Below are 141,094 nucleotides of genomic sequence, written 5' to 3'. Positions count from 1 at the left end.
GGTGCATGTGTTTAGACCATATTATCACCCAGTGGGTTAATGTATATCTATTCAAGTTCTGTAGTTAATGCAAATCTGAGGTGGTTTTACTTTTTTATTGTACTTTATAAATTTGGTGCACCACATTTGGAGGCAAAAATACCTTTTACTCCACTACATTTATGGCATTTATAGCAGCTAGATAGTAGGCCTACCAGTTACTTTGTCATTTAATCAAGTACTGCCTATATATGTGCATAGGCTTCTTACTTAACATTAACTCCACCAGAGAGTTACAGCTATAAAAAGCTGCTTATATCTGGCAACGCACCTGTAATAGCCTGATGAAATATTAAAATATGTAATAATAAAACACTGAGGGGGCATTCTGTTTTGCTCCAAGGGTTTTTACTTTTGATAAACTATTTTTACTAATAAAACGTCTGAATGCAGTGCTTTTTTGTATTGGACTACTTTTACACGGTGTTGCTGCTACTAAAAAGGTAAAATACATCAATACTTCTTCCACCACACTGGATTTTATGAACAATTTTTGAATATTTTTGAATTATGAAATGATTAAATGATGTTACTCTGACATTACATAACATTTTCCCGACTCACTTTATCTTGATGTATAAGTATGCTTTCATTTTGTTGTACTTAATAAGGATTCCCATTTCACTGCTGAGCCTGCGTGCTCGCCTGTACTTCATTTCCCATCATGCCTCAGCAGCGTGAACGCGGTGTCCGTGGCAACAGCACAGGAAGTGGCGGCAACTGCAACTGTTGAAAAACTGTCACACAACAAACCGAAGAGAAGGTTTTTGATGCTTTTTCGACCTTTTCAGACGCTAACCTGTGGCTGCAAAGTTACAACCCTACCCGAACCACTCTTCTTATATAACTCACCGTGACTTCGTAACATAAACGTAAGTGTTATTTCAGTATTTAGCTCCGGATGAAATCACGTTAGCTAACGTAACGTTACTGGTGCAAAGGTATCTGTATGCACTCTTGTCATCCACCAGAGACACTTGCTGGTGCACTAAGCTAGGTGGGGGATTGTTACAAAACAAGTCTTTGTCTGTTATGTAAAGTTATGGCACTTAACTTTTAATATTGTCTGAACAGATGTCGTTTGTGAGAGTTGGGCGTTCACAACAACACACCAAAGGAAAAAGGCCTGTTCGCCCCAAGAAAGCAGCAGCTCCCAAAAGAGACTGGGTGGTGAGCACTGACATCTGCCATGTTGAATAGAAAAGCATGCACTTGTGTCCTCTACTTGCACTTTGTTAGGATACGTTCTCAAGCCAGTATTAGTAGGTGGTTTTGTTTGGGGAAGTATCCTACAGTTATGCTGCACAATTGGGAGCACAGTATGTGAATATGTTTCTCACATAAAGGGATAATTTCTTCTTCCCTTTCCTCTTTAATGAAAGAAACTAGTATCTCTATGTTTTGAAAGTGGTTAAGTAACCCCAGCCCTCTCTTGATGGTTTCAGAGCACTGTCAATGACCTGTCCGTGCACAGGCTGTCACCTGCAGAGCTGGTAAGGCGTTTGACTGTGTGCTTGTTAATTAGTGCTTTGATAGTGTGACTCGAGATGCAATTCATACTGTGTCATCTCATTCTATGCATTATAATAACACTTGAACACCATTTTAGTGAGTTGATAGTTCTAAAATAATTTAAACCGTTATTTCCAACCTATATTTAACTGTCTGATTGATCGCTTCTGCTTCAGAGCCACCGGCATGAGATTCACAAGTCCCACAACAAGGCAGCGGCTCAGTGGGAGCTGAGAGAGAAAGCCCTACAACGTCGTCTCAGACACAACGGGAGCCCTGCACCTCTAGACAACGCCAGCCTCAGCATCATCAGGGAGGTGTGTGTGTGTGACGATGATTCTCCTTAGTTTTAGAAGAAATATAGTTTTGTTTGTTATACAGAAACAAAGTATTTAAAATATAAATCTTACTGAAACTCCTCCCTGGTGTTGAGTTTATGACAGTTTTGCTGCTGCTGCTGGTGTTGATGGTGTGTTTTACTGCTGCAGGTGTTCTCTGACCAGCTGCTGCTTCAGGATGTGCTGGCTCGCTCGGACAGAGCCATGGCTGTGGTCAAAGACTTGTTTGGAGATGCTCCACGCAGGCAGACTGGTACAAAGCTTCATTCACTCTTTGTAGCTTTATATACATATGTACATAAAGTGCTCTGTGTATGAAACGTTCAGAAAAATGTGTCCACCTGTTTCCTGCTTGTACACATAAGCCGACACAACTCATAGAGCACAAGATATTTGGTTATCCTAGAAGATTAGATGTTTATTACTAAACTAGTATTTCTCTTTATTATTTCTTCATGAGATTTATGATACAGCGTATTAATGAATTTCCGCAGGGCACCCCAGTGTGACGATGGCTCCAAACTGTGACTCAGACTCAACGCTGCCTGTTCTCCAAAGACCAGATCCTCCAACTAAGCTGTCACTGCTCAGCCAGTCTATGATGGACCAACAGGTGTGTGTATGTGCTAAGACAATGTCATTCATTTTTGCTTAGCAACTTATTGTTTCCATCTGCTTTCATCTTTTCATGTCTTTCATGTCTTTAACATGCTGGTATTACTTTCTTGCTTAAATATTTTGGTTTGTACTAATGTTTAAAGCATGTGTGAATGTTCCTTTTCAGGCTCTTAATGAACTAGAAGCTGCAGAGGACGAGCACAGCGATGAAGATACTTGTCCTTCTCGCAGTTCAGATTATCGTGTAATCCACAGGTAATAATACCCCTGCAAACCAGTACCCACCACCACAATCTGACATAAGAAGCTGACTTGTGTTCCTTGTTATGAGGGAAATATAATAAATGACGCTGTTACTTATTACTACTGAAGTTTCAGATCCTGCTGACACCACTACATCACTTTTCTTTGCAGGGCCAATGTACGAAAAATGAAGGAACAATCTAGGGATAGAGTGATACAGCGACGGAAAGTCCATCGTCCCAGCGCTGACCAGGCAGACAGGGATGATGTTCCTGTAACCCCCTGCTCATCAAGCAGAGCACCAGACCACACAGGTAGGATGAAGGGATAAGGACAACTTGTCATCACAATGAAACACACTTTTAAATCAGACGGGAAATCCTTTTCTGCATAAAAATGAATCTCATCTCGTTTCAGCTCTCAATGCTACAGTGGCTGTTCAGCGTGCTCGGTCCAGACAAAGCCAGTCAGAGGAAGGCAAGGAGGAACCGTCAGTCCTGGTTTCTCAGGTCCTGAACCCTGAGCTGCCTCTCAACCACTCAGGTAATATCAGGAAGGTATCTGTTTCTTCATAACGTGTCACTCAGTGAGCAAATGTAATTGTCTGACTGGCTAAATACATAAATGAACAGAAGAAATTAATAGTAGTATCTGTATGTCTTTATCAGGCAGAGTCAGTAGTCGAACCAACAGGAACCGGAAGTGTGTTTCTCAGAGTTCAGAGCTGGATGGCTCCTCTGTTGCCTCTCTCAGTGGGGACCAGTCCAGTCTGGGCCTGCTGCAGGCCATGCTGTGTCAGGTGGAGGCAGACTTGGATACTCTGAGTCCTGACACTGTACCAGCTTCAGCACAGAGTCAGAAACAGCACAGAACACAAGGCCTCACTGGATTCTCTGTTGCCTTGGTTTCCACTCTTGGACGTTTAGTGCACCTCCTAAGACAGGTACTAGAAATTACATGCAGTACATTTGACATTACTGCTTATTACTTTTCCAAAGTATGACATAGTTTCATATTTATGGGTGTTTCCTACTTTCCAGGCAACCTTAAATTCATTTCATGTCTATTAATTTGACATTTTGTGAAAGTTACAATATACTGTATTGCCTTGATGTTTGACACTATGCTGGATCGTCCTTAATTTCATGACATCCAATGAATGTAACTGTCCTCAGAGAGAAGAGGAGGCTCAGGAAGAGGCTCAGGGGAGGAAGAGACTAGAGGAAGAGCTGAAAGAGCAACGTGGGCTGATTGATGCTCTCACTGCAGAGACGATGATTCTGAGAGAAGAGGCCGCCGCCCTGCAGGTTAAACAGCTCACCACGTTGTCTGACACTACTTGACTGTCCAGATTCCAACTGTGCTGATTTATTTCTTTTTGGTTTCTCTTAGGTCCTCTTACAGCAGCGGACAGCAGAACTGGAGCAGAAGTTGGACACTGTGGTGTTGGTGATTGGGGGAGTTGGACTATTGGAGGCACACATGGACCCACCACAAGACTCTGATCTCAAAGCTGCAGGTTCATACTCTCCCTCTCTTTCTCTCTCTCTCTCTCTCTCTCTCTCTCTCTCTCTGTGTGTAATAGTGCATAATTTGTTTTTTTATATGTTGTAAATAGTTTGTCAGTCTGCAACAGTTGCTGAGCGAGATCCTGAACACCCACACGCTTCTGTTTCTCCTGCTGTCCTGCTCTCTCCCCCACGACAGAGAGACAACTGGCAACAAATTCCTGGTAACACATTTAATTTTGTTTTGATTTCAGCCGTATGCGCTCATGCCATCTTACTGAATCTGCTCAGAAGCCTAATTTTGATTTCCCCCCTTCAGTGACTCATCCTGTACCGCTGCACCATGAGCCACCTCCGGTAGATATCTCATGGGAGGATGCCCGATCCCACAGCTCAGCCTCTATCCTCACCAGCCTTCCTCTCACCAGCCTGCCCTCTACTTCCTCATTATCACTGACGTCTGAACCCCTTAGCTCGCAGCTCTCTCCAGAGGTCATGCTGGCTGAGATCGCTCAGCTGAGCAGACAAAACGACCTGATCAGGGCCCAACTTAGCCAGGCTAAGGGCCTAGGGTCAGGGCTTGGAGAATCGCCTAACAGTAGCAACGAGCAGAGAAGGTCGAGCTCCGGCAGCACAGGGAGAATCACACCCCAAAGTGTCGGAGAGAGGAGGACGTCAGTTTCCAGCTGCACAGGGAGAAGAAGTCGGCATGTTCAAGCGTCTGAAGGAGAAAAACTGACTAATCAGGTGAGATTTAAGTCTCTCAAAGTGTCCTCCTCTCATCTCCTTAGAAGACACATTTATACATTTGTAAGTATTCTACTTTTCTAAGGATTTTGAGAATTAAATTCCTCTTTTTGGAAGCCTAGATCAAGTGTTTTATAAACACTTTTAGAGAAGGTGTACTTTTAATGACAGACTGAAATAGAAAATACAGTCTATAGAAATTGTATCCCTCTATAACTTGCTGGGGAAGAAGAAACTTCTCCATATTTACCAACGACCAGTTATGACTTGAAATATGTGCAAAATTTAACACTTGAAGGTTGGACATCTGTGAAAATCCCCCTTTAACATCTAGGATGGAAGGAAGAAACTTATGCCATCGTCTCAGTTTAGAGATGGACTTAAAATGTCATCAGGGGTGATAATGATTTGTTTCTCTCTGTCCTCTCTCTTGTTCAGGCAACATCACCTAACACCCTCCATGTGAGCGGTGTGGAACAGCGCCTCCTGGAGCTAAACAGACAAAGTGCAGCAGCGAGGGGTCGACTGCTGGAGCTTATTGAGCAACAGAAGCAAAGTGTTTCAGCCACAGTTTCTCCCTCTGATTCCCCCATCCCTCCTTCAGCCTTCAGCCCTCATTCAGCAGGTAAGGGGACTCATCCTGGCACGTCTCTGTCCATCTGTGTGATGGCCCTGTCGCTGTAAGAAAAATCATCATCTGGAATCATTGTATAATGATTATCTGTATCATATCATTCTCAGCTGGAGGAGGAAGTCCAGAGCTCCTGTCACAGATGGGTGGTGTTGAGAGACGGTGAGTCGCTCTTTTAGATGAGACACATGTTCTCTGACGAGGCATGGGAAATAACTTCACACATTGCTTTGTGGTTCTTGCTAGTAAGACGTATTGTCTTCAGCCATGCTGTTGAACAGACTCAGTTTCTTATAAAACAGAGACTAAACCTGTCTTTTAAGCTCTAACATGATCATATTTCTGCACTGCAGATCTGCTCGTTCTGAAGTGACTTCTCCCAGTCTTGGAGGAGAAACCAGGGATGGCAAAACACAGGTACACACACAAACTAGAGATTTCATAAAAGTACTCACTAAGTCACTGTTTGTTGGATGCAAAACTCTATCACGTCTTTTTTCATATTCCACAACAGATGGAGAATCGGAGAGAGAGTGAGGGGTGGTTTGCCTTGTCCACTCATGTGAGATGACAAGAGGAGTAACAATCTGACCTGAGGATATAAATGAAAATTTGTTTTTAGGATTTTATCTATGCATTTTGAAATGACTGAATTAAATGTTTTTAAATAACTTTGTGGCCTTTGTCATCACTGTTTTATTGCACGTACTATGGAGCAAGAAGAAAAAAAACAGATTTACTTATAAGTGATATGTGAGCAGATACAGTAAAATGTCCACAGTGCCTGTTTTCATTCAACCTAAGTGACATTTAATACGTTTCCTTTCAGAGCATCCGTGTGTATGGTGCATTTGTGCAGTTGCCTCTCCAAAACCACAGCGTGCGTGTGTGTTTGTGTGTGTGGCTGAGTGGCGATATGGAGTACTGGCCACCTAAATATTTTAAACTTCAGCTGCATGAAATCCTGCATGAAGGTCTAAACTAATTATCCTCAGATTGCCTGTCTTTTTTACTTCTATGCCTGGTTTAGTTATGGTCTGTTTCCACGTCTTTAAACCATGTTTGATATCACATCGTTTCAGTGTGTTTGTGTTTTTCAGAAGGAGAAATGAATTGCGTGCAAATAAGTCATGAAGAAAAAGGAGCAATTGAGAGAGGGGGAAAAAGTTTCATCAACTCCTTTTTATCATCTTTGCTGTGGCTTCAACTAAACGATGGATTTTTCTTGGGGCAATTTATGGTACACAGAGAATATACATGCACACAGACATTTGTTGCATTTGATGAATATGAAACAAACGGAGCAATCAGTGCTTTCCCTCTTCCTCCCATAGTCCACATTACTTGTACTTTGTCTCCAAGTACATTTTTTTTTTTTTTTTTTACCAGTTTCTAGTTTTTACTTTGCTGTAGCCTGGCATCATCAGACAGACCTGCAGCACTCTCAACCACGAGGCACTGTAGCATCGATGGGTCATTCATTTTTTATTTATGTCCTCTCTCTCATTTGTATCTTGACTGATGCATTCGTCTTTTCATTCATATCATATGTCCTGTGTTGTGTCTGTGTGTGCAGGAGAAAATGCTGCACTGCAGTACAAATTCAGCAGATGGCAACCTGGAGTCATTCACTAGAGAGAGAGAGAGCCGGACGACTGGTGCCTCTCAGGCTGCAGCAGGTAAAGCTTATTTTCAAATATTTTTAAACAAATGTCGATGTTGGTTTCCTACTTTTCTTGGGTAATAAAGTTGATCCTGAATCCTGAATTTTGAGAGGAGGAAGTAGAGAGAAACTAACGGCATGCCAAGCTTAGCCAAATCCAGTTGCATTGTGAGATTAAAACTATACCATATAACCATATAACTGAGATAAATTTAAATCTGTGTAATGAAACAATTTAAAACCATGCAAAATCCGCCCTGTCATCAGGGGTGATAATGATTTGTTTCTCTCTGTCCTCTTTCTTGTTCAGGCAACCTAACACTAACTAACCTAACTATCACCTAACACCCTCCATGTGAGCGGTGTGGAACAGCGCCTCCTGGAGCTAAACAGACAAAGTGCAGCAGCAAGGCGTTGACTCCTGGAGCTTATTGAGCAACAGATGCAAAGTGTTTCAGCCACAGTTTCTCCCTCTGATTCCCCCATCCCTCCTTCAGCCTTCAGCCCGCATTCAGCAGGTGCGGGGACTCATCCTGGCACGTCTCTGTCCATCTGTGTGATGGCCCTGTCGCTGTAAGAAAAATCATCATCTTGAATCATTGTATCATGATTATCTGTATCATATCATTCTCAGCTGGAGGAGGAAGTCCAGAGCTCCTGTCACAGATGGGTGGTGTTGAGAGACGGTGAGTCGCTCTTTTTGATGAGACAGAGACTTCACACATTGCTTTGTGGTTCTTCTTCTTCTTCTTCTTCTAGTAAGACGTATTGTCTTCAGCCATGCTGTTGAACAGACTCAGTTTCTTATAAAACAGAGACTAAACCCGTCTTTTAAGCTCTAACATGATCATATTTCTGCACTGCAGATCTGCTCGTTCTGAAGTGACTTCTCCCAGTCTTGGAGGAGAAACCAGGGATGGCAAAACACAGGTACACACACAAAAACTTACCTTTGATTATATACACTTTAAAACTTCATGTCTGTTTGCATAATGATTCCCAGCCCACTGATCAATTCTAACGCATAATGTAATGTAATCTGGGTTAATTTGTTAACTGTCCTTAACACAACAAAGGGGGAGAGAGGGCTCTAACAGCTGGAAAGTTGCAGTTGTGATGCATCTCAACCACAAGTGGCCCAGCTGTAACACAGCTTCTGTGACTTCGCCCATTCATTGGCTGCTGCTCTTCTGTGCGGCGCCTTGTGGCCTGGATCAAAAAGCCATAAATAAGTGGTCGTAAGCGGACTCATTTCCACTTCAGGTAGTGTTTGCCGAGGGTTTATAGGTTTCGGGGGGTGATGCTGGAGTAGGAAGGAGAGCACTTGAATTTTTCAGTCAGTCAGGAGTGTTGCGTGGGCGACGACAATGGCCAGCAGGGAAATCAAAAGGAGTAAATATTGCAGATAATAACAGGATGGAGGCATAAAGGGGCCAAGGACAGCAGCCGTAAACGTGGGGTCAGAGGTCACCGTGGAGACGCAGGGGGAGGCGGGCGGGGCTTATTGTGCCTGGCCCGGCTGAGTGAAGGACGGGGTGAATGGGGATTAACCCCGACCCAGTGCCTCTCAATGCCCCCCACCCCACCCCACTCTCCACCACAGGGCCTGGGGAAGGTTCCCATGTGACGACCCCCCCTGAACACCACCACCTTCATCTGGGCCTCTCAGCAGCCTCAACACACCTCCTTTGCCGCACATATACTTCACACATGCATCATGCAACTTTCATTTACAAATTTCATAATTTTTTGGGGGGTCAATTTTAAAAAAGAAAAAATGTGTAGCCAATGACAAGTCACACACACACACACACACACGCACGCACGCACGCACGCACGCACACACACACACAATGATGTGGGGGTGTTGTGGGGGCATGGGGGGTGGGGTTAGTTTTCTTTACTCATTTAAATCTGCCCCCACTTCACCTCAGTGAAGGAGGCTGGAGTCACTCAGAAAAACACACATACTAAAGCTTGTGCACACACTCACACATTGGCTCATACTATTGCCTTTGATAGCGTCCAAAGTGACGTAGCCGTCAGATCGTCTTAACTCCAGAGCGACCTGAGCAGGAACTAGTTTATTTCTATGAAGAGAAAGGCATCTATAATTCTTACTTTCTTGTTTGGATTTTAGCATTTGAACCATCATTGTCCATGAGTTATCATGGGATACACTAAAACGTTTGTTTTTTTCTGCAAAGTCAGTAGAACTTCTAGTGTTTCTTGAGTCATTTTTTAAAATATAATAATGCCAAACACCATTAAATCATTTAACCTATCCAGATAATACCACCTCTGTTTTGTTTTAGTTTTATAGAAGTTCAGAGAAGTCCTGTAATCTTTATTCGTTCCTTTCCCTCACATGTTGCAGTGTGGCCATGGTGCCACTAGAGGGCAATATTAATGTACTGCAATAGCTCCATTTTGGGTCTTAAGGAGTTTATGTCCAACTTTTTTACACAAAATACTTTACTCATTTCTAAAAACTACAGTGCACATACCAATAACAACAAAATAAAATGTTTTTGTTTTCAAACCGAATATTTAATAAAGTACTGGTGGCATCACAGCATTAGTCAGTTATGATTTAATATATGAAATAGAAATGCCAAACCGAAAAGTCAGATTTAATGACCACATGAACCACTGGGGACATTATAAACGTATCTTAGTTTTTATACTGTAAGTGAGTTTGTTTTGATGCAGATGCAGTTTCTTGTCATATGTAGAAGCCATTTTGTGCTTTCTCACCAAAAATCAGCTTAAAAATGTCTCAAGTTTGAGAGTCAGCATGGTGTGACATGTGCGTGACGAGGAAACTGTGTGTGTGTGTGTGTCCGCGTGTGTGTCCGTGTGCGCAGGCCTGCACTGCACAGCTGTGCGAGGGTCAGATCTGAAGCAGGCTATTGCTTGCTGTGAAAATATTATTGCAAGTGTTTATTATTGCTTCAGTGTGAAACAGTGGGAGTGTTGTGTGTGCTGCACGGGCTGGTGGAGTATGGAGTGTTTGTGGAGGGATAGTGGTGGTACTGGTGGTGTGTGTGTGGGGAGGGGGGGGTCTCTCCCTTCTCCTCCTCTCTGTTTCCCACCGGCCAGCCCCCAGCCCGTGGCCCATTGCACCCTGGGTAATGGGGAGGCCTATTGGAGTTGATTAGTTCCGGCTGGATCCCAGATAGAGTTCTGACAGGCGGGAGAAACGAGCTCTCAGCGTGACCCCCACCACCACACATCCCCCTCACACACACCCCTGTCTCAGGCACAATGGGCAAGGCAGGGGAAGGGCTTTTTAAACAACTGCAGCTTCACTCTACTCCACTGCCCCCCCCACAAACTACACAATTTTTACTACAAAAATCAGAGTGCACTGCTGCATAGATTCAACCTTTACTACTCCCTCTACTAGTAGTTGTTAAGACTGAGCCTGTGTGCATTTTCCCAACTGTTACCCCCTTTCTCTTGTCTGGATAAATACAATCCATCTATTTATCAGCAACGCTGTGTCACAAGTCCTTTGATGAATGTTATGGATGCAGCATGCTCAGTGTGTTGCCTACAGACTTGGCTGCATACACCAGGATCAGCCACAGTGCATTGTATTTCCTTGACAAACCATCACATCCACCACGTTGGACACCTGTGGCATAAACCGACGTCCATTAGACACATTCCTCTGCAGAGCAGCATCATTCACACACTCTCCCTCCGCAGCCTCACCAACTCTATCCTCTTTATTTCCCACTCCACCCCCCTCAGATCCTCTCTTTCTTCTTCTCTCCTTTTCCCCTCTCCCCCTCTTTCTCCACACATAATTGATTAAGGGCCGTTTTCATAAATCAATTTGGGACGCACATCAGTCAGCCCTGAATGGAGGAACCCCCCTCTGAGCAGCGGTATTAATCTACCTCAGCATGCCCTGCCACTCTCACTTACACACACACACAAACACACATAGTTTGTTTTCTTTACTCTAAGTTTTTGGCGTTGCAGGTTGCCAAACATGAAATATGCAAATGTTTTCAGCAGTTTTGCAGACACGTCGGCCTGGAACAGGCGATCTGACAGACACGTACACACAGTTTCCACTGAGTCTGAACAACGCACGCTGTTATGAAGAAATTGGAAGAGAAATGTGGGTATTTTTAAGGGGGCTGGAGGGGTTGTTGGATTAGAAGGGACGACAGAAGCAGAGGCAAGCAAAATGAAAAGTGGATTCTTTTTTTTATGGAAATTAAATCCAATTCTTTCCACATGTCTTTGCCATACATCTCTAAACAAACAAATATGTTGTTTGTACATTCAGCAGTCTGTCTCCAAGACAAACGCGTCTTACTGCTGTTTATAATTACACTGATTTCATTGTCATTACTATTAAGTGACTTCATCTATCTCTCTCTCTCTCTCTCTCTCTCTCTCTCTCTCTCTCTCTCTCTAATTCAAAGCTGTTGTTTTGGAAGTTTTGATATTAATGTAACCATGACACCACCCTTTCTCAGTAGAAAAACAGTGCCAAGTTGCAATGGATTCTGGGAACATGAGCCTGCAACAGCTGCAAGTGATATGCCTGACTTTCCCCCTCAGTCTAGATTTTCTTACACTCTGCCCTTTTTCTCCGTAACTTTTTCCCTCACCTTGATCTTTTGTTCTTTTTTTTATTACCTCCTTTGTACCCCCGTTGCTCCGGCTCTATTTTTTCTCGTTCTTTTACCTTCCCTCCATCTCTCGCCCCGCCGCCCCTCTCCGTGCTCCAGGGTGTTGGCTTTAGTGGTAGTGAAAGCTGCTTTGCCTTAAAAAACAGTTTGTCTTAATGAGAAGAGGGGGGGGGGGGCAAGAGAGAAGGGGCGGAGGGTCACAGCTGAAGCCAATTGCGTCCCTTTCCTGTCTGAGGTGCTGCTGGCTGGGGTCAAGCTCAGGGTCACGCTGCCTCGTCACTCCGGCTGGGTCTTGGTGCCGGTCCTGAATTGCCGCCAGCATGTGTGTACGTATGTGTGTACAATACGGCGTGTGTTTTTGAACGAGTTAAGAGAAGAGGGGCAGGAGGCACATCTGTTTCTGATCCCCCAGAAAGCCTCGCTCTCCGGACCTGGAGGTGCTGGCGTGCCTGTGGAGGACTGCAAAGGAGAGGCAGGGGAGGAGAGGGCGAGTGAGCGGTCACACGCACACAGTATGTGTCGGGTACGATGTGGTGCGATGTGGCCTGTTTTTATGGCCACCTCCTCCTCTACTTCCTTCCACTTCTGCCTCTTTTACACGTTGTAATCAAAGTCTACACATATAGGACATAATATATACATTAAACGGTCATGAATTAGCACCAGCCAGCAGCTGGTTATCTTAGCTTAGCATAAAGACTGGAAGCAGGGGGAAACAGCTCACCTGGCTTTGTCCATAGTTAACTAAATCTGGCTTCCTGCTCCACTAAAGCTAGGATAAAGTCTGTGCAGTCTCTGATTGAGCCCACGTGTGACTAGATGACGTTTCTATCATGCGGCTCACACGAAACCCAAAGAAAACAAACCTCTGACAGGGAAGAAGGCGATTTGCACGAAGACACAAATAAAATTGTGGAGTTGGAGAAATGACAAGTTTTGTAAAATATTGTCAGTAGTGGCTGACGCTGAAATCTGCAAGAGAATCAATTGTTTATGACCACATTACGAACCGGCTTTGTGACAAAATGTAGTTTTTGCGTCATGTCCTGCTTCCTGCAGGTTCTACCCAGATGCCACTCCTCAACTAAACTTGAGTATTTCCAGAAGTTGACAACACGTCAACAGACAATCTCCAGTCCTCCTGCTAAGCTAAGTAGAAATGAGAATTGATGAGATTTTATTGATACCTATGCTATTATCGATTCGGCTTATCTGTCCGGTTCTTTATCGATTAACTTGTTGATTCCTGATCACAATCTTCTGTACATTTTTTCTTTAAATTATCATTTTACAAGCTGCAGCACTGTTGCCATCTTTGATCGTGTAATGAACCGTTTCTTCCTCTCCATCATGACTCCTCCTCGTTGCAAGTTTCCAGCAGAATATGAGTTTGATGGCGTTGTTTTGTAACAAGCAACTGTCAGAAAATCATGCCGTTAAGTTACAGGTTCTCAAATCCCATCTCTAAAGCTAACTTAACCACCTGGCTCCAGCTACATGTTTAACTGTACGCAGCACATATTAAGGTGGCACCAATCTTCTAATCTAGAAACCAAATAAGCATATTTCCAAAAAAGTCATATGATTGCTTTAAAACTGTGTGAGAGATTAACCCTCTAATATAGTGTTCCACCCTTGATTCCTCTGAAGCAGTTTAATCCAGATCCTATATGATTTACTCTCTGAGTGAAAACCCGAAACTCTAGTGTGTGACTTTTGCATCATTTTATAAACACATTTCCCCACATTCTGCCACCCTTCGTATCTGTATTAGAAGGATTTTTAAAAGTATCTTATTTAATTTAAAGAGATCACATTTTCTTCTCCCTCTCTGTCCAGTTTGTTTCAGCGTTATTCATTTCTCTCCCGACTTCCTCCTTTCATGACCGCATCATCTCACCTCGTGCTTCTTTTGAAATGTGCATTTTGCTCCTAAACTATATGATAAAGTTTCCTATCAAGATATTTTTTAAGCAACGACCTTGTGAAAATACCTCACAGCCTTATGCGCTACAGGCCTCACGCCCCTTTCTTCGTCCTCTTCCTCTTCCTCCTCTCCTCCGTCTCTGACTGCGTGGTGGTGAACGTAAGGTTGAGATGAAACACCACGTCAGTCTTTGAACAGAGCCCATAAAACGGGCGCATATTAACGAGCATGACTAACAAGCTGCAGGACCCGCAGAGCTGGATCACACTGTGCACACACACACACACACACACACACACACACACACACACACACACACTCCTACTCTATGTCTTCTGCATCATATAGTTTTCTTTTCTCCCTTCATGACATTTTTTTGTTGGTCTCTCATTTGCAGCTTTTCTCCATTTTACACAAACGATGCTTGCAGATTTACTCCAGAGCTGTTTTTTAAAATCGGTTTGATTTTCTTTCTTAAGAAGTTGTGTCAGCGAATAAGGATAAATTCAGTTCACTTCAATCCGGGTCTTATTTTAGTTAGCCTAGCTTTGACCACAGTTTCTATCTGCCGTGATACGATAGTGGGCCGCTCACCAGAGTAATTCTTGAGAGCACAACAAAGTCTGTAAGAAAAACAAAAAACACGAGAGGTCAGATTATCAGTGAGGTTGTAAACAAATCAAATGTTTAGTCAGATAATCCAGAAACAAAATGGAACGTGAGCACACCAAAACTGTCCCTGATAATCCTCACTTAACAGTTCAATTACAGAAAGTATTCGGTCAAAGTTCAACCAGGAAGTCTGTAAACTGTGATGGATAATTACTAGTTGCGTTGGATATTTTGGGTCATAATTGAACTGTTTTACCTTGTTTTGGTCTCCATGTACTGATATGGCCAACTGACTGCTGTGTCTCCTTCTCTGTCTGGCTTCTTTTTGCCGCTATGTTCCCAGGACAACAGTTAAAGCAACATTATGCAACTATTTTACCACAAAATAATTTTGATGCTACAGTGACTTGTAAAAAGGAGATTTGAGCCTCTGTCATTCCCACTTTGCGTCCTGATCAACCATTTTTGTTGTGTGTGGCGCACGGTACGATCTCCTAGGAGAAGAGTGTGTCAACGCTTTACTGCACAAGTCATACACAAAGGCTGATTTTGGTGAAAATGGATCATATTTTATAGATAAAATGTATTCTGGTTTTCCCTCTGATGTCCTCTCGTCTCTCAGAGTGAATGACTGAGTTTCCTGTTGGACAGAAAGCTTTACTTGTGACTGAAATATGGCTAACTGCTGGTAATGTTCATGACATCGTGACCGTTATTTTTATTTTTAAATGGATTTTGTTCTGCTTAATGATGCTGCTATAGGCCTAGTCTGCCGGGGGATAATCCTTTTCCTGATCCTCTGAGCTTCTCTCCTCTCTGTCTGTATCATTCATGTCTCATCAATGCATGTTACTAATTCAACTTCTTCCCCGGAGTTGTTTGTGCTTTGTCGTCTCGCAGGTCTCTGCTGATCGTGGTGGTGCCTGCTGCCGTGGTCCTGCATGACGCTTCCTGCTACTTCTATAACTATTAGTCATATATACTATTACTAGTCTAATAAACTATCAAATTTGTAGCCATAAAAACACCATCAGTGGTATGTCTCGCTGTATCGTAGCTGCTTTTGCCGCTACTCATCATTGATCATGTTTGCCATAATTATTATCATTTTCATATTCAATCACCTTAGATGTGCTTGTTCCTACTTTACATATGAGTCATATTCACATTACTAAAGATATTATTATAGTTACTGTTACTCTTTGGTTGCTTGCATCTCTGGAAGTGTGTCTGTCTCTGTCCATTTGTCCATCTTTTCTCTTTCTCTCTCCTTTTCTTCCTCCCCAACCGGTGCAGACAGATGTCCGTCCTCCACAGAGCTGGGTCTGTCTGACGTTCCTGCCTGTTATAGGGAAGGTTTTCGTTGCCACCGTACTCTACGGGGGATTGTTGGGTCTATGTAAATCATAAATAAGTCATAGAGTGTGGTCTTTACCTACTCTGTAAAGTGTCCTGAGATAACTTTTGTTATGATTTGGCACTATAAATAAAAGTGAATTGAATTGAATTGACTGTGGCGAAGAGGACGTTGATGGAGGAAGCTAAGAAGAGAAAAGGAGAGAGTATGTACAACTCTCCATATTTACGACAGCGGCGTATAAGTGAATTGCACTCTGAAACTGTAGGGGGAAAAGTAATCATTAGGCCGACATAATGTTGCTTTAACTTGAGGAGTTCCGTGTTCTCGTATCCAATAGTACAAATGGCCAAACCTACAAAATAAGTTGTCGTAAAGCAGAGTCACCCTGTTTTACACAGCTGAGACAGTCTTTTCATTGCAGAGTCCTAAATAAATGTTGAATAATAATTAATAACAGTAGTATTATATTAATATTGCTTTTCCAGGTGAGAGCACAAAGAGATTTCCTGGAAAAATCTTAGTTTTTTGCTTTCAAGTCAAGTTTTAAATAGATCACACACTTGTAGGAAATAATAGGAGGTAGGTGAGATCCATATGAATTAAGCGTTTAATAAATTAATTAATCATGTTATTAATTATTTATTATGAATTAGGCTAATTAATTAATTTTCCATGTTAAAAAGGGAACCACCATGGCTTAAACGGGGAATGTGGACAGATGGTAACCTAGTCACCTGCAAGAATTAAAAAAATAAATTTCTATTAATTTATTTTATGAAGGAAAAGTTGAGTTCATAAGAAATAAAATATAAACTTGGCGTTTGTGAGTGGCTGCTCAAGTTACGTGTCTAGTTTTGACTAGTGTGTCTACACTTTATGACTTAAAGACATCACCAACAACTGACATCTTGGGTAATAACCGTGTTTGCTTTCTTGATCATTTACCCTCATGCCAGTACTTATGCCGAGCTTACTGGCTACTGGCTGTAGCTTTATATTATATAAACATGGGGGTAGGTGGTATCAATCTTCTCCTCTAACGCTAAAAAAGTTCCTGAGTACTTTTCCCAAAGTGTTGAACTACACCTTTAATTCTGACTCATGGGTAGAGCTCACCACTTGTTCTCTTCCTTCAGTCTGTTTCTCCTTTCTCTCTTTCTCTTGGTCTTTCTGTGATTTCTTCTTTCCTCAAGGATACACACGCACACGCACACAATGCTTTGCTATGACACACACTAATATCCCCCAGTCACCATTTCTCAGTCCCAGACTCTCCACCCAACACACCTGAGCCAATATAGGGGAACACTTATGCCAGGAAAAGCTATTTCATTCTGTCCTCCCCCTCTCTACCCCCCCCCCCCTAAACTGCCTCCATTTTAGTCCCTGAGGCCCTAAAAACTGCCCCGTACTTAACTTCTCCCAAACCCCTGAACACCACCATGTACACCGTCGCTCTCCAACTCTTCTGCTGTTGCCCAATTCCTCCGTGGCTTCATCCCCTTGGGTCTTTAGCAGCCGAGCATTTAACTCCTCCCTCCTCCTCCTTCTCCTCTTCCCCTTTTCTCTCTCTCCCCCCTCCAGGCTACTCCAGAGAGGTTCTTTACAGCCCTGTCATCTCTGCCAGAGCAGTAAAAAACACATCTGGAATCGCACTCTACGTTCTACGCTCTCACCCCGTGTTTAAGAAGCCCACCCTCTCTTACCTCCCCCTTTATCCTCCCCCTTATCCCTTTCCCTCACACACACACACACACACTCACTGCGAGGGCCACGCCGCAGGAAAAACACTCCCATAACGAGCTACAAACACTGAAATAACACTGTTACCCTAAGTGAGATGTTTGTAATGAGTGCTGGAGAGGAGCGTGACAGAGAGGCACAAATTTTGGGGGGCGGAGGAGGAGGGTGGAGGAATGGACATCGTGAAACAAGAAGCAGGCATGTTGGATTTGACCGTATTCATCCACCCACACAGGCTGAGGCCATTTTGGATCCCGGTCAAACTTCGGTTTCCCTTCCTGTGTTGTTTCTTAAGAGGAGTTTGTTGTACGACCCTGTGTTCTCTCTTTTTCGGCCTTTGTGTGAGAAAGTGTCTCCTGGTCTAAAGCGTGACTATATATACATTTAATAAGGGCCTGTGCGGTGTAGTAATGGGCGGTTGGGCATGGCAATGGCACAGGGAGGAAATGTCAGCAACAGATAGAGAGCTAAGAGAGCGGAGAGAAACAAATTGATTCCCTGAAATTGCCACCTCATCTGCTCTGGTTTAGACTTGCGTGAATAAACTTTGCTGCCGTGTTTTCACACACAGTAAGTGTGTGTTTGAGTGTGTTTGTGTGCATGTTTCCAAGCTTTTGCAACCACTTTATATGTGTGTGAGAAAGTCTGAGCGATTGTTCCTCTCCCTCCGTCTCAATTTTCCTGAGCTGGCTCCAGAGATGGATAATAAAGGCTCAAGAAATCCTCCTCTCTCTCTCTTTTTTAAACTGTGCAACTTAATCAGGATGAGAGAAAGAGGGGAATGATTGAAGGGGGGTTGAGAGAAACATTAAACTCCTCCTCTTTTGCATTTTCTGAAATGAACGTTTTAGAAATGAGAGGAATAACTCCACGAGAGATTGGGTTTCATTTGGAACCAAGAACCTTTTAACCAACACCATGTGCCACTTCTTGGCTGGTTTGTGCGTATGCATGTATGTTCATGTGTGTGTGTTTCCGAGGGAGACAGAGAGTCAGGTTTCGGCGCTGAGGGGAGGTGCTCGGTGCTGTAAGGGAAAGAGAGCAGTGCTGCGGTAGGTAAATAGGGCCCTGACCCAGGCCTGCCAGTGGAACGCTCTCTTTTTCCTCTGCCAGAATCTTTTTTGTTTTGTTTTTTGTGTTTTTTTCTTCTTCTTCTTCTTCTGCAAGACTTTGGTGGGTGAGGTGGGGTGAGGGTGGAGTTTAGGTGGAGGAGAAATGCGTGTGTGTGTGTGTGTGCGGGGGGCTGGCTATTAACGAGCACCATCGTTTTTGTAATTAGTGCTTTGGGGAATATTTTCTTAAGGACTGTCGACCCTCCCTGCAGAGCTTTTTGGGGGAGAAGTGTGTGTGCGTGTGCACGTGTGTGTTTCTGTCTGTGCATGTGTGTACAATACGTGTGTTTTCATTCTGCGGTTTTTCCTTTTTTATGCAGAAACTGACTCTATTTTCTCTCCTCTGCACTCTACTTATACTTTTATACATTCATACACACACACACACACTCACACACCCTTGTCACATCCTGAAAGGTATGGATGGACACACACAAACCATCACACATACTCTACGCTCCCCCAGTTCATTAAATCGAGGGGTTTCAGATCATCTCTTCTTCCTGTATTCTCCAAAACTCAACAGCAAAGGAAATTTTCCTTTCTCTTTTCTTCCCTCTGAAAACTTTTTTTTCTTCTTTCTTCCTCTTCTGCTGTTTCTTTTCAGCGAGTCTGCTGCTCTCGTCCTCGCTTTGATCCCCCCCTCCCTCCCTCCATCCCTCCCAGGGCCTCTAGCCAGCTCACTGGAGCGGTTTCCTGAGTCTGCCCAGATTAATGAGTGTAACTTAGTGTGTATGTATGTGTGTGAGAGAGAAGGAGGGAGAAAGAATGCCTCAGTGTACCACAAATTGTGAGTGTGTGAGTTTGCATACTGTACAAGCCCTTCTGTGTGCGTGCGTGTGCATCTGTGTGTGTGTGTGATCTGTGGTTTCCAAACCAAACTTTATTTTGTGGATTTTTTTTTCTACAGCAATCATCAAAGTAAGTGATTCCACAGAAGGCTGGCTTTCACGTTGCATCTGGGCCGTTTTTGAAAAAGAATTCTCCAATCACAAGGATGCCGGGATACGATTGCAATCAAGCGGCAGGCGTCTGCAAAAAGAAGCCAAAAATGCTCCCAAACTTCTGTGTGTGTGTGTGTGTGTGTGTGAGTTTGTAGAGCAGGGGCGGAAAAAACTTTATTCACATACTAAGAGTGTGCGAAACAATCCCAATACAACTGATAAGAATTCCTTCATGAAAACACAAAGTGCTAAAAATAATCCCCTGATTGGAGCCATGTGTTGAATTTGGGGCGGTGGGGGTAAGGTGATGTGTGTGTGTCTATGTGTCTATGTGTGTGTGCGTGTGTGTGTGTATGTGTGCGTGTGTGTGTGTGTACTGCGGTGGGTCGTACATAAAGACAGGAGACAGCAGAGGGTGGGATGAATCAAACCAGAGTGAAAAAACAGTTTGTCTTTTCTCTGAGCTCTGATAATAACGCCACGTGAGTCCCCGCTGCACAGCGTTTATTTACTCTCACAACTCACAGTGTACACACTTTCGCTCTCACACACACACACACACTCTGCAGACAAACACACACAGATGCCTTCCAGCAGACTTACAAATATGGACATAAACATGTAATCACAACCATGCATGGTCCAGCTTCTCACCCCTCTCCCCTCTGACACACACACACACACACATGAAAGGAGGAGTAGTGGAGAAGAGGGAGCTATAATGGCCAGGTGGTTTTAGTTAGGATGTATTCCACCTGAGAGCATATGAAAAAAAAGAGTTTTCTTGGCCAGGTAAGTTTCCAAAAAATTCCACTTGGGTGGTTCTCGTGTGTTACAGTAAAGTGACATAAAATTGAAAGAAAAAGTGGTATAAGTTTGGACTAGAAATTCAGGCTCTTTTTGTGGTACAAAGGTCCTGTGAGAGAAGTTTTCTAGAGCTCTTTTGAGAGACATTTAGAAAAATAAACGTAAACAATTGAAGCAATCTGGTGTCTTTTATCAGATCCTCGGTGTCTGGTAAATGCCCTTATCTCTCAAACTACACACCCCCAGTTTGCAGCGCAGGCTTCCTCTTAAAAATCTTTTTAGTATCAAAACCTAAGCTGAGACAACCCTTATGACATCACTATGACATCATCAGGGTTATTTTTTCAGATTGTCATCAACCAATTGTTATGAATTTATAGATGCTCAGATTTCATTAGACACTTTCTAAGTCTTCTTTTTCTTCTTCTTCTTCTATTGGAGTTATTTGTCAATGTTTTTTCATGTTTTCTGCCATTAAATGAACGTTGTAGTGAGAATATATGCTATTTCCAAGGTCAAGAATGAAACTTGAACTTCACTTGTTGCACTCATAGGACAAATCATTTAAATTGTGAAGCTGCTTAACAAGAAATTAAAGTCAAAGTGTGTGAGAGAGAGACTGAAGTATGTTTTACAATTAATTATTTCACTCTTGAGCTCTGGTTCTAGTGGTGACTCATAAAGCCCTCATTGTGGGAGCCAACAACGGCCCTTATCTCTTTGTTTGTCTGCTATGGCAACAGAGAGGAAACACTGTCACATCTGCACTGAATGAGCGCATCTCTGAAGACTGTAAATCAGGCACATCCACACTGACTCAATAAAGGAGATGACAATATCAGAGATTATTGCAGTTGTTGTCAATCAGGATCTGTGAGTACTGTGAATGGTTCATTCTGCTGTCCCTCACCATGAACAAGTAGAGGCTCCACAGAGGGCGGGATATCCTATGGGAGCGCATGGTTGGACAGCGGGCTCGGAGGCAGTGTCTGCTTATTTGATAAGAAGTCGTCCGTCAGGAAGGAAAATAAACAGGCGAGCGTGCTGCTACTGCAGAGCCGGAGGAAGAGCTGTTACTAGAGCACAACACAATATTTACACTGCTGGACCGACACACATCCACACAGACACACTCTCGCTCGCCAGCTCATATACCTGCACACATGTAGCAGCGCACAAACACTGAGACATGTGTAGGCTACATATACACAAACACAGAGAAGAAACATGTGCTGGGGGTGATAACAGTATTTGAAAAACATGATTTTAGTTGTACAAACAGCAGAGATTGTGGAGATGCATATGTGCAATTGAGTATGCATGTGTGGCCTTAAGTTTAGTGTAGGAAAAGTACTCAAATGTCATATTAAAGACCCCGGGATAAGCGGTTGAAGATGAATGAATGTTTGAATTAGTGGAAAAATATGTAGATCACTATAAATTTAGGCTACTTATAATAAACATAACTAAATGATTAGATTTCCATTTCTTTTCTATTATAAAGCAGGTCAAGGTGCTTTATAAATGCTGTGAACATCTCAAAATGCTCAAGCCGCAGAGAAATGCACACATCCCGTATTCAGAAACCACCTTTAAACCAACTGTCAGGACTTCTGTACAGTTGTGATGTCACAACTAATACATATAGGTCGAAAGTGCAGCTACAGTAATGTTACAATCATTCCCCGGCTGCAATGACGGTGAAGACACGCTTAGAGCCCAGTTGTGTGTTTGACAAAAGTTGAGAAAGGCATCAGCCAAACCACTTGTGCTTATTGCTCTTCTGCATCAAAAAATAATAACGACAATATACATAAAATGTGAACTTTAAAAGACTATTATTTACACTTCGAGACCTAAACTTGAGTTCTGTGAACTTGTGGATTTTTCGGATATTTTCTTAAATGTTCAGACTCAACTATTAGAAAAACTAGGAGTTGATTCAAGACTGGCATTTTTGCGTCCATAATTGGAGGTATCATACTGTACTTGTTGTTCATGTTATTGTGTCTAACATGAACAACAAGTCCACCCTGCTGTGTTCGTATTCTGCCTGTATGTATGTCTGAGAGCATCTCGTAGGATTTGTTTGTTTAGACTTTAGGAAGGAGGGGAGAGCCGAGGGACCGTGAGAGTCCTGACCTCCTGGCTCTGAGCCCCACCCTCTGGCTGTGACTGACAGATAGCATCAGTTCACCTCCTTATCAGCTCCCTGCCCTCTGATCTGGGATCTGCCTCCCAGCACTGCAGCGAGGAGGAGGAGGAGGAGGAGGAGGAGGAGGAGGAGGAGGAGGAGGAGGAGGAGGAGGAAGGGCGGGAGGAGGCGGGTGATGAGGGGGGAGCATGCCAAGGCAAGAGGGTACACAAGACACACAAACATGCACTTATATGGACAGGTAGAGGACATCATGCTCTGTTCTGACATTTTCATTTATATTTGTATCTCAAAGTGTGATAGTAAATGAATAACTACAGGAGACACAACACAGTCTAAGAACCAGACGGCTTTGTTACATGGATTATTTCTCCTTCACTTTCCTTACTTTTTTCTTAGAGTTAGTCATGATGAAAGTTACTGCCAGTTGACGCCTTGTATAGCGTGTGCGTGTGCGTGTGCGTGTGCGTGTGCGTGTGCGTGTGTGTGTGTGTTATTGCTCTTGGATAGTAGGCCATTCTGTGTTTGCGGCCTGTGTTTCGGAGTCTCTGTAAGTCATTTGCTGTGTTTTTTGGAGGGGGTGAGATCATGCTTAGCCGCTGACGCTGAACATAAAGAGTCATTGAGTGGAGTGTGGACCATAGGCCAAGTCTGGAGGTACGGGGGGAAACAGGGATCTGTGTATGCACACACACACACACACACACACACAGACACACACACACACACACACACACACACACACACACACACACACACACACACACACACACACTTTCTCTCTCAGGGCAGCGAGTGTAGAGGGCCAGGGGGACTATCGTTTTCCCGGTTAATTATGACCGTCTGGCAGGCTGAAAAGCAGGAAGTCAGAGAGGGAGAGATGGAAAGAGGGAGGGATGGTAGATAGATGATAGGAGTGAGAGGGTGGAGGGGAGGGGGTGAGAAAGTGAGTCAAAATAAGGGAGGAGAAGCAAAAAGCCATGATGGATGATGGGAGGAAAGAGGGAAAACTATGAGAGGGGGGGAGTCCAAGAAAGGATGGGGGAGTGATAGAGACGGATCCAAATAAAACCATATGCAGGAGGGTTGGGATGATAAAACCAGGTGCTTGATGAAAGGTGGAATGTCCAATCTTTTTTTTTTTCCCCTTTCAGCCATGTCAGGTTTTTGGATGTTTTCTCTTCCCTTCGCCGCTCTCTCTCTCTTGGCATTCACTCCCTGACTTCTGGTATACAACTAACACTCCCCGACCTCTACTTTCATTCAACCTTTTGACCCTTTCAGCAACACCGGCTTGTGCCTATAACTTAACTTTACTATCCAACCTTCTGCACCGTCCAACTCCGCTGACGGGTCATTCCTCATCTGACTCCCCCGAGAGCAAAAACAAGAAGAGGTAGATGTAGCAACACAGAGATATTAATGTTTGTTGTTTAAAAAGTGAAGTAAGGACAGTCCAGGCCAACCCCCGAGCCAAGCAGCTCTGTGAGCTGAGCCGAGCAGAGCGGGTCATGGATTTAACTGGCTCCAGGTCCAATTAGGACAGTCTGCCACATCTGGACACAGTTAGAGTTAGAGTCAAAACTCACACTTTGCTCCAATAGGGATATAAAGTCACAACTTTTTAGACTGCAGGCCAGTTAAGCTTTATACCACAAAGAGCAGAGAATATTTACAGCTCTGCAGCCGTCATAACATGGATCCACAGATAAAACCTGAAAGAGGAGAAGGCAGCGTGAGATGGAGTGAGGCTGGCGTGCTGCTGTCAGATTGTGTCAATAAGAGGATTTTTTCCATGTTGCAACATACTAGTTATGTTTGAGGCTTTCGCTGAGGGCAAACAATTACTGGAAAAATTGCAAGATCAAGATCTCTACACTAACAATGCTCGGAGTTATGCCTTCGAGTGTCTATTAAGTGTACAGACTCTGGGCCAAGAAACAGATATGACCTCTGCATACCCACGGGAAGAACGCATTGATCACGGAGAGTCTGGATTCAAACAAGAACAACTGTCTTTATGCATTACATTTTTTTATGTGGAAATACTATTTTCAAGCCTTTTTTGTTTGTTTGAAAAAGTACAATTCAGTTGTACCCATGCAGGCAACCAATAAAACGCAACGTATTAAAAAAAAGTTGGAGGGAATTGTCTTTGGACGGAGCCATACTAGCTGTTTTCAATCCTTATGCTAAGCTAAGCTAACCGGCTGCTGGCGGTAGCTTAATATATATCATATATAAAAATATATTAATAGACAGACATGAGAGACGTATCAATCTTCTCATCTAACTCTCTGCAAGAATGCAAATGAGTAAATTTCACAAAATGGCCTCTGCTGCAGTCATGTGATGTCGGAATAATTCGAAAAATGAGTTCCCGACTGAGAAAACTCACATCCCCCTCAAGCTGGAACTCGTCAAATTGATTAAAATTGCTGAGTTGAGGTCATATTACGCAGACATAAGAAACTTTTCATGAATTCACGTATTGCTAATCAATTTTTTGTTCACATGAGATTTGTAATATGGTGTTATAACGTTATTTTTCAGCATTAACACTGATAACAAGTTTGGTAAAGCAATATTTTAGTGGTTTTAGTGAATGTACTGGTGCAGAACAAGTCTGGGACAAAATCACTCATTTAAAGCTTCAACATGGAAACTGGAAACAGCTATCAACGCTCTGAGCAATGAAATACAACACATCTTTGTAGCGTCCATGTTGTTTCCACATTACGACTTAAAGCTCATTAACACATCAAAGCAAGAAGAACGACTTCCCATCTCGGGAAATGGGACGATCAGGGGTGAATGCACCATATGTAACTTATAACCACCATCAGCTGGTCGTGGCAGCAGCAGCAGCAGCTTTTTGTCCAGATCCAACTCGTCGATCAGTTCATGGTGCACCTTCTGCTTCTTTTCACCTTCCACCGTGATTGTCTGATTTGTACGTTGTGCACGACTGAAACGGCCACCTTTAATTTGCATGTTTTCACGCGTCTGCATCTGAAATAAATTGATCCCTTTTTTCTTTTTCTTTGTACATGTGAAGAACCTCTTCTGGTTTTCATCAGAGAGCCCGCCTTTTTAATAATAATGGTCTGAATCAATGTCAGGCGTCGTCACAGTCTCCTGCACTACATTTTTAAACCAAGAAGCTCCTAAGTGAGGTAGCAAAGAAGCCAAAGATGAGAGTAAAACAGATGCAACAGAAATGGAGAGTTACAGTTTTTAGCTTCTAGCTGTGATGAGGACCCGCACTAACTGACTGGCTAGACATCAAGTTGCAAAATCTCTGGAACAAACTAGTAAACACACTAAATAAAATAAATCAAAATGAATCTCAACAAACAGATGCCATCACTGCTGCAAGAACTCTAGGACGATAAAAAACAGTTGCAGAAAATTGCATCCCGGAGTCTCAGAGGAGATATGAGGCAGCCTCTGCAGAAAAACAACATCTAATCAGAGCAGTCGCACAGCACATTCCACATCATGACACACGCACTAACTCAGCCTGAGGTCCGACCCCACCTGAGCCTGGATCCCTGTCTCAACAGCACAATCACACTGGAATGAGAACCAATAACTGCCAATTACCCTCTATATCCCTCCAACACACACACACACACACACACACACACACACACACACACACACACGGAAAGCAAGCTTTACATCAAGAATGAAAAAGAACAATAAAATCTCCGGATATGAAAAGCTCCCGAGGCAAGGATCCAGTTAAAGTACAAGATACTCTCTCTTGTGTGTGTGTGTGTGTGTGTGTGTGTGTGTGTGTGTGTGTGTGTGTGTGTGTGTGTGTGTGTTCTTCTGAAAGAAAAAAGATGCCATAAATCTCTTCTCCCTGTGTTGTACCGAGCATTTTGATTGTGTGTCTTGATGTCAGTGATCAGTGTGTATCTGTAAAACTGAGGCAAGCTAACATATAGTAAAGTATGTTTATTCCAGTAGCAGCCCAGATACTTATTATTACATACTTTATTCTACTTCATTACATTTATCTGATGGCTGCAGTTATGCAAAACAAACCAAAAGCTCATGAAATGTGGTGTATTATCAGAGGTTTTACTGCCTTTTTAAAGAATCTCTGGTTTGTTATTAAGGAACTAATTGTACATTTTCAGCACAAACTCTGTAGCTGCTTGTTAGTTTTGTAGAATGAAGCTTTATTTCACTTAGGGGCACAGAAAAGGTGAGAATCATAAGTAGAGACGATCTTGCGATGCTATATGGAAATGGCCCCTTCCTTACTTTCTAACCCCCTCTTTCCGGCGCTGTTGCTGAGACCACATCGATTTCTGAACACGGCCTTCATTTTGATCTTAAGAACAATATCACTGTGGCTGTAGCGGCTGGTAAAAACCATGGACTGTATAAAAAAATGGACGTAGCATACCCGTCGGGGTCCGTTCTCTCAACTTGATCCAATCGTCCTCTTTTACAGGAGTCGCCATCGTGTCAGACTTTGAGTCCGCCTCATTTCCTCTTACCAAAAAACGGCATGTATGTGACGTTGGGGGGAGGGACGTACATCCATCTGGCTGACGTTTACCTCCGAGGAGAAGTGAGGGCCAGCGGCTAGCTGTCACTCAAGAGGCCACGCCCCTAATTATTCATAAACTTTAACCTCCAATCAAATAAGAACTAGCCTGGAACAACCCCCCGCCCCGCCCCCCTCAGTGTTGTCATAGAGATATGACCTAAACATACAGACTAGAATGTTTTTTTTGCACCATGCCGTAAATAGGTTTATTTATGCTGTGAAAACGGCCTGTTTAACATGGGGGTCAATGAGAAACTGCTCTATTATGAAACCTGCAGTTTTTGCCACTTCCAAGGATCAACCAGGAAGTTGCTGTGGTGGGGGCTTGGTAAAAACCCATCAATGTAATGAGGGATTATTTAAAGGTCCCATATTATGCAACTTTCAGGTTCATACTTAATATTTAAAAGACACATTATTTTTCTCATACTGTTTGTCTGACCCTGTCTTTGTTTTAATGTCTGTCTCTTTAAGCCCCGCTCCTGAAAAAGCCCAATCTGCTCTGATTGGTCAGTGTCTCTGTACGGTCATTGTAACTGTAACAGCACTGAGGCGGCACTTTCAACCTAAACACAGTATAGTTGTGACATTACAACTGTACAGGAAGTCCTGACGGCTTGTTTAAAGACAGCTTCTGAACACGGGCATTTCTCTGTGGATTAAGTGTTTTGATACTTTTACAGTATTTATATAACACCTTCCCCCACTTGATATTCAGAAAATACACTTTTTTAGAAAATAGAACCTTTAAAGAAATGTCCACTTTCATGGTGTGAGCATCTTTGGCTCAATCAAACATACCTTAGGTAGCCCAAAATGACACTTCTGAGGTCTCTGCATCTAAGTAAATACAGTAAATTCTAAAATTTTCATGGCGGTAGTTTAAAAAAAAATTTAAGACAGAGAATTATTAGTGCAATAGGAAATGCAGGACTGGTGTTGTTACTCTTACTTAAGAAAAAGGACGTGTGCACTCTCTCCTCCACTGGAACTTAGATTAGCCATGTGCATGAGGCTGTAGTTCAGAGGTCACATGAAACACCATCATTCTGTTCTCTGTGAAGACATTTTCCCATGAGCTCCTTTTAATTTAGGAGCACCGGAAAGAAAGTTAGAAGAAGAAGAAGCTGTGGAAAAAGCAGCAGATGCCTGCTTTGAGTCCCTCACTGGACAGCTCTGACATGCTCTGTAGTTTTTCAGCTCGCATGGGTTTATTTTTATGTTTATGCGTTAAGAAAATGTCAGAAGTCCTGCCGCTGGGCTGTTGACTCTATCTCCCATCACGCTTCATTTAATCCTTTATTCAGATACTGTAGTGGTATTATGTGTCATGAATAGGAACGTCTTCACTGGGCTGGTATAGAAACACCTGCTTTTTAAATGTCTGGGTTATTGTAATGATTTGAACCATGACTGACAGTGTTTATGCAGCAACCAGCAGCACGTTGCTCCAGTCAGTGCAGATGAACCCTGAAACTCCCACAGAGCTTTATGGCGTTGTTGTTTTCACTTTAAAAAAAATAAGTGTGGATGGTTTTTCTTAATACATTATAGTCTTTACTGGCCGGAAAGTGATGACCCCATTGTATTAGCACACTGTAAAAGATACAAGTCTCAATTTAGTGCAAAACTTCACACGAAAGGCCCCTATGCACTATAAAAAAACTAATCTTGCAGGTTTATGTTACAGTGTGAGATGGATTTAATAAAATCCTGGTCACAATCTGTGTCGAACTGTACAGTATCAGTTTTCAAGGACAGAGAATACAGTGGGGGAATTGGTGAGACGTAGCGCCATGATGCAGAAAGATTGCAAGTAGAGACACATCATCGACCCGCATCGTCCATCCGCATCACTGTCATGTTCTGAAATGCAGCAAAACAAAAAGCAAGAACTGGCGAAGAACCAAGAGAGTTCTTAGAATAGCTTGTTGTTGTTTAAAAAACAAAACAATTCATATGGCGTTTACAGTGTAGCATCGTGTCGGCTATTCTTCATCGCCCCAGGCCCGTTTGTACTCACACTACCTGGGCCTCGCGCAAATGCTTCTTGCTGTCCATACGTCATCACGCCGTAACACGTCACACGCCACACGCATTGATTGACGTCATCGCGATGCGTGGCTTTGTTTACAAATCTTTCCATAGACCTCAGAGTTTTTGTGCGTCTTGTCCAACTGTTTTTAAATATTTTCATCGACCAAATCTGCAGTAAACACTCCACCTCCGCATCACACCAACGCGAACCTTTCGCCGCCATTGTTGTTGTTGTTAAATGTCTGCGCATGGTCTTCTATTTTCTATGTCCGAACAGGCGCACATAAAAGGACGTCAGAACCGCCGTAGGCCTCGTGCTCGTACACGGTTGTGCTGTCCGCAGTTATGCGCGGAGCGGTTGCACTCACACTGCTCAAACGCACTAGGCTTTAGCTGAAAAAATGGTTTTGGCCCGGTGCGGAAGGACAGTGTGAGTGCGCCCTTAGATACCTGATTCTGTCCTTTAGCTTCATGTTTACTTACTTACTTACCGTTCTTGCATGTCTCAGAGTGATTCCCTTCAAAGACCCACCCTCTTTCCCCTGCCTGACTTCTGTCGCTCCCCCGACATGTGCGCTGAGAGAAATGCTGCGTTTGAGTGCAATGGGAAGTCCAAAGTTTCGGACCTCCTATCGGCATAGCGCACTGCAATATCTGTCAAAGAGGAACCTCCTACTAGCGAATTCGAGGGAGATCTACCTACAACGAATTTGCCAGTAGGAGGTTCACTTTGACAGGCATTCCAGTGTATTTTGCCTAGTCGGAGGTCTGAAACTTCGGACTTCCCATGGCACTTGAACGCAGAATGAGCAGGACAATTGAAACAGAGCAAGGGATGACAGGTAGGAAGCCCGGCAAATCATTTTATTCAGATTGAATAAAATAATTGGTCAGACTTTTATCAGAAATATATAAGAATTGAATATTTCTGAGTTTTAACACCTGGTGGATTTCTAATTTTTGCCATAAGCTTATTAAGAGCATTTTAAGATTACAAAGGAAAAGTGTAAAAATGCAAGAAAGATAAGAATTGCCCTCATTTTGTGATATCAGGAGGCAACATTGCACGCACATGGCGACAGGAAGGTCATGGCAGTGTGTAAATCGAATGACCCCTGCCACCTCTGGTAGAGTACAAGGATTACAAGGAGATACAGGGAGACATCCTGAGGTAAGACTATTTTACCCCACGTCCCCACATTAAACTAATCCCGTCTGAATAGAGCTTATGACACTTGACTTTTCATCCCCACTGTCAAGTGTGGTTGTCTGTAACAGGTACAAACACCTTTACCTTCAGATGTGGTCAGGTGACACTCCGTACAAACTACTTTCATTTGAGCATACCAACACCTTGCTCTAGTCTTTGGTTGCAACAGCTCTCAACTGGCCTTCGTTGGATGTGTCTAGTGTATAAAGACCTTTAAGATCAGCTGAAGCTAATATGAGACTTCAGCAGTGTGAGATATTGGAGTAATCAGAGCAGAGTGGACTTTTTTTTTGGAGGGTGGCTTAAAGAGGCGCTTAAACAGAGCGTTTCAGACAGTAAAAACAGGTATATTCAGAATTAGCACAATATGAAACCCTCAATATTTGTTCTTGGCAACTTCAGATCACCAGCATATCCAAAATTATCATTAATTTAACAATATGCAAGTAGAAAAGAGAGAGGGATTCCGCTTTTGTCTTGCTTTTATGAATGTAAGAGCGAAAGTGTGCTCATTTAGTACTTCTACAAGTCACAAAGCACAAGTGTGTGCGTGTGATTCAATTTGGTTTTGTCACACTGAGGAAGTGACACAGCTGCTAAGGTCAGCAGGATACAGAGAGGGAAGGAGAGAGCGGGTCGTTGTCATGGCGCCCAGCTAAACAATGGAGCTAGGAGGTCGGAGAGGAGGCGACATCGCTCAGTTGAGACCCTTGAAGAAAAACCACCTCATACTCTAAACACAGACACACACTGATGAACAATACACTGCTTTATAACGACACACACTGGACGAGTTCACACCTGACAGCCGACACCCAAAACCCACCCTGCGCTCTCGCTCCATCTAACTCTTCTTTGTTGATAAAACGCACAAATCACACCGCATCAACACACAACGCTGACACCCCATCTCTCCTTCTCGCTCGCCATTACTTTCATAACAACATTTATAATCATCTACATGACAATCTGCGCGGGGCTCTATAGTGAGGCTCAGGGGTGACAAGGGTTAGCACTGAAGGGAAGCGTTGCATGCTGGGATTGCGGCCTGCTGAGAGAGTGGCATTCTGGGAGGCGGTGTCCTGCGGGCAGGGCCTCTGGGGGATGCAGTATGGTTAATAGGCCTTTCATGGCCGGCCCACAAAGCCTTTTGTCCCGAGCTAATTCATCCAGCCCTGCGTGGAGCGATGGAGAGGGGGGAGGGGCACCATGGAGGGTTTTTTGGGGTTAGGAGTCCCCATTTTTCTCCTCTCTCTCTCTCTCTCACTCACTCTCTCTACTCTGCAAGGTGGCGCTAGTGTGAGGGAGCCACATACAAACAGGATCACACTCGGTAGCAACAACACCAAAACATTGGCAGAGCTCGTAAAGTGCTGGCAAACTGAAGCACAACACTGGAATAACATCCACGATTAACGACTCCTTGAAAACATCTTGAAGCTTGAAAGGATACTGGATATTCTGATGGTGGAGTGTTTTTAAAAAAAAATAAATCGAAGAAGCTGGAAAATGTGCCAACTGTCCACACACACACACACACACAGACACACAAACACACATTCACCTGAACAAGAGCAACAGGTGTCATAAAAGGCCTGCTAGGTTGCAATAACCTCCTCAGGTGCATCATGGTGGGAGTTCCTGCGTTCAGCTACCCACCATCAGAGCCCCCTATCACACCCTGTGATCTGGGAATAGTCAGTTATTAATGAACTGGACAGGAACGGCTCGTTTTAAAGTGTGCTGATTGAAGTGGAGAAGAGAATTCCTGAGTGTGCAGGGGGGGAATCGAGCTGTGATCACTGTGGTGTGTGTGTGTGTGTGTGTGTGTGCGCGTGTGTGCTGCACAGTCCTGACTGGGCCAGTCCAGTTCACAACAACACAGCACTGCACAGCTGCACTGGAGAGCCTACAGGCCTCAATGGACGGGGGTCAATACAAACTCTGTGGGGACCAACGCATACCAAATCAGGGGGGACAGGACAGGAGGAGGGGGAGGGGGCGCACTTTTCTCCTCCAGGACACCGTAGTTCTTAAGCAATGACATTTCTGTGAGTTTTTTTAATTCTTAAAAATGACATGTCTGTACTCTATAACTAGTGATCCAGGTTCTGGTTTTACGCACATCATCTGTAAAGTCCGCATACGCTGTGAGGAGGGATCTGTAGTCTGGAGAAACGGCGGTGCAGTACCCAGCTTTGGGGTTTTTTTTTTGGGAGCCAGTCCCTATTGTTCAGATCCCTCCTCCTGCTTGGGAAGTGGGAGGGCCCGAAAAGGCGTCGCAAAAGGGAGAATTGTTTGAGAGCTCAGTCATCCAAAAACGGCCTTTCAATGTGAGAACTTGGGCAGCCGAAGAAAATGTCGGTGGCATCGCAGTAAATTACCAAAAAAGCAGCGAGGATTTAGAGGGAACGAGAAGTAAAAAGTGTCGTTTTCTTGGGACTAAAACTCACCCGGAGAAGAAAGGCGAAGAGAAGATCGGTCGGTTAAATCGAGGTGTGAGCACCAAATAGAGGAGTTTTGGTAAGTTGTATCCCTTCATGCGGTCCATGTCTCTGCGGTGTTACACTTTGTATCAACATGTTTTACAAACTTAGAGATAAAAGTAGCAGTTCTTGGTGCGTGTTTGCGCCCTGACGGAAGTATTCACCTACTCGCGTGTTCCTTTATTTACAGAGAAAACTTTGATTTTAAGTTGTTAGATCACAACTTCATGCTGCGGACTACTTTGATAGCCACATTTGTTTTGTTTTTCCATCTTATTAATGCGCGTAAACTTTGCTCCAAACTTTCTGCCTCACAGATCTACTTTTATCCTAAGGGAAGTGTGCGTGTTGGCTCTCGGCTTGAAACGTTTCTTTTAATAAGAAACGTTAACTTTGCTTTCGGACTTAGCCTGTTGTTGATTGGTCGAGCTCTGCGTCTCCGTATTTTCCAAACTTTCCCTTAATTTTCCGACTATTGCAGTCCGATACATGCACGAGGACAGGGATCATCTTTGTGTGACACGTTGCAGAGTATTCATAGCTGTGTTTTTTAGACGTGTGTGCTTCTTTTAAGGGAAATGTGTGTGCGCTTTTGCAGGCCGCAGCCTATAGTCGCTCCTATAGGGTAACAGAAAACAGACATGGTGAGCTCTTGCCAGATTTACTCCATATTATCATCGGGGAGTGCTGCGATGGAGCTGGGAGAACTGTAACCATCAGAGGCAAAGCTACAGAAAAAAAAGATTTGTTTCTTTAACGATGTTCCTGATAAATTGAAATGTGCATTACTCTGAAAAAGAAAAGAAAAAACTGAAAAGGGCATTCTGTTATGCAAAAAAAAGTCGCATATTTTTACGTTGGCATAGTGGGAACCATACCTGAGTGCATTTCTACAACAAGCCAAAGACTAGGGGTCAGAATAACCTAATTAAACCCTCCAATAAACTGACAGCTGCTCAGTGCAGCCAGGAATGCAGCATCCTGCCTCTCTTGTCAGGACACTCCCTCTCCTGATACCAAACCTCTTATTCAGGTTTTGATTTAATGAGAAAATGTTTGTCTTAATCCTGAGGCTGCTAATGAGTGTTTGGCCAGGGGTGTCACTCACCGTGAAGGCCTTAGAGAGGCAGGGGAGAGGGGGGCTACAGGGACATGGAGGAGGCCTGCAGGAACAGCCGCAGGGGCTCAAGTTTCCAACCCCAGGTGTCGTTTTGTTATTTGGATTACATTTAGCCTCCGTTGCCTCGCATGGAGGAACCTCTGCGATTTCAGTGACAGACATGGCATCAGACAAGAGGGCCCGATTGTTCCTGCTGAATCAATGTCACTTGGATTAAAAGTCGAAGCGAATAGTCTGGCCTCCTTCAATTAGGCGCACAGCATATAAGGGAATTAATTGGTCTCAGTAAAAAAAAAAAAAGGAGCCTCTTGTTGTTTGGTAGCTGTTGTTGTTGTTGTTGTTGATCATCTGTGGCAGGCGGGTTGATCAAAGTTGGACTAATTGATTCCAGTCTGATTATCTGCCTGTTTCTCACACTGTTTGACCCTTTTCTTTACTTGCGTGGAACCAAAAAATGCAATTACAGGAGTTCATACTCAGTCTTGCGCATATTATGCAAGTATTACAGAGCATGTCGGCTATTTAACCACTGTAACTATGATATATTAAGCCCCGCAGTCAGACTATAGGGAATAAAACAATGAAGACCAAAGCAAAGTAGTCTTTGTTACTGAATACCAAAGGCACATTTCAAATCCCTGTAGGAGTTTATAATGATACTAGTGAAAGAAAAGCTTTCAGGGTGCAGCTCATGGCCAAAACACAACAACGACTGCCTGGAACTACAGTAGTTTTCCCTTTCAATACAAAAATGCAACAGAAAATCAATCTGCATCTATTATGTTTTATAAGTAGTTTTGTTTTTTTGAGCATACTTGCTAAACAGCTCTTGAAATTGTAAGGATTCACTGCTTTTCTTTATCTGTTTGGATCGTAACTTGAATATCTGCACAGAGAAATTGAAATGTCCATCTTCAGAGTCATTGATAATGAAATTGTTAGTTGCAGCCATAGATTACAGTGAAGACTCAATCCACTAAATACCACAGGCACACACAGGAGTATCATAATATATCTTTTCTATACGGGGCGTTGTGATGAATGCAATGCTGTCAGGCTGCAGTCCTGCAGGACAAAACAACAGCTATTGCCTGGAAGCACAGAAAACAAAAATACATTTTAAAGGTGTATTCCACTCCACTGTTGATTTTTGGGACTGGAAGGTGCATATCATTAGGGGAAAGAGACCTCTAGGTCAGGACAGGAAACTCACTGTATTGTCTTTTGGTTACAGAGCCTGAGACGTGTCAGAATTTAGGAGCCATTTCCAGCTGGACTTGTACAGTGAAGCTTGAACTGGAATTATATGTCATTGATCTTGGTTCGCTGCCAAACAGACATGTAGCCGAGACAAAAGCTTCCAGTTTTTCCACTATTTGTCCAGAGGTTTGATGGATACTTTTTCATCTCCTCTATAGGAGCTGAGTTTTCATACAGCTTGTAAAGAACAGTTACTGTGTGGATTTAGGTAAGCGGCCAACAGAAATAGAGTTTCTCATTTGTATCTTAGTTTGGTTTTGAATTGTATTTTGCCACATTGAACTGGGACGTGAGGTACGAGTGGAACGATAGGATTTAACTTGTCTCACTCTCGCCTGGTGTGTTTTTACATCCGGATGTGAAATCAAAGTCTTTAGATGGAGATGGATTTCAAGACGCATTTTGAGATTACAAACAGCCAGCGGATTCATCAGGCCTGCTGTTGCTGCTCCGATCTCAATGTTTGTGAGTCCTGAGGCCTGACTGCGGTGCTGGAAAGCAGCATTGTTATTGTAAAGGGTGTAACATTGGCGTTAATTGACAAAGGAGAGAAGAAAAAAAAATCCTTCCTGAGGGCATGCTTTCATCTCTGTGACAGCGGGTACACTCATGTAGCCATAACAGCCTGCAGGCAGAATCTGTCGCCCTTTGCTGCGCAGATGTGTGTGTGTGAGTGATAGTTCCTGTCCAATCAGGATTATCTCTTTTCACTGGAATGTATTGCTTGTCATTGTGGTCCTCAAAGTGGCCTCACCTGCGAGGTCGTTTTGAGATTACGGTGTTAAACGAAGAGGAAAAGAAGGAGGCAGTTTACACTTCAATACAATTTCAGTGTGTTTTTCCAATGTGTGTTAATAGTTTTCATAAACTAGCGAGGAACACACTCATCGCCAAATAAGGCTGCTTCATTTCCAAGAGCCGGACATTATTGGACTGTTGACATACGGTGCATTAGTCCTCTAGTGCTGACAGATTGGAGGCTCGGACTTTAAGGCCTCGTGCCCCCGGGAGGGTTTCTGTGTCCAGTCAGACATCGGATAACCAGAGAGGGACACCTGGACCGGCAGGTGGCCGGGGTCCAGGCCCCTCCCCTGGGGTTGCATACCTCTCTCCTCCTGATCCTCCCTGTCAGCCAGGACCACAGACAGAGAGAGGAGGAGGAGGAGGAATGTGAGGGGAATAGTGAAGGAGAAAGTTCTGACAGAGAGTTGGAGAGACTAATTAAACAGGCCACGATCAAACAGAGTGAGATTTTTTTGAGGCAGGGATGAAGATAAGACGTAAGGAGAGACACTGTTGCAAGATACATTTGCTTTCTAAGAGATTAGTGTGCAATTTTCTGAGGCCAAACACCGTTTTTGTCGGTTTCATGTAATACTCGGAGACCATATGTTGATGCCTGTCCAGTTTATTCCGTATCATAGATGTAATCACGCTCTCATTTGTTGTCTCAACAGCCTAATGGGGATTATTCAAATCCTTTAAACCATCTGAGTTGATTTGTTCCACTACTTAAAGTAAAAGTTAAGAAGCTCTTGATTGGATAATGAAGTTACCCAAGCCATACTCTCGCTCTCTCTTACACACACACACACACGCAAACACAAGCACACACATTGTGAGTCTGGAGTAAGTGCTGTTAGATCATTGATCAACTCCAGATTCTGGTAAGAAAGCAGTGTGTGTGTAGACAAATAGCTCTGTGTGTGTAAAGCAGATATTTGGACAAAGATTAGGGGGTGTTATTATGGGCCAAAAGCAACCCAGACGCTCTAATAGATCATTCACACACCGGCACAAGATGGCTCTCTGACTGGAGCTGTTCAGTTTAAGCCTCGGTCAGTCCCTGTTTTCTCTTACTGTCTCACACGTTTTGTTGGTTAGCTTTATTAGACTTTGCTCCAGGTCTTCCAGTTAGTTCTCGCGCTGTAACTCCCTTTTATATGCTTTAATATTAACCAATGTTTTCCCCTCTCAATGCATAGGCGGACGAAACAATAAAAAGCACCAAAAAACGTTGAGGAATCTGGATTGTGTTCCAGGGCTTTAACCAATAATCAGATTTAAAGTGTTGCCCCAGAGAGAAAAAAAACTCATCATTGAAGAATGTCAAACTGGCAGGAGAAGACATGATTCAACAGAATAAATCACTGGGCACCAGATTAGTTGGTTATTGGGCCCCTGAGGTTATCACAACTGGAATTTTCCATCGACAGAGCGGCTCTCTCTCTCTCTTTCTCTCTCTCTCTCTGTCTTTCTCTCTCTTCTGTCCTAATCGTGTGTGAGTTCTTTTACTTTTTTATATTTCAGAGCCTCCCCTGCTTTTAGGATAACGCACACCAGTGTCTCTGAGTGACAGGACAAATGGTAGCTCTGCTATACCGCACAAGTCCAGCTTCTGACACTGCTTTGAAAAGAAGCCTCCTCCAGCTGTTTCTCCTCTCTTTAAGAAACTCTTTCAGAGCAGCAGCTTTCACTTTTAGAACCGTCGAGTGAGCGGGCCAAAAGTTGCACGAATCTCGAAGAAAATAAAAACAGTTGACGCCCCAACAACCTTCGCTTTATGTTTAATTTCCTGCCTTTTCTCCCTTTTTCTAATTCCTCCTCATATCTGCTTTTCCTATAACCTTCTTTTCCCCGAGTCGTTTCATATAACTTTACTGCCTTTCTCCATTCCCTCATCTCTCTTTCCGTCTCTTTTGCTACCTTATCGCAGTTTCCTCATATCTGTTTTTCATATAATATTTCACTCTCGGCTTTTCTCTTCCTTCCTTCGTCTCCCACTGAGAGTTGTAGGGCCAGCCCCCCCCCCCCCCCCCCCTCTTGGTTCCTGCTGAATAATGGGGAGAAATTGCTCTTGATTTATAATTGGTTCCATTCACTCTGATGCATGAGCTGCCAAAGGAGTTTGGGGCCCCTTTCACCCCCTCACATCCCTCCGCCCTGCCTCCCTCCTTCCCTCCCTACGACGCAGGAACACACAAGGAGCAGGCTGCAGATATGTACAGTTAAGAAAGTCTTACGTTAGCATGCATGGACGTAGTTTATCTCTCGGGCCGGGGAGAAGTGGTAGTCTGTTTTTTTGCGTGTTGACATTTGGTGTTGGAAAAACTTCCTGAGGTCTGCATATTTATGTGCCTCTGTGAGTATACTTTTACCATGTAATAGCAGTTGGTGTGATTGCTTGCTTATGTGTCATCAGTTTTTGTGTGTGTGTGTGTGTGCAGGGAAAGAATGGTTGTGGGTAAATTAAATATGTAACTGCATGCACGTGTGTGTTTGTCATGATGAGTACTGTGCAATCCTGGGAATTAGAAAGTTTTGCCAGTACTGTATGGGAATGATTATATATGTGTGTGTGTGTGTGTACTGAGGCTCTTGAAGCTCATTTAAAGTTTCTCACTGAGATGTGTGTCACTAAAGAAGACACACACACACACACACACACACACACACACACACACACACACACACACACACACACACACACACACACACACACACACACACACACACACACACACACACACACCAAAACACACACACACACACACACACACACACACCAAAACACACACACACACACACACACACACACGCACACGCTTGCATACTGTGTTTTAACATAGTGCCTTCAGTTAGAGAAGGTGTAATCAGAAAATATTTCTTATTTTTCCTCGTTAAATAGAGATGAATTGGTTGAACGATGATGACATCGCAGTGTCTTAAATACAGTTTTGCAGTTTCAGGTTGGTCAAAGTTTTTAGTTTTTCTCTCTTTTACTTTATAAAAGCAGATGAATAGCTTTGGTTTATATGTATCAGCTAGATGTCCTTTGTTTTCATCATCCATTCTCTATTTCCTTAAGTTCTGCTTTCCCTCTCTCATCTCTCTATCCTTCCTTCCCCCTGTTTACTTTGCTTTCCCTCTATCCATCCTCCCTTCTTTCCTTCTGTCATAAGCCATCCTTTCTTTCCTTCCTTCTACCATCCTCCAAACAACCACCAATTCATCGTTCCTCAATTCTTTCCCTCTATCATCTATCCTTGCTTCCTTCCTTCCTTTTCATCCATCTATCCTCCCCTCTTTCCTTCTACCATCTATCTTTCCTTCATCCTATTTCCTTAGTTTGTGGATTCCCTCTATCCTTCCTTCCTTCCTTCTATCATCCTTCCCTCCAACTACCCATCCATCTAGCCTCCCCTCTCTCCTTCTGTCATACATCCCTTTCTTTCCTTCCATCTATGTATCGTCAATCTTTCCTTCCAAATTTTCATCTTTTCTTCCATTTATCCTTCCTTCCCTCAAACCACCCATCCATCTAACCTCCCTTCTTTCTTTCTACCATCTCTTTCTTTCCTTCATCTCATGTCCTTGTTTTTTGCTTTCCCTCTATCATCCTTCCTTTCTGTCCTTCCATCCATCCATCCATCCATCCATCCATCCATCCATCCATCCATCCATCCATCCATCCATCCATCCATCCATCCATCCATCCATCCATCCATCCATCCATCCATCCATCCATCCATCCATCCATCCATCCATCCATCCATCCATCCATCCATCCATCCATCCATCCATCCATCCATAGTCTATCATCCTAGATTTCCTGGTTTCTTTCCATCGCTCCATTTTTCTCTCCTTTCATCTGATCATCCATCTTTCCTCTCATCTATCCATCTGGGTGTCTTTCCTGCCTTTTTTTTTATTTCCATCTATCCATCCATCTATCTATCTATCTTTCTTTCATCCCTCCCTCCCTCCGCTTTGATTGGCTGATGCTGCCTACATCAGTGTGGTCCATGTCTCTGGCTCACTCTCCTCCAGCAGCGGTGATGATCCGATCCTGTTCCCATGGCCCTGGTGGGCACGCTGGCATCCCGCACCAGGCAGAGGAATGCGGATGGGCGTGTCCACCGGGGCACAGTAATTAGCTCTCCGTGGTTAATTCAGCTTCGTTATCTAAATTATGCAAATGCCGGCGGTGCCTAATTGATTAGAACGCCCCCCTCCTCTACATGGCAGGCCTGTCCAGATCCCTCTCGTTAATCCCCGAGACGCTCTGTAGCTCGTTAGTGTCGGATCAGGGACGAAGGAGGGGTTGGACGGGCATATAGCTCGTTAATACTTTGTGAAGCGTGTGCATATGTGTGTGTCTGTGTGTGTTTGTGTGTGTGTATTGTGAAGGAGGAGGGGGTACATTCCCAACCTCGTTAGGGATGCTGAGATGCTTTTGATGTGTAATTTTATGGCATGAGAACGAGTGATGTCCCGAGTGGAGGATTTGGACCGGCCCCCTCTCCACCTGTTGGGCAGAGTTTCCATGCCAAGATAAGACTCCAGAAGGCTCTCTTGTGTCCGAGAGATAGATGGGAATAGATTTAAGGGATGTTCTCTGCCAAGTTTTTTCTTGTGTTAAATACAACAAAGAAGTTCGGAGATTAACCGTAATACACAGCAATGTGATCTCTATGATTTACATGTCATTTTGACACCATGATACCCAACAGACCAGTTCCTGCTCCCCTATTCAACTTTTTTTGAATCCTTTATTCATCTTGTAAAAAACCAATAACAAGCATTACTAGCAATTAACTACCAATTGCATATATTTGTGTACTGATTAAGGGCATTTTTTACTATTTTATGAGAATTTATTGGCTGTTTAGAAAAGTAATGAAAGTCATATTTGTTGGTAATGTAAAAAATAGTTGCAGCCCTATCTATGATTACGGATTCTTTCCTGAAAAAAAAAATCTACCTTCGCCTTATTGCTGTCTTTTGCTCTTTTGTGATGGTCTGATGGTAACCGGGGTGCGCTGTCGGACCCTCCTCGCCCTCCTCCTCCGCTCAGCACAAACCCAGAGCCAAAATGAGAGACCAGCAAAGTGCATTGACGGAGCAAGGGAAAAATATGTTGGGACATTCAGTGACGCTCTCCCACACACGCTCTCTCGAACACACCCTCTCTTTGACGGGGCCCTGCTCGCCCACCATTTGACATCCTCTCTATTAATTTGAGTCTCCGTTCTGCTTTCTCAGTCAACCTCTCCACCTCTACTGCCTCCATAAACCTCCTTCACCCATCTCAACATCAATCCATAAAGGCATTGAACCCCCGCCCCCCCTCTCTCTCTCCTCTCTGCCTCCACAAACTCTCTCCACACTACTCTCAAACCTCTTGGTCATTAAGCCCCCCCCCTCCATCTCTTTGGTCATTGAGCAGGGCCCATCAGCTCTTCCCCGGGCCCTTCAGAGTAGCGTCTCCCCTTTCTCCAGGGGTCCACGGGGTCTTTGTCCGCGCACTGGCTCACTGCTTTACAATGACTCTCCACTCTATTAAGGTGCGTTCTGCCTGTTAGCGTCGCCAGGGGCAACCGGCCTCCCGCATGGCAGCTATGCGGCATGGCATTGTGGGCCCCGGGCCCGAGCGGAGCAGTTGAACCCCCGGCACTCCTCACACTTGACACCGCATGTGTTTATCTAAAGGGGGGGCTTTGTGGTGTTTGGAGAACCTCGAGGGAAAGGAGGGGTGTAAAAAGACGTAAAACTGGGGGAGGAGGAAGGGCAAGAGGGGAGTTTGGGGAGGTGATAAATATTCAACAGCTCAGTCCCTCAGAGTTACTGCCCTGCTTACCCCTCCACCACCGCCGCCCATCCTGTGTGTCCTCTCCATGCCAGAAAGCAGATGGAATGTGAGAGCTCAGGGAGGTGGCTCCAGTCTGGTTTTATCCAATTAGCAGGGTTGTCAAAATGAATTTATCCATGGAGGCAGGGGGACAATGGGACTGGCAGTGGCCCGGGAGAACAGGGGCCCCGGTGTCTTTACTTAGCACGCTCACAATGAACTTCTGTCAAGTGACTCTCCCATCACGACATATAAGGCACTCGCATACCTACACTCATGATGCGTGCCTGCACACCATCGCCACGACCTGGACCTTTCATGTTTGTTTTCAGTGCATGTACCTAATAAATGAATCATGCAAGGCCTACCTGTTGCAGGGGCTGTGTCGATTCTAGTGCAATACAATACCAAGAATTATAATAATAATTCCAATACCTTTTTACAATCCTGTACTTTAAAGAATTGAAGCAACCCCCCCCTGTTCATTCAACAACAAAACTTCTCCAATGTTGAATGTCAGAGCAGCTGTACAAGAAACAAAGTATCTAATTAAACAACAAGTAAACACAGCCATGAATCGGACCGGACAAGCGATGCCAACTCTCCGCAGCAATAGCCACATTTAGATTGGTTACCATGGCAGTTTTGAGGTTCGACGCACACAGCCCTTCCTGCTGCTGTCTCATGTACTTCTCACAGTACTCACAAGTGTCAGTTCCTCAACATGATTACACAAATAGATTTACTCCACTGTAATCTTACTTCTGGGCTAGATTTGAGCAGTTCACACAGTTTTCCTCACTACACTGTCACAAAAGTATGTTTTAGTTCCACAAAAGCTGGCCACACAGCGTTGTTTCTAACTGGTAAAAGGCTGCAAGAAAACAGGCTCAGGAACGCATTAACACGCGCATTCCCTCGGTTCTTAATTTAGGAGAGCTGTCTGTGTGTATGTTCTGGTTTTTATCAGTCTCGCTGATGCGTAGGAGCCTCTTCTCTCCTCTGTCTGGGACTTCTCTGGGAAGGATGGATGGAAAAAGTTGGACGTAGATGTCAGGCCAACTTTTCATCTTAAGGCAGGGTATCCGCTAACCAAACACAGGACCCAGCTGACTAATGAATCAGATGGACAGACAGGCTCAGAGGAGTATGGCTGTTTTTAGGGAGTGATGATGTACGAGGGGGCCTTCTCATACCGCTGATACAACAAAGATCTGAGTTTCTTTCTGTCCTCCTGTCTCACTGTCGTTACTTTTTTGTGTGTGAAAGAAAGAAATAGAGGAGGTATCATTGGCAAAGTGGTGTGTCCTGCTGTGTGCCCGGGTGGCAGACTTGACTGGTGTGGTTTACGGTTAGCGACTCTCACAGTTGGGACAGGTGCTCCATACAGATGTGTGTTTTTATGGGAAGCTGTCCTGGGTTGTGTCCATACAGCGACCGGCCACTGAAGCCACAGACCTTCAGCTTCGCTTCCTGGTTCCACAGCAGCTTGCTGTTTGTTTACAGAGAAAGCCCGCTACTACTGATGGGCCACTTTGAGTGCATGACTGAGTGAATTTAAATGTACATATATGAACGACTGCAACTAAGGATTGTTTTCTAGAAAGAAAATACTGAAAATGTCTGTCACAGTCTCCCAGCCCATGGTGACATCCTCAAGTTGCTCGTTTTGTCTGACTAACTAAGAAAAGTAACATTTGGGCTAAGGAGCCAGATGTTTCCCTCAAGAGTTGGTGGAGACCAAAACACAGATCTTAAAAAGTGAAGTTGGACTTGAATTCATCAGGTGGTCGAAGCATGACTCCAGATAATGTTGCACCATGTGAAAATACGCTGTTTGCTAACAAGTTAGCCATATAAACCCACAAGGTGATGTCAGTGTTGTGTGCACAGATTTTTTTTGTGCTGCCTTAAGTGGCCCAAAAAATCTGTCATTGCAGGATTAATAAATGTATAAAAAGACTCTCAGTTATCAGTTATCATTACGGTTCTAGGTTGTGCAAGTCGGACTGGAGTAGCGGTTCGTGTCGTGAGAATTAACAATCTAAAATTGTTTATACACATTCCTAATATGCAATTAAAATGTAGCGGAGCACTGTGTGGCCTAGTGTGGCAGTTGGTGCAGTTAACAGCTGTTTTTCCATCGGCCTGCTGCTCTTCTCATTTTCAATAAACGTGCCAGGCAGCTAAACATTTTCACTGCTGCCATCAGATGATGAAGGTGCACTGTAAGAGTTTCCATTCTCTGTGTGTGCGTGTGAGTGTGCGTTTGTGTGTGTGTGCAGTCCCTAGTCTCTCTGAGCTTCATTAATCATCTCCATGCCATAATAAGAGCCGTACAAATATGTATGAGACAGTTGTGTGCTTCCATTTTTACAACATCGTCCCAGGACAGTTTATGCCCTTGAGTGTGTGCATGTTCGGCGACATGCATGTATATGAGGGAGAGAGAAGGAGAGCCTCAGTTTTGCAGGACCACCCTCCTCATCCTGACGGGAAGTTGTTAGTTTAACCTGACAGGAAAGAATTTGGGAAACTTGGCAGTAAGCGACAAGGGAGAGAGAAAAGCTCCCGTCTCTACATTAACTGTTAATAGACCGACTATCACCATCATCTTCTCTGTTTTCCTCTCAATACATACTGCAACCATAATCCTCCTCCCCTCCATCTCACAAACACTCTTCGCTGCAGTGATATATATTTCCCCCATTACCTCCCCGTCCTGCCTCTCATTAGTTGTTCTTTGTCCCGACTCCTGAATGCAGCCTGTGTGTTTTCCCTTCTCTCCACTCCCTCCCCCCTTTCCTCCTCCTGGACCCTCTACCTGTATCGGTTACACCTGAGCGGGAAGGTGGAGGGGTCGGGTTACGGCCCACAGAATGAGGGCGCCCCTTTGATGAACGCTGGCTGGATAGGTGCGGGTGCAGGCGGAGGAGATGGGGTCAGCAGGGGAGATGGGGGCTGACAGAAAAGAAAGGCTTTATTTGTGTCTGGAGTTTGGCTGCTGAGGGTAGCGCAGAGCACACCGCCTCGCCTGGGTTGTGTTTCGTTAATGACTGCCCGTTTGTGTGTGTGCGTGTGTGTGTATACAAGTAAGATAGAGAGAACCTTTTGTAGGATCCAAGATGATGCATACGTGTTAGCTTTGTTTTCTGTGTGTGTTTGTTTGTCGAAGAAAGTTTATGATGTTGTAGCTTGTAAATGACCCTCTGACCTTCCTCTGCGTGCGTGTGTTTCAGGTGGTAGTGTATGGAAGATGTCTGGAAAGCGAGACTGGACTCCGTGGATGAAAAAGAGAAGGGCTCCAGTGTTGTGTGCTCTGGGTGCAGTACTACTGTGCTGCCTGCAGAGCGGCGCTTCCCTCCCCGGTGAGTAGACAAACTGAGATTGTTAAAAAAAAATGCATCGCTACACGATCTGTAGAAATAATAAAAAAAAAAAGTAAAAGTTTCCATTTTTTGTGCTTTCTGTCACCTTTCCAAAATGTACATAACTGACTTGATCTATGCTCGCTTTATGAAGGCCTTTACATTGGTTTTTCCAAACACCTGGTGCAGGATAAGCCTTGCCAGGGACAAAATATTCTGGCTCAGTCACAGGGAGGGAGGTGTTTTTTACGTGTCTTGGCAGCAGCAACAGCAGTATATTTGAAATGAACTGAAGAAGTGGGTAGTTTGCATGAGTCTTACTAGCCTCCATGGATGAACTGGAAAAGAAAAGAAGTACTGTATGTAGAGCTGCAATGATTAACCTAAGTAATTAGAAATGCTGCAGCAGCAAAAATGACAAACAGTTGGTGTTTCCAAGTTCTCATGTGAAAAATTTCTGCTTTTTTTAGTATATTTTCAGCGTTTAGACTGGCTGATAATAAAAAGTAATTATTTGCAGCCTTAATTAGTTGTATATATCTCAAAAGAAATTCCAAGATAAAAGGTACCGCATTATTTGCTTCTGACTTCTTTGTATAATCGTTTCCCCCAGACGAGGTGCCGTTGTTCAGTGAAGAGCCCATGTCTGTGGTGCAGAAGCTGGGAGGCAGCGTGAGTCTCCGCTGCAGTGCCCGACCCGCCTCCGCCAACATCAGCTGGAGGCTCAACGGCCAGGAGCTGCTGGACGGATATTTGGGTTTAGTTCTGGGGCCCAACAGCCTGTTCATCCCCACACTCTCCAATCTGACTGTGGGCAGATACCAGTGTGTGGCCAGCACCGGCGCAGGAGCCCTGGCTAGTGTGCCTGCTAACGTCACTGCTGCCAGTGAGTAGCCACCCACACAAAGCTGAGACGAATAAACACAAACACACAGGGCCCCCTTTTTGGTTTGTCAGAGTATCCAAAGAACGCCTTTGACTTCGTTTTTTTCCGGGTAAAACAAAAACAGTGAATGGGTGGTATTTGTTTTCTTAAACTCTTCAGAAATACAACACTGTAAACCTTGTACTTTTCCACTGCTGGGAGTCTAATCCTCACCAACTGCAACTCATTGATTACTGAAAATACCTCCGGATAGATGGCCAGTATTTAGTCTGTGTAGTTGGATACAACATCTGCTTTTATGGAGTGTCATATTGATCTAATGGAGTTAAAGTGAATTATTCTCACTGCTGACGTTTTTAGTGTGCTGGTCCGAGTGTGTGGTGTTATATTTGATATGTATCATGGGACTGAGAGGGGGCCTGAAGCTGTGTAACTTGAGCCGGAGGAATGGAGGGGACCCAGGGGCCGGGGGCTGGTCAGAGCGAGGAAGAAGGGGACCTGGTGGACTCCAGCCTGGGGGCCCCCTGCCTCTATCGGCCCCTCTGCTCCACACAACACCACATTCCTCTCCACAGGGCCCGACAGCAGGGCTCGCCAAAAATTATGGCCCCGTAATTGGTTAGAGGGCTGAGGGGAGATATGTGTGTGTTGTGATGGGGTGGACAGAGGATATGCCTCACTAGAACACACCATCAGGTTAAAAAAGGGCTGTTAACAGTATTGTTTTACATGTAGGGATGGGATGTTTGAGGCTGCCATAGCTGGAGAAACTGGAGGTGTTTTTAGACCAGTCGAGACAAGATCCTCACACAAGATGAGACGTGATGTCACATTCTCTGTCTCCTCGAAGGCATCCATAACCTTACACGCACATTTCTCCTCCGTTGCATTTTTCACTCTTCACCCTGTCACTTTCTCTCCTCTTGCCTCCTTTCATTATCTTTCACTTTCCCCTCCCCTTTTATCATCTTCACCTCTGTGTTTTTTCCTCTTTTCGTCACAGCGGGCACAAAGGCAGTAAAAAGGTTATTGATAGCTCCAAAAGTGGATGAATCGTGTTGAGATAACCACATGTGGAGCCAGACTGCCCCCCCCTCCTCCCAAAAAAAAAACCCCTCTCTAATTTAATAACGGTCTCTCCTCGGCCACCCCCAAACCGCCTAAGGAATTGCTCCACGGGGAGTGTGTACGTGCCTGCCTTTTCCATGTGAGCTCTCTTAGTTGTACGCACATGTTTTTTGTGATCAGGATAGGTTGACTCCAGACCCTCCTCGCTATCCGACTCTGAACTATCTGGGATTTTTTTTTTGGCATAAGTTAAAAGCTCCTTGCTTTGAATTCTTGTGCAGACAATCAACCTCCCCCTTTTTTTTTGCTGCAGAAAATAGAGACATGTATCTGCACAACGTGAACGCACAACACGTTGCACAAACATGTTATAATACAGACGCACGGGCCTCCTACTGCTACACATAAAGATGATGAATGCACTGTCTCTCTAGAAATATTTAAGTCTGCCTTGCCAAGAAGCCCTAGTGCGGGAGGTCTGCTTCACTTTTTGAATACCATCAATCCTCCATCCCAACACACACACACACACACACACACACACACACACACACACACACACACACACACACACACACACACACACACACACACACACACACACACACACACACACACACAGGGTTCTTCCTGTGAAGAATGTGGGGCGTTAAGAGTTCTGTGGGGGGGTTAAAAGGTGTAACTGGAGGAATTTGGACGGAGGCAGGAGGAGGAAGGTGGGATGGATAGATGTGGAGGGGAGGTGGAGGGGGGTGGGTGCCTGTAAAAACAGCACCTGATTGATTTAGCAAATGGAACACCACACGGTCCCCTTTAAGGCTTTTTTCCCCCAACACACACACACACACACACACACACACACGCACACGCACACGCACACGCACACGCAGCTTAGCTTGACATGTCCTGGCTGGGATTCTCATTTTTCAGAGTCAGAGCTGAAACAAAGTCATAGACCGTGTGTGTGTGTCCGTGTCATTAAAGCTCCCCAGACAGAGGGACAGCTCCAACATGCATGATGACTAAATCAGCTGCCTGCAGTGAAGATGTTTGTTTAGAGCTTTGAGTAAATCACTGTGATGTGCCTATCAGTAGATACCATGGCCTAAACTAAACTTTACTTATTGAATTAGAGGCTGTATACAAAGTCTCATCAGCTGATTGTACATACCCGTTTGGTGTTGCCAGAGAGACTGGGCTGGTCCAAGAACAGCACACCAGTTGTAGAGCCTCTGGAAAGAATGGCGAGAGAAACGGGGGCCGTGTTTGTTAAGAATAAATCACAACAAAGGCTGGTAGACGTTTAATTACGTTCCTGGAGAAGTTTTATTTATCTTTCGTTTCACTTCTCAACTCCTTCATGACAAATTTCTCCCCTGCTGCTCTGCTCCCTTCAACTTCACCCTCCCCCCTCCCCCCCAAAAAAACCCTGCAAAGTTTTGCTGTTTCCTCCCAAACCCAAACTGGATTTCTTTCTTTGAAACTCTATAGGATGGACACCTCTCACCTCTGACCCCAAGGCCAGGCCTCCAGGCCGCTCAGGCAGGCGGTTTAGGAGGTCAGAGGTCACATGGATGTCTGTGCTGGGCAGACTGTGTGTCTGCAGGACACAGTTGCAGCACATGGCCCCCAGTAATCCCACTCCACCCATTTGCCACAGAACCTGAACCGGCTCCAATCCCAGTATAATGTTCTACAGGATTAATGACACCTACTCGAACGTTACATACACCAATTTTCGGCTTATTCAAAGTGACATGAATCGAGTTGCTAGAGATATGAAACTGCTGTAATTTAAAGCAGATCATGTTAAGACGAGAAGGAAAAAAATGCCTAAATGGAGGTTCTCCTTCAAAGAGAAGGCACATTGAAGAAGTTGTGGGAATGTGGTTCCGTTACAATGTGGACACCCGATATGAAGAGACACCCAATAGAGAAACAGCGCAGTTATTACAGAGTTTATTATTGCTCAGAATATTGTGGTTTTCTACTTCTGAAGCTGAGGACTGACTGTGTACATGTGCAGTTAGATGTGATATACACTGTTTATTAAAATGATGAGAGAATGGCCAACTGCGTTGCGGTGGTGTGACGGCACTGACTTTCCCCCCCTCTCGTCCTGTGTGTGTTATTCAGAGCTGCGGGATTTCGAGCCCGACGACCAGCAGGAGATCGAGGTTGACGAAGGCAACACGGCTGTTATTGAATGTCACCTCCCCGAGAGCCAGCCCAAGGCTCAGGTCCGCTACAGTGTCAAACAGGAGTGGCTGGAAACATCCAAAGGTACTGAGCTGCTTCAATTCATTAGGATCTCCTATCATCTCGTCCTACTTCCCTCTTAATTCTCATGCTATCTTCATAATTTACCGGAATGCTATAATCCTGTTATCAGCACCATTATAAAACAGGTGATAAGGGTGTTATCTCCAGAATGTTGAAACATGGGAATGCAGTTGTTTATTTTTCAAACTATTTACTTCTAAGTTGCCTGGAAGAGAAGAAAAGCTCCAGTGGTTTGTGGCTGGTATGCTGATGATGCCTGGGAGCTGTAGGTACTGATATCTGCAGCTTATCTGTGAGGAAATGAATACCACATTGAGGAGTATTCACTTACTGTTCTCGTGTCAGACTCCAGGGCGCCACTTAGCGGTCTCTGCTGACGTTGCAAACATGCGTTGGAATGGGACATAGTACTCATATTACAGTCTCTCACTATATGGACTTGTTGGACTTCTATATCTTAACATACATATGCTTTTAAATTCATTTCTTCTTTTATTGTATTTATTTATCTCTATTGCACACAAGCGTTTTAGCACAGTATACCACCTTGCATGAGAATAAAACCTTTTAATCTTTGTCTTCAGCCCATAAAAAGCCATAACTGCACCTACAGAAGCTTAGGTATATAAGCCTAACATCTGGGTTGTGTTTTTCTTTTTCTGCAGGGAACTACCTCATCATGCCGTCAGGGAACCTACAGATAGCCAACGCCACGCAGGACGATGAAGGGCCGTACAAGTGTGCTGCCTACAACCCTGTGACTCAGGAGGTCAAAACATCCACCTCTGCTGACCGTCTGCGCATACGCCGTGAGTCAGCGCCGATGTTGAGAACAGAACAAAAAAGTGTTTTATTAGCATCAATGTGCAAGAAGAAGTTGAGGGTCATACTGAAATATAAATGAGTCATTCGAAAAGTAACGACATCGAAAGGACATTATTGGAGATCTTGTAACTGACTTTTATCATCTTGCTAGGACATTTATTCAAAGGTGATGACGTGCACAACAAAGATGAAAGTGCTTAGTCATTATTCTGAAGGTCATTTCAGCCACAACATGCATACAAGCAATTATAGAGAAGTAGAGAAGGGTGGGCAAGTCTTTTTCCCATTATATCAACAAAGCATTCACTCACCCTGACTCTCCTCGTCTTTTCCAGGCTCCACCTCAGAAGCAGCTCGCATCATTTACCCGCCGGCGTCTCGTTCCATCATGGTGACCAAAGGCCAGCGGCTGGTGTTGGAGTGTGTGGCCAGCGGCATCCCCACTCCTCAGGTCATATGGGCAAAAGATGGGCGAGACCTGCGTTCCCGCAACAACACGCACTTCCTGCTCAGCAACCTGCTGATCGACGCAGTGGGCGAGGCCGATTCGGGAACTTACATCTGCCGTGCGGACAACGGCATAGGCTCGGCCAGGTCCGCGACGGTGCTTTATGACGTACAAGTGTTTGGTAAGTAAAGTGGAAGAGTGGAGTAAAGGAAAGTTTTAGCATGTTATCCTCAAAGCAATTTCAGTCAAAAACAACTGGACTGGTTGTTTGTCTAGGAAGACGTTTCACCTCTCATCCAAGAGGCTTCATCAGTTCATGTACGCATCTGACCAGGCTGGGACTGGAATTGCTTTGAGGATAACGATGACCTGGACGAATGAGAACATTCACAGGCTTTTAGCATGTTGTGTGTTGGCTGCTTTTATGACTTGTTTAGATTTATAAATACCTTGAACTAATCTCTCAAATTCTGATTCCTGTGAAGCCTTTTCATAGTTAATGGAGTTTGACCCTACAATTTTTTGTTTCTCCGAGTAGAGTTTTGTCTGTGTCATGGATTTAATAATTAGACTGACTCCTTTTTGGCGGATAGAGAGGACAGGAGTCTGTATGTGTGTGTGAGAAGCATGTAAGCCTGGGTGGTGTTGTGTAAGACAGGGTTTGTGGAGACAGAGCTCTCTATTCTGTAGCAGGACTTGATTGAATGTGTCTAGGTTATGGATGACTGTTTTTACAGTGATTTTGTGTGTGTGTGTGTGTGTGTGTGCGTGCGTGCGTGTGCGCGTGTGTGTTGTGGGCTTGTCTCTCTGCAGCTGGCTCTAATTAAAGCCAGAGAGCTGCTGTAGCTGTAATGAGCTCTGTCTTTCCCTGATTCACAAGCAGCCAACCATCAAGTAGCTGGCCTAGCCCCGCCTGCCTCGCTCTATACAAACCCCACTGTCATATAGCCTTTAAACACAAACACACACACACGATTGTGATTTACATGTGACATTATTGGAGCTTAAAGTTTTTTAAAAAGTTGTGATTTATAAAAAAAATGGAATTTTGTGGTGATGCTTAATGTCCTCAGCTCTTATGGAAAAAAATACTCAGTTTCAGCCTTAAGCACTCTGCACAGTCACACCTGTGTGCACACATTAAAAACTGAACTTTGTGTCTGTCCCCTGCAGAGCCTCCTCAGGTGACGGTGGAGCTGCAGCAGCAGGAGGTTGTGTACGGAGAGGCGGTGCGCTTCATCTGCCAGGCCCGCGGTAAACCAGCTCCCTCGGTGATGTGGCTTCACAACGCCCGTCCCCTCTCCCCGTCTCCTCGCCACCGGCTGACCTCCAGGGTTCTGCGTGTTTCCAACGTGGGTCCTCAGGACGACGGACTGTACCAGTGCATGGCTGAGAACGGGGTGGGCAGCTCGCAGGCCTCCGCTCGCCTCATCACTGTATCAACTGGTAAGTCAGATGGTTGATAATTTGTTAGAAATGTTATTTTTTTATGTCCCAGCCTTTAGATTTCATCATGTATGTCTTGTTTTTTAGGGATTTCATCCAGGGGGAAGCTGCCCTCGATCTATCGGCCACTCAGCCCAGATAAGGTGCTTAGAGAGCAGCCGCCTGTGAGGTCTGGGGCTACGGGGGCCATGTTGCCTCTTGACTGCTCTGAGCTGCCAGGACAGATCCTCCCTGCTGAGGCCCCCATCATCCTAAGCCAGCCGCGCACAGGCAAGGCTGACTACTATGAGCTCACCTGGAGGCCACGGCATGAACGAGGAATCCCTGTGCTGGAGTATATGGTCAAATACAGAAAGGTACTGCAATCTGTAAAAATACATGTGTAAAATTGATATCTCTCAATTCCACACGTGCATATTCTTCAGTAACATCCCCCTCTTTCTCTCTCTCAGGTGGGAGACCCTCTAGCAGAGTGGACCTCCAGCAGTATCTCAGGCGCCCTCCACAAGCTGACTCTGGCCAAGCTGCAGCCAGACAGCCTGTATGAGGTGGAGATGACTGCCAAAAACTGTGCAGGTTTGGGACAACCTGCTATGATGACCTTCAGAACTGGCAAAGGTAAAACACAGCGAGTTATCATTCTTAAGTTAGCATTTAGCTCAAAGGACTGCTAAGTGTAGCCTCACAGAGCCGCTAGCAGGGCTAAGAAGAGTACAATTCAAATGTTATGTGGCCTAAGAGGCAGTTCCTTCATTTAAACTCTGCTCTAAACTGTTTGTGTTTTTTCCTGTCTTCAGGTCGCAGAGGTAATATTGACCCACCGAAAACTCCTGCTGTCCCTTCGCCAAGCCTCTCCCGTAAGTACCCCTCCAGCCCTGTGCCTCACTATGCCTTTTTTGAACCTCTATTAACTATACTAACTATATCCATCACTTCTACTAAAATAAGATAATATTTTACATCAAGACCCTGAACTTCTAACCAATCTTCTTTTGACTAACATGGACACTTCTCAATCTCTTTTTCCTTTCTGTCTCTCAAGGATGAGCTCTCAGTAAGTGCTGAATGTAATGTTTTTCCTTCACCGTGATCATTTTTACAGAATGCTCTTGTTGCAAAAGTTTATGTCCTTTGTCTTGACACCGTCCCTCATCCTCCACAGCTCCCGAAGCCCCTGACAAGCCCACAGTCTCCACGGCGACAGAAACGTCCGCATACGTGACTTGGATTCCTCGCGGTAACCGCGGTTTCCCCATCCAGTCGTTTCGGGTGGAGTACAAGAAGGTGAAGAAGGCGGGAGAGGACTGGGTGACGGCAGTGGAAAACATCCCCCCATCGCGGCTCTCTGTGGAGATCACAAGCCTGGAGAAAGGTCGGCCATCTTCTTTAAACAGTGTCGTTATTATTCACAGCAGTTTATTCTGATCTGAGTTGGGGGAGAAGTAGGATGTCGCACCATATAATTACAATGATGATGTCCTGCATAATTACATTCATCAACATAATGAGTGTTGTTACAGTCATTGCGGTAATTGCTGCCATTAATCAAAACCATAACCGAATCGCACTAAAGAAAAACATGAAGTGATTTGAAGACAAACAACATGGGTCAACACAACGTAGAGCTTCATTCTAGGCAGCATGAAGCCTCCAGAGAGAGATTAGTAATGGTAATCCCTCTCCCTGTAGGTACGTCCTACAAGTTTCGTGTTGTGGCGGTGAATGTAATCGGTTCCAGTCCTCCCAGCGCCCCGTCGAAGGCGTACACAGTGGTGGGGGGGAGAACCCATGAACGCCCTGTTGATGGACCCTACATCACCTACAATGAGGCCATCAATGAGACCACCATCATTCTGAAATGGACGGTAAGCAACTGGAAGAAAGAAATAAAACACTCGTTTTTTTTGTCTGCTATTTATCGGGTTAAAAATAACTTTTTTGTGCGGTGTTATTTCGAGTTCATTGTTCTAACGTGATTTATTTTCCTCCCAAACAGTACACTGCCGTAAACAACACACCCATCTACGGTTTCTACATCTTCTACCGGCCAACAGACAGCGATAATGACAGCGATTATAAGAAGGCTGTGGTGGAGGGAGACAGATACTGGCATTCAATCACTGACCTCCAGCCTGAGACCGCCTACGACATCAAGATGCAGAGCTTCAACGAGAAGGGAGAGAGCGAATTTGGCAACGTGGTGATCCTCGAAACGAAAGGTGAGGTTCTTTTTCCGGGGCTGTAAGGAGATGTATCCAGAAGGTAGAGAAGTATCTGAGCTTTAACAGATCTTTCGACTGTTCGTCTCCGCAGCTCGTCCCAATAACAACCGGCCCGTTCCATCAGAGACCCCGGACCACGGGCTGGGACACTCCAGTGGACTCGTGCCTCGGCCCGGCGACCTCCCCTACCTCATAGTTGGTATTTCCCTGGGAGCCTTCGTCTTCATCATTGTCGCCTTCATCCCCTTCTGCCTCTGGAGGGCTTGGGCCAAACAGAGTGGGTGCTCCTCACAGTTCCTCCTCGCACTAATTCAAGTATTTGCCTCCACATCTGTATAATTCTCCGTTTTTGTGCTTATTTCAGAGCAAACGTCCGACTTGTGTTTTCCCACCGTGGCTGCCCCCGTGTCGTCATGCCAGTACACCATGGTTCCCCTGCAGGGACTCGCCCTGGTTGGCCACTGCCCGCTGGACAGCCACATGATGGCGCCGCATGGCGTCTACCCTGCGAATGGAGAATACACTCAGAACGGCAAACCTCACCACCCCACACACTGCCTGCCAGGGCGGCAGAAGGTAAAAAAACACAGTTCAATATAGGTTGTTAATGAACTGTCCATGTTATGTGTTGAATGTATGATTTATACGCCTTTTGTGTTTTGCAGGAGGTGGAGGACTGTGATATGGAGTGTGACACGTTGTTGCCACAGACTGTGTCAAATGGACATCTGCCTGTTTACCGCTACTCCACAAGGTACGTTTACATAAAACACTCGTGTATATATACAATATGCACTGTAGTGAACTGGAGGGACATTCTCAACTGATTTGATTAAAAACAAGGAGAAATGCACATTGTTAAATATCAGTTTTTTTTAAGACTTTAAAGAAATACTTTTATGATATTGAATTTTAGAATTTTGACTGAATTGATCAATAGTTTGTACCTGCTGTGCTGCCGAAACAGTTCATCACTCTTCACATAAAATGAATACATTTTGATAAACGATTAATCATTGAAGGAATTTATTAGAAAAAACTTGTGAACTTAGAAATTTCATTGGTTTTATGTTTTGTTTTGTTTTTTAAATGTCCTTTTTTATATTTCTATGTATTTAGAGCTTGGGCATGTTTGTTGTATGTAATGTATTACTGTGTCTTGGTGTACCACGTGTTGTTTTAAGTTGATTGCAAATTTCCCCTTGGGTATGAGTATATTTTCACATCGTGTTTTTAAATATATCTTTTCCATCATTGTAAATAAAATACCAACTGTTTTGTTAGACCACAATTTCTACAAAGCATCTCGTTAGCAGAGCAGGAGCTTCAGCAGGATGCGTTCAGGCGCAGTATTGAGCCTTGGTCACCTAGGAACCCAATCACTGTAGTGACAGCTAATATAAACCTTTTTTCTCGTCTTCCTTAGTGGTCCAGATCATCAAGAACAGAGTTACTGTCCTCCTGATGACTCCACTCTCCAGCTCCTCGACTCTTCCCATCAGCACCTTGGTTCACAGGAACTGGGAGGTGGTCACAACTTCTGTGGTAGAGATAAAGCAGAGGAGGGCATCATTTACAGTACGTGTGGATTCTTTCATTTGTCGACTGAAATACTAAGTCGATCCTTTTTATGAACTAACACTTGGAACGTAGCTTTCCTTAAACGTCATGATCCTGCAACACATCAATCCGAAGATGTAGGTTTGGAATTTGACCTTTTTCTTTGTTTTCTCCGCAGAGCCAGCATCCTTCCCTCTTCTCTCTCTAGAAGATGAGGGGATATTCACCACGTCCTCTTCAGCGGCCACAACGCCACAGTCCCAAGACGTAACAATACAGGAGGTGAATATCCTCCCAAATGAAGCGTCCCCCGAGGACGAAGGGACAGCCAACACAACAGATGCTTAAGAGACTGTTAAACAGAAGAAAACCAGAGAAAATATTTATTTTTGTATCAGATATTTATATATTTATGCTTTTGTACATACGTTTCTGAGTATACTGTATATAAGGTTATTTTCACATTGAAAAAAAGACTCTTGCTGAACTCTTGTCTGCATTTCCTGGGGGAGGGAAGAAGTCTGAGACGTTATTCCTCGACCAGTCAGGGGACCTTAGTTCTCAGCTGAGCACTTCATGTCTAGACCCTCCTCACTCCTCGCGTCATTCCTCGCAGATACCCTCCATCCTCAATGTTTGGACCTTAGGTACTTGGCTTCATGTACAACACCAAGGGACCATTCAAACCAGGCTGATGCTGTAATGGTTGAGGTGCATTGCTGTTTAGTTCTGTTGCTTTATCACGTTTTCAAAATACAACTTCTGCCATTTTGTATAGCAATAACACAAATGTATTATGCATTGTTCTTCATTAACAACCTATTAACAAGTGTATGCAACATAACATTCTGTTTCAGTAGTGTACAAGAGATTATATTGTATAGTTATTTATTTTTTTAAATCACTGAATGGGAGAGATTCTGGAAAAATATCTTAAACTCAGTCATTGATAAGCTGAACTTTATACTGCAAACCACTTCTGTTTACTCATTTGCTGGTTACCAAATCTGCCAGGTGAGGGCGCTGTGACAGGTGTGTCAGTATTATTCCTCCCTCACAGGTTGGTGCATAAGTATTAGTCTTTGCCAGAGACATCTGCAATCAAAATGAAGGAGATCCTGAATCTACACTCCCTTTATCAGTGTAGCCGTTCTGTGGTTGCACATGCTGGAGCACTATTGCATGTAAATAAAAGCTTATGAAATTGACATGGGTTTGGTGCATCTTTTCAATTTTGACATTTGTGTGGTCACTTCAGTCTGCACACTACGATTCCAATGTTTTACACTGAAAACAAATTTGTTGTGTAATTTCCTTCGACTGATGTGGCAACTTAGTTTAAAATCTGCTCTTGTTGGAATAAAGTCACCACTAATTTCCATTGAGACACACACACACACACACACACACACACACACACACACACACACACACACACACACACACACACACACACACACACACACACACACACACACACACACACACACACACACACACACACACACACACACACACACACACACACACACACACACACACACACACACACACACACACACACACACACACACACACACACACACACACACACACACACACACACACACACACACACCATTAACGGAGCTTAAAAAAGAAGTCATTTATGGAATTTTGTGATGATTGCTTAATGTCCGTGGAGAGACGCATGCGCAAACACACCTCCAGTTGGCAGCAAATACAAATGTCTCCTTATAAACTTTATTAATCAATTTCATATTTACAAATACATACATAATCTAACAATTCTGATATGAAACATTGGTATTTACAAAATAGCTCTTGGGAAAAAAACATTATGTACAGTACAACCTGATATAAGTTAGTAAATTACATTGGTAGGTAACTGTGCAGGTTTCTTAGTGACCCAGAAAACATTTAATTTAAGTCCTAAACCTAAATTTCATTTTGTTTTACTACCAGTCGGTTTAACCAACAAACAAAGGAGCTTTAAAAAGGACCACATTTTCCGGTCACCTTAAATTCAAAACATTTTTAAAATATTACAAATCATAACTTTGACATCTTACATATGCCAAAGAGAACAAATTTGAGATTGAAACTGAACATGTAAACAATCAGACAGACATGTTGTCATTTTAGCGTAGAAACCGTTCATCAGGTTCTTCACCACCACTTTTTAAACTGGTTAACCTTTAAAAGAACATATCTCAAATAGAAAATTAAACTCTTCACTTCTAAACACCAGTTCATCAAAATGCAGCAGGATGTTTCCTCACACGGCCGAGCTGCCGTCATGGCCCAGAATGTGGCTGATGTTGTGGGCAGGGCGATTGGGCTGCTTGCCGGAGTCGGCAGCCGAGGTGTTGGAGAGAGACAGCAGGGGAGACATTGGCATGGCTGAACCGTCGGTGGGCATGCCTGTGGCGATCTCAGGGAACAGCGAGGTGAGGCTGAAGTTGGATATGTGAGGCGTGATTCCAGATGAGTTGGCAATGGGCATAGGGGGCATATCCGGAAGCAAGGGGAAGCTGGCCTGGCCAAACCCCACAGGGCGAGGCGGCGAGAGGATAGAGCCGAAGCGGTTGTTGAGTTGAGGAGCGCTGCCCTTGTCAGCGCTCGGGCTGGTAAACATTTGGTTGGGAAAGTACTGGAGGGTGACATCGCTGGGAAGGCTGGGGTGAGCAGCTGGAGAATAGGAAGGGTAGAAGGAGGGTAAAGTGTTCTGGGGCTCCACAGGCAGAAGGGACGGCGTACGGGAGGTGTTGGGCTGGCTGACTGGAGGGATGAATGTGGAGTTGGCATTGATGGGAGGTGGGGGATTCATCCCTCCCTCAGGAATAAAGGGGAAACCAAAGTTTTGTGTGAGGTGTTGGTCAGGAACAAGGTTGTTGTCACTAGGAACCTGAGCACTATCTGCCATAAAGCGAACGATAGTGCTGCGTCGTGCCTCTCCTCCGGACTGTGATCTGCCCAGCAGCCCTCCCGAGGGCAGAGGAAGGTGGCCATCAGGCTCGAAGGGGTTGCCCTGTCTCAGAGTACCTGATCGGGGCCGGTCACCAGGTCTTAGCTTGCCGGGCTGAGCTTCTCGGGCGATGTGACGAGAGTGCTGGCTAACAGCGGTGGGTGGTCTGGAGGGGGCAGAGGAGCGGCCTGCGTCAGAGCTGTTGTGTGGGGTTGGAGGGTGGGGGAGACCGGTGCGCACACCTGGGCCTCCATGCATATTACTGCTGACCTGAGAGATATGGCCCTTGTTGCCCTCTCCGAGTCGCATAGTGGGGGTCTTCTGTGTCTGGGGCACACTGGGGCTGGAGGCCTTGGCCTGTATGTCTCCGGAAGAGCTTCCAGGCACACAGCTGTACTCCATGCTTACCGGGGGACAGCACTGCACTGCTCGCTGGTGGTTGCCCTGCTCAGGCAGGTGGGGAGAAAGGAGGCTTTGCATGAAACTTTGGTGACAACCTTCCTGCTCCCGGGGGAGGCCAACCTGTACTCCCTGTGAGCCGGCATGAGTGCTGTAGCGGTTCCTGCCATCTGCTGGAGGGCCAACACCCATCCTGAACCCCCCCTGCTGTTGCCCCTGAGGGCCTCTTTGGGAGGACGGCACTGACTTAGGGGCCATGTCACTTCCACGAGACACCTGTGCTTCAAAACCACTGAGTTGATGTGCTCCTCCTCCCATGGCCTTGAATGGCGGACACTCTGAGACCCGCTGAACATCAGCGGACCCCTGATGGTCAGAAGGCAGGCGATTCTGTGGGTTGTGTGTAATGTTGGCCTTCCCTCGTGATGTGTCCAGGTAACCACGGAGGTCTGGCTGCTCTTGTGTGGCGCCGCGGCCAGACTGTAGGTGGAGGCCCATGCGCTGTTGCTGCTCACCGCTGGTTGAACTTTTACCAATGAGAGCCTCCGCAGAGTAGCTGGATACACGGTGGCGATCCTGTCGTGACGGAGCGCAGGCCAGGTCAGACGACCGGGACACGGGATTACTGGGAGGAGGGATGAGCTGCTGCTCCAGAGTCCTAGTGCTCATCATCCTCTGCATAGCGTTATGATCTGGACCAGGCTGAGGAACAGAAATTATTCAAATGTTATTATCGAACAAAAATCTAATTAATTATTCAATACCATCAATCATGAACATATTTTCCTGACAGTTCCCAGACGTGAATAGATTCACAGAGTATGAATTAAAATATTAACAACTAGCAACATTCTACAATAATTGGTTTTCACTTGAAATGTTGACTTTTCATTCCTCTGTCTTGACTGTGGCTGCAGGGGGCAGAGCTGCTTTTTCACTGCAAAGCCCAGGATAGAAAAAAGCTCCTAGGCATTTTGTTTTTGTTTTTAGGAATCTTTTTGCTGTGGCAGTGTCATTGCGGTTTGCTACGGTGGTTCATTACAACTAGGTCTTTGTATTTACCAAACCAGTCCAAAAAAATACCAGAAGACCAGTTTTAACCTTCTTATATGCTAAATGCTTTACACTAGTTACAAATGGCTACAAGTTCCTACTACATAATACATACAAGCCAAAATCGATGATAGGAATGATAGATTAAAATCAATTGAGATAATTTTAGCACAAAAAATACCAGTTAAATAAACAAGATCAGACTCAGTAGCACAGCTGCCACTGCTTTGTTCTGTCATATGGTCTACCGTGTGACACAAACCTTGAGGTGCTCCTGCTGGGCCAGGTGGCTGCTGTGGTGGGCCCTGGATCCTGCTGCCTCACAGCTCTTCTCCTGGTGTCTAAAGTGCTGCTGTTGCTGCTGCTGGATCTGCTGCTGTAGATGCTGCTGGTGCCTGGAGTGGGAGCTCTGCTGCTGCTGCTGCAGCTGCTGTTGGTGTTGTTGATGCTGCGTCTGTGGCTGCTGTTGATGTGGCTGCTGTTGGTGCTGTTGGGGATGAGACTGTTGGTGTTGTGTTGGCTGTTGGTGCTGTTGTGATTGTTGGTGCGACTGTTGTTGATGCTGCCGTGGCTGCTGCTGCTGTGTGTGCTGTTGATGCTGTGTCTGCTGTTGATGGGAGTGCTGCTGCTGCTGAACTCCAGACTTCTCCAGGTGGTGCTGCTTCTGTTGCAGGCCAGCAGGTGAACCGGTCTGACTGCCTCTGACAAGCCCCCGCTTCTTCTGCACATGCTGCTGCTGCTGCTGCTGCTCCTGCTGCTGCTGCTGCTGCTGCTGCAGCGCCCTCTGGTGTAGTGAGTGGCGCTGTGCAGGGTCAGGCTGTGTCAGGTGGTGTTGCAAATGATACAGATGGGGCCTCTGTTGCTCTTGCTGCTGCTGCTGCTGTTTCATGTAAAGGTTTCCTCCCAGGTGCTGGCCAGGTTGGGTTGCAGCATGCTGTGGATGACCCTGGGGCAGATGAAGCACAACTGGCTGGTTCTGCTCAGGGGGTCCTTGAGGAGGGCAGTGGACATCCGTGGACCGAACTACTGGGCTCATGAAAGGGTTTGTGGAGAAGAGGGGGCCTGCACTTTCTGAATTAATCCTTGTCATAACAGCTGAGGACGTGGGGGGCAGCTGTCCAACCATCATCTGGCCGTGGTCTGGGGCTTTCACATCCATATGGCCGACAGTGGTAGCTGATGGAGGGCAAGGCTTGGGACGTTTTCCAGTGTTTAGCATCACCTCCTCCTGGGCCTGCCGCTTTGAGATGATCTTCACTTGTCGCTCACCTACACCAACTCCAGCCTGAGCCCTCATTAACGCATTCTTTAAGGGGGTGTACTCATTCAGTTGGGCTGCACCAGAGCAGGGTGAGAGGGCGTTGTTTGGGGGTTGGGATACGTGGGCTGAGGTCCCTACAGGGGAGGGAACTGGACCCTGTTGGCCAGCGAGGCTGGGAGAGCCAGGGTAGGGTTGCTGACTGGAGCTGGGCCTGATCAGATTGTTGACACTGAGGCTAGCCACAGTGCCGCTCTGGGATGAGCTCTGAGACTGGACCTGGGGGAGAGACTGAGACTGGGAGTATGAGATGTTTTGTGGATGTCTGCTTCCATTGGGCCCCTCCCCAGCTTGTCCTCTTACAGATACCTGGACAGCAGGTTTAACTGTTACTGAGTCCATGGGTTTAGTTTTTGCCTGCTGTCCAGTTGAGCCCCTTTCTTTACTGCAAGACACTGCTGGGGTTTTTGGGGGCTCCCATGTAGCTGCGGCAGGGTTTGTTGAAGCGGTGTTCCCAGAGCAGCTTCCACTCCTCCTCCCTGGACTGTCCTGTTCTAGCATGGCCAAGGCCAGCATTTCTGCCTGCTCGGAGGTGAATGTAAATGTTCCAAAGGCGCCAGATGACGCACTAATAGTGGAGCCCTGGGGAAGCATGGATGCCACAGAGAAGCCTCTGCCTCCCCCAGCCCCTGAAGACATGGGAGAATCTGTCTGTCTGCTAGATGTCATAGGATGCTCTATAGTTTGATCATCAAGGTTAGTGTACACCTGTTGAGATAGGACAAAATCCTTTCTAGAGGGAGGGCCAGAAGCCGCTGCCACCAAATCTTTCTCTGTTGCAGTGGATTGTCTCTCTACCTGAGCCTCCCTGTCTCTTCTAGGAAGATGGGTTGGTTTAACTTCAGCAGGATGGCAGGGGGAGGGGTTGGGCATATTCACATCGGTATGTTGTGTTGGAGCTCGACTGGTAGTGACCCTTTTCCTAAACTCTGAGCTTGTTGTAGGGGCTGTAACAGAGATATGGGCTTGAGAAAAAGTTGCTGCAGGGGAGGAGAACACCACAGTTGAGGATACCAAGGGTGGATTGGAGGGATGAGACTGAAGTTTATTACAGGGCAGAGGTTCTTGGGTATTAGATACCTGGGGATTACATACTGAAGTTGGCTGGATAGCCTGATTTAAAGATACTGATACATTTGCTGGGATACTGCTGGTGCAGACTGGAGTCAGACATGCAGTAGAAACAGCGGTGGAAGTGTACAGAGGCTCAGGGGTGCCTGCAGAGCTGACCACAGATTTGCTTTGTTTAGAAACTGCAGTAGTGGCAGCTGACTTACTTTGTGTTGTGCTAGTTGCTGAACTGGTTGGCTGTTTAACCTCTGGGACTGAGAGTTTGGTTACAGTTGAGTTGTTGCCAGAAATTACAGCTGGTTTACTCTCAATGGCCACAGCTGAACTAACTGTTGGCTTGACTGATGTGGCATTGACAGTTGACACTGCAGTTGCATTACCTCTAGAGTTAGTATGACTGAACCCAACACCAGTCTGAGTTGTACTTATGGAGCTTTTGCTCTGTGGATGGGATTGACTAAATACAGTTGACTCACTAGATGAACTACACACAATCATTATCTGAGAGTTTTGTGTAGAGGTAACAATCCCCACAGCTTCACTACAATCTGTAGTTGTGGCAGCTGTGGTACAAGTGGGGGGAATGTCTGTCACTTTTACAGTTGAGGACTGTAAAACTTGCGGTACTGAAACTTGAACTGTCTGACTTTCTCCTGCAACCACAGGCTTGGCTGAAACAGCAACAGCAGGCGATGCCTGATTAAGCTCTTTTTTCTTAGCTGGTTTAGTCCTTTTAGCTGATGCCCTCTTTGGTCTCTTTCCTGGAGGCTTAGGGGCATTAACCACCAGCCCTGAATTGACTGGGTTCACACAAGGGACCTGTAGCTGCCGTACAGGTAGAGCAAGTGCAGTGGCAGGGATGGATGCTGGAGCAGGAGGCTGCTTCTGCTGGACTGCTGATGATGGCACAGCTGGAGTCTGACCATTGTATGGACTAGAAATGGTAAGTGGAAGGCCCTGAGAGATACTCTGATTGAGACTGCTGAGTGCACCTAAACTGTTGAGGGCCACATTAGTAGTTGGTTCCTCTGTGGTGGTGGGCTGGACCAGCTGGAGTGTACTCTGGCCCGCCTGGGAGCTGGATTTGTCAGAGGTCTTCATGGGCTGCAAAGCAAACACCTGGCCGTTCACAGTGATAGTCTGTGGGGTTGGAGGAACCGGAGGAGAAGAGGAGGCCTGAGTGACCTGAAGGGGATGGTTCATATGAGGCTGAACAGGGCGTGGAAGAATGTGCACCAGTTGCTTTCCCCCAACACTCTGTAAGGATGTGGCAGACGTTGAACTGCTGGTTGTGGGTATTTGAGTGGACACAACAGGTACTGCAGTGGGCACAGCAGCAGGCACCATGCCGACCTGAGGATTCTGGGGGGCAGGTGCAACCTGATTGGGTGCCTGGATGATTACAATATGCTGACATGGTGTCTGATTGGTTATTTCCTCCCTTACAACTGACTGAGTTGGGCAAGAACTGGCCTGCTGTAGGATGACCACACTTGGGTTGTTTGTGTTCTGTGGTGCTGATACACCTGAGGCTGTCCCCCCAGTTGGGTTGACCTGCAGTACTTGCATAGTCTGAAGGAGGGGCAGCATGGTGGCCTGTGGCTGGGGCACGAGGGTTGGTTGAGTGATGGGCTGAGGCTGAGGTATGAGAGCTGTCGGAGGATGGGGAACCAATGAAGCTGGCTGAAGTACAGCTGGCTGGGGCTGCGACGGTAAAACAGCAGAGTGGCCCACCACACCGGGCTGGGGTACTATTGCTGACTGGGAGAGGACAGCACACTGTGGTTGGGGGGCTAGAACAGGCTGAGGTTGTGCTTGGTTCAGGACTGCTGGCCGTAGCTGGGGCGGTCTCTGAAAGGGCTGCGTTTGAATGTGGGCCGTAATGGGTGCTTGCTGTACAGGCACCTGTGGTTGCATCTGTATTTGAATGGGCTGAACAGAGGGTTTGTTGCCCACTGAACACAAATTCAACTGCTGGACAGCCTGGGTGGTGTTGATGATCTCTGGGGTGGGGAGACTCTGGCAGACTGGCTGCACTGTGTTTCCTGCCATCTGCAGTGTTGTCCAGGTAGTCTGTGTGCTGCCTGCTGCCCCAGCCCTAAGAAGGGCTTGGCTGTTGGGGATAGCAGTATAACTTACAGTCCTCAAGGCAGTGTCCTGTGTGACCCAAGAGCAAACCTCTGAGGCTGTAGCTCTAGAAGTGGTAAGCGTGGTGAGATTGGACACAGGCTGAGAAGGGCCTTCAGTGGGGAGCTGTGATATTGAAGTGGCTGCTAAGGTGAGGGTTGGGGCGGCAGGCTGCACTTGTTGGGGCAGGGCTGTGGTGACTGCAGGGATCTGGAGGGTGATGTAAGACACAGAGGGTGGCAGAGTTGGGCCTGCTGTCGGTTTCTCGACCACACACTGCTCTATCATTCTCAGGCCTGGTGTAGACTGGATGGATGTAGCAGTCGATCCAGGGAGAAGCGCAGGGGTGGATGAAGAGGTATTAACTTGCAGCAGGGCTCCATTAACCCTCAACCTGGCACTGACTTCAGAAGGCGGCTGAAAAATTAATGTTTCAGAAGGTTGTTTCGCTGGGCTTGTCTTCTTCCCAGCTGGGCATGCCACATTGCCATTGGAATAGACGATGATCTCCTTTGGGAGTTGGTGAGTGGGGGTCACCTTTGCCACCTTGGCGCTACGCTGTTTGCCCTTCCAGTGAATTGTGGGGTCTTCGAGAATGTTAATATCATGGGCTTTGAGGAGCTCAATGTAGTGAGCACTCTCCTTCCTCAGCTCCTCCATCTGACGCCGCAGCCGACGGATCTCCTCCGCTGCACAGAGACCAAGCACATACAGTATATAATCAATTAAGTGTACTAGGTCATAGGTTAAATGATTCCAAGTGCACATAACGTCAAGGTCACATTTTAGTAGTATATTTTGAGTATGAATAACTTTGAGAAAAACACCGTGTGGACTAACTGCAAAAATGATGTGGTATACAAATGTAAAACTTCACCTTGGACTTTATCTCCTCCTTCCAGAAGCAATGTGTCATTTTGTTTCTTCAGTTCTGTGATGTAGCGAAAGGCCTGGTCCAAGATCATATTCTTACTCTATAGATAAGTGAAACACAACTCAAAAGTTAACTGGCCTGTACAGCCACTGTTGTATTATAATATGTTACTAATAAGTCAAAACAGTAATGCCAGCTTGTCTCTTACTTGTTTAAGTGCCTGGGAACAGGGCAGAAGATTACCAATGCGGTTAATCCCAGCGTTAATCTTCTCTTTCCTGTGTCTCTCAACTATATAGAGAAGAGAGTAAACTTTAAGTAATGTAGCAACCACCCGTTAAAGAAACCCCCACAATAAACCCATATTCACAAAGCAGCAAGAGTTGGAAAGAAGCATAACAGGGGATATTATTTCACCTGCATTGTGGGATTCTTTGTTTTTCTTTTTTCTGCAAAAAAAAAAAGGTTAACATATTCCTTTATTACAATTATGTACATGTGTATCCAGGTACTACTACTAATTTGGTGTAAATAAAAAAGGCGATATCCCAAACATCCTTACTTGGGTTTATGACCGGGTGTCTGAGTTTCAGTCATCTCTGGCATCCTGTCTTAACAGTTGCCTGTATGATCAGATACCAGTCAACACATTTAACAGCTGGGCCTTAAATCCCTTCCGGGCCCGTCCTGCAATTAAACACACACAACATCCATACAGAATAGGTATTTTTAAATAAGTATAATGACACCACAATTTGGAGGACTAAACATGACTCAATAAATGCATAAATTAATGAATAAATAAATACAGGAATAAATAAATAAATGCCTTAATATATACATAAATAATACAGGAATACATACATAAATAAATGTATAAATAAAAATGCTCAACATTTATTTCTACATTTTTGTTCATCTACATATATTTTTTTCTGTACTTCTGTGTCCATATGTTAATTAGGTATTAGGTCCCATTTATTCATGCACTTATTTATTGAGACTTAAGTCATGTTTAGTCGTCCATAATCCAACAGTAATGTCATTTAATTTGGTACAGCAGCAGATGGAAAGTGTACAGACCTTGTGAAGCTACACCGAGCTTCTGGTACAACTAGATGCTAACAAGCTGGTGTTGATTAACCTAGCTTTACAGCTAACCTGAACTAATTTACCTGCATATTACAGCATAATGACAGCATGTTTAACGAGCTACACACACAGTTGGGAGTCCTGGTTGTTGACAGCAAGCTTAATGTTCACATCATTATCCCGTCACTTAACCAGCAAGAAACTAGCAACCTGAGCAATTACCTATTCAGCTAGCTTCATGTTAGCTCACTGGCTAATAGCTCGCTTACTTTACCGTTACCGACATAATTATTAAGTCAATTATTGGCGTATTTCTTCGCGTCCCTGCTGATAAAAGGCTGCTGTTGGATGGTATTTTCCACTAACCTCTAGCCTCGGCATTTTGGAGACTGTCAGTCGCTGAGAGTACTTTGAGATTGAAGGCTAACTGTTGGCTAGCAATGCATTAAACTCAACTCATTTCTCAAAACAATCCAGATACACCTAACCCTGTGCAGAAAGGGGAGGGCTCTGGGAACCTGACAGCCAATAGTATTCCAGATATGGGAAGTTTCAACCAATCACGATGTATGGAAGGGCATCCAGGGACCAGTGCACCTAGACATGTATGCTGCTAGTATTCTTTACAGTATGTTTTAAAATGATTTTTTTTAACCATAATTAATTCAAAAAATATATATATATTAAAAATATTCAATATATACATTAGTTTTCTTACATGTTCCAGAGTTATAGACAATACCAAAAATGTATAAATATTAATAACAAATTAAAATGTATAAAGACAGTAAAACATATTAAAGAGTATGAAGAATGACAAAAATGTATGGGCTCGGCTGCAAAATTAAGGGAGTTTTTGCCAGTTTATTATTTTTGAGTTTTAAGTTTTCCTTAGTTATCAAATATAATTGAAAAGTCTTTAAAAATATAAAAGGAGGTTAATTTGTTAAGCCAAATCATTTTATGGAGATTTTTTTTTGCAAAGATAATGATTCAATTTAATTATTTAAATTTCATCCACCGAATATTTGGGATTTTAAAGGACGAATGCACCTAGATGTGTATGCTGCACATTTTTCTTTAGTGTTTTTTTTTATTTCAACCATAATTATGTGCACTCAGCTACCAATTCACCATACCAACAAAACAGAATAAGACAATTAGCATCCCATTTACTGCAAATAGTAATTCCTTTATTTAGACGTTAAAAAGTCTTACAATATAGAGCTCCAGAAAAGATAAAATTCTTCAAAGAAAGGAAAAACATGCTTATACTACAGTGGAGAGGACTCGACTCTCCTGGCATGCAGAGGGACAGAGCTTCCTCTGGGTAAAACGCTGATCAAGAGACCAAACCAAAACTTCCAAACAATCAGCTTCAAAACCTCAGTGTGTAATAGAAGCTGAGGCAGGCAGTTTGAGAAGACCAATTCTGAAAGTTGGCTACATAAGGTGCCAAAGGTGTTTGAGGGAGGATGTCTGAAGACACATTCATGTATTTAGAGACACACCCTCACACACCTTCATTATACTACTGAAAATAATGCCCAAATTCAATCCCAAACAGCCAATCTGTTGTTATTCAAACGTCCCTCGTAAAACAATGTGGATTCTCAGAAACACATTCAATACAATATTTTGTTTGTTTGTTTGACTATTAATATTTTCAACCTTATTAGTAAACCCAGGAGAACCTCTGAACCATTTGCCATTTTAATGTAAAAAAAAAAATATGTTGAAGGGGAACTGAATTAAATTAACAGGCTGGAAACCAAAGTTATACAGAAACTATGAGTGGTGACGGCGTCTTCCCACCACCTCGAAACCGTTCAGCCTTCTTTATGCCCGAACCGAGGGGATACATTTCTGTTTTTCCCCTCTGGACATGACATATCAACAAGCTGGTGGAACTCATTTCCCATAAATCCCAGGGTTTGGGTGGTGAGGGAATAGAGTTGTGACTGTTCCACATTACAACTCGAAGCATCACTCCAAGCTGAACAGCTGGGAATTGTTTGTGTCAGTGATGGTCTTTCAAACACTTTAACAGCTTCAACCCAACTGTTTTTAACAGTATAGATATGCCCCCATTAGCTTTATAACCGCATAAAAACAACTCAAACACAAACAGTATGATTTGCAAACACCACACCCTCACCCAAGTCTAGAACTGTCTGAAGTTGGCAACTTTGTCTATCGGAGCACTTTGGGATACTGAGCTTTTTTTCGTCATTTCCAATTATCTGTATGAGGAAAGGAGAGCAATAAAATATGCAAAATAAATGCAGCATTTTTTGTACTTTAAATTTGTTTTCTCTTTTTAGCGTCCTTTGAAGAAAGTGTTGAATGTGTCGACCCTGGGGCATTTGTCACAGTTCTGTTTCTGTAGAGGCGGGCACACTTGTGCTCTTTCCAAACGCCGTGCCCCTACTCTGCCTTCTGAAGCTCGCCGGTGGGCGGTGCACATGGGCTGCGCAGGCTCTTCTGCAACACATGGGCATCTGCGGGCTCTATCCTCTTGTAGTAATTCTTTTTTGTTTCGATGATCTCGAAGCCAAACTTCTGGTAAAAGTGAATGGCTGACTCATTGCTGATCTGCACATGACTGTGGAGAGGGAAAGAAGAATTTAGTTGGTGGATGAACAGAAGAATTGCTCATAAAGTAACAATAGAATCAGTCAATTTGATCAGTTTCAGTAAAAAAAAATCTAATTAATTGACACTGTAAATGAGTTAACTAAGAGTTCTGTAAAATCAACTCAAGCTACAATGACATCTCATCCACCTCCTGCAATTAAGCCACTCACAGGTAAATGTTGTCAAAAGTGCCATCCTTCTCACAGATATTTAGCACATGATTCAGCATCTTTGTACCTGAAAAAAAAAGAAAAGACAAAGTTGGAAAAACAAGATCACAAGGTGCACTGCAGCATCTTCCAGACTTCAGCGGAGCTTCTTACCAATTCCAAGTCTACGGTAGGGTGCTAGACAACCGAGTGTCATGATGTACAGTCTCTTCTGGTTCTGAGAGTGGTCCACTCTGCAGCACACAGCACCCACTGCAATGTCATTGAAGTATGCTGCAAGACAAAGAAAGGAGAAGACTGAAACATCACACACAGAAAAATGTTTTGAAGTCATTTGTGAGTAAGTTATGCTAGTGATGTTTCTTACCTAGCTTTGCAAGCTCTCCAACTTCCAGTACATCTTTGTAAAATTTGTCATTGTAGCTGACAGGGAAGATGACCTGGTTCAGGCGTTTCAGCTGCTTAATGTTGTGGGGCGTAACATCCCCCAGCTCGATCCGGCTACTGGAACAAGAGCAAAACGGTCAAATGGCTGCCAACTGTTATATTCAGGGACGTTTAACTCAAATGCAATTGGTAACATCAGGATCTAGTTTAAAACTGTCGAGTGCAGGGCAGTGGCACAGTGGTTAGAGCAGCCGTCCCAGTGGTTAGAGCAGCCGTCCCATGTGAAGAGGCTAAAGGTCCTCGAGGCAGCGGCTGCGGGTTCGACTCCGACCTGCAGCCCTTTGCTGGTGCCCCCCCCTCACCCCATTTCCTGTCTGTCCTAACTAAAAAAAGGCTTGAAAACTGCTTAAAGAAAATCTAAGAAAAAAAACTGTTGAGTGCTTTCTAGACCAACCAACTGAATACAAATTATTTATTTACTAAACATAATTATTACTAAATCTGAAACATGAGTCAATTCTTTTGGTTGGTCGACTGAAAATTAGCCAATTTAGATAATTTTTCATACAAATTTCTGAACATTAAATCAAACTGTTTGGCAACGATTGGCAGAATAATTGCTAATTTTATTATTAATAATAATGCTTCAGCCCCCTGGGTAAAATGAATCTCCCATAGTAAAATCAAAAAGCCATTTGTGATAGTCTATCTTTTATATACACAAACTAATAAATGGGCATGAAACCTACTAAAAACAAGAGTCAAGATAACCTGGGAGTGTGAGTACGTGAGCCCAAGCAACTCTCAAGCTCGGTATGGTTGAGGTGTTTACTGTGGTATTTATAGGAGACTACACATCCCAAGTTTGTCACGTGTGTTGTTCAAGATACACAGGGCCAGCACCAGTCTCCAAACTTCACACAGAAAACTCTCTGAAATCCTATCTGTACATTTCAACAGCTCCGCGTTAATCACCCTCCTGTTATCTGAGAATCAAGAGCCAAAAAAAGTGTTACACCGTCAGGCATGTTAAGTTACACTGAGCACAGGGTTTTTACACCTTTTCCAAAGTCAAATTCAAGCATTTCAAGGTGCATTTGCATGGTTTCCCAGCACCATACAGCCATGTATACAGTACAATACTCAGCGTTCAGTATACTTCTTATTGCACTTGACCATCACATTAAAATAGATGTTATTGTTCTATACAACCAACATGATGCTTTGACACAGCTTTCTACAGATGGACAAATGAAAGGAAAACTAACTTTACAGAAATATAATCACCAACTATAATATAATCGTTAATTATCAAAAGTCATTATTCATGCAAAAGTGTCAGACATGCGGTTTTCAGTCTCAAATATATAGATAGTCTTTTTCATGCGTTATATCATATATGCCATCCAATAAAACATCAAATTCCGAGCAGTTTCAAGCACTTCATTCAAAACCTTGAAAACACCACACTGATATTCAGGTGTTTTCAAGGATCCCCAGCACCCGTACAACCCCGGTGAGCAAACTGGACCAGTGTCTGTAACGTTATCTGACACAGGTTTGACCAACATAAGCTCGCTGTGCCACTAACTTGTCTCGTAACTTTGTTTGCCGACTTAAGTTAGCTTCTTGGACGGCGCTCAAGTTCAGAGAAGCGGTTGTCGACTTTGACGCCAACACACAAATCACCTGAGAGATCCGGTGTCGGTGTAGCTTAAAGCTAAAGTAGGTATGTAACGTTAACTGACTCAGCTTCCCCACTAACGTTAGCTTAGCTTGTTAGCTTCACATGAAAAACTTTACTCGTGCTAAAGCTACTTATTCGTGACTCAAAAGCTCACACTCACCCTTTCATTGTAAACAGATAGTATCCCTTATTTTCGACGAGGCTGAACTTTACAGTTGTTTTGGGTACAAAGGAGGAATTTTGACAGAGTTTAGGGTCGGGGATGCCTCCCGTTTTACCCTCCACATGTAGCTAGTTGCGGTGGTTGCAGTTAGCTTAGCCGCCGCACTCCTTCCACGACTGTGTGGAGACTGTCAACCCTGACCCCCGCATGCGCACTAACGCTGCTTCGCCTGGTGCGTTTGGACCCCGAGTTTGGTCTCTCAGGTTACCAATCAAATATTCAAACAGCCAAATGCGCCTAAGGACGACCAGTATTTAATTAATGTGCTCATTATATTAGCAACATTCATATCACGTTTAAAACTACTTAATAAAAACCAACCAAAATTATTAATCCATTAATTTAAAGGTTGAATATGTAGACTATTCATTAAAAGCTATATATATATATTTTTTTTTAAATTTTATTTTAAATAATACAATAAAAAATATATATTTAGTCTGAATTTGGTTTGACAATGACTTTCTGTCATGTTCTGTTTACATGGTACCAGCCAATAGCGTTGGTTGCCAGGGTTGTCTGTTGTTGGGTGCAGCTACTGTAGGCTGTCACTGGGTGAAATGGAGTTTGCCAATCCTGCAGCTGCTTATTTGTCCCGGCAGCTGAGTGACCAGAGACGGGCAAAAACCAGAGTCAATATAGGCCAAGCATTCACCCCATGGACTGAGATAAAGGAGTTCAACGGCATTAAAACAAACGCCCAAATGGCTGCATTTCTCCTTGATCTGTGAGCTAACTGTCATGTTTACTTAGTTGTAACGGCTAACGCTAACTGTCAGTCAAACTCCTCTGCAATACTTGTTTTTATGGTGCAATTTGCCGGAGGGGATGAATTCAAACAGGCTCAAACAGACTCATGTCTCCTGTACGCTACTGGGCCGGGTCTTATCAACCTGGCAACCCGACTGCACTTAATTATTTTTGTTGTTGCGACTACGATCTCCAGACAGTAGATGGCGGTGCTCTGCCCATTCTACATATTTAACCTTTAATGTCCTGCACTTTTTTTGTTAGTGAATCTCGTGGTTCTGGTCCCAAAATTTTGTCAATGTGAATGTATTTGACAAGTGAATGTCATTTTGAAAAAACGTTAATAATAATGGAAAAAAATAAAATAATAATAATAATTAACAAAATAAATTGAATAACAACAAAACAGAAGAATATGTTAGCTGTGTTTTGTTACAGTGCAGTATTAAAACAGCCATAGATAAACGTAGGTTCTTGTGTTATTTTACCATGTATTTTAATCATTTTCTTTGTAAGATACGGTCTTGCTTTTCACTTTTATGATTAATACTTTCCTTCCATTTTGACAATCTCATTTGTTTTAGTTGTCAATATTTGCAGGAAACTTGAGAGGAGTCTGTGAGGCTAAACTCAGGTCACTAATCGCCCTTATCATTTATTTATATTGCCACTACTTTTATTATTTAAGCTGTTTCTGTAAATATGTTACATGAGAACAAAATGCTTCTTCAGGAAAACTAAATTAAATACATAACACTTTCGCCTTACACATAACCAGAACACTTTAGGGTTCAGGTGGTAATAAATACAGTTATTGGCTAAAGAACATGTAATACCTTCACATTTCAGATTATGTCATAAGATGTTTTATACAGTCTATAGTTATACGAAAGACAGACTTAGATGGATCAAATAATCACAACATACAGTAAATCACAGCAATTTGTGAAGGCGCCTCCATTTTGGCTCAAACGCTGCTGTAAAGATATTCGGCACTTAAGAGATAAGCTCCTCCCTCACAGCAGTGAGAGTCCTTCAGGAATAATAATAATAATAATAATAATAATAATAATAATAATAATAATAATAATAATAACATAAATAAATAATAATAATAAAAATAATAATAACGGTGATGATAGTTGTAATAATAATAATAATAATAATAATAATAACAATAATAAGAATAATAGCACTGTTCCCAGTAGACCACACGTACCAAAACAATAATAATAAATAATGACAATAACTGCACTCTAATGTTCACTTCACAGTGTGAAATATTCGGCTCATGTGAATTTCAATCTCAATGTGAAATACTAATATTTAAAAATATTGTTCATATTGTTCCTGTTATTCTTATATTTTATATTTCGCTTTGTTTATATTGTTCAATTTTTTCTATATTTTCTACAATTTATTGTTTCTTATTGATGCTTTTTCTATGTTTTCTATCTACTTTGCTGCTGTAATAGGAAATGTGGCCGCGTTCAGAAGGTCAGTTTTGTTGTCAAATGATACGTCACTCACTGTTACTACACAGTACAGCGGCAACATGTCAAAGTAAATGTGATAGCAGAGTACGAAAAAGAAAAGTACGACTGAAAGAACAGCGGGACCCAGATCTACTAAAAAAAAATCCTAAATTGACAGGATTTTTCAAGGTTTTTAAAAAAGCTAATTAATAATGTGGGGGGCCCAAACAAAGAGGAGCCTAGGGGCCCCTGGCCACCTTAATCCGCCCCTGACTGTATAGTACAACTCATATTTAAAGTGTCTGACACAATCTAAAAGATACAGTTGGGCAATGTTGACTTACATTTTTACATCTCGCTACAGTCTATGTGATTTAGATCAGTAGTTCTCAAACTTCATACATATGGTACCACCTCAGAAAATATCAGGCTCTCTCAAGTCCCTCCACTAAGACCAGTGTTAAAATACAGCAGCAAAGGCCGACACTCACCAGCTACGGACAGGAAGGTTTATTCCTGTCTTCAGCCACAGCCACGCTGTAGAAAGGTGTAGCATCAGAACTGACATGTCTGTGTTTTAGAAACAACCATTTTACCTCTGCTTACCATCTTGCCATCACAGTTTAGCTCCTAACTCATGAACGTGAACCTGTTATTAAAACAAACGTATGACAGGAAATGCTAAACTTTTTTTAAATTACATTTCACAGATCTTAAAAGTTTAAGTTTTATTTATTTTGGAGATTCTTTCATGTAGCACCAGTGGTACAAGTACCACAGTTTGAGAGCCAGTGCTGTAGACGAATATCCCTGTAGAGCGGGCGATCACCAACACTTGTAAACTCTTTGCGGCAGGCGCGGGGGGCGGATCCAAAATGGCGTCAGTTGCAGCAGCCCCGCAGTAAAAACCAAGCGAGTGAATGAAGTCAGCTGATCTCAGTCTGCTGTCACGCACCGCAGGAACCCATCGTTTCTCTCTCTCGAGGCAACACAGTTAACCACGACTTCACAACCAGAAGGTAACGATTATATATTTGTATTTGACTCGATATTTTAAAGCTCACACCGGACGTGTTGTGTGTTGAGAAGGAAAACATTCACTCGTTGCGTCAAAACGGTGGAGCCAGCGATTTTCCTCCAGGCCGAGACCAGTCTCACTATGGTTTTCATAACACCGAATAACCCAACGCCACGGAGCTCGCTAATGTCGTGTCTACTGCTAAAAGAAAGTGGCTTTGCGTGGAAATGACACGCTCTTCTTGCTGTGTCAGGGGAGCAGCTATATTTCAGTTTCAAGATAAGCTGTCAAACTGAATATGCTGCATTGAAGGCAGTTTTAAAGCATACATTTTGTTCAAATATCTTTTATTTACTTATTCTATTGATTTTATTTTACATTTTGAATTACTTTATATTTTGGATACTATAATATATCAGTACATTTATTTTTTTAGAGTAAATTCAATTCAATACATACAGTATGCAATATATATTTGATAAGAATATATGAGAGGTAAATTATATTTTATAATGTACTTGTTAAGTTAAATCAAATAGTCTGGAATAAAAAGTAATAACTAAAGAGAAATAAAAATATATATATGACAAAGGTAGCTGTTTACTAACTGATAATGAATTATGCAGGGGTGGGATTAAACGAGTGTATACTTGTTCCCACTCCTTTTCGGACATGGCAAAAAAAAGCTTCATCTACCTGCATTCAAGGAGTTTGCACTTAACATCAGTGTGTCAGGATGTCCTGCGTGCTTCTCTCACTTGCATGTAACATTTCTGAGCCTATTTTTGCACAGGCAACAATACCTGCCTTACGTCTTTTCTTCCTCCCTTTAACTCAACTACCCTATCATGAGCATAGATAAAGTAAAAGTCTGCTGTTCAGTTGCTTCTGACAGACAACAGCTGACCATTCACACCTTTATCAACTAGGCCTATCCATTACATTACCATCTAAGGTCAGCTGAATAATGATGAAGGGTAAAATAATCTTTTAGTATGCCATGAGGACAATTTCTCCAGCGTGTCCACACAGTCACAGTTTGTACTTCCTACTTTTGCACCATGCTAGTTTTCCACTTCCTTAAAGAGACTCATACAGAGCCGGTCATGTGCCAGGATCATATGATCAAGTGTGATGTGCGTTAGTGTAGTGAGGATTATCACAAGAGGATATGACCGTACTGCTTGGGAAGACACTTGTAGCAAATATTGTGATTGTCATAAAAGGTTTTTTCCTCAAGGCTTATTTGTAAATCTAGCCAGATTTTTAGTTTAAATTTGAATTAATCGCAGGTAGATAGTTGTCTGTGATCTTCTGTGAATTAATCATCATCAACAATAGACCTTATCTGTTTGCTCCAGTGTGGAGACGGAGAAACATTCACAGTAACACTGATAATCATTCAGGCAAACCTGTAAATGTTTAGTGTGCTCAGTTTGTCTTTGAGATGAAAAACACAGATGAACCAATTGAAAGTAAGATCATTTTGTATGTTGGTTCTTTTTTTTTCATAAAGATTTTGTTCTGGATTAGAAGAACTGAGTGAAGGCTTTTTTATTAGTCATTCTTGTAATTCCTGCATTGACCCGTTGGCGGAGCTGTTATTTTCCTGCACAGATGGTTGAAGCAGCCCAGCGTGAACAGGAAGATCTGAGCACCAGTGGGAAGGACAAGAAAAGGGCATGGATGAAGGATTGTTACACAGAGAATAATACATTGAAGTGGTCTGAGCATTTTGAGTAGATGTGCTGTGTGTGTGATGCAGATGAAGCTGCTCTTTAATACGTGCGGAGTGCCTCAGGTCAGCTCTCTGTGAGGATGTCACGACTGATGACAGCTTGTGGAAATGACAGAAAAATATGATTAAAAGATGCAGCCCTGGCAGACTATTTCACTCTGTATGAAATAGGAGCATTTTCACATAGTGTACGGTCTTTACATATGTGAAAGGAAAACGTGAAAAATGAAAAACTCTGTGGGATTCCCCTCTAATGTTAGCCTAGCACGTCATACTGCACCTGCAGCGTGTGCAGCCAAGGAGGAGCAGCAGATGAGGGGGGTGACCTACATCAGGCACAGTGATGCTGAGAAATGCAGAGTCGTGAGCTGTGCTGATGCTGTATTTTTTCTGGCCGTTGCCGTGGTTACAGTAGGAGGTGTCACTACTAAGGTACAAGCTCGGCCCTGGCCCAATTTGGGTGAAAACACCACAACTGTGCAAGATGGAGTCACAAAACTTTACAGGTTTTGTCGGGTTTTTTTGTATTTATTTGTTCCTTTTTTTACATTTAAACATTTACATGAATGGAAAGGAGCAGAAGAGAAGAATACAATTCTAAAATTTGTCTGCCCCTTTTCAACATAAAACAAACATGTGATCACCTCCCCTGATTTCCCCAACCCTTGCACAGTTCTCACCAAATTAAATACTAAACCTATAGAACAGTTTTTACAGTACGTACATCCAGCTACTCGTCAAGTTTATATGATTCAATATGTTTTGTTAAATACAATCTTTTAAATTGAAAAATATTCGGACAACTTTAATAACAGATAAGCTCATTTGTTTTATTGTTGTTCGTGCACACTGATGTTTAAAGTAGTAGTTGAGATGGAAATGAGAAGGTAGAGATCAAAGATGTGTGGGATCTGAGCACGGGCGCTGGAAGAAGGGGGGCATGTTTACACCCCTGGCCTGATTTGATACATTTTCCTTTTTTTTCTGTCTTTATGATAAGAAAATGAATTCGGTATGGTCTGAGTTAATCAATTGTGAAGAGCCATTTTGGTGTTAAAGGTGCCCTAGTCGAAACACTGAAAAAACTGCACTAGCATTAAGTCTATCACAACAAACAACAGAGTAACTCGATTACAACACACACACAGAGGGAGAGGGATTTCATTCTCTGCTTCACTATATCTTTAAACAGCAAATGTTTGTTTGCTGCTATATTAATGTTCTGAATATTGAGTAGAGTCCCTTTTTAAACATCAAGCATCAGCATCAGTATTTATAAGGGATGCACCCTGCTCCAAACAGTGATTGATTCTTTTGACCGTAGAGTTTGTCCTCTTGATTTTAACACTTGACTGAGTTCTTAAACAGATTGGCAGCACTGTAAATTAACTGTGACATCAGTAATGAAGTCTGCTTCAGAGGTTATGTTGTGGTATGTGACCATTGCAAAGGAGAGGCCGGTCTCTCCCGCAGACGCCTTTCCTGAACTTCTCTGTTGCCACATTTTCCACTCACATTAGTCATGTGCTCTGCGCTCTCTTTCCAGTCAGACTAATAAACCGGTGAAGATGGACATGTCCAAGCTGCCCAAGATCAGGGATGAGGAGAGGGAAAGCGAGTTTGGATACGTTCATGGAGTCTCCGGACCAGGTTAGCCACCACACACACACACACACACACACACACACACACGCATAGACACTATCAATATCAAACTCTTTCTCCACTTTGCACTTATTAAAACAAAACAGGATTACTTCAGGCTGCCTGCTCTTCTTTACAGCAGCTGTGACTGAAAATCAGCTTCTGCTCTTTGGCTTCCTGGAGTTTGACTATTTACCTTTGTTTGTTTTCATAGTGGTGACAGCAACAGCCATGGCAGGAGCAGCCATGTATGAGCTGGTCCGTGTCGGTCACAGTGAGCTGGTGGGAGAAATCATCAGGCTAGAGGGAGACATGGCCACCATCCAGGTCTACGAGGAGACGTGTATCCTTTTTAGACCATGTGTCTGTCCATTTCCTGCCTTTACTCATTGTCACGGCTTCCATATTGATTCGTGGTATGGAAGCTATAAGGTGTCGTAAGTGACAGAAGAGAGGGATAACCCGCCAAGTATGTTCGGTGATACCTCTAGTTTTAGAGAATTGTATAAGAATGAGAGAAAACAAAATAAGAAAATGTAAAGGTTCCATATTGTACAAAGTCATTTTTATTATAAAGCAGGTTGAGGTGCTTTATCAATACTGTCAAAGTATTAAAACAGTCAATCCACAGAGAAATGCACACAGCCCATATTCAGAAACTGTCCCTTTTAAACGAGCCGTCAGGACTTGCATATAGGTGTAAAGTGCAGCTACAGTGCTGTCTTAGTCATTCCCCGACTGCAATGATATGCAGAAACACTTACCAATCAGAGCTTAGAGGCTTAAAGAGACAGGCGCTTAAACTATATATTTAAAAATAGTCTTACTTTCCCATCCAAACGTTTCTCCTGAGCTTGAATCCAGCCGGTGTGTCTGTTGGAGATCCTGTGCTGCGGACGGGGAAACCTCTCTCTGTGGAGTTGGGTCCAGGAATCATGGGGTCCATCTTTGACGGTATCCAGCGACCGCTAAAGGACATCAACGACATCACACAAAGCATCTACATCCCCAGAGGTGTAAACATCGGAGCCCTCAACCGAGACCTCAAGTGGGATTTTTCTCCCGTCAAGAGCCTGCGGGTGTGTATCTGTGCAGACTTCAGGCCTTCCGCTTGAGATGTTTGACATAAATCTAATCATTTAACTTCCCTTTTTTTATTTTTTACTACTGTTAGGTTGGCAGTCACATCACAGGAGGAGACATCTATGGCATGGTGGTGGAGAACTCCCTCATTAAGCACAAGATCATGCTGCCTCCCAGAAACAGAGGCACTGTCACCTACGTGGCTCCACCTGGAAGCTACGATGTCTCTGTGAGTTGACCGCACCCCCACCCACAGCAGTGTTTTTTGAACTGTTAGATGTTGCCTCGGGTTGATGTGTGTGTGTGTGTGTGTGTGTGTCTGTGTCAGGATGTGGTGATGGAGCTGGAGTTTGAGGGGGTGAAAGAGAAGTTCACCATGGTGCAGGTGTGGCCTGTCAGACAAGTGCGACCCGTCACAGAGAAGCTGCCCGCCAACAACCCGCTGCTGACCGGACAGAGAGTGCTGGACGCCCTTTTCCCGTTAGTCTCACATCCTCCTTTTTTAGCCTTTTTAAAGATGTATTGAAAATGTTTCCCCCATCCTGTACTCTCTCTCTCTTTTCTGTGTGTGAAGATGTGTGCAGGGAGGAACCACAGCCATCCCAGGAGCCTTCGGCTGTGGAAAGACTGTCATCTCTCAGTCCCTGTCCAAGTACTCCAACAGTGATGTCATCGTCTACGTAGGCTGCGGGGAGCGCGGTAACGAGATGTCAGAAGTACTGCGAGACTTCCCCGAGGTGAGTAGAGATAGTTGTGGCGTTGTATTCCGACTTTATTAGTGTTCAGAGTGACTGACGCGTTGCCTGACCGACAGCTGACCATGGAGGTGGACGGGAAGACGGAGAGCATCATGAAGAGAACAGCGCTGGTGGCCAACACCTCCAACATGCCTGTGGCTGCCAGAGAAGCCTCCATCTACACAGGTCAATACGCCTTGATCACTTGCATATGTTAAGATAAAGAGTCTCACTCTCTCTCTCTCCCTGCGATTACGAGATTGACACTTGTTGTCTGTTTTTGCAGGAATCACGCTGTCTGAGTACTTCAGAGACATGGGATACAACGTGAGCATGATGGCCGACTCCACCTCCCGTTGGGCCGAGGCGCTCAGGGAGATTTCTGGCCGTCTGGCTGAGATGCCCGCTGGTAAGTTTGGAGTCTTCTGGAGATTATTATGATAATCATAATAATAAGAGCGAGGGCTGGGCGATACGGCCAAAATCCTCAATCCTGGTATAGGAAATTTCCGTGGTAATTTCACATATCGATAATGATATATATCATGTTTTCTGGTTATTCAATAAATATATAATCTCTATGAGATAACCACATGGTAAAGCCTATATTTGTATTCTTCAGTGTGAATGAAAAGTATTTGAGAGTATTTTTCTCATTTTATTTAGAACTTTAATGAACATAGATAGTTTTGTCTAAATTACTATTGACATAAAGCAGTTCAGCCGCGGATTTTTTCAACGTTGTGATAGAAATGATATATAGAAAAAGATACGATAGACATTTTTATATCATTTTGGCAATATAAGCATCATATCGCCCATCCCTAATAGGCGCTAAAAAGCCAGGTGATTCGGGCTTCAGGGTTTCTAGCATTAGGTTGATTCCAACTGAAATGATTGATCCGTTAGTTAACTAATCGAAATTTAAAATTAAATTAAGCATGAATGCAAAATATTCAGTAGCTTTGTCAGTCTTCTTTGATTGACAAGTATTACCACCAGTAGAGTATTTTGACTTTGGTCGGACCAAATCAAGTAATTTGAAGACCTAACAAAGGGCTCTAGGACCTAGTAATTGATACTTTCTTTCTTAAACTATGGATTAATCAATAATTAAAATAATTATTGTTTGCAGCCCTACTTCCAGTTAGGCTTTAGTTGCAGTAAAGTGTATATTGAAAGGCACAACGCTCTGTGTCTAAGGTTAAAATTACTTCATAATTTAATAGTCTGGTTGACTGATGCTTTTTCCTTCTTACAAATAAAAGTCAAAAATTGTGAATTGGTGCACAAATGTGAAGACTTCTTATTGCTGAATGTACCACCTGGCACGTGTTGGTTTACATTTCTAATCCTTGAATTCCCCCTCTACACTAGCTGGAGCCTCTTTGTTTTGTGGAGCGACTCCCTTAACTCTGATGTGTAGTCATGGTTACCTAGTAGAAAGCATAAAGCCAGAAAGTATTTTCTGTATCTGCCCACAGACAGTGGTTATCCTGCCTACCTGGGCGCCCGTCTCGCCTCCTTCTATGAGCGTGCCGGAAGGGTGAAGTGTCTGGGCAACCCTGAGAGGGAGGGCAGCGTCAGCATCGTAGGAGCGTGAGTGCAGCTTTTTCCCACTAGGCGGAGACATTACTCTTACTTGTATGGACTGTAGCTCAGTTGAATTGTTCCTTTTTCTCAGTGTGTCGCCCCCTGGTGGTGACTTCTCTGACCCCGTCACTTCAGCCACCCTTGGTATTGTACAGGTAAATGATGATTCTAATCGATCTTGGTTGGTTAAACGTGCTCAGTCTTTTATTTTTATTATGATCCGGTTATTGCCCCCCCACAGGTGTTCTGGGGTCTGGATAAGAAGCTGGCCCAGAGGAAGCACTTTCCCTCTGTGAACTGGCTGATCAGCTACAGCAAATACACCCGCGCTCTGGATGAGTATTACGACAAGCACTTCCCCGAGTTTGTGCCCCTGCGAACCAAGGCCAAGGAGATCCTGCAGGAGGAGGAGGACCTGGCTGAGATTGTGCAGCTCGTCGGAAAGGTAATTCCGCATAAAGTTGACGGCAACGGTTTGATCTTCTGATGACCTGATTTTCTCCTAGGATAGGGAAAAAAAAAATGTATTCCAAATCTGCCAGCACCAATGCATTTTTTTTTACAGGCATCATTGGCAGAAACGGATAAGATAACTCTGGAGGTGGCAAAGCTTATCAAAGACGACTTCCTGCAGCAGAACGGTTACACTCCGTACGACAGGTAACATCATACCCAACAGCAAGATCTCACACACTGTCACACACTGACCAGAGTTCAAATAGATGTTGGACATCCATGAGAGAAAGTGAAAGTGAAACTCCACTGTTGTGTGTTTTCTGTACATGTAAATTTCACTGATAACGTATTGATCCGACTGTTCTTTTGTGTTCGTCTCCTCAGGTTCTGTCCCTTCTATAAGACAGTGGGCATCCTCTCCAACATGATCTCTTTCTACGACATGGCACGGCACGCAGTGGAGACCACAGCTCAGAGTGACAACAAGATTACTTGGGCCATGATCAAGGAGCACATGGGAGAAATCCTCTACAGGATCAGCTCAATGAAGTTCAAGGTGTGTGTGCGTGTGTGTGTGTGTGTGTGCGCACACCTGCAAAAGCTTGTATGTCTCCTTTGCCTTATATGTTAATTGGGAGGTTCTCAGGTTTATTTGAAATTCATAGATTTACAAAAAACAACAATACAGGAACTTGTCAACACATTTATATGTATTATTTTCTTTATATCCTAACATTTGATTATAAATAAACTTTTTTTTTACTTTATTTCTTGAAAAACTGGAATATATTTAAGCTCTAGGACTCCAAACAAAGGAAAAAGGACATATATAGTTTTAGTATTCAGCTTCTGAAACTGCCTCATGTTTAAAAAGGCGGAGAACTGCTTTTTAAAATCCAAATTATCCTTTTTCCCTATCAACAAAACGGTATTCTTTGTTTTATAATGTGTGACAGGAAATCTTCCTTTTATATCAGATGAAGAGTCTCTTTGTGTTGACTCTTGAAGGGACTTTTTTTTTTATTTTATTTTTTATCGTTGACGTTTTGTTTGCTATAAAACACTGAAAGCATTTGAGAGTTGACACAATCGCAATAAGAAAGTGGAAAGTTTAGTTGCAACCAGACTCCGTTAACAAAACAGTCATTTACAGCATAGAAGACGGGAGTTGCTGCTCTACCGCCCTGTCGATCGGTCCGTGTGTTTGTTACTTTTGTTTGATCCCACAATAACACAAACAAACTAACCGAAACTAGGACTATCCCTATGAGTTTAATTTAACAAACGAGGTAAAAACAATACATTTAATTGACAAAATGAATCAGCTCAAGGGGTAGTACATGTGCTGGGAATCCTTGAAAACACTTGAATTTTAGTGGGGTGTTTTCAAGGTTTGAAAAGTGCTTGGATTTTTAATAACGTGCTTGAAACTGCTTGAAAAATACTGAATATTGGATCATGGCATATGTAATATAACAGACAAAAGAATATTTCCATATTTGAAAGACTGAAAACAGCATTTTCTGACATGAAAAAGTGTAATCATAAGTATACTGAATATACTGCATGTATTGTATACAAATTTGTAGTTTGTACCACAGTTGGAAGGTGCTGGAAAAGCATGAACGTGCACCTTGAAAAGTGCTTGAATGTGACTTTGGAAAAGGTGTAGGAGCCCTGCAGCTCTGACAGTTTTAATCTGTATGTTGCTCCAGGAGGAAACCTCTTTTGCATTAAAAAGCTTTTTCTTGTAAAGATCAGATCATGCGCAGAGAGAGAGAGAGAGAGAGAGAGAGAGAGTCTGCCTAGGCCTCCTGTTCCCTGATCACTCTGTAAAACTGTATTTCTCTGTTGGAACAGGACCCGGTGAAGGAAGGCGAGGCCAAGATCAAGGCCGACTACGCTCAGCTAGTGGAGGACATGCAGAACAGCTTCCGTACTTTGGAAGAATAGTCCGCCACGTCTCACGACCTTTCCGGTTTTCATCTCTGACCCTCCACTGCAGAATCACATTCCACCTCCTTGTACCCCCCCTCAAAAAAAAAAACCCTGCGTGCTCCCCTGTGCTCCTTTTTGTGAGTGATTGTGTGAGTGTGTGCACAATTTCATGTGGAGGGAAAAGAGAAAGATGTACTGTATTCATAATTATATGTTGCCTCATATTGGCGTACTCTGGATCCTCTGCATGACCTGATGGTGTGTGTGTGTGTGTGTGCGTGCGTGGTTTGTTAGACTGTGTGTACGAAAGAGGGATCTCTTCCACCCCGTTTCTGCCTTTGTCTGTTTACATGATTTCTTTGTGTATCCGTGGTTGCTCTTCCTTAAGAGGATTGTTCAATTGGTGTAATTGTAATTCATAGACCATCTGTACAGAAGAGAATTGAATATAAATTTAATAAGATCAGTCTATTTATTGCCAGCATTTCGACGTGAAGGCTTTGACGTTCTTTTTTTGTTTGTTTGTTTTTACGGTTGTGTTTCTCGCCGTGCAGTGTCACGTACTTTGCTGTGTGAATGTGTCAATGATCTACTGTCCAATACTTTCATCATGTTACTCCCAAAGAATTAAAACATGGGGGAAAAGAACAATGCGTGTGTGTGTGTGTTCGCCTGTTTGACCTCCTAGTTTCTGAAGATGCTGCTGTCAGGGCTGCTCGACTGGTCTCTCTGCATATCACTCATTCTCTGGAGCAGCCTGCCCTTTGGATTCTTTGTTCACGGAAATCATTACACAATTATATCATACAATCATTATAACTTATTTGATTTTAAAGGTCAGAGCTTAATTTAGTGACTGCATTTAAGAGGTTGTGATGGATGGCTATGATTAGAAAATATTATATATATATATAAAAACCATACTTCTCACTTAAATACTTGGCATACAAAAGTACATAGGTGGAATCATATCCTGAATATATAAAGGGTAAGATCATTTTGGAGCCCTAAACGTGTCATGTGAAAACCAATGAGCGTCATCGATGACATGACTCATGCTCACCTGGCCGGATAGGATGCACCTGCAACAAGAAGAAGCACGAGCACAACATTGAACTCCTGAGCAGAGCTTCAGAGCTGTGCGGAAACGACTGGCGTTTACTTGGCTTCTACTTTATCTCTTTTTTAACTCTGTCTCATCGGGAGAGAACAGAAATCCTGGGTCCCCTCCGTGTTTGGTAAGTGGCTCGACAACAACTGAAGGTTACTCGCATGTGGAGACATGTTCGAGGTTCAGCAAGCTTGTGTGTGTGCGCTCATGGCACTGTGCGTAAAAGTGTTTGTCGGCTTAACTCGATCTGATAGTCACCTTTTATCGGGTCGGTTTTGTTTGACAAGACCTCATTGATATTTATGATAGGTCATATCTGCCCACACAATCTGCCAGCACACAGACAGTGTGGAAGCGTGTGTGACTTTTATTGTGTGAAAGTTTCTCAAAATGAATGTGAATATTGTTAACTTTGTGACATGAATCAGTTCTACTTTGACATTAAGAAAAGACTCACAAACGCATAAAGGGTTCTGTTCATTGACTCTTAATTCCAACGTATCCCTCCAGTCAAACCAGTTCTGTTGCAGTGATTATGACTTCCCGTAGTGCTGCTGGGTATCCATGTGTCATGACATTTACCGCCGAGGTTCAGATCAACTGTGAAAAAACTCAAAAGTTTTTTCTTTCTCTCCTTATGACCCTGCTGGAGACACTGAAACGTGTCTGCTGCAGGATATAAAGAAGTTTCAAAGAAGAACATCTTTATATATATATATATATAATTTTAAACAGCGCAGGAGAGCAGATGGAGCAGGTATCCAACCGGTCAGGAGTGGGCAGTGATGATATTACAGACGAGTCAGCATCCATGGTGGATGTCAGGTGGAGCTCTGATGAAGAAGAGGTACACACACACACACACACACACACACACACACACACACACACACACACACACACACACACACACACACACACACACACACACACACACACACACACACACACACACACACACACACACACACACACATTTAGACCAAGCTCCTTCATATATGGCAATTCTCTGAAATCATGTAGTTCTAGTATCATTTATAACATGGAGAATCTTTGACTGTCCTCTTGTGGGTCGGTTTTAAATAATGATAATGTACGCTTTCCCTTTTTTTCCATTCAGTTGTCATTTGTCTTACACACACAGGCACACACATCAATGTGGAGAGATGTCAGAATGATGAGAATTTAAGTTACTTTATTTGTATCTGCAGGTAGATCTGATTTGCGGTACGCTGAGGCATCTAGATACACATTTTACAAACACAGACGTGATAAAAAAACACAATAAAAGCACTCTAGACCTGCAAATAGAATGAATCGATTAGTAGGCAACTAGTAAATTAATCGCAAACTATTTTGATAGTCAATTAATCATTTGAGTCATTTTATAAGAAAATAGGGCAAAAGTCTCTGATTCTAGCTTTTAAATGTGAATATTTCCTGATATCTTCCCTCCTCTATGACAATAAACTGATATCTTTGAGTTGGGGACAAAACAAGTCATTTGAGGACGACATCTTGAGCTTTTCTACATTTGTTTTTGATATTTTATGTTTGTCAGTTGCAGCGCTACAAAGCTCCATTAATCACTAAAATCATTAAATAAATACATGCTGTTATTATAGCATCTGTGCAATGTTGCTACAACTTCCTCATCAGTGACGGCTGCTGGAACACAGCTGTCTGTGAGCGGTTCAGTGTCTTGCTCAGGGGCACATTGGCAGTGCACCTCTACAGTTACCAGTCCACACAGGCTACTTGGAACTGGCTCCAGTTCCAAGTCCCTGCAGATAAACCATCATTACTCCATGTTTCACCTTACACAAGAGGGACTGCTGTCGCCTCGCTCATGTAAAGCCCAAAAGATTTAAAATGCTGTTTATCATCTGCTCAAACGCACAGGAGATGTTACTAAATTCTTAATCTTATTCTGCCTCTCTACCTCTTTTAAATCTGGTCAGACTTGTTTTTTTTTGTGTACAAAGACAGAGGAAATGTCTGTAATGTATCAGTGATGTCTACATGTCCTCCACCAGAGCGCCGACCCTCTGGCACAGTGTTTCGTGGGACCTCAAGCTCCTCTGCCGACCTACAAACAGAGGTTTGATGAATTTAAGAAGCTGTTCAAAGAACTGCCGGAGTCAGAGAGACTCATAGTGGGTGAGTGACTGCATCCTATAATAATGATCCATGATCCAAATATTTGTTTCATATTGGAGTTGATGAGGTTCTCCGATGAGATCCGACTTTTCAATTTCCCATTCTCTTTTTTTTTTAAATTTGTGCAGCAATTTTTATGCCCTTAAAATACAAAATAATCTGTGTTTTATTTAAATGTTTGTTTTCCGCAGTGGAAATGCTTCTGGAAAAGTATTTAGACCAACAAATAACACAAAATAAATACTCTTAACATAGCAGACAACAAGTCACACACCTTGACTAGAATTTCAGATTAATTAAAGAAAATCTTAGGAGATAAACATCGGTTAGTGTTGATAATTTAACTGAATTATAACTGGTTACATATTGTCTGTATCAAAAGTGAACTGAAAGAAGGTAAAAGACACTAAAGCTACCCCTGCATCTTAATAGAGTGACCTGTTTTATACAAACAGGGAACACAGAACACCTCAGGGGCACTCATTTGAAGGGATGCTTTGCCTGCTATATATGTTTCCACAGACTACCCGTGCGCTCTCCAGCGGGACATCCTCCTTCAGGGACGCCTCTACCTCGCAGAGAACTGGCTCTGTTTCTACAGCAATGTGTTTCGGGGTACGAAGGTAATAAGAGAGTGGGAGGACAGAGGGAAAGAAGGGAGGGTGTGCAGTGTAGAAGCACACAGTGTTCACTTTAATGGAGCAGCAAATGTGTTGACAGAGCAACAAAATGTACTGAATTTCCTCTGTAATGTTCATTTCAGTGATGGTTCATTATCTTTATATTCTGGTTAACTATTTCACACTGCTGGCTGCACACTTATAGACACAATAATCACATACAGAGTGTGCAGAAAAAAACCTAAAACACTATATTATGTTATATATTATTAAAAAAACCCAACTCTGGACCATTTGTGTTGATTTGTTGCTGTATTTGTCTTATTCCAGAATATATATGAAAAAAATATATGGATAAATATACATTTTCAGCAATATGAACCATTAATGTAAGACTTTGATGTCAGTTCCTGAAAAAACAAACGTCAAGAAATTCTAGTTTGCCGTCACGTGCAACAGATGAACAACAGCCATCCGTAAAAACAACAACAAGGACACAATAATTGCAACACTTGCGGCAGCCTCAGTCGCCCATATGATAATGCAACAGTGCTGCAGTGAGCAGCGAGTTCACGCCTCTTCTTGGGAGTTGCTAAAAGTCATTATACGATGTCATCACAATTTACTCCTGAGTGGAGGATTTATCTGACGTCGTCGTGGTATCCAAGGGGTTGATTTTTACTTTATAGCATTCTTTTATAAGCGTGTGTGCGCTAACTGTAACCTTTCACCCTTTTTGTAGATTATACTGACTCTTACAGACATCATGACTATGACCAGGGAGAAGACGGCTCGTCTGATTCCCAATGCCATCCAGATCTGCACAAGTACAGAGAAGGTACATTGTGTCAGAAGGGCAAAGAGTTTATTAATTATTTGATTAACACATTACCAATTATATTTCTTTATATCTTCATCTGCAGTTCTTCTTCACATCCTTCTCTGCAAGAGAGAAAAGTTTCCAGGGTGTTTTTCGCATGTGGCAAAACACACTGTTGGACAAGGTAAGGCCCTCCTCCACTTACAGCACCTGCTGTTACCATACACAGTGTCCTAACTACAGACACTCATTAGTGCTCCATGTGGGAGTAGCCACTGCTCATGCTGGTTCAACAATAGTCCCTGTTACATACCTCAGTCACGTGTCCACGTTACCTACAGTCAGTTACAGTAATGACAGCTGTGAGAAAAAGCCTCAGAGACTCACTTTGCATCACTTATCTAATCGGTCCAGAGTACATATCATACTGCCCTGTCTTCCATTTAGGTTATCAGTGCTGCTCTGTTATTGTATGTAGGGTAAAGAGCTACACACAGCAGCACAGCCGGTTTGGTGCACATGTCCAACAGACTCTGAGGTTTTGTTTATTGTTCCACATACTGAGGTTCTGCGTTTGGAGTAATTTACCTACATGTACTGTACTTCAGGAATATAGTCATGACATACGCCATTGAAGAGGGCACTTTAGCACACGTTTTTGCTCCTAAAGGGCACTTTAGCACACATTTTGGCTTCCAAAAGGGCACTTCAGTGCACATTTTGGCTTTGAAAAGGGCCCTTTAGCACACGTTTTGGCTCCTAGAGGGCACTTTCGCACTCGTTTTGGCTCCTAGAGGGCACTTTAGCACACATTTGGCTCCTAGAGGGCACCTTAGCGCACATTTTTGCTTCCAAAAGGGCACTTTAGCGCACGTTTTGGCTCCTAGAGGGCACTTTTGCACTTGTTTTGGCTTCTAGAGGGCACTTTTGCACTCGTTTTGGCTCCTAGAGGGCACTTTAGCACACATCTTGACTCCTAGAGGGCACTTTAGCACATGTTTTGGCTCCTAAAGGGCACTTTAGCACACTATATGGCTTCTAAAAGGGCACTTGAGCACACATTTTGGCTCCTAGAGGGCACTTTAGCACACATTTTGGCTCCTAGAGGGCACTTTAGCACACATTTTGGCTTCTAAAAGGGCACTTTAACTCACATTTTTGCTCCCAGGGGAACTTTAGCACCCCCCCACCGCAAGCCACTGTTGTGAAACATTTAAATGGGTTTAAAGCCTCTGTTGAAATTACTGAAATTGTATGATAATGAAGTTGGAATTTTAAGCACCAGGGGCAGTTGAGTTGCATTGCAAGTAAGGCCCGCCCGATATGGGATCTTTGAGGCCGGTATCCATTTAAGAGGGAAAAATGTATCAATTACCAATCTGGCGACAAATATTGTGAAGTTTTGAGCGGTAATGAAAATAGACCATCTATATGGATCTGCAAAGGTACTCAGGAGGCGGCTTTCTTAGACAAATAACTATTAATGACTATTTGAGATTAGTACACATATACTGTTTTAAATTGTCAACCAGAAAACAACACTGACAAAATAAAGAATACATCAGAATGAAATGAATAACTATATGACACATTTCTAAATCACCCAACAAGCCTCGTTTTCTGCGTTTTATGTTGTGTAAAAAAAGTTTTAGTAACGGCACAAATCGGAAAACCTATACGCGATATCCATATATCTGTGATTGACAAGTATCAGCCAAATATCGACTCTAATCCCCAGAATGAATGGCGGACTCCACCACTAACAATCACAACTATGATTTAGAGACATGGCTATTGCAACCATAAACAGAAAAAATTGGGTTTGATTGAAAGAAAATCTTGAATATTACAACTTTAAAAAATAGTTAAAAGTGTCCGCTGATGTGTAGAGGATCAAATCGGATGATCTCAGTTGAAAAAAAGTGAAGTTGAGATGTTGTGTTCATATGCTGAGGTAATTTACCTCCAGTGTGTCAGGGATGTAGTTAAACACGAAACCACACCACCTCACCGAGACATTAGGAATACAATCGATCCACACCACCTCAGCTCAGCCAGCCTTATTTGGAGATTTCGAAAAAATGCAATCAATAGATATTAAATGAGTATAGAGCAAAGGCAATGTGTGCACTTTTTAAGAAGAGAAACCATGCAGCAATGCCTACACAAGACTATTCTTATTATGGACAGGCACTATGGCAGCCTTCCCGCGGGGGGGGGGGTGAGTCTGCTGGGATCTGGAGCACAAACACCTGTATAAAAACAGTCCCTTCTAGAGTTCATTGACCCCTCTCCAGGTGTGGCCACGAGGGCTGATTTGCATGCTGCCTCACAGAGCGCTCTCGACGCTGAAACTATTAACGGAGTCGAAACGAAAGGAGTCTGTCTGGTAATCTGAACCATCTGTGAACCGGACTTTCGACAGGTTTGACGAGCTCGTCTTTACCTTTTATTTATCACGGTGCAAAATCTGGGCGGCGCGTCTTTACGCCCCCTTTAAAGCGTTGGACTTCCTGAATGCGCGTCCTGGTTTCAGCCCGCTGTCTGACAGCCTGTTAAAGCGCACAGCTGCGGGGGAAAGTCCTCTGTCAAGTAAGTACACTTTTATCTCGCTTTTAGATGCGCTAGAACAACTTATGTGCTTCCATATGGTCAAAGACGCGTTACACTCGGAATAAACGGGACTACAACAATACAGGTGCTTTGTATAAGGATATTACTGCGCCATATGGTGCCGCACATCTTGTTTTCCTCTTGGTTGTCAACACAAAAATGTAAGATCTACATCCTAGCGGTGCGCACAACAAGGTCTGTGGGTTGTTTGTCTCCCATGGCGATAAGGCTGCACATGATACAGTAGGTGTGGAGGCCAAATGTGCCAAGGTTACCTGCAACTACTTCAAACTCTGAGCCAGCTTTAAGTTTATTGTTCATATTATGGTGTTTTTCAGTCAATGCAGAGTTTTTTTTTTCTATTGTGCAAAGAGGAGGAGATATCTACAGGAGCTGATTTCCAAACAAGCCTTTGCAGTTGATATTTTTTTCATGTTTCTCATCCCCTCCCTCCATGTTCAGCCTCTGACCAGTTTGGAGTTGTGGCAGATGGTTAAACAGCATTATGGGCAAGACCTGGGCCTGAGCCATGAGGAGATGGAGAGCTTACAGATATCAGCAGATTCAAGCATGCAGACCAGGTGAGAACACTCCCACCTGCACATTCTCTTTCCTCGCACACAATCCAAACGTGTCGTCATTTGATCCCACCTGTCTGTTTGTCTGCAGCCTGACAGCGAGGCCTGGTGGTGATGATGGTCTTGTGAAGCTCGAGCGCCCCCCTTCCCTTCGCCTCCCTGGGATGGAGCACGTGCCCTTAGAGACCTCCACTCCTCAAACGGAGGACTTCCCTTCCCCTGTCGGCTCACAGAACTCTACGAATGTGGTATTCATATTTTTCTCCTTTCATTGTGTCATCTGTGCATGTCTGAATCCTTCTACACCTCACTGTTTTGTAACGTCCTCATGCAGGATGACTCTCGCAGCACCCCGTCTCAGCTGCGGCGCAGCCCCGCACCTTCGCTGGACCGCCTCGCCCCGGAGCGGGTCTCCAAGCGCTCCTCGCTTTCTCTCGACCTCAACGCCAATGAGAATGACGCGTCTGAGCAGAGCGGCTCAGAGAGCATCGAGGACGGTGAGAGGAGGCACTTGGTGGATGCTTGAGCTCAGGTTCTGTGTTTTTGTGGTTTAATATTATCCTCCTTTACTTTTTCTTGCTTCATCAGCTGCGGAGCAAGTGGGTTTGTCCCACGTGCACGGTCGACTTTACCTTAACAAGGTGTTCCACATCAGTGCCAACAAGATGTTTGAGCTGCTCTTCACAGACTCCGGCTTCATCCGCAGGTTCATGAACGTCAGGAAGATGACCAGTAAGTGGAAATGCATACATTCTTGCTCATCTGGTGGGAACAACGTTTATCTGTATTATCCCTGGTAATTAAATACAATTACTTCCAGCCATTCCTTAAACTAATTCATCCTCCAGTTCTGGCTAATAAAAGCTTCCAGGTGCAATATCCAAGTTTTCCTTTTGTGTTATCAGATGTTAACTTTGGTTCTTGGCAAAAAGATGACTCTGGACACATGAAGAGGTGTCTGAATTATACAATAACCATCAGCAACCCTCTCATTGGCAAGTACTCCACCGCTACAGAGAACCAGGTGTGTTTACAGTACATCCGTGTGACTGCTACGCATGTTTACCCGCCTGAATGGATAGGTAAACACGTATTTGTCCTCTTTATTATCAGACACTGTACAAAGAATCCAGGGATGGTCAGTATTACCTCGTGGACGCCGAGGTGTACACTCACGACGTTCCCTACCACGATTACTTCTACACTCAAAATCGATACTGCATCATAAGTAACTCGAAGCGAAAGTGTCGACTAAGGTAAGCTATGATAATGGTGGTTTAGCTCATGACTTTTCTTTATTTTTATATATTTCTTTAAATTTAAATATCTGTTGTGCTGCCAGGGTTTATACCGATGTGAAATACAAGAAGCAGCCGTGGGGCCTGGTTAAGTCCTTCATCACCAAAAACTCGTGGAGCGGCATAGAAGATTATTTCAGACAGCTGGGTAAGTAGAAAGCCCTGTTCACACAGCAGCGCGGAGGCAGAAGAGAGCGTATTCTTGTCTTCTTTCTCTAGATTCTCCTTTTATCTCTGACCTGATACGAACGGTTTCCTCCAACACACAGCAGGGAATCATTTGACAGAAAATGAGAAGAGCAATATAATTGTCAATCTGCATCAGCCTGGAGTTAATTTATGTGCACTGAGCTTGAGCAGGACACCTTCATGACTTGTGTACATTTTTCTTGCTTTTTGGTGACTTATTAAGCAAACATGTTGTTCCACTGTAATACTCAGCGTCTAAATATGCGGCATGGTGTTTTTACAGTCTGAAACCCTCTTATTTGTGGTCCTGTGGTGACACTGTGCAGAGGCAGAACTGCTGGAGGAGGAAGCAGAGATGAATCAAGGAGGTGGAGACTCTGGGAAGATAGGTGGGCTTCGAAGGAGGAGGCGGACTTACAGCCGGACTCTGCCCGAGCATATAAAGCCCAGCAAGAGTTACGGGCAAGACCTGGACCAGCACAGAGATGGCAGCATGGGTAAATTACATTACACACACACACACACACACACACACACACACACACACACACACACACACACACCGGCTGTAAGGCGGACTTACAGCCGGACTCTGCCCGAGCACATAAAGCCCAGCAAGAGTTACGGGCGAGACCTTGACAGGCACAGAGATGGCAGCATAGGTAAATGACATTACAGTGTTTATAAGGGCTTTAAAGGAATAGCATTGATGAGAAGATCGGTACCACTCACTTGTCTGTCTGTGTAAATATGAAGCTACAGCCAAGAGGCAGTTAGCTTAGCAACGAGCTTGGTTGCAGGGGGAAATGGCAGCACCTCTAAAGCTCAGTAATTTACATGTTTAGGGCTGAAAGAAATAATGATTTATTCGTCAGCTATTTAAAAAATGCCAACGACAAAATCTTGAAAGCAAAAATCTATCTATTTTTTAAAAAATGTATATAATTCATTGATGCGTCCTGCTGTATTTCAGGCCCCATAGAATTGAACAGCTCGCACAGATGGAACACCGCGACAATAGTGGCCGGGATGAGTGTGATGTAAGTTAACAACCTTGAAACGCCTATAAAACAATGTGGTTTTCAGGGGTTTTGTCCAAAGTGACAAACTGCCTTGTTTGTAAAGGCCGTCATTACGTTGAAATGTTGTGTGTGTTTCTGGTTAACATGCTTCCTTGAACCTTTGTCTCTTGAGGTGTCAGATTTAACTCTGTGCTTTCTGTCTTTTTCAGTTTGCTGATTCTGACGGTGATGAATCTGGGTCTATTTTTCAAGTTGTGGGCCATGGAGGACGTAGCCCACCGCATGTACCTGAGCACCAAACATCGGCTGAGGGAGAGGAGCGAGGCCAGGTCGGACAGCTTTCTGTTTCTCTGCGATACGCGTATTTATTTGGATCTTCCCCCTTGATTTATCATCTGTCCTAAACAGTAACTATCAGTAGTTGCCACTATTGCTCAGAAAGCAGAAGTCTTGGTGTGGGTGGAGTAGGGTACGGGGTTAGTCTTCCTCCACTTTTTTTTTGTCTGTGGTGTTTTAACGGCCCACAAACTTATTCTTATGACTCACAATGTCGAAGCTGTTTGTCAGTAACTGTGGTTATGTAAGTGGCATCGTCTTGACATCTGTGCTCCTTCACTCTTACTCCTCTTATATGTCCTTCACTTTGTTTCTGTTTTTATCTTCTGCCTTTTTATGTAGCAAATGTAAATACCATATTTTGCCCGTAAGAATAATCACTTTCTTTCTGTTTGGCAGCATGGCCCCTGAATATGGAAGCAGTCAGGGACCAGGGTTTAAGAGCATTGAGGATGCACAGCTGCTAAAAACTGTCCTGCAGGACTCCATCAACCTCTTAGAACAGGTAGGACGAGCTGTGGCAAATCCACATGAATGGAAAGTCAGATTGCAGCTCCTGTGTGACCACGATTGTGGAGATTCTGCACTGCTTTTGTGCAAAAGGTGCGGTTCACTAAATAACCTTGTAGTGAGAAAGACATGCAGCTGTCATTTTTCCTATTTCACAACCAGCAGGCGTCCACCACATAAATGCACAGCTGTCTTGTAACACTTCTGAAAACCTAACGCAGGTGTTGTAGCTTGCTGAGACAATTCTTCTTCTTCTCCTCACAGCTCCGCAGCTCTCTGGTGGTGCTCCAGCAGAACTTTGCTTTGGCCAATCTCACGGCGGCACCACCACAGTGATGCGCCACACCTGGAGGCTACAGAGGACCTGCTGTCCCCGGGAATTTAAATTGTGAACTGTTGCTGAGGAAGTCTCTGGTATCCAGTGACGTTGCCATCTACACGTCCCCAGACCCTTGACACGCTGTGTGTCGCCAGGGGTTTTAGATTTATGTCAGGTGCTATTGTCAGCACTTTTTGGCCTCGTCACTCTTTCCATTAATCGTGGATTTCAGAGGAACCTTGTGTCACGCCAAGTAAACTATTGGAAATACTTTTATTTTATATTCCAGGGATGTGAATCAATATTGTTTTCTCATTTACAGTTTTGCACATTTTAATTTTTTTTGCACAAGTGTCTTTTAAATGAGACTGTGTTTTAGATATCTTTTGGGGATTTTTATATATATATATATTTTCCAATAAAACTTGTAGAATCAGAGACTTAAATCTAATGTTTTTTTTCATATAAACATGATTCACCCTTTTTATTGTATGTAACCTGCAGAAGTGGTTGCAGCATTAAAATTAATAGAAATCTATGTGAATGTTATAATTCTGTGTATGAGCCAAATCTGGCGAGCTGCTGCTGATGGTGTGTGTTTTTTTTTTTCTTCCCAAACCACATTTTTAATATATATTTTCTTCATTTTCCTCATTCACATGTACAGGTCGAATCACCGTTTTATATACTTTCTATTTCATCTTTTTTCCACACTGAAGTAAGTCTCACACTGTCAACCCTATAGGCAAGTTTGTTCGGTGATTGATTTCCAACTGTTTTTCTTTTTTTAAATTATGAATCGTTGGTGTCCCACCATCAGAAGTGCCTTGAGCCTTGTTCGATGTTCATGTTTACATTTTTTTTGTTCAGATGATCGTACTTTCAACCACTTCTGCAAGCGACCGCTTGTTAAAAGATACATTTTTAGCCAAATTGAAACTGTTTTAATAAACAAGATTTATTGCCAGAATCATTACGTGTGCTGCTGCTTTATTGATTAACCTGACAATTATTTTCAGGATGAATTGTCTATAAAAAAAAGTCTGATATTTTATAAATGCCAATAAAATAGTGAAAAATGTCCACATTAGTGTTTATTCAACTCAAAAAGATTCAGTTTACCATCATAGAAGACTGAAAAACAGCAAATATTAAAATTTTATAAGTTGGAACCAGGTAATTTTGACATTTTTTTGTTAAAAAGTAACAAATTATCCAAATGAAACTGCAGGCTAAAGACAAGCACATCATTATACACAGGCTATTAAATATATATGGTTTCTTTGCTTTGAGAAACAACTAAGTCAGGATTACTGATTGTTTTTTTGTTTTGTTTTAGATGGTGGTGATGGTAAGAAGTGCACTTTGTGTCCTGTGCGCTGCTGCGGACACACAAGTGGAAAACTAACTTGAACTTAGAAACTAAAGCCAAGTGTGTCTTCGTTCCTTTGTCAGAGGTGAAATACAAGACTAGACTGTCTTTAATTATTGACCAGTAGCCTGTCTTTATTTACTCCTGAAGGAAATGATATATTTCCTCAATAGTATTCTTGTGATTTATTGAAATTAGTTACCATAGCTTTAGTGAGATCACCTAAACAAAGACAGTGAAAGTAAAATAAAGAAACACAATACATTAACGAAGTATAAAACAGATGGGGGTAAACTCCATACCAAGAAAAGAATAACTTCAATAAAACTGTATTGTAATATACAGGAGTGCAAAACAACCAAGTAGGCCTACATTTATTCAAGTATTGTAGTTTTGAGGCACTTTTATTATACTTAAGACTTTTAATATCTCTACCTTTCAGAAAGGAACATTGTAGCTTACTCAAACTCCACTACATTCACTTTGAGAGTTATGATTATTCACACCAAACATAGCCTATTACTTAAATTAGGATGCACTTTTTTACTTTTGTAGTCTAAAATTGAGAATATTCCAACCTGTTTTCAATGCAAACCATGCCTCAAAGAAGCCTGAAGTAAAGACGGAGAAATGCAGCACAATAAAGAGTGTTAGGACCACCTAGATCTGACTTTTTAAATAGTAAAATCCGTATTTAATGCAGACTCCTGTGGTTTAAAAGCATGAGATGTGGGGTGGTATGAACCTGGGCGGGGAGAGTCCGGCTCCTTTGACGTCAGGAGGGACTGCTTTAGCGGTAGAGACACATCGGGACTTGTCCTTCAGCGACAGCGAACCCGAACCCGGACAAAACCCGGGGAAAAGATCCCTTTCGACCCCGGACTTGAAGCCAAGCTGGTTTAACCCCACTCTGCTGTTACTCTGGAGACTTCCGCGGCACACCGGGCGCCATGTAGAGATACGAGCTACACCGCTTACGACAGCCGTTAGAGCCGTTGGTTACCAGCAGGCAGACTTCCGTCGAGGAGCTCCGGGGAGGACCAGTCGATATTTGCTCCAAAGCATCGGCATGTAGCAGCTCAGTGCGCAGGTATGATACAGTTTTAGCATTTGTTGTGTTTCTTCCGGGTCAACCGTGACCCGCAGTCGGTGTTTAACCGCCTCTTGTGAGACGTTAAACAAAGATGGCTCCAGAAAAGCACATGTATGAAAGCGTGATACTTTCAGTGTAAGACACAGCAACTTTATCCCTTTTATCATTATGTTCAAGCTGTCTTGAGCCACAGTGTTTGCAGGGGCGATTCTAGAGTCTGTTGGGGCCCTGGGCAAAAATTCACAGGCGGGGGGGGGGCGCCGCCCCAGAGTTCATCACTATTTATGAATAACCGTAATAATCTGACACCGACAAAGAAATTGCAAAATGTAAACATTTTTTTATTTCAAAAGTGCACATTTTAGTTATTTACAACGTTAGTTATTCTTAAAATACGAATATTAACATTAAAAAAAACTTGTAAGTCAAACATTTTATGATAATGGCACTGTGTCACCAGTCAGACAACTTTCTGTTTAGCCTATAAATATAAACTATGGTGTAATGTTTTGAGTTAATTTAGCAGTGTAATACTAAAGTCTAACTTCTTATTTTTGTAACCATATATCGTTTTAACGGCCTAGTTTAGCTTTGTGTTTACAAGAGTCTTTACCAGTGAACTAGCCGCGTGCTAGTCTCGGACCAAGTCGGACACCCCGATCTCCTCGCCGTAAACTGCTGCTGGTCGTCCACATTAACATCAATGTAGTCAAAATGGGACCTCATATCAGTCCTTCACAATAAACCACATGCTTTAACAGCTCCAAAATATACCGTAAAGTCTTCTTGGTTTCCATTTTGAATGTAAACCACCACCTGAGCCACTCAGGCTGAGCGTTGCCCAAACGTTCTTACTGCTTTGTCTCATCAAGGTCGCTTTCCGGTACTAATTTCACATGTGAATGGCCATGTACAAATATGAAATTTCACTTGTAGATTCGCGATGAGGAGATGGACGCGATGGATGCTTCATCGCTTCATTGCATTGCTCTTATTTCAAGTTAATTATCGGCAGCACTGTGAAGTGGTGGTCAGCACTGTCGCCTCACAGCGAGAGGGTTCCTGGTTTGTATCCCGGCTGGGGCCCTCCTGTGTGGAGGTTGCATGTTCTCCCCGTGTCTGTGAGGGTTTTCTCCAGGTTCTCCTGCTTCTACCCACAGTCCAAAGACATGCAGGTGTTAGGTTAATTGATGACTCTAACTTGCCCGTAGGTGTGAATGTGTGTGTGAATGGTTGTCTGTCTCTGTTTGTCTCTATGTGCCCTGTGATAGACTGGCATCCTGGCCAGAGTTTACCCACCTCATGCCCGATGTCAGCTGGGATCAGCTTCTCTTTCGGCCCTTATAGATTTTGCCTCAAGGCTCCCTGGAAGCACTCACCTGTTAGATGCTGGCGATCTTTCCTTAGCCTGATGTCCTTTTTGCCATGTTCGTGTGTGGCTGACTTATAATAATAATAATAATAAAACACCGTGTTATGCTTTGATTTATAGCTTATCAACAGGCTCGTTAAACAGAGCCAGATCTCCCCAGGGAGAGGTTTACCTGAGCTGAAGGATTAATCCCACTAGTCCTGCTCTCTATGATGATCTGCGATTTGTTATAAATGCTCCCATCGCCTCACCTGACCTCAGACCAAATCCATCTGTGCCGTCTAAACAAGCCAGCAGGCAGCGGTGGTGGGGACAGTTCTGTTCCTGTAAATCATTGAAGCATGACAGATGTGTGACAGATGTGAGGGTAGGTGGTGGACTGGGTTAGGGTCAAATGAGCAGGGTCTGCTTTGCAGAGTTGCGTGGTGAAAATCTGTTTGGGACCGCTCCACCATCCAAATCCACATGCAGATATCTGGTAAGCTGCTGCGTCCAAATGACATCCCAGCAAAGCAGGCTTTTAGAGGTATTTACAGTTATTATAATCTTTTGCTGCGTGTCTCTTCTCTTCCACTTTTCTTCTCCCTGAATCTCATTTTATATATGACACAAATGTTAATTTCTTTCCTAATAAACTTTTTTTTTTTAAATAATCTGATAGGCTGTAAGGTTATCCATCATGAAGAAGCGATCCAACAAAGTGCTGGAGGAGGAGGAGACCTTGTGCTGCTGCGAGTACGTGAACAGACTCGGAGAGCGCAGCCATGTTGGAGCCTGCTGCTGTGACTGTGAGGACCTGGATGACGCCTGTGACAGGTGAGCGGTATTAAACTTCTGGGGCTGCAACTAATGATTATTTTAACTGACCTTTGAACTATTGTTCTTTTAATGGAACGATTAATTGGCAGTTTATAACATGTCAGACAACATTAAACATATGCCCAGCACAGTTGCCCATTACTGTTTTCAATTTCACATTGTTTGTTTTGTCCAGTCAACAGCACAAAACCCACCGATATTTTATATTAACGATATAAAACAGCAGAAAACAGGATATCCTCATATTTTGAGACAATGATTGACATTTTTAGCTCTGCTCATGGTGATGACTATGTTGGTCTGTTAGTCAGTAGGATCACCAATTTGATCCAAACTCAAATATCTAAACAACTGTTTGATGGATTTTCTTGGAATGTTGTACATTCATGATCCCCAGAGGATGAATCCTACCTGCTCCAAAGTTCTCACTTGTGCATGAATTTAACTTTGGTGATCACCTGACCTCAGTACGCTAACATACCAAAATATCTTAACATGGTAAACTTGTTAAACATCAGCATATGAGATGTGTTGTCAGTGTGTATGTGAGCATGCAGGGCATTTAGTTCAAAAGAAATATAAATTAGTATTGTATCAAAGTTTAAAATGACAAGCTTATGACATTAAAATGTCAGGTGTGAAAAAGGATACTATGGATTCTTTAAAACAAGTTAATGGGCAGAAGTGTTGCCTATTTATTGGCTTTGCCAGGTGAGACGTTGTTAATAACCTGAATCAAAAAATTGAAGATGGAGATTTCACTTTTTAAAAAAAAAACTCTTTCAGGTTTCTGAAGAGGGAGACTCAGAAAGCTGACTCCCTGTCTCAAGTGGCTGCAGTTGTCACAGACCGGATTCGTGTTCCCTGGCTTTGGGGAGGAGCTCGAAAAGTGGACCTGTCCGTAATCCCGCCGCTTATTCTCCTCCCGTTCCTGCTTCACCTCGCTGCTCTCCACTTCCTTATGGGCATGGTGGCTCTGACGGCTCTGCCCGGCCTGTTGCTGTGGTACTACTATTTTACCCACCGCAAGAAAGGACGGACACTCTTCTTCCTCAGCCTGGCCCTCTTCTCTCTGGCGTACATGTACTACTTGTTCATCACTGAGGTGCTTCCCCACGGGGATGTTGGCCCGGTCCAACTAGCGGTGGTGACTGTCGGGGTCACACTCACCCTGGGGGCCCTTGTCCACACCAGGAGAGAACCTGGTACTGTGCAGCCAAACCAAGGGGCTGTCCACAGCACAGTGACATATTACAGCCCTCTGGCAGACAGAGACCCTGCCGTCAGCGGAGGGTGGCAGGATGTGACGGTGACAGTAGCCAAACGGGCAGGATCGTCGGAGCCCGCGGGTGTGGAGCTGAAGGACGGCAGCCGGAGGAACTGGTGTCCGGTGTGCAGGGTGGTGCAGCCCCCGAGGGCGGGACATTGTCGGATCTGTGGTGTCTGCGTGCTGCGTCTCGACCACCACTGTGTCTGGTGGGTTCCATTAAAATGTCTCTCACTCGGCCTGTCATTACTGTTTCTTCCACTTTCTCACATCTAAAACACTGACGTTGTCTTGTTTGTCATTTGCTCGTCTTTTCTTCACAAACTATTCAATAAATTAAAAAGAAAAGTACGTTTAATGTTCAAACCAATGTTAAGTGACTGTCATTCTTTCCTTGATATGTATCAGCTCTGAATGAGTGTTTTTCTTCACGCCTACTGTGTGGAGCCAACATTGCATTTGCATGTTAACTATATCTACAAGTTAACAGACCCTTGCTATAATCCACTCCTACACTTACAGTATATAAAGTGTGTGGTCCTGCATGTGTGTAGTGTAACCCTGGGTCTCAGTACGGATTTTTTTTTTTGTCTGCCTGTGTACATGTGTGTTTGTGCGTCTCCTGTCGGTGCCTGGGTAGGATAAACAGCTGTGTTGGGCAGACCAATCACCGCAGCTTCCTGCTTACACTCGTCCTCTTCCTGCTGACGTCCTTGTACGGGATCAGTCTGGTGCTGCAGAGCGTGTGTCCGAAACAACACCTCTTCATCGCCCTGCTCTACTGCCCGGGGGTCTACAACCAGTACAGGTACTGAGAGCAAAGACATACACTTTGTACACTCTAGGCTGGGTAAATTTACTACTAGAACATTTACAATGGGACAGACGTCCTGACCGCTCTTTCAAAGGCACAGTTTCTGAATATGGGCTGTGTGCATTTCTCTGTGCATTTCACAGTCTTTATTTAGTACCTCAAACTGCTTTATAATAGAAAAATACATGGAAAGCTTTATAATTATATATATAAATATATATATATATATATTTATAATATGTCACCTTTCTAAAGTTACTGTCACCTAATTCTGAAGCTCCATTATTCTGATGATATATGTTTGTCAAAAATACAGTTTTGGATCAGAAAATCTGATGTTTTCAAAACCCACACAGAAATTATAAATGTAAAGATGAGAAAAGAAGTGATTGAAAAAAATGTATCAGGTTAATACATGCAAGTAGGGACTTATTAACATTTCATTCACATTAATCACAGATACATCCATCAGTGTACACGTGAGCCAAAGAAATGCCAAAGATGCAGTACATTTGTAATAATTAGGAAACTATTACATAGTTTGCACACCAGAGAGCACTGATGAGTGTTTTTCATTTACCGTCATTCTTTTCTCATTGTCTGTGTTTCAGAACTGCACTTTGCTTCACCTGTGCATGGTACAGCAGTATCGTTACCTGTGGGCTCCTCCACCTGCTGGTGGTGCAGGTCATAAATGTCAGCTACAATGTGACGGAGCGTGAGGCACGAGCAGCCCTGCGAGACAAAACCGCCCGCAGCGCCTACTGGGGACTCGTCGTTGACACCGGCGTCTACTCTCGAGGTTTTTGTGAAAACTGGGCAGAGTTCATGACCATGGGGGGAAAGCTGAATCCATCCTCTCCTGTCTCGACAGATCTTGTGTAAGAGACTGTTAACCCTGATTTTAAAACTTGAGTTTGGAACTTATGGTTGCTGCTCTTGTTCATGTCCACTGGATGGCAGCATGGCTCTGATTTCATCTTCTGCTTATAGCAAACCTGAGAGTTGACATGACCTTTATCACTGGGTTACTGCGGTTATTGAGTTTCCCTGACTTTGACTCTCAGCGATAACAACTGCAAATTTCGATACAATACTGGCATCGCCTCCTATGCAGCTGTATCCACTCACACTGACCTTTTAAGCTCTTGCCACTTCTCATCAGTTTCAAGGACAAACAAATATCACCGTTTCCTTTACACTAACTGTCTTCCCTGGACTTCAACATGGTCTTTATGTCTCCTCTACGTTCTAGGGCCTTGCTGTGGGTTGGAATACAAGAAAAATGTGAGAATGAGTAATCTGTTGATGATCCTTGCAGGGACATTTCAGGGTCAGTGGTGCACAAAACATGGTTCTGAACATCTTTTCAAGGGTGGACTCTGTGCACACTTTATCCTCCACTAACACTTATCTGCAGTGTTCACAAAGGAGGGTACTTGGATATTGATACACATGATCAGACTAAGTAAAGTTCTACAGCTCCGCATTGCATAAAACCTGATGAATGATTGGATAGTAATGAATATACAAGTAAGTACTGTTATTACTTTAAGCGAGTTCAAAGTGTTTCTGAATGGATTAAAAGCAAATAAACCAATGCACATTAATCACACCTTGAGGTTAGCTTTCCACTGTCCTTGACAATGTATTGCTCCAGTTGTGTGTGTTGTATTTATTTTTATTAAATTATTGTGACAAAGGTGCATGTGTATTCATTTTGTGTGTGTGTACGTGTGTCCCCTCTGCAGATTTATTGCTGCGTTTGTGTGCAGTTTGTTTCCTTAAGTGTCGGTTTCTCCCAGAGGCCCTACAGTGGATGAGAGCAGAAATCAGGCAGAACCTCAGTCACTCTCCGTCCCAGCTTCTCCCGCCGCACCTCCCTCACTCTTTCCTTGCGCAACAGACCGGGAAGTTGCCTCCAGGCCAGCAAACATCTCTGTAGCACCCGTCTGAAGTGCAGGCAGATGGAGAGACAGATGGAAACAGAGCAAGTGAGCAATACCAAACTGAATTATAGGGACTTCTGGGTTGACAACACCTAATGAGTTTTCACTTGATGTCACTGGGGGCTTATTGACAGTGGCAGCCGGTAGGAATTCACCTATAGGCTATGGCCATTTAGCTTGCCACATCTTGAGTTAGACTACTGCTACAGAAATCATTAATTTTGTTCACAATAGGAGACATAAGACCTCATAATAATTCTGTTGTTAAACATAATTAAAACTAACATGTTTTTGCTTATTTAATTTGAAGGAAGCAATTTAGCAAAACTATTTAAATGCAAATTAGGAAAGTACAGACTTTCTTTTAGCCATTCGAGTGGTGTGGCAGTGTTGTGCATCACTTTGGTTCAGACTGAAACTATGGGTGGATTGCCATCACATTTGATTTACATATCTATAGTGCTCAGAGGATGAATCTTCAGTGATCCCCTGACTCCTCCTCTAGTGCCATCAGCAGTGTCCACTCAGTGAGTTATTTCAACATCTACAAAATAGATTGGCACAATTAACATTTGTGATTCCAAAAGGATTAATCCTAATAACTTCGATGGTCTTTGGACTTTTCCTCCAGCGCATTTGTAAAAGGTCCCCACAACTATTAGAAGTCATTAGAAGAAAAGTATTATTGCAGAAAATGTGAATGGAGACCAATCAGACTATAAACACTATAGTCTGCCAACTAGTTTAACCATATTGAAGTCTCTACTCGAGCAGGAAAACACCACAAAGGACTCAAATTTGTCAATTTTTCAGAAGATTTGTCTTCACTACAGTTGAGGAGATGGTGTTGTTAATCTAATGGATAGGCAGTTGACATTGGAAAAGACAATACACTGCAAAAGTTCTCATGTTTTATATTTCAAGATGCATGTACCAGCAGGTTATCTTTATAATTATTCTGCAGTTTTATTGCAAGTAAATCTGGAAACTCTTAAACTATAGTATAAGCCTCAAATAAATGTTTATTTGATACAAATTTAAGGTATTGTGGTTTTCCAGTGTACTATAACCAAACTGCTTGTTTCAACTCGTAATTAAATAAGCTGTTAAATGTAATTTGACACCTTGTTAGTTGGGAAGTGTTGAGAACATATGGGAAAGTCACGGGTAGCAGACCTGTTATTGTGCTCCTGAGCCAGCTCCTGATGGTGCCACTCCACCAACCTCTCCTGGGTCACATGGTCCAGCAGTGCCAGCAGAAACCTCCTCAGAGTTCGAACGCGATAGAAACGCTTGGCTCTCTCCTCCTGAATCATCCGCCAGTCTTTTAGCTGAAGCAGACAACACTCACTCTTATTCAACCCATCTTTTAGCAGTAAAACCCCGAACGAAACAACAACTGCAAGTTACTCAGGAAGTGAAAGTGATGAGGATGGCACCGGCTTAAACAAGAAAGCAATTGAAAACATGATTGAGTGCAGGTAGGGGAGGAGATTAGGAAAAGGGGTTGCTCTAAGTCACTGGAAGAAGATGGAGAGACCGCAACCCTGATTGAGTAACTGTGTTTGTGTGTGTGTGCAGGCGTATACACACTCTTTTCCAGCAGCTTAAGCTCCTCCGAAGCAAAAAGTGTTGGTGCAGTTGGTCAGCAGAAGCTTCTTTCTCAGACAGGGACTCTCTTGTTGATTGCTGCCAGCCTAGTGTGCACCGCCTCAGCAGGACGAGATTGTGATGACTCTCGGCCAACTGGCGGGATTGAAAAGAAAAAGTGTTGATGCGCGCTGATGAATTCATCCAAACTCAATTATACGTGCCAGGTTGAAACAATGGAGTGCTATCAAAGAATAAAGCGCTTGTCTTTGACTTCATCTCACATTTAACAAAGAGGGGTTTTTGTCTAGCTGTGAAACTCGTGTACGCACGAAATTTAGTGTGATGCTGCGAGGAACACTTTGAAGATAAACATGATGATACTGTCAAGATGTCACATGCTTTTGTTTGGAGATTTTCCCTCTACCTTGTTGAGTGTGTGTGTGTGTCCAAGCGTACAAGTGTGTTACTGGGTGGTGAGTTTGTGTGAGTTTCATAGCTTTGCTTTTGGCTTGGAGCGTTAATTTTAGCTTCGGAGTGAGTATTTTTACCAAAGCAGTATACTCATTGCCCAGTCCATTAAATGTGTTAAAACGGGCTGCCTGTGGATACTCAGCGTGCGTCTGGTGATACTTAATTTTAATATTCATAACTAGCTTTAGAAATTTGATTTTCAGAGTCCTTAATAAAGTCCTTCACAAGAAGGAGAAACACAGTACCAATGCACGGATATTCATACAACAACTAAAAATCCATTTGTTACATCAAATCATATAAAATACAATTCTAGCTAAATGTAATCCAGCCAGTTCCTTTGATGTGTGCATTAAAAGGGTAATAATAATACATATATCCGTATGATGGGGCAGTCTAAGGCAGTGTCCTTATTTAGGATCCTAGTGGTCCGAGGGTAGAAAGAGGAATAATAAACCTAGAATAAATATTAATGAATACATAAATCAGTCAAGATACAAAAGAGAAATAGATGAAAAGACAAGCATTCTACTCATGGAATTTTAAAGAAGTTATTTATACGATTGGTAAAAAAAAGCATTTTTGATAGGCCAGTGACAAGATTAAAAAAAACATGTATAATCCTCTTTGAATGGCTAAAATTAAAGAGAGATTAGTCTTTATAATCTTTGTCAGATGGAATAAAATGACTAACACAACTTTAAAATACAGGGAAATTGGGCAGCGTTTATGTCCACCAGCAGTCTGTGAGCCATAAAAACCATCCAGCCATTTGTAAAGACTTAAATTCTAAAAAAGCCTTTCATAGACGCACATTGCTTCGAAGCGACTGCCTCAAGTCAGAGCGCAGAAGCACAAGCAGGACTCTGCGGAGGCACGAATGTAATCAGGGAGGCCTATTATTATTCAAATCCATGCTGTGTACCTGGACTTGGATTTACCCTTGTATGTCAAAACTTCCCTTTTCTTATTGTAATTCTAGGTGTGATAATGAAAAGCCTAAGGCACTCCTTGCACAGCTTCCTGTTCAAGTAGGATTTCAAAATGTAAAGCCAAGGCCAGAATGAAAAACAACCTCCTGGGTTCGTAAAATGGTGAGTTGAAGGACTGAGGGCATACTGACTGACAGTACGGGCTGAAATGGACGAAACCAGTGATTCACCTCTATGTTGGCTTGTCTTAGCTGAATGAGCCGTTTCCATGGCGCCAAGCCTCGCCGGAGCAGCAAGTTTCTGTGGTAGTGTTGACGGGCCAGCTCCCGGAGCTCCTGTTGCCTTTTCAGTTGCCTCTGATTTTCCTCTTGCTTCTGCACACAATACAGAAAGTAATATTCCGCGGCAAGTCTTGAATACAGTCCTGCTATGGCACTCAGAGTTGACTCATGTTGTAGGGGAAAGTCAATAAAATATTAATCTAACCTCTTTTTCTCGCCTTTTCTCCTCCCTCTTCCTTTCGGCTGCTTTGCATTTCTCCTCCTGTGCCTCCCTCTGTTTCTGCTCTTCAGTGGCTTTCATCTCAGCCTGAAAAGTTCAATAAAATGTGTGTATTTAATATGTATATATATATATATATATATATATACTATATACAGTATATGGTTTCAGACAATTACAACTTGTTGCTCTTAGAACAAAACAGTTTGGTGGTACAGAAAAAAAACAAATCCTCAATCTCTTACCAGTTTTTCCTCTTCCTTCTTTCTCTTGAGTTTCTCGATTTCCTTCCTTCGCTCTGCGCGTTGATGTGAACGGGCCTCCATTCCTATAAAGAGAGGGAGACGGGTGAGTTCAGCACAAGGTAATTACTCTGTGGTACAGCTGAGTCTCAGCAGTGGATATGTGGATACTTGGATATGTACAGTATGTTTCACCCTTCATATTCTGAACATGAGTACTACTGCTGTAGGAAAATAGACCTATATGCTTTTATATGCAAATTTGACATTTTGATATGTGTGATCCAGGGTTGTGCAATTTTTTTGACAAAAGAGCGACATCATTCTATATTCATAAAAATATACTGTATGTTTATATGTGACCTTGTGTATGTGGTGTAGGTGCTTTTAAGCTCTCTGATTGAAGGATCTTGCAGACTGACTTGTGATTAATGGATGGGGGCATGTCTGGGAGGTGACAGTTTTCTTCAGAGGTACACAGAGGCTGTCAGGTTCTCCAGTAACACTCGGTGCCCTGCAACAGACACAATTGCAGCCAAAAAGCCATTAGCGTCAACACATTCACATCTGATCCTTTTTCAGACAGGTATTGACTTAAGGGAAACTCAAATATCATGTGTCAGACTTTCCATACATCTGTAAATTAATAATAATAGTGGGAGGCGAAGGGCATGACTTTTTGCCATTACTCATGAAAACTATGTTCAAAGTTGAGCCTACCTCTGATCTGTGCGGTCAAAGTTGCAGCTCTTTGGTCTATTTAACAGCTGTGTGAGTTGTGTGGCTTTCTTCATCTCCAGCTCCGACCCCATCACGCTCTGATCCTCCTTCAGCCGTGCAATCTGCTCCTGCTGCTCCTTTAACAGCCTCCTCTGCTGTGTGATGATCTGCTGCTGGACGGTGTGTCTATTATCAAACCTGCTGCCCGGCGACGCTGCCCTTTTTGAAGACGTAAAGCTGCTGCCGCCGCCCTCACCTCTCCTCTCCGCCTCATGGAGGTCAGCAGCAGTCGGCGCCGCATGTCGTCGGGTCACCTGCCATGCCCGAGTGGGCCATTCCACAGCACCCACGGGGGCTTTATTCTGATGTACAGCAGAGGCGTTAAAGGCTAAAGGGCTTGACCTGTGGTGCTCTCTCTGCAGAGAAGGGAACAGATATGAAGATATATGAAGAAAAAAAATTCCACCCTTGCGTAAAGTTCAGCAAAAAGCTTAAGGGGGATCATATAAATACAGTATCTCAGAGAGATTTCATCTTTACTGAGTTACTGATATATAAGCAGCAGGTGCCTGCCTCGTTATTGTCCACTCCACCATGAACTCCAGCCACCCCAACAATCTCCTGTTCTATTTTTTTCTATCCCTTGAGCTCTGATCTACTATCCTGCACTTCTTATTTCTCTATAGCTTTGTTTCCATCTGCTCTATGCCTTCCCGCCCCCTATTTATACACTGCTCATCTCTCTTTGCTCTCACAATCCAGAGTTGTGAATATTTCAGCAGGAAAAATTTTCCTCCCCATTGACTTATAGAGGAAGGTTCAGGTCATACCATGCACCCATACAGGAAGATAATTGAAAAAACATTTATTCAATTTAAGTCCCAAACGGATTTAGTGCCTCAGTAATTTTAGCCTTTAGCTTTACCTGCCAAGTATAAGGGCTGATATTTTAGTCATAATTTCACTGGGTGTGTAAAGAAAATGTGATTTGTCAGGTTGTTTTCAGCGGGGAGCATCAACATCTGAATGAATCTCTGTGCATTGTTGCAAGATTTCTGAGTGCACCTCTCACCCTCACAGTTGTCTCCGGTTGGTCGGACGCCTCAGGGGGGGCAGTAATTGGCTGATAAATTGGGGTTTCTGCGGCCCAGAGTTTGCCTGTTGATGCGGCATTGATTAAGGCAGCCATCTTGCGCCGGGTCTCCTGCTGCTGGGCCAAAAGCTCTCGTTGTTCCTTCTCCATCCGACACCATAGCTTCCACTCATTCAGACATCGCCTTAGCAACCGCCTTTGGTCACTCTCCACAGCCAGCTTGCATCGTCTGGAGGAGGGAACATATGTGATTGCATTTTAATACTCAATTATATAGGTTATGATTTACTATATATTGCGTGATTAGAGGTATATGGCAGAATTTATTCAGTGATTGGTTATTGTTATTTCTTTGAAGTTCTTGCCTGTTTTCAGCTCGTAGATCCTCCTCTGTTCGTGCCACCTCTCTCTGATGTTGTTCTGCCCACACCACTGCCCGCCAGGCTCGCCAGGCTCTCAGCTGCCGCTTCCAGTCACACAGGGCCATGGCCTTACCTAAACGTATCCTTCGGTCCAACACCACCGAATACCATCCAGAGAAATGCCTCTGCAGACACTAAAACATGTGCATAAATGCATGCGGGCCCACAAGTTAGAGAATTTACATATGGATAAATCTGCTGTTCCACCTGGCAAGTACATCCACTATACAGGTACCAACCTTGAGATTATCCATGTGCACCATGGTTTGACATTTCTGTTTTTCATAAAGTCGCTTTGTGTCCTGTGGCTGCTGTTTTGTGGGAAGTGGAGGAGCTGAGTGGAGGCTTCTGGCTGCCCTTTTCCCTTCCACTCGCTCCCTTGCCCTGTGAAATAACCATACAAGCCGTCAGGACTTCTGTACAGCCGTGATGTCACAATAATGGGTAGAAAGCCACAGTCATTCCCCGGCTGCAAAGACTGTGCAGGGACACCGAGAGCGCATTTGTGGAAAACGAGAAATACTGACCGATCAAAGCAGACTGGGCTTCAGGAGGGGGGCTTAAAGAGACAGAGTGTTTCAGACAGACGGTGAATCCAGGTATATTCAGACTGAGAAAAATAATGTTTTTTAAAAAATTAAAGCATGTAAATATGTTCTAGTAGAAACCCAGAACATAATAAGTATGAACCTTAAAATGGGCACCAATGTCATTCACAGTCACTTTGTAAGTCACTGTAATCCATTGTTCCCAAGCCCTTACTCCTCCTCTCCCATTTTTTCTCCAAGAGGGTTCTGTTTTTAGTCCTGAAGTACTTAGTGTTATAATTTCCCATTCAACCTTTCTCTAAACAAAAAAGTGTCTAATTAATAACATTCTTAGCAGCATCATTACACAGTATATAGTGGTCTCATTTTCATACATCCGCAAGGTGACAGCCATTTATTGCATTTAACAAATGATGTTCGGTTATTACAGTTGTGACAAAGGAAAGCCTTTGCTGGGTCACACTTTGTAAGAAATAACACAGCAGACTTATTTCTCAATAGGTGACTGTTAATCCATTCAATCCACCATAGGAAGGGGAAAGAAACCAGATCATGTGCGACGCAATCAGGAGACAGCGGGTCATTTCAGATATGGCGACAAGCACCTCATCACGGGCCAGTGGTTGCTGTGGATACCGTACCTCTGTCGAACCAGCTGTTCCAGTACTCTCCTCTCCTCCATCTGGCGTCGCAGTCTCACCATCTCTTGCTGCACCATCTCCTCTTGCCTACGTGCCTGCTGCGTCTTCCTCATCTCCTCCTCTTGTTCCCTCCTCTTCGCCTCCTCTCTGGCACCCCGCCGAGCCTCCCTCTCAATCTGTTGCTTCTGTTTCTCAGCCTCCCGCCGGGCTCTGTTCTCACGCACCTTCAGTGGCAATCAGTAGCAATTAGGGAGGCACTTGAGAACACAAGTCGGGTGCTCGTCGTTCCGGCTGATTCTACTCACGTTGACAGTTTACCAAAGCATTCATGTCTCTTATCTTTGGTCACATACCTGTAGGTGGCGCGCTTCCATGGTAACAATCGGATTTCTGAACTTCTTCCTTGTTTGTCCAACATCCAGCGCCAGTTCCTCCATCACCCCAGAGTCCAACACCTCTTGCTCCATCAGGTCCTGTAGAAAGCTGTTAACAGCACTGTGCTCTTCCTCCTCGGCCAGGCAGTTGTACAGATCTTTCAACAAGTAAGTGTGAAAAAAAAATCATTTTTATCACAAGTAAAATAAAGCAAATTTAACATCTCACAACAAGTCTAACAAACTCACATCACTGAGTGCATACAAACTAGGAAATCAATCAAACAAACAAATGATACGCTTAGTATAAAATGGTCACTATAGATGACATAATTTGTTGTTAATAGGTTAAAATGTGCTGGTGTGATCTGTGACTCATAATGTCACCTGAGTATATGAGATGGTAGTGTTTACATACTGTGCCTATGGACCTTTTTAAAGATGTAAACATAAACATTCCAAAACAGTCCTAGTTTGTTTCCTGTTGCAGTGAATGTGAATGACATCAGCGGACAGGAAGTTACCAAGGACTAAGGCTGTTGCCTAGCAATGGAATTCCATTGAAAAGGTCTAAACAATTTAATTCAATTCAGCTTTATTGGCATGAATGTCACAAAGACTATGTTGCCAAAAGCATAAAAATTAAATAAAACAAAACAACAATACATTTCATAGGAATAATAAATAAGGCACACTAAATAATGGAATAAAAAAGTTATAATAATAAAATATAATAAAAAAGGACACACACACACACACACACACACACACACACACACACACACACACACACACACACACACACACACACACACACACACACACACACACACACACACACACACACACACACACACACACACACACACACACACACACACACACACACACACACACACACACACACACACACACACACACACACACACACACACACACACAGAGAGAGAATTGTTCACCTCAAAAACTAAAATGAGAAAACTGTCTCCATCAATGTGACCTGGGTTGACAGAAAGCTGAGATTGACCAATGGGGTTTAATTCATAGGTCAGTCTCAGTGCTGATAGTCGTGCAGTTTAGAATCAGGGTTACATGATAATGACTAAATCTTCCTTTGTGCTGAACTATGCCTTTAAATGTGTTCTGTATTTAACTACAAACTCTAGATAAAATTCATCAGTCCTATTATTTACCAGTTGTATTATGGACAGGGAAATTGAACTGGTCTTGATTAATTCAAATAAAGAGGCTCGAGCTAGTTGGATAAGTTAAAAGTTTTCATCATTGCTTAATACCATCAAAGTTACTGTAGTTAAGGGCGGTGGGCTGAGTGCTATCCAGTGCAGCAGGGCTTCTCCTCTCATCGGAGCACATCAAGTCATCTCCCTCCTCCAGCTCCAGCTCCAGCCGCAGCTTACTGCTTAGCCAATCACCAAGAAGAGCCTGGGCTGCAAGAAACAACCACCAAAGTATCATTGTTCGGCCTGCAGCTGCTGCCCAGGCTCAGCTCTATAAGTGTCTATAGGTAACACTTCTCTAGAGACCCCACTATCATTTTTCATGGGCTGACCTACCTTCACTGTAGGCATCATCGTGATCTCTTAACTGGTCAGAGCTTTGCAGTGGTACGGCTTGGCTGTTGGTTCGTGAATGAGACTTCTTGTGGGAGAAGACTTCAGATACAGCAAACTCAGAAGCTGCCTCCACACGCTGATGACAAGGAAATAGACAAAATAATGAATATTTTTGTTATAGTTAATCTGATGATCATTCAGTTGCTTAGTTATTGCTTCTCAGTCAAAGGGGGCGGCTTCAAATATTTTGTTTAGTCCAACAGCAGTCCAATACCCAAAGGAATTCAGTTGCTACAAAAACATGCACCATGAAAATATGCAAACATAGCTGCAACTACACGTATTCTTCTCACCTTCCTCCACTGATCGATATCGCCATTCTTCACTTGCATCTGGTTTTGAAAGAAGAATAATTTCAAGTGTAAGCTGATACTGTTTGCAAGAGATACAGAGCCCGTGAAAAATAACCAGCCAAACTTGCAGACACCTGTGGGTGAAGTGCACAAATTGAGGGCTGAGTCAATGTCTGCGGATTATTTCACAGGAAAAGCTTATCCACTGCCTTGAATCAGCAGATTACTTAAAAAATCATTTCCAAGACGTTGAAAAGTCTGTGCTTTCCTGGCAGTGATTCAGGTATCCCTGTCTCAGGCAGCAGACTTATGAGGCTGCTGACGTGACTATCTGAGAAAGGCCATCTGTATGACATTTCTAAGCCGTCCTCTCACATGAGCCATGCATTCATCCATAGTATTAAGACGGCTTCTTCATTCATAAATTCGATAGGACCAGTTTTGCAATTATGTTTTATCTCTGCAGGGGATTTAATAATCCCAGGGAAAGGGTCTAATATAATATTATACATGGAAAGAAAATATTTTATGTATGAGAAAGTGAGCTTGAATGTGGTATCTAGATATAGGCAGCCAGAGTTCAATTCATTTCTTTCCAATTAGAAGTAGAAGCTCTAACACCTCTCATTGAATGAATCCAGACTTACCTTTTCTGCAGATACTGTACTCTTGTGGTTCCTCCTCCACCTAAACAGGTGAGGATTGTGACCTGGGAATGTCATAATCTGTTTGGTACAGGCATTAACCTCTGCTACTATAATATAAGACCAACAGACACCAAAGCCTTCTTCTTTATATCAACAAAACGTTTTCAAAGTCGCCCCAAAGAGCCCTCGCACAGCCCAAGACTGTAATGTAAACATAACTACCATCGATTTGATCGCATACGATTCTGGGTAATGTAGTCAATTTACATTTTTTTCTAGGCTACACGTCTCGTAAACGAAGCATTTTAGGACTACATGGCCCAATACACTTTGTTTATGGTTATTGGTAACCATAGCAACGCTGCTGACTTCTAAATCAGCCTAATTTGTGTTTACAATATAATAAAACTTCAAAGTAAATTAAAGAAATGCACTAAGACTTATTATTTAAAGTTTCTTCATGAAGTACAGCGCAACAAATCCGTGTTTTGATATTTGTCGTTTTTTTGTGGTTGATACTTTTTCAAGTGCCGTCGCGGCCGGTGATGACGTCATATGTCGACGACTTGTAGTTCCTGTCAGGGAGTGGGAGTTGTACGTACGCGAAATAAAGATGCTTTTAAATTAAAACACGTTAATAATTAAAACCAGTAACCAGCTGTAAATGCGTAGGTTTCCTCATCGCCATTGAAGAGCAGTAAACATTTCATCTCAACGAAAGCTTGAATGAATAACAGCTAACGAGTGGTAAAGCTAGTTAGCTACGTCGCTAACGTTACTTCGCGTGTGTCTGTCATTCGAAGTCGTAGTAGTTTATCCGTTGCACGTTACTGTACTCCGGTGTATCTTTTAAGAGCCACTGCAGCTACTCGTATGGCTGGCAGCAGGATGCAGCTGGAGCTGTGCCGTGTGGTTCAGGGGAGAAGTCGGCTGGGTGTCCTGAAGGGGCTCGGCAGTACGGGACAGCAGTCAGTGGAAGTACCGGGGTGTCTGCTGCACACACATTTAGGCACAGTGCCCCACCTCACCCAGGACACACTGCAGACCCTGAGCAACCTCCCCTCTGTCACTCAGGTCACCCTGTCCAATATGTAAGCCACACACACACACAACGATACTCTTGTGAAACTGAAATCTGACGCACATTTCCATCCTTTTCTCTCTCTCTCAAGAGCAGAGCACCAGGAAGTGTTGGAGGAGTTTAGGGATGGATTCAGGAAGTTTGCAGGTATTTTTTCACATCACATTTTTCTTCTTCCTCTCGCCTCCCTTAGTACATATTCCAATTCAATTCAGTTTCAGTTCAATTTTATTAGTAGTGCCAAATCATAACAGATTTAATCTCAAGACTCCTGGCAGAGCAAACAGTTTTGATTAGACATTTATTTTGATAACACCTCAGATGTGTTCAGCATTGATAAAAGAGGTAATCCTCCTTTAACGTTTGAACTAACTAACAAATTAGGTGCTTTATTGATATTAATGCAGTAAAGGTTTATTTACACACATAATAAAGACACTAACTGAGCAGGCATCTTTAACTGCAGTTTTAAAACTTTTTCTTGCACATGTATAAAGTTGTAATCGATTTATTATGTGCAGGTTAAGGCAGTCAACTGCAGAATTGAAAAGATAAATATATCTATTATTGAGTTTACTATTGCTACTAATAAAGTCAATAATAACTAGTAATGTGCATAGCTGATCTCGCTATCGGTAAAAACATTGGACCAGATATTAGAGAAAATGTAGTCTGGCTTATCGGATGTACAGTGCTGGGATAAAGTCATGTCATGTCAGGCCCCTTCTGCTATCTCTAGTTTATAAGGGCACCATTGTTTTTGTCAACATCTTTTTTAAATGTGTTTAAGAGAGAAAAAAATACTATTGGATTGGGATCTATGTTATCAAATACACATTACACACTTGTATTAAAAATTATTTATATATTTTCTCAACATTTACAGATTGTTTCAGTGGCAAATACTAGGATGCTGTAGAGGAGAGAGGGAATGTTTGATGAACTACTTTGACTTAAACTTGTTGCTGTTTTGCTGCCCTCTCATTGTTATCCAACCCTCAGTCATATTTCAAAAAGCAACCACATCTGAAGAATCCCTGCCAGGCTCAAAATCCGGTACTTGTGACTGGTTGATTGATGTAAATGTCATGCGTGCATGATGCATTTACACTGAAGAGCTTGGGGTGTATGAGCATTATTTCCACAGGCTTGATTGGAAAGACAGGCGCAAATTGCTTCTAAATATACAGTATGTTGAGTTCAATATTGGAAAGCTGATTAGCTCCATAAGCCTGAGCGATACGTGGTGCCGTTCTGAGTGATATTTATATAGATGTCCCAGAAGAGTGACCTCATTCAGCTTTGATGTACAATAGTAGCTGTGGTACTCTGCCTCAAGCAACCATATTTGAAATTAAAATGTAATCACTATGGTGTCACTTGTTGAACTGTGAGGGGATTACTACGGTGCTGTCGCTTACAGTAAGTCCCAGAAGGGAAGAGAAATTATTGAATAATTAGAAGTACTAGCATTTTCTGCTATGTATCTTTTTGTTTTCTCACCTTTTCATCTTCTGCTGCAGCTGGGTTTGTTGATAAGACCCCACCTCATTTCTCTCTCCCTCTTCAAAATAGTCCCATTAACATGCAGTAATGAAGCGCCTCACTCCGTCACCTCGCTTCATGCTCAGCCATTGCTGACTGTAACCCCTTGTCTTACAATGTTCCCTCTGAGTGACATGCATTGTTTTGTTTTTTTTTGTTTGTTTTTTGCTTTGTGCAGGTCTTAATGATACTGTGTTGTACTGCTCACTTCACAACCCTGCAGCCCCCTGCCCAGCAGGTTACACTACCAACAAGGTGAGATCACGCTTCTGCTTAAAATAATACTTACACATATTGGGAAAAAGCCTTATTTTTCCAAAGGTGGCAAAGTCTACCTACCAGAACCTCTCAAGCTCCAAAGTGTGAAAATTATATGTAGCTTGGTGGGTTATGTGTTAGACAATTTCTTGGCCTAAGAGCAGTTGCTAGGCAACCAGCGGAGACTACGCCTTATAAATCCTCACATATAACAAACAACAATGGGCTAAACGACAGTTCTTGTCGTTTTCCCACTTTGGTTTGTTAAATTGTGAGCTTTAGCGATTCTGATTTTTTTATCTTTAGACAGAGTCAGCTGCCTGTATACCCCTGTTTCCAGTCATGCTAAGCCAAGCTTAGCCAAGCTAACTAGCTGCTGTGAGACTGGTATTGATCTTTTCATCTGATTATTGGCAAGAAAACAAATGAGTTTTTTTTTTCACAAAATGCCAAACGAGTCAAATAGAGAATTACAGAAGCGTCCTTTTAGATTAAAACGTCCTCCGTGCTTTGCTATTAGACAGTATCAGTGTGGGGCAGCGGTGGGCGGATCGAGCTGACAGTGGCCAAGTTCATGGCTCTCCAGAAGACAGTGCAGCCAGACTGGTACCAGAGCATGGCAGACGGAGAGACGTGGCAGAACAACACCTCCCGCAAAAGAGTTCGAAAGTCAGTGGATCGAACTCTTGCCCACTTGGATGAGTGTCTGCTGGTTCACCAAACATCCCAGGTACACACACACACACACACACACACACACAGACACACACACACAGACACACACACACACACACACACACACACACACACACACACACACACACACACACACACACACACACACACACACACACACAAGCCGCAGACTAAACACACACCACTGTTCTATTACATTCGTGAATCAGTCATGCACGGCACATGCACACAGACAAGGATTGATGTTTTTGTTTGTTGTGGGGCTGCTGTGCTGTGGCTGTAAACACAGGGAGATAAGGAGGAATGTATTATCAGTAGGGGTGTAAGGGCTCAGTATCGAGCATGACCAATGAAATCAACCGTTCTTTTAAAGTCGGCTACATCATTTCATGATAGAGAGAACAGAATGAAGCTGATCTGCATAAATAGGTACAGGAGATGGTAAATAGATGCTCATACTTTAGAGGAGATAATACATTTTCATACTGTTACTCTTTAGTCCTTGAAGATCTGTAGCTTGATCTATAGCAAGAAGTTTGTCATTTCTTTGTTGCATTAATTTGTGTATTTTGAACATAGTTTAATATTATGTATGGCTTTCACTACATGTATGTTTTTGAAAGGTAGAGTGGGTTGTCCTCTGATTGTGGGTTTGGTGGTCCGATCCCCCGGCTCATCCTGTTCACATCTCAAAGTGTTCTTGAGCTAAAACCGTTACAACTGCTGCCCGTTAGCCAGCACCTTGCGTAGTTGCTTGCTGCCATCGGTGTGTGGATAAAAGTGCTATATAAATGCATTCCATTAACCATGTGCTCTTCTGTGCGTTTTACTTCCTGGCTTTGAATAAAATTTCTGTGGAGAGGAGACAATAACTGCAATATCTCAACAATAAGTGAAGAATGATGTTGAGCAAAGAGCCAAACACCGACGCTGCGCTGCAGGCAATTCTTGATATCCACATTGTACTGACTGAGTGAGCAGCTTGATTGTTACCGAGCTCCACCCGCCACCCCCCACTCTATATTCTCCCCTTGTGATGTGCAGGAAATTCTCACTTTTCCCCCTGCTCCTAATGCACCATGTGTGGTTAGAAAAAGGACATGTATCTTGTGTCAGACCTTTTCTTTCCTCCAGCATTTTTTTTTTTTAAGATTTTTTTGGGGAGTTTTCAAGCCTTTATTATAAAGGACAGGCAGAGAGGATATGGGGTGAGAGAGAGAGAGAGAGAGAGAGAGAGAGAGAGAGAGGGGGGGGGACACATGCAGCAAAGGTCCAAAGGTCGGATTTGAACCCGCAGCCGTTAGCTCTTTTATTACCAAACTGTCTGTCGTTGCCAGGAATTGGAGGGAGTGGAGGTGTTTGGAGTGGTGGAGGGAGGAGACATCCTGGAGGAGAGGGTCCGCTCAGCCAGAGAGACAGCCAAGAGGCCTGTGGCAGGATTTTGCCTGGACGGCCTACAGACGGGCTCCATGGACCAGGCCCTTAGGACGCAGCTCATCACTGCTGTGACCAAGGAGCTGCCAGAGGAAAAACCCAGGTCAGTGTCACTGTGTGAGAAATATGTTTATGGATTACAGTTGTTAGGGGAGTTTTTTTCCCACTAATCATACACTCTTCTCAGGTGTTTGATTGGAAAGTAGTCACTGAAAACATTAAATCCCTGCAGACAAACAAAATAAGGCATAGAGGGAGGCAGGGCAATCAGTAGGTATTTATTATCTTGGCATCAATTCAACAAACGTAACGCAAAGGCCTGTCTCATATTTATTCACTGATTAAGTAACAACCTGTAAATGCTCAACAGTAAATCTATACAGAAACAAAACCTGCGGACTATTGATTTTCATCATTAATCAATTTCTTGGTTTTGATCAATAATTTTCTCTACAAATGGCTTAAAAATGTCCATTTCTAATTTAAAGTGATTTTTTTAAGTAGATTACCTAGTCAAGTATTCAGTTTGTTTTCGATTATTTTAATAATTGATTTATTTCTGTGATGATGTATTATGTGTCGTGATTTGCCCAAACAAATTCCAACACTTAACTATATTCACTTTACAATGATATTAAACAGAAAAATCCTCATGTTGGAGTAGATAAAACCAGAGAAGGATTGGAAGTTTTTGCAGGAAAAATGACTTAAATGATCAGAAAATACATCCACGAACTGATGAATAGACTTTAATTAGTCATGTACATTGGAAGAAAGCTACTCTTTATATTAGGGTGCCTCAAACAAGGATATATAGTTTTACTAACTACCAAAATGATTAATCAGTTATCAATACTGGAATTGCAATTACTGCAACTGATACACAAATGACTACAATTTAAATTGTCTCGGTTCCTTTTAAAACGCCATTGACACAGTGAGACCCAGTTGGTGGGTCCTACTTAATCATTTAATTACCTGCTTGATTGATTACAAGTGGAAACCTAGTAGCTCTCTCGTGTAAGAATCCACTGGCTTCGTCAGTGAGAGGAATTGCTGCTTCACACTGTTTTAAAATCAGTTTAAATCAAGTTGAATATCTTTGGGTTTTGGACTGTTGGTCAGACAAAACAAGTCATTCTGAAGACGTGGACACTTTACTGTCATTTTATATAAACAACTATTTTAGTCATTGTAAAGATGATTGACATATTCATTTAGTGAACATGATTGTCTGATGAGGCCCTAAATATAATGTTAGATTAGGATTAAAACACTCAACTCACATATACGAGCGTAATGATGAAGTAGAAAGATGGTCAAGCCAATTTTGAATCTTGTGGAAGGAATATTGTACAGTGATACATGATAACATGCTTGACTGACTTCTCTTTCAGAGTTAAGTCCCTTTTTTAAGACTAAACTTTCTTTAGGCATTACTGGTTCTCCAAACTTCATAAGCCTGAAGTCTTTCAGAGGCTTTTCACTGCAGACTGTCCCACATGAGCACTCCTCTCCCGGAGGCGATGGAGGAGCACTTGCACTGGCTCTGAGTTTGAGAAAGAGGTCCTAAGAGGAGGGGTAGTGTGTATCCAGGGGCGGCCTGCAGGCTCATCTCGAATACAGGGACACCACCGTCCCTGCTACTAGTTCTGGCTGTTAGGAGATGCTGCTTCTCCTGGAAAGTGGAGTGGAGTCATTATCAAATGCTAAATTGGGCTTGACCTTGATGCCTGCCGGCAGAGAGTCAGAGGGAGCCAGTTAAACCCATGAAGAGCACAAACACACAAGGGTGCACATGTTGTTAGAGGGTAATATGTTGTGTGGGTAACATTAATGTTTATGATTTATTTGATTTTAAATTCAGTGCTTTCGGCTGTTTTTGCATGACTCTCAGACTGCTGCAGGGTGTAGGACGACCCGATGAGGTGCTGGCGTGCGTGGAGGCCGGTGTGGACCTGTTTGAGAGTTTCTTCCCCTTCCAGGTGACGGAGCGAGGCTGTGCTCTTGGTTTCAGCTTTGACGTCTCCCCAGACCCGGAGCTCGCAGGTAGAGCCCCCCATGCAGGTGTGGTGAATAGCTGTGCTGAAGACGTTTTATTACAACTTTTCTTTTTTAAGTTTTATCCATATCTCAAATCTTGGATATTGATTTAGTCATTTATGTTATTATAATTTATTATATTATTAGTTTATTTTTGAATGATTTTACTTTTCTTGTGTTTCTCTTGTTCTTCAGACTCACTTTGGTGTTTTAACATGAATCCAGCAGATGTAGCTCAAGCTTTTTAACTTTCAGCTGCTCTGACCATCCCATTTAATGTGTATCAAGCCTTCAGTTAGAGCTGCTGAAGGACTCCCATTACAAATGCATCGTTTCTTACTGCAGCGCTCAGATAATTTTCTGAGAGAACAGATTTCTTGTCCTTTTCAAGTTATAAGACATCAGCAAATATTAAACACTTAACCTTTTAAATGAAAGCATACATAAAAGAGGACAAAGGGGACAGGTCTGTTCTAGTCAAACTGAAAAACCTTGCCCAAAGCCACAAATGACTTTTTTAAAGTGTGAAGAATGAAATGGCGTTGTTTTTAAGAGCTTGAAATATGTGCCTAGAGCAAACTGACATGTCACAGTGTACTTTGGGAGCGTGTGTAGGGGAGCTATATGCATTTGAATTAGAATGAAACCTAGCATAATTTCTGTGCATAAAAGAGCAGTGGACAAAGCAATTAGAAAATATTTCATGTCCCACAGCCGCAGATGTGTTGAGATGTCACGAACAGAAGAACGGATCTTAGACCATACACACCACTTTGATGCTGTTAATTGTACAGAGAGGATTATGGTGATGCCCACTCATCATCCGAGCAGGCTTATGTTTCTATAGGAGGAGCGTGTGATGCTGGCGCTGAAAATGCTCACTGATGTTCCTGGTTCTTATGTAAGTGTAAACGTCCATTCATCTCACAGCAGGGAGGCTGCACGCAGATAGTTTTCTCTAATTACACCATCTTTAACCCCACTTAAATGGTTCAGTGTACAGACCTTGCAGGGCATCTTCAGTAAATGAACAACCCTTCATCTAATTTCAATTTGTTCAGAACAAGAACAATGGGGAGTGTAGTTTTCACATAATGAATAGGAATGAAGTATGCGTCTGTGTGTGAATGTGTAAGTCATGTTTCCCTGCAGATAAGGGATTTATTTTTGCATTCAAATCAGAGATGGATCTAATGGCTATTGAAGTTATGCGTTTTGTGAGTGTAGTGGCTGGTGTGTATTTTCTAACCTCTGGTTAGCTGAACTAATTGGGTAGAAAGAAATTCAACTGGTGAAATAAAATCAATGGCGTATGCGCCAGTAAAGTAACAATTAAGTGTGGCTCAGTCGTACTGATTGTTGTCCCGAGTGTAAAGCTTAAACAGCGTTATGACAAGAGCTATGGGAAATGCAACGCCTTGGCCCACTGAGGACTTTGTGCTTCATTAAAAAGTTGTGTGAAACTCGTCTGACAGACGGAGTGAAGTTCGGTATCCTGCAACATCTCGTGTCAGACAGCACTAATCGATTCTGCACAGGGAGCATAATGGAGTTCAGTGGAGGTGAAAGCAGCAACGGTGTCAAACCTGAAACTCTCGCCAATTACAAGGCCCTGTGGGCTGGGGTTTGACACAGCACACCATATGCTAATACACCCTCTTCCTTCCTTTCCTTCCCTCTCATCCTCTCAAAGTTTTCCTCTTTCTCTTTAGAACTTTGTTTTCATTCAAGCTTACTTTTCTCCGCCTACTGCACACCTATTTTACCCTAAATCACCAAATTTGGGTTAAGAGCAGAATCTGTTTGACCATAATATAGAAAAATATTATGCCTTAGAAAAACATAATTTCTACGAATCAGAAAACGGATAAAAGCCAAACATCAGCACTACTGCAGCTAGTTGTGGCTTCTGGTAGCAGATGAGATAGCTTTAGCTAAACCGAGCTTATTAAATAGGCCATCTCTGTGGCATTAAATGAAACTGTTTATGTTTGTGGGTTTGTTTTCTCTGCAGCCTTTAGATGTCTTAACATCAAGTGAAAGTGTCCAAAAATGTTTATTAAAGCAACTACAAGGAACACTTATTTTGTGTTGATTTTGGCGACCCCGGCTCGTGTTGCTATGAGCACCCCTGCATTGTGTCGTAAAGAATTTGATCAGGTCCGTGCATTTTTTTGTTTGGTAGACTAGTAAAAGAACGACAACTTCTATTTAATACAAATGTTCTTTCTAAAACCGAGCTGTTTGCAGGATGTATAGCTATGAGGTCATGAGGACGTAGCCTCTTTATATGAGGCCGTTACCTTGAATAAAATAACAGATTTCTCTAGGTTTAATCATTGTTTCGCAACAAAAATGTTTAACATAGGTCTAGCTGCTGTTAGACATTTTAATGCACAAATGTTACATATTATACCTTTTAACAATATATTGAAATCTTCTCACTAATGGCCTTGCTTATAGGTCATATAGAGGCATTGCTATAAAATTGAGAGAGTTTCATAACCATTTAAAAAAGGCCTTGTAGCTGTGACCATCTGTCTGAAAGGCATAAAATTTACATTTACAACAATCTGTCTTCAAACCTTTTTTTAATCAACTTCCCTGTTTCTGTAATTACCGCTCTCTGCTTGCTCTTTAGCACAAGTTACTTCTCCCTTTACATCTTATTACCTTTGGTCAAGCCTCATTTTCCACCTTGTATTCTCTTATCACCCCCTGCCTTAAGCCACTTTTCCTTTGTGCTTTGTTCAAAAGCTTTGTTGCTCTCTGCTTCACCTGTTTCAGTTTGCTGTGTATCTTCAATTGTATGCATTTCTATGGAGCGCTTTCTTTCTTTTTCTCTTTCATTCCTCGCTGTTTTTTTCATCTTCCCTTCTAACCCTTGTGTCTGTAACTGTGGTGTACCCTCCTGGAACAGCCCTCTTGATAAAACACAGCTCTTCCACAGCGCTGGTTACTTTTCCACTCTCATTAAATTAAGTGAAGTCCCGTTGCAGTGAACACTCATCTGTTTAAGACAGGCTTTGTTTGTCAGAACACAGTAATTAATTATATGAGAGATGTGGGACAAAGTGGTCAAAATACAGTATGCTCAGTATTTTATTTTGTGCGCTGTGGCTCTGTATGTAGGGATATATTTGCTGCTGAAGGATGAGATTAGGGTGCAAATAGTTTCCGGTGTGTTGGTATTAATGTATGTATGCTTTGGCAGTGCTGGAGCTGGATAAAGATGGGGACACAGCAGGGGAGACGGACCAGAATGGAGATGTTAATCTTAATGATCAAACGCAGATGACATCCTTTGAGATCAGCCTCAAAGACAAGAGGTTTGTGCCAGCTTTAAGAAAACACCACCACCACTACAGGAGTGTGTGCAGAATTAAGGACCCTGGATTTACATGTAAGGCACCTGTTCATGAATTCTACTTACATTAAACTTTTTTGAACTTCTATCCAGGTACCAGGACGACTTCAGGCCCCTGGTGGAGGGGTGTGGCTGCTACTGTTGTAAGAACCACCAGAGGGCATACCTGCACCACCTGCTGGTAACCAATGAGCTGCTGGCTGGAGTCCTGCTCATGATCCACAACACATCCCACTATCACGCCTTCTTCTGCGCTCTGAGAGAAGCTCTGGCCAACGATAATCTGGATCTCCTTAAGAGACGGGTACTTAGGGAGAGAGACAGGCAGACAGAAAGAAAGGACTAAGACTGATAAATCACAACGATAGGAAAGGGATTGATCCTGCTTTTCCTCCTAAAGGATCACTGGACTGACTTGGAAAAATGCAATCAAAGCTCTGTCTTACTACTGCAGAGACCTTGAGACCGAGTACCACCATATCACCAAAAGCATGTCTCTGAAGCATGTGGACGGATAAAAGACAGCATAGCAGATAAAGACAACCTATTAATGTTTGTCCTTTGGGTTTGCGTCCTGGTTTCACACCAGGAAGGAGCCGCTCCTTTAATCTTGTGTCTTGATCTGCACAGATAGCCAGGAGAGTCATGGTTAGCTGTCTGAAGAGGTGAAAGGGTTGGATGAGGGTCAGGAGGAATTTAGATGAGGAGAGAAATGTGAGGATGGATGGTAATGTACTATCGACTATGACTGAGCCCTGTGTGGATGCCTCATATTGTAGTCTGATTACAGGTCAGTGCATGATAAATAGTCTCTGGACTCTTTGACATCACAGCATAGGTCAGACAGAGAACCAACTGGGGGGACGAGTTGATTTTTTTTTTTTTTGGGGGGGGGGGGGCTCCTTTTATCTCCTCTTTTTCATTAAAATGTCCTGTTTATAAAAAGATTTCCTTGAGGCTTTTTTTGTTAATTTCATACTTTATTGATCTGTCATCATCAAGCGTTTGTCATTTGTTCTTGTGCTCCATGAATACTTTTAATATTTCAGTTGGATGAGCTTCTCACACGTTTACATTAACTTCATGTCGTTGTCATATCCACTGACTAACCAGCATGTTTGATGAGACCGTGTCACGTTAAACACGCCACCCTCAACATGCAGATGTGGGGGTGGTTGTCTCTCGTGGGTTTGTGGGGGGGTTAACTAAAGGTTTGAGCTGGCAGCTCCACGGTCCCCACAGCTGAGAGAGGATAAAGATCAGGGAAAGATAGCGGTTTCTACTGCCTCCTGTGCAGTGATGGAGGGAGGCTGTTTGAAGGTTAGGAGATATAATTGACTGTCAGACCGTGTAGATGTCTGTGGGGGACAGACTGAGAGAATGTGACAGATTTATGGAACAGCAATGAGGATTATTGTCTCATTTGAGTTACATTAACAGGCATTAAGTATCATGCTGCAAATAGGAGGGCATCAAAAGGCTGGCACTATGCAAACATACTTAAGAAGTGTAGGCATGAAATGAGTTGGGAAAGATGGGAGTCTATTATTCCTTGTGGGGAAATAGGTGAAAGCTAAAACAAGCAGTAACCTCTACACTTGTGTTTATTTTAAGGTTTAATGGGATGGCAGTAGACGGAAGCTAGTACAGAGAGGGTTGTAAAGTAAAAGTGAAACTAGAATAAATTGTGAATTGTGAAACTAGAATAAATTGTGAATAGATATTGCCCTCCTTTCCCTGGATAACTGCAGAAAAGCTCAGTCTCAAAGTCTCAGGAGATGTTCAGCAGTTTACAAATAATAATGTTTCCTTGTTCTATGTGCATTGGATAGATGCTTGTTTAAAAGCATGCACAGTAAATCTCCCCTTGACAAATATGCACCGGTTAAAACAGAGTGTTATTCTGGTTATTGCAATAATAAGGCCCCTTTGAAGTTGTTCTTAATGACCGCTGAGTGAAATGGCTCCTAATAAGTCTTGACTACCGGCTTCTAACTGATTTATTAATTTTAACATATTCATCAAGCTTATGACCTTCAACTTTAAGATAAATTGGAACATAAGTGATCACGATAATGAGATACAGCACAGTGTAACAGAATATAAATAAGCATATAGCAGATGGGGGTTTGTGTTTAAGCACTAGCTCACAGTTTAGTGCTTGAGTATGCTGAACATGTGCATTTGAGGCATATAGGATACACAGTAGTTCACACCGTTTACATTAACAGATGCACACAAGATTCCTACAGAAAACACTCATCCTTACTGGTAAAAGAATATGCTATAAAGTTCTAACTACAACTAAAGAAATGCCCTTCCAGCTCATACACTGTGACATTTTGTCACCTAGGGTGAGTTGAGAAAATAACCTCAGGTCATAGGGTTGATAGATCTTCATCATTTAGTATAATAGTATTAGGGCGCGACTGATAAGGGATTTTTGAGACCGATACTGATTTTAAAGGGGAAAAATTCACAGATTTGGCAGCTGATATAGATAATTTTTTACAGCTGGAATGAAAATAAACCAATATATTGTTCTGGCTCTGAATGGTATAGTATATAACCACTATTTTGTCAAAGTTGTTGGCACATCTTTAACACTGTGGGGCTTTGATCCAACTGTGCAACTGTGCTAGATGAACTTAAAGCAGGATTAATTGATTGTTTTGTCACCTAAGGGGCAGTGCAACAAGCTGCAGGCACAATATGGTCAGTTTTGGTTTCCACTGTGACTTGAGAGAAATATCTGCCTCTTTAACCATTAAATGTTCCACTATCTTCACCAGCTGGTAACTAAAGGCATAGCAGGTAGTTTACATTGAAGCTACAGGAAAGATGAGAGGGGCACAAAACAGTAATGGTGTGGGCCATAGAAGCAAAAAACCCCAAACATTAAAGAGACATTAAAACGCTCTGTAGAGCTGAAGGGAACTGCGGTGCTGGGTGATTATTTTGTGTGGATTCACCAGCGCTTTTCATTTAAAATATTTATCAGTGCAGCTTTAAATTGGCGGTGCTGTACAGGGACCAATTCCAGAGACTGAGGCATATTTTTCAAGTTTCTTAAAAATAATAGTATGTATAGTGCAGCTATTTTCCAAAATGGTCTGGTTTATATCTTAATTGTGGGGATTATGTTCCATAAAGTATTCAGCGTACATTGATGAATCAGCTGAAAGTAAAGTGTATATGAAAAACACCACTTATGACAGGAGGACAGACATTTCTGAGAGCAAATGGTTATGTTCACGCTCATTGTTTGTGTCTCTTTCTCTTCTGTACACAGCGACTTTGGGCACAATTTACAAAGAGCATTGAATGACAGTCAGCAGGAGGCCCTCAAAGCTCATTTCAACCAATTATACAGACGGAGAGTGCCATTCAGGCTCACTACAAGTTGTCTTTTCTGTCTCTCCACTCTCCTGAACATGTTAGCATTTCTCCCACACTCCACACAGCAGTAGGATTGTTATCTGCTGTCGTGGCAGCACAGCATGAAAAGCATGAGATCAGCTGCTCTCCCAAGACAACACAAAGTCTCATAAAGCCAGTGGAGTGAAGTGCAGCAGCCGTTAATGTGGAAGAAACGATGGCTAGAGAAGGGTTTTTATCAGTGAGGGATTGTGCTGTCAGAGCAGAGCATCCAGAGTCTACAGGAACGAGGCAAATGTTGGGTTGGGATGCACGGAAAGCATAATATCCCCCTCCACTCAAAATTTGCTTTTCTTCTGTTTCACATCGCACTTCTCTGAATTTTGAGATTCAAATGTATCTCAGGCAAGCTTTAGTTGGTAAGCCACATATCCACAAACCAATCAATGTCTAATATGGGAAACGCTACTAATGGGGGAACGACTTGGACAAAGAAACCTGAAACCTTCACTGCAGAGAAAACACACTGCCATCGTAGCTGTCAGACGCCGACAGTTACAAGCTAACTGCACAACAGAAACACCTAAAAGATGCTTACTGCACAACAGATTCCTCCTCTGAGTCTGGGTCTGACTGACGCCACATTCAGGACGTCGAAACCATGACTTGTTTGCTGATCTAACGTTAGCTCCATGGATGGGAAGCTCGGGGCTCCATGTCCGTCCATCCAGCCACGAGGCTCCAGGAGTTGCACCTGCAATACCACGAGTCAGCGATCCTGCCTGGCCGCTTCCTGTCTGAAGCCATGCTCAAACATACAGGCCTGTGGCTAATCCTCTCCAATATTTAGCCATCCTGATTCACGCTGCTATTTCACAGGTCAACCCACAGTCTACGGGTCAACCTTGGAGAGACGCTAGTATGTAGAGTCTCAACCTAGCCTACCTGGGGACCTTCTATGTGATGAACATTTTGTTGTTGAAAAATAAATTTAACCACTTGAAAGAGACACCACCCAACTACAAATAGAAGCAAAGTAAACAAAAACCCACATAAAAAAACAACTACAGAGACACAAAACGACCACACAGAGATGAAATTCTTCTCTTGGTTGGGGCGCTGAAATGTCTAAGCTCAGATGCCTGTTGTCTAAAAATCCGTCCAAGGCTGCAGCTGGTTCTTAACTGCAGTTATACCTTACAGGTTCTCCTGCTCCGTGTAGCTCCTCTCACTCTCCTTGGTCCCCATGGTAACCCTTGACCACCAGCGAGGAGCAGCCCTGATTCTTACCACCCTGCTTTGCTTTGAATGATTGCTCACTTAACAGAGGCTAAATGCCTCACTCCCTCTCCTCCATTTCAGGATTCATTTATTCACATAAATCATCAGTTGACAATGTTCTAAATCAGTGGAGACCTACCCGCTGTGTAGAGTGAATATTTCATCAGGGCTGTGAGTCCGCAAGTCATAATGCATAAGTGTAGGTTAAAGTGCTACGAATTGTAGAGATAGAGGTCATAATACATTAATGCTCCAGGATTATTGGTTAACATCCCTCATGACCTTCTGCCCTGGTGTAAATTTAATGGGATGTGATATGAAACGTGACAAGGCAGAATAATTCTGCTTTTGTGAATGTGCGTAGGATAATATTTTTTCTGTGTCCGTGCACATCTATAAGTGGTTTGTGTCGAGATTGTAATGTTTGGATGACATTGCAACACTGTGGGCAGATCTTTTCTGCACATCATGTTTCATTGTTGTGATTTTTACTGTTAAAATCCTCAAATCCTGTGTTTGACACCGTATTTCTCTTTTTTCTAATACCAGTATGCTCACTGTAATTCAGCAATATGAAGGAGTTATTGAGTGGAATGCTATTTAAAGAAGTACAAAGGAATGTGTGCACAGTCTGCCACCAGTCCTTTGACTTTGCTGAACAATTGGAAGCGAAGGTGTTTTGCATGTTGGTGACCGAGGCTGGGGCTGTAGTGTAGCTTTGTTCCATCTCATAATTAGGAGAGGTGACAGCAAATTCAGCGAATGTTAAAGGAGCAACTTTATGGATTATGGCTCCTGAACTACAGTGCCGTATAAAAAGTATTTGCCCCCTCACAGATTTCTTCTGTTTTTGCTTTTTTTCTCACACTTGTTTCAGATCATCAAACACATTTTAATATCAGACAAAGAGTAAATACAGAATGCAGTTTTTAAATGATGATTTTATTTATTAAGGGAAATAAGGCCAGGTTGGTTTTGATAGCTTTTTTCCTTTAACAAATGGAATCATCCTTTAAAAACTGCATTTTGTATGTACTCTGGTTATCTTTGTCTGATATTAAAATGTGTTTGATGATCTGAAGCATGTAAGTGTGACAAAAAAGCAAGAACAGAATAAATCTGTAAGGAGGCAACAACTTTTTTCACAGCACTGTACATTGGTCTGTTTCAGGAAATGTTTCATCTTTCCTTTTCAGGGTGTCAGCACGTTAATATTTGCTAAGTTGCAGTAAATGCAAAGTGCAGCTGATGCTGATGGGAAAACTGACCTGATGATTTTACTAGAGGAAACATTAAGAGATCCCAAATGTTATTGCAGTTTAATCCTAAAGGGGAACATAAATATCTGTAGCCTGTTCATTAGCATATCATAGAAAACGAAGGAAAGTACATACTGATAACACTGACTCTCCTTTATGACTCACAAATCTTCCTCTTTTCCCATGTACACATACATTCAATGAAATATACCGCCAGACTAAAGAGAAAAGACTTGCAGAGAGGTCGTCTGAGGTGGCCCCAAATCCTATTTTATTGGAATCACTGTTTGCCTCTGAGTCAGCAAAAAGGCTCTTTACCGTAAGAAAAATGGTTTGAATGTTTAGAAAATATTAAAAAAGGCTTTTTCTGACGACATACGGTTTATGTGTCACACAGGTCGATAGCAGAACAATACAGCCAGGGCCCCAGGGGTAACAAGCATTTTTCATCTTTGGCACGTTTACATTGTGAGAGTAATGCTCAGCCGTCTCTACAGTGATTCCCTTCCTAAATCCATGATTGTTATCAGGTGTAGTAACAGCCGTTAGTATTCAGGGAGCTCAAAATCCTGAAAGAACACACAATCTTTCTTTTTCTGGATAAAAGAAATTAGGAAAATTTGAGTTGGTTAATTATGGGTTTATTCAAAGGACACCAAATGTTACAGAAGGTCAGATGAGTTTTCGCCTCTGTAGTTTCTGTGTTTCTAAAACAGGCTTTTCATTTGTTTCGCTCTGGTGCCCCAGAGGTTACGGGGAGTTGAATGAAAGGTCAGCTGTGTTGAGTATAGTGGGACAGCGGACGGATGAAAAGGCCACAAAGGATTTGACCTTTACTGGTGAGAACCATCGGTCAGCATGGGAAAAAAAAGGTTGAAAAAACACCTCATTCTGCATGATTTCCGGCCTGGACTGGAGGCTGAACTAGATGGAGGGAGATGTATGGGAAAGGAAATGAGCGTTAGGGAAAACATTAACACTTAGTTTCACTTGTTACAGTACAGGGAAGTTGCCTGAAGTGATTCCCTGCACTTGAAGAGTTTACCGGTGCCTCCCTGCAGTATTTCTGGATAGAAGGCAGTATAGTTTGAAAACCATCTGAGTGATGATTAAGGGATTCATCTTCCCTTAATAGAGGGACACGTGTGGAATATAACCTTGAGAGGATTGTTTATGAGATTTCCTTCAGGATACTGGGGTGTAATTTGAAATGCACATTCACACCTGTTATGTTTAATTGCCACTGTTGTTTATAGCTTATGGGGTACTTGTTTGAAAGAGAGAAACGGCGTGCGGTAAAGGAAGACTTAATGATGCAGAGTTTCAGTGATCACTGTGCCATCAGTCAATCCGCTTTCATGAATGCAAACGGTCGATTCATTTACATATCAATCATAATTCAGGATGGTTTATTGTTATTTCTAAATTAATTCATTATTTCTCAATTAAAAAAAACTAAATAGACTCATTTTATATTAGCAATTCTGTGACATTTTTTTCAAATGACTGAATGAAGAAAAATGGTATCCAGGGATGCAATAAGGTGGGCTGACTCACTCAGTAGCAACCAATCTGTGTCATTTACAGCTTTTATCAGAGGTGTGAATCACAAAACACACTGACCTCGTGTACAGCATCAGCGTGTACCTTATGTTTATACGAACGTATTGACAAGTGCCCACATGATTTGGCCTTTGCCTCTTTATGTGTTCACTCAAAGACGTCGAAGGAGGCTAATCGGGCCTAGATCGATAGAATGTGATTGTAATGGCAGGTTACAGAGTTTCGCTCTCAAGAGTGTGACACAACATCTTGATTGAATAGTGATGACTCTCTCTGAGGGGTTTGGGTGTTCGAGACATCATTGGTGTTTTTTCTTCTTTGCCTCGGAGACACGAATGGCAGGGATTGCCCCAATGTTGCAATAGCTTCACTGGAGCTCAAAATTTGAGAACAAAGAAGGAATTCTTGATTTATTCTGAAATACTGTTGTTTTTATTGTTCAGAAGTTGATAGAATACCAGTTGCAGCTATACCACTGCTGTACTAGCATGTTTTTTTAAATAATAATAATAAGAAGAGTTCTTTTTATTTTCCTCAAGGGAAATTCAATTTTTTCACTCTGTTATTATTATTATACAGGTTACACACACACAGGCCCCAATACACATGCACAAACAGGACCTATATACATGCAATTAATGGAGAGATGTCAGAGCGAGGGGGCTGCCAATAGCTCAGCACCCCGAGCAGTTGGGGGTTCGGTGCCTTGCCCAACTGACACCTCTCCAGCCAACAGTCCAGGCTCCATTTATGGTCCACACAAACAAAACAAAAACCTAAAACAAACAAACAAACAAACAAAAAAACAAAACAGTAATAGTTTATAGTGAGTATTTTTTTCTCTGTGCAACATTTCTCTGTTTTGCAGGAATATCTGGGACAGGGTATGAAAAGAGGTAGGGACAAAGAAATGACAGTCGACAACAGTGAATTTTAAAGTGAGAATGAAGAGCGTGGAGAGAAATCTGATTGTTCCTGCTCTGAAACATACGATTTTCCTTTATTCTTTCCTGTGTGGGTGATAGCCAATAGCAAACATTTATACAGTAATCTGGATTTGAAGGAACATCAAAAGCAGATTTGCTTGTTGAGCATTAAGTCACATCGCATATCTGTTGCTCAGCATGGGGTCACTGCAAAATTGTGGTGCTTTTAAACATATTTACCTTTGAAATATATCCCGTGGATACACTTTAGAAAACACAACAGCACTCTGCATGGAGGATATATTGTTTATAATGGATTTTCCATAAATAAAAGCTCAATATAAAAGAAAAAACATCCTCAAAGCACTTCTACTCGCTCATTGAGAATTCCTGTCTCTGAACAGCAGCTGCCTCAAGCCTCACGGTCCACCCACCACAGTTTAGAACTAGCCGCCACACAAGACATGTCATTTTATAAAAAGTCAAGCCCATTTTCCCTCGTTCCCCTGTACTCAGAAAAGACTCGACTGCAGATTATAGGCACACTGCTGCTGTCATATAAAAGACCCCTTTCCCATTGCCAGTAGACAAGCATGCCTTCCTTTTTTTCTTTGTTCAGTGTCCCAAACCTGACGTGTATGCGGTGTGCGTTTGGCCCTGGAGACACTTACTGCAGCGAGAACTAACACTCAGGCGGTTTTGAGTATTTTGATAGGTGTCCTTAAATCTGTCTCTCTCTGGACAGATTTTGTTATCGCAGTAGTGCAAGATTCAGTCACGAAACGTTAGGTGTGTTGCTGAGATCAAATTGAAGGTCTATGTCAAACATGGGTGTGGTCTGAGCAAGGGCGCCAGAAGTAATGGGGTTACTTTACGCCCCTGGCCTTATTTGGTGTGATTCCATCACAATATGGTCTCTATGTTTTATAGGTTTATGTGTTACTTCTTCAGTCTTTCTCTCAAACTCAATGCCGAGTTATTTCGAATGATGTTTTCTTGCATGGAGACGGGCAGAGCTTACAGCTAATGTTATGGATGGAGGCAATGTGTGTCATAGCATCATCGTACATTCATTTATCCCGTGAATGAATGCTGATTGCAACCAAAGACACAAGCTACATGTTAGTGGGTTTTTTTGTCCAGTGGGTAAGGGGCTTTATTATCTAAAAAAGTGAGCTGAGCAGATTCTAGCAATTTGTGATTGTAAGCTGCAAGATTGCGACTGAAGGAGTTATTAGACTGACGTGAAGGACCCTGTGTCTGCCGGGGTTCCACATACACAACACACTTTAAACTGTAGCTGACATGAAAAGGAAATCATTGGTGCCCCAGTCATTCCTTCCTTTATCACATGAGACCAACATCTTGCCATCTTGTTCATATATGAACACTGTTAACAAACTATCTGATTTGATCTACTAGCTAACAATAGCTGCGAGCATTGAGATACCAATATCAAAGTCACTTAGGAAATATGTTATACGGAGGAGAACTCTTTTTGAGCGTTGAAAAATGTTGTTGCCTGAGGGTAAACAGTTTGCAAGCTTCAAAGTTAACTTGCTAGCAAATAAAAATCCACTCTCTTCTGTCTCAGCAGGATATTCCTTGGTTATGTAGTGTAGGGAAACTCTCAGCGCTGGCTCGTCAATCTGTCATGTTAATTTGAAAAGATTAATCTCTTGACACAAGCTGCAACTTCTCTGAGAAATCCATTGTTTTTTATGATGATTGGCCGCCACTGCTCGTGATTTCACAAATGTTCACATCTCCCACTGAGATTTCATGACAGCAAAGAGAAACATCTAGCAGAGGGAAAAAAAGCCCAGTGGTGGCAATTTCGGCATAAAAATCCATCTGTATATAGTTAAATATGCAAATGAAGTAGCACTCTCAAAAACACATTTTTGAGTGGTGGTGGTGGTGGTGGGATTGTCTTTGAGGCATTCGCAAGATTTTCTGGGTTTGTTGGCTTGGGAACCAAGTGTGATTGCTGCCACTTTGATGGACACACTGACATGAAGTGAGTTTGAAGGCAATTTCCCTGCGTCTTGATTAAATCAAGATACGGACGTCCTGGTGTCTCAGTTGTGTATGCAGCCAACAGGACCTGTGTCAAATGTCATTCACTCTCCCTCACACCTTTTGCCCCGTGCAGAATCCTTCCCCTCATTGCTCCTGGCTGAAGGGAGTGTGTGTTACTGTGAAGGATGGCGCCAAAACTCTCATCAGAACTTTGGCATTAGTCCAGTGTTTCGATGCGGTTGATGTAAAGGCTGTCAAGGCGGCAACGCGTGGACACAAATCTATGCTGTTGTGCGCCTCCTCACACCTTCACACAAGTATGGAGCACCCCTCAGTTACTCACCCTCACTGGGGACACACCAGCAGTGTGATCAGCAGGGCAGATGTAAACTGAGATATTTGCATGTGTTTCAAGTACATCCATTCAAACAACCAGTCATTAGCAATACATAAGATGGGACCGCAGTATACCCATGACCAATCAGCAGCATTACACCTGTTTCAAGTATCACTACACCACTGAGTGCAATGTTTGTAACTGTATAATTTACTGTATATGCATGTGTGGTGATAATTCAAGTAAAAATGTGTTAAATTATTTGTCTTCAGGGTTATTTGAGGTTGCAGAATACATTATATTTGCATAGTATGGTTACAGTGTTTTACAGAGGTATTATACACAGTGATTTAGTTGATTTGGTTCCATATACACTGATACACTCATAGATTAAAAACAGACTTTTGTTTGGATAAAACGTGTGTTACCACAAAGAGAAAGAAATCAGGAAATTGCGATAATAATAGCTCAAATTACAGGAGCTGAAACATGAGCACAATATTATTATTTATGTTGGTCCCTGAGGACACATGTCTCCTAGATACTGGTGGCCTTATTTGCTGTCGCAGCTTCTTACATCTTTTCAGCCACAAGGGTGCCTGAATTTGCATGTTTCAATCCAAAGCAGTATCTGTATTGCTACATTTTCAATCTATACCACCAGACAAAAGTCTCAATCAAAGCAGATGTGGTGTTGCTAAAAATGCACAGAATTATGTGACTGTGTCTTCTGTGTGTTTGCATGCTTTGCATTGTTATTATAATAATAATTATTATAATTGCATTATAACATCTTTTTAACCAAGCTATAAATAGCTATACTTCAGATGTCGATCTGATGGTTGGTTAATTCACCACGCTGGTCCAATGTGGACGACGCGGCTCCACTTCCTCCCACTGTACAAAAATGAAGCTAAATATCCAGAATAAGTGTTGTGATTTTGCAACCAGTGTCTGCGTTCTAGTGATATTGAATACAATTGCCAAACCAATCACAGCTGTCAATCAAGTTGTTTCACCCTGTGTTCATAGCAACAGATAATTTATCAGAAAAATAAACACTTCTACAAATGTCAGTGTGATAAAACCAACAGCAAAAACCATCTTTGGTAATGAAATGTATTTAAAGTGTACTTTGACTTTTTAGTTGGGCCCATGTCCCATCTGCTAACACGGGGGATGGGATTTAGAACCTTACAGACTTTAGTGATCTCCTGACTTTTAAATAAAACACATGACATTCCCATCGGCCTCGGCTGTACTTCTTGTGTAATGATCTAAAATCCTAAACTAAGAAGGTGAACATTACCTGCTAAACATCTGCATCTTAGCAAAGTCGTCAGGCTCAAAGCACTGCGGCGCCTAAGCACAGCCTCACAGAGGAGCTACCATGGCTACCATGGCGGAGTCTGAGACTGTCTGAAAAACCACTCATTATACACTTATACAACTACATACCGTAGAGAGTGACTAGGGAGCAGTGAATGAGTGAATGACTCCGAACGAGGTCTGTATAATAGTTGCCCATAAATCAGAGAAAATAACGAGAAGACAATCAAAGCACAACAAACATAAACAAACAACAAGCCCTTTAAGGATACAAATAAACAATAAAAGGTGGGTAATAAATGACAAATCTGTAAAACTGTGGTTGAAGAAGCTTCAAATCTGAGCTATGTAAACAGCATCTGAATCAATTGAATATGTACATTAGCTGGACAAGGATGTCTAACCCTCAACTTCCTTGAATAGGACCATTTTGCTATGAATTCTGTGGAAATGACTATTTAATGGGAGCTATAGTAAAAAAATAAACATTATATAAAGGGGTCCCTCCTCATTTCCAGCAGCACTTTACTGTATGAAAACCATACTTCACATTTTCCCACTTTTCATTCGTGGGTGACTGTCACATGCCTTCAGGTGTCACTGATTGTTACCATGGAAACAGTTCTTAGCCACTCTGAGGTGGTGAACGTCTAAGGCTTTAAATAAGTCTGTATTATAGGCTTAAATAAGGCAGTCTCAACTAAATCTAAGAATAAAACGATGATCCGTTTTCTTATGAAACAGCCGCTGAAGTTCACCTATGAACGTGGAAAAAAAAACCTGTGGTGGGTCACTGTTGACATCTTTTCAGCTTTGGGACTATTTTGGCTATTTTTGGGAGAGATTGTTATGTCTGTGATGATTCACAAACATTTTTTCTCTGTGCATTTCAGTGTTGTTGTTTGTGCTGCTGATGTTTGAGCCAGCTGGGTCGGGTTGTTGTTGCTGGATATGGGGAGGTCAGAGATGGATTTAGCTGCAGGGGTAAAAGAACAGCTGGGCGAACCGTCATACCGCCTGCAGCTGCAGAAAGGCCATGCACCCCTCTGTCTGACTACAGAGCACACTATATGATCATGCCACACTTAATGCATGGACATTTTTATTCATTTGTACATGGTTAGGTACAGTTTTCACATAATTTGAATGTAATCTCTGCTTTGTTCTTTGTGAATCAACTTGTGATGTTGGTCTGACTTTGAGAATGAGATAAGAGTTGCTGGTTAGAGGAAATCGCCGCTGCACATCGGGTACCCATTAAGTCTCCAGTAAAAGCACTGTCTTTCCTGATTTAGCTGAGGTATCAACAGTAAAAGAGGTCAGGAGAGCTGCAGGGAAATGGGGTAAAGTCAAAAATTAGAACATGTGAACGTCTTAGCACAGAGATAACAAAAGAGAGAGGCCCTCCGCAGTAAAGAAGCTATTTACTTGCTGAGGGAGATTGCTAGCATTTAGTGATTGATTGAGATTGAGACTGTGCTTGCACTGTTTAGATGGCCTCTTTGTAATTGTAAAAGTGCACACACTCAATTCTTTATTTTTTATGGGAAGAATTGTCTGGAATGAAAGCCATCTATTTGTGCTCATCGATTAAACATGGTTCCCGGGGCTCTTTCAGTCTACAAATTTAATTAACAAGTTTCACAGGACGAACTGACAGCAGGGGCTTGCAGCTGGGAGAGCGGGAGTGGAGTATGTAGTGAGGAAAAGCAGAATATGAAAGAAAGGGAAGGTGTGAGGGACAAAAAGGCAAGTGGAAAACAGAAAAGAAAGGACTCCGAGTTAAAGATTTTGATAGATTAAAGTGGTGAAAAGAACGATCACAAGTGATTGTATGGTAGGAGTGTTTCAAGCAGTCGTACACTTTCAGGAATAGTTCAACATTTTGAGAAATATGCTGATTTGCTTTCAAGTTTAAGGCACAAATAAACACACATACCTCCACAGAGTCCTGCTAGAAGGTGCTGTACTGTCAGATTACGAGTGAGTGCAGAGCTACATTGTCTCTGTTTGTTCGTTTGACACACTACCTTGTGCTCTCTGTGCTTTGGTATCTGACGCCGAGGGGATGGGCGTCACAAAAATCAGAGGGCTGCTTACCCTGCATGCTGTTATTGTATATATATATTATATACTGACACTGAAAATGTAAAGTTGTGGTAGAGGTGCTTGTAGGCGTAATTTGTTCGATTAGGCCTACATAAAAAAAAGCATTTTTAACAAAATGGTGAATGAGTCCAATAACGATTCAAATCACACTTAGGCTAAATGAGAAGCATGTATTTTACGGAGAGGCCAATATGTCCCAGCCTTAACAACCACCTGTGAACCATCACTGAACAATCAATACATGAGAACCTGACACACACGAATAAAGCACACGTGATTGCAAAGCAAAGTGAGAACAGAACAATTAAGAAACGCTGACACAAGAGAAGGCAAGAAATTAGGAATAAAAAAAGATTTGTGCGCGGAACCAGTTCAATAAGGCTCTCGGGCTCTGTGGTGTGGTGCTGGAGTCACATGTGCAGAGTATCTCACCCAGCAGAGAGAAGAAACAGGGAATAGGGGTAAATTAAGACTGAGAGCGGGCAGGGTAGATAGCAGAGAGGTCTACCAGGAAACCGAAAGATGAAGTGTGTTTATGTGCTGATTAAGGTAACTGGTTGCATTCAGGTGCTTGTGAGGGTGTGATAAAAAGCTAGACGTAAACACAGACTCTTGAGGTGCGGTATGCTTTCAGATGAGGAAAAAAAGAATCGTATGTCCATTGCCCCCACCTTCTGCTGCTTAAAATGGATGACATTCATGAGAACAAAGTGTGTAATTAGCCGTCATTATGGCAGTTCAGGTCTAAATTTGATGTAATTATAGAATATTTAATACTGCGTGTATTTTGACCTCAAAAATATAATGATCGAACCTTGAAAATATAATAATCAAACCTTTACGTGACCATCCTCCCCTGTCTCACCTGCTCTGTCACATGCAAGCACACTCAAGTGAATGCACATTTTTCCTCATAAACCACTCACACAGCAAGCCGCTCCTTGTCATTCGTGCCAAGGTGTTAGGAAAGACTTGCTTTAATTGCTCAACAGATTGACAGAATAAGGAGAGCCCAGGTGCTGAGGGTCCAGAGTGAGAAAGGCGTGACCGTGCATTGAATGCATTACTCATGAATGCCAACTCCGGATACATTATTGAATGTGTGCATCTGTTTAAGGAGCACAGCTTATCTGCAACTAAGTGCAATTTGCAAGATAAAGTACGTCCTTCCCGTTTGGTAAAATAATTATTTCGTTGGAATAATTTCCAGAATTAAACTATTTCTCAGGGGAAATACAGTTTGATTATTGTGGGAGATTAACCCATTCAGCTCTCTCTCTCTCTCTCTCTCTCTCTCTCTCTCTCTCTCTCTCTGTAAAGCCCGTTTCCATCGCTATCTCCTGTTTCTCTTTGCTCATTAACTCCAAAAGTAGCTCCCTGGTCGAGACGCGGCTTTCTGATAATAATCACACGGCCGCATAGTGATGGTTATTCCCAGGTCACCACCGTTTGCCCTTTAATCTTTTCTAGAGGAGAACATCTAAGCGTCACTCTGAAGAGATAGCATACATTGGCTAATAGGCAAAGCTTTGAGTGTGTGTGTTAGCATTTTAATAGGTGTGTGAGAAGCAGGTGGTGTTTTAAGGTTTCTCGGGGTCTTATCAGGTGATCCCTTGGTGCA

General features: G+C 43.0%; 9 protein-coding genes across 15 annotated transcripts; 6 read left to right on the top strand and 3 right to left on the bottom strand.

The window, feature by feature from the left end:
* The first annotated feature begins 797 nt into the window (after positions 1-797).
* Positions 798-6,270, top strand: spice1 (spindle and centriole associated protein 1). Its single transcript, XM_083936362.1, has 18 exons — positions 798-911; positions 1,114-1,209; positions 1,485-1,532; positions 1,728-1,868; positions 2,040-2,142; positions 2,384-2,502; positions 2,674-2,762; positions 2,922-3,064; positions 3,168-3,293; positions 3,419-3,693; positions 3,926-4,057; positions 4,143-4,269; positions 4,369-4,482; positions 4,578-5,005; positions 5,444-5,630; positions 5,747-5,798; positions 5,990-6,053; positions 6,151-6,270. Exons 2-18 carry the CDS (start codon positions 1,114-1,116, stop codon positions 6,205-6,207), a joined length of 2,301 nt encoding a protein of 766 aa, XP_083792488.1. The 5' UTR covers positions 798-911; the 3' UTR covers positions 6,208-6,270.
* A 26,501-nt stretch (positions 6,271-32,771) lies between these two features.
* On the top strand, positions 32,772-57,212 carry boc (BOC cell adhesion associated, oncogene regulated). Its single transcript, XM_083936294.1, has 18 exons — positions 32,772-32,954; positions 45,168-45,296; positions 45,910-46,182; positions 49,387-49,533; positions 50,199-50,342; positions 50,694-50,987; positions 51,980-52,252; positions 52,340-52,608; positions 52,705-52,870; positions 53,050-53,109; positions 53,415-53,624; positions 53,942-54,117; positions 54,249-54,471; positions 54,566-54,751; positions 54,839-55,050; positions 55,140-55,228; positions 55,901-56,052; positions 56,213-57,212. The coding sequence occupies exons 2-18, from the start codon at positions 45,185-45,187 to the stop codon at positions 56,380-56,382; spliced, it is 3,156 nt and encodes a 1,051-aa protein (XP_083792420.1). The 5' UTR covers positions 32,772-32,954; positions 45,168-45,184; the 3' UTR covers positions 56,383-57,212.
* Positions 57,213-57,866: 654 nt separating this feature from the next.
* Positions 57,867-67,387, bottom strand: usf3 (upstream transcription factor family member 3). 2 transcript variants are annotated; one of them, XM_083935961.1, is made up of 7 exons: positions 67,303-67,387; positions 66,407-66,531; positions 66,262-66,293; positions 66,053-66,135; positions 65,848-65,944; positions 60,717-65,659; positions 57,867-60,103 (listed from the first exon to the last, which is right to left on the bottom strand). In XM_083935961.1, the coding sequence occupies exons 2-7, from the start codon at positions 66,448-66,450 to the stop codon at positions 58,313-58,315; spliced, it is 6,990 nt and encodes a 2,329-aa protein (XP_083792087.1). In that variant the 5' UTR covers positions 66,451-66,531; positions 67,303-67,387; the 3' UTR covers positions 57,867-58,312. The 2 variants fall into 2 exon arrangements, with proteins under 2 accessions (XP_083792087.1, XP_083792086.1); XM_083935960.1 differs by lacking the exons at positions 66,407-66,531; positions 67,303-67,387 and having other exon boundaries at positions 65,848-65,965; positions 66,262-66,272.
* Positions 67,388-68,109: 722 nt separating this feature from the next.
* On the bottom strand, positions 68,110-72,163 carry naa50 (N-alpha-acetyltransferase 50, NatE catalytic subunit). Of its 2 annotated transcripts, none has more exons than XM_083936195.1 (5): positions 71,978-72,163; positions 70,111-70,247; positions 69,897-70,016; positions 69,744-69,810; positions 68,110-69,541 (listed from the first exon to the last, which is right to left on the bottom strand). In XM_083936195.1, the coding sequence occupies exons 1-5, from the start codon at positions 71,983-71,985 to the stop codon at positions 69,364-69,366; spliced, it is 510 nt and encodes a 169-aa protein (XP_083792321.1). In that variant the 5' UTR covers positions 71,986-72,163; the 3' UTR covers positions 68,110-69,363. The 2 variants fall into 2 exon arrangements, with proteins under 2 accessions (XP_083792321.1, XP_083792322.1); XM_083936196.1 differs by having other exon boundaries at positions 70,111-70,244.
* Positions 71,833-85,091, top strand: atp6v1ab (ATPase H+ transporting V1 subunit Ab). 3 transcript variants are annotated; one of them, XM_083935776.1, is made up of 15 exons: positions 71,833-71,855; positions 78,568-78,671; positions 78,880-79,008; positions 79,530-79,744; positions 79,840-79,977; positions 80,077-80,228; positions 80,323-80,485; positions 80,563-80,671; positions 80,772-80,894; positions 81,970-82,084; positions 82,170-82,233; positions 82,320-82,523; positions 82,644-82,738; positions 82,919-83,090; positions 84,395-85,091. In XM_083935776.1, exons 2-15 carry the CDS (start codon positions 78,590-78,592, stop codon positions 84,485-84,487), a joined length of 1,854 nt encoding a protein of 617 aa, XP_083791902.1. In that variant the 5' UTR covers positions 71,833-71,855; positions 78,568-78,589; the 3' UTR covers positions 84,488-85,091. The 3 variants fall into 3 exon arrangements, with proteins under 3 accessions (XP_083791902.1, XP_083791901.1, XP_083791903.1); XM_083935775.1 differs by lacking the exon at positions 71,833-71,855 and adding an exon at positions 75,200-75,284; XM_083935777.1 differs by lacking the exon at positions 71,833-71,855 and adding an exon at positions 75,253-75,284 and having other exon boundaries at positions 78,572-78,671.
* A 475-nt stretch (positions 85,092-85,566) lies between these two features.
* gramd1c (GRAM domain containing 1c) lies at positions 85,567-96,980 on the top strand. 2 transcript variants are annotated; one of them, XM_083935794.1, is made up of 18 exons: positions 85,567-85,710; positions 86,324-86,430; positions 87,620-87,743; positions 88,266-88,366; positions 89,106-89,201; positions 89,287-89,367; positions 92,259-92,377; positions 92,466-92,622; positions 92,709-92,871; positions 92,963-93,106; positions 93,280-93,398; positions 93,488-93,630; positions 93,717-93,820; positions 94,188-94,358; positions 94,835-94,901; positions 95,093-95,212; positions 95,619-95,724; positions 95,994-96,980. In XM_083935794.1, exons 2-18 carry the CDS (start codon positions 86,332-86,334, stop codon positions 96,063-96,065), a joined length of 1,986 nt encoding a protein of 661 aa, XP_083791920.1. In that variant the 5' UTR covers positions 85,567-85,710; positions 86,324-86,331; the 3' UTR covers positions 96,066-96,980. The 2 variants fall into 2 exon arrangements, with proteins under 2 accessions (XP_083791920.1, XP_083791919.1); XM_083935793.1 differs by having other exon boundaries at positions 86,319-86,430.
* Positions 96,981-98,244: 1,264 nt separating this feature from the next.
* On the top strand, positions 98,245-104,483 carry zdhhc23b (zDHHC palmitoyltransferase 23b). Its single transcript, XM_083936459.1, has 5 exons — positions 98,245-98,510; positions 100,547-100,701; positions 101,491-102,180; positions 102,612-102,779; positions 103,397-104,483. Exons 2-5 carry the CDS (start codon positions 100,565-100,567, stop codon positions 103,668-103,670), a joined length of 1,269 nt encoding a protein of 422 aa, XP_083792585.1. The 5' UTR covers positions 98,245-98,510; positions 100,547-100,564; the 3' UTR covers positions 103,671-104,483.
* A 96-nt stretch (positions 104,484-104,579) lies between these two features.
* Positions 104,580-114,920, bottom strand: ccdc191 (coiled-coil domain containing 191; the record flags this gene model as incomplete). Its single annotated transcript, XM_083936457.1, has 17 exons — positions 104,580-104,737; positions 105,911-106,065; positions 106,328-106,480; positions 107,961-108,104; positions 108,217-108,318; positions 108,477-108,559; positions 108,896-108,987; positions 109,194-109,609; positions 110,278-110,515; positions 110,652-110,842; positions 110,948-111,092; positions 111,898-112,121; positions 112,251-112,429; positions 113,567-113,719; positions 113,846-113,981; positions 114,199-114,237; positions 114,846-114,920. The coding sequence occupies 17 exons, from the start codon at positions 114,918-114,920 to the stop codon at positions 104,596-104,598; spliced, it is 2,667 nt and encodes an 888-aa protein (XP_083792583.1). The 3' UTR covers positions 104,580-104,595.
* Positions 114,921-115,426: 506 nt separating this feature from the next.
* Positions 115,427-126,086, top strand: qtrt2 (queuine tRNA-ribosyltransferase accessory subunit 2). 2 transcript variants are annotated; one of them, XM_083935806.1, is made up of 8 exons: positions 115,427-115,936; positions 116,018-116,073; positions 117,650-117,726; positions 118,250-118,459; positions 119,763-119,962; positions 121,757-121,908; positions 125,117-125,231; positions 125,363-126,086. In XM_083935806.1, exons 1-8 carry the CDS (start codon positions 115,719-115,721, stop codon positions 125,613-125,615), a joined length of 1,281 nt encoding a protein of 426 aa, XP_083791932.1. In that variant the 5' UTR covers positions 115,427-115,718; the 3' UTR covers positions 125,616-126,086. The 2 variants fall into 2 exon arrangements, with proteins under 2 accessions (XP_083791932.1, XP_083791931.1); XM_083935805.1 differs by having other exon boundaries at positions 121,757-121,926.
* The last annotated feature ends 15,008 nt before the right edge of the window (positions 126,087-141,094 follow it).

This window comes from Echiichthys vipera, assembly GCF_963691815.1.
Source record: "Echiichthys vipera genome assembly, chromosome: 21".
In the NCBI taxonomy this organism is placed as follows: domain Eukaryota; kingdom Metazoa; phylum Chordata; class Actinopteri; order Perciformes; family Trachinidae; genus Echiichthys; species Echiichthys vipera.
The sequence above is the reverse complement of the archived record's forward strand: the minus strand, read 5'-3'. Positions and strand labels throughout refer to the sequence as shown.

What these genes read in the sequence shown, in the direction of transcription:
- spice1 (XM_083936362.1), top strand. Translation starts at nt 1,114, where the DNA reads ATGTCGTTTGTGAGAGTTGGGCGTTCACAACAACACACCAAAGGAAAA. An exon ending in GGCTGTCACCTGCAGAGCTG is followed by an intron (nt 1,533 to 1,727) that starts GTAAGGCGTTTG and finishes CTTCTGCTTCAG; the next exon opens with AGCCACCGGCATGAGATTCA. An exon ending in GCTGCCTCTCAACCACTCAG is followed by an intron (nt 3,294 to 3,418) that starts GTAATATCAGGA and finishes TGTCTTTATCAG; the next exon opens with GCAGAGTCAGTAGTCGAACC.
- boc (XM_083936294.1), top strand. Translation starts at nt 45,185, where the DNA reads ATGTCTGGAAAGCGAGACTGGACTCCGTGGATGAAAAAGAGAAGGGCT. An exon ending in GTGGCTGGAAACATCCAAAG is followed by an intron (nt 49,534 to 50,198) that starts GTACTGAGCTGC and finishes CTTTTTCTGCAG; the next exon opens with GGAACTACCTCATCATGCCG. An exon ending in GACCTTCAGAACTGGCAAAG is followed by an intron (nt 52,871 to 53,049) that starts GTAAAACACAGC and finishes TCCTGTCTTCAG; the next exon opens with GTCGCAGAGGTAATATTGAC.
- usf3 (XM_083935961.1), bottom strand. Translation starts at nt 66,450, where the DNA reads ATGCCAGAGATGACTGAAACTCAGACACCCGGTCATAAACCCAA. An exon ending in ACACCCGGTCATAAACCCAA is followed by an intron (nt 66,294 to 66,406) that starts GTAAGGATGTTT and finishes TTTTTTTTGCAG; the next exon opens with AAAAAAGAAAAACAAAGAAT. An exon ending in AGGAGGAGATAAAGTCCAAG is followed by an intron (nt 65,660 to 65,847) that starts GTGAAGTTTTAC and finishes GTCTCTGTGCAG; the next exon opens with CGGAGGAGATCCGTCGGCTG.
- naa50 (XM_083936195.1), bottom strand. An exon ending in TGGAGAGCTTGCAAAGCTAG is followed by an intron (nt 70,017 to 70,110) that starts GTAAGAAACATC and finishes TTTGTCTTGCAG; the next exon opens with CATACTTCAATGACATTGCA. An exon ending in CTACCGTAGACTTGGAATTG is followed by an intron (nt 69,811 to 69,896) that starts GTAAGAAGCTCC and finishes TTTTTTTTTCAG; the next exon opens with GTACAAAGATGCTGAATCAT.
- atp6v1ab (XM_083935776.1), top strand. Translation starts at nt 78,590, where the DNA reads ATGGACATGTCCAAGCTGCCCAAGATCAGGGATGAGGAGAGGGAAAGC. An exon ending in TCATGGAGTCTCCGGACCAG is followed by an intron (nt 78,672 to 78,879) that starts GTTAGCCACCAC and finishes TTGTTTTCATAG; the next exon opens with TGGTGACAGCAACAGCCATG. An exon ending in AGAAGCCTCCATCTACACAG is followed by an intron (nt 80,672 to 80,771) that starts GTCAATACGCCT and finishes CTGTTTTTGCAG; the next exon opens with GAATCACGCTGTCTGAGTAC.
- gramd1c (XM_083935794.1), top strand. Translation starts at nt 86,332, where the DNA reads ATGGAGCAGGTATCCAACCGGTCAGGAGTGGGCAGTGATGATATTACA. An exon ending in GGAGCTCTGATGAAGAAGAG is followed by an intron (nt 86,431 to 87,619) that starts GTACACACACAC and finishes GTCCTCCACCAG; the next exon opens with AGCGCCGACCCTCTGGCACA. An exon ending in AAGCGAAAGTGTCGACTAAG is followed by an intron (nt 93,631 to 93,716) that starts GTAAGCTATGAT and finishes TTGTGCTGCCAG; the next exon opens with GGTTTATACCGATGTGAAAT.
- zdhhc23b (XM_083936459.1), top strand. Translation starts at nt 100,565, where the DNA reads ATGAAGAAGCGATCCAACAAAGTGCTGGAGGAGGAGGAGACCTTGTGC. An exon ending in CTGGATGACGCCTGTGACAG is followed by an intron (nt 100,702 to 101,490) that starts GTGAGCGGTATT and finishes AAACTCTTTCAG; the next exon opens with GTTTCTGAAGAGGGAGACTC. An exon ending in CTCGACCACCACTGTGTCTG is followed by an intron (nt 102,181 to 102,611) that starts GTGGGTTCCATT and finishes GTGCCTGGGTAG; the next exon opens with GATAAACAGCTGTGTTGGGC.
- qtrt2 (XM_083935805.1), top strand. Translation starts at nt 115,719, where the DNA reads ATGGCTGGCAGCAGGATGCAGCTGGAGCTGTGCCGTGTGGTTCAGGGG. An exon ending in TGGATTCAGGAAGTTTGCAG is followed by an intron (nt 116,074 to 117,649) that starts GTATTTTTTCAC and finishes TGCTTTGTGCAG; the next exon opens with GTCTTAATGATACTGTGTTG. An exon ending in ATCAGCCTCAAAGACAAGAG is followed by an intron (nt 125,232 to 125,362) that starts GTTTGTGCCAGC and finishes ACTTCTATCCAG; the next exon opens with GTACCAGGACGACTTCAGGC.